The 131809-nt window shown below is 42.8% G+C and overlaps 7 protein-coding genes across 7 annotated transcripts in view; 1 reads left to right on the plus strand and 6 right to left on the minus strand.

The window, feature by feature from the left end:
• Positions 1-1582, plus strand: part of gamt (guanidinoacetate N-methyltransferase) — a 7132-nt gene extending 5550 nt beyond the window's left edge. Inside the window, exons 5-6 of the mRNA XM_071917245.2 lie at positions 272-382; positions 1313-1582. Of these exons, the coding sequence (XP_071773346.1) occupies positions 272-382; positions 1313-1453 (252 nt within the window). The 3' untranslated portion in view covers positions 1454-1582. The remainder of the gene's footprint in view (positions 1-271; positions 383-1312) is intronic.
• Positions 1583-3701: 2119 nt separating this feature from the next.
• Positions 3702-12236, minus strand: ndufs7 (NADH:ubiquinone oxidoreductase core subunit S7). The gene is made up of 8 exons (XM_071917229.2): positions 12208-12236; positions 11111-11147; positions 10136-10207; positions 9926-10046; positions 7891-8070; positions 6258-6304; positions 5665-5753; positions 3702-5074 (listed from the first exon to the last, which is right to left on the minus strand). The coding sequence occupies exons 1-8, from the start codon at positions 12221-12223 to the stop codon at positions 4977-4979; spliced, it is 660 nt and encodes a 219-aa protein (XP_071773330.1). The 5' UTR covers positions 12224-12236; the 3' UTR covers positions 3702-4976.
• Positions 12237-15552: 3316 nt separating this feature from the next.
• On the minus strand, positions 15553-24333 carry LOC139925750 (uncharacterized). The gene is made up of 5 exons (XM_071917249.2): positions 24214-24333; positions 22183-22467; positions 17630-18181; positions 16762-16975; positions 15553-16235 (listed from the first exon to the last, which is right to left on the minus strand). Exons 2-5 carry the CDS (start codon positions 22454-22456, stop codon positions 15980-15982), a joined length of 1296 nt encoding a protein of 431 aa, XP_071773350.2. The 5' UTR covers positions 22457-22467; positions 24214-24333; the 3' UTR covers positions 15553-15979.
• A 1549-nt stretch (positions 24334-25882) lies between these two features.
• Positions 25883-38146, minus strand: ctdspl3 (CTD (carboxy-terminal domain, RNA polymerase II, polypeptide A) small phosphatase like 3). The gene is made up of 11 exons (XM_071917248.2): positions 37872-38146; positions 35873-35996; positions 35280-35420; positions 32793-32910; positions 32249-32354; positions 31330-31416; positions 30441-30503; positions 29913-29992; positions 29534-29660; positions 27940-28035; positions 25883-26847 (listed from the first exon to the last, which is right to left on the minus strand). The coding sequence occupies exons 1-11, from the start codon at positions 37998-38000 to the stop codon at positions 26782-26784; spliced, it is 1137 nt and encodes a 378-aa protein (XP_071773349.1). The 5' UTR covers positions 38001-38146; the 3' UTR covers positions 25883-26781.
• Positions 38147-42849: 4703 nt separating this feature from the next.
• Positions 42850-92336, minus strand: arid3a (AT-rich interactive domain 3A). Its single transcript, XM_071917242.2, has 9 exons — positions 92100-92336; positions 71794-72573; positions 70421-70703; positions 51895-51967; positions 49658-49841; positions 48935-49179; positions 48138-48428; positions 46069-46158; positions 42850-45477 (listed from the first exon to the last, which is right to left on the minus strand). Exons 2-9 carry the CDS (start codon positions 72141-72143, stop codon positions 45332-45334), a joined length of 1662 nt encoding a protein of 553 aa, XP_071773343.1. The 5' UTR covers positions 72144-72573; positions 92100-92336; the 3' UTR covers positions 42850-45331.
• An 8065-nt stretch (positions 92337-100401) lies between these two features.
• Positions 100402-106594, minus strand: r3hdm4 (R3H domain containing 4). Its single transcript, XM_071917246.2, has 8 exons — positions 106430-106594; positions 104819-104976; positions 103534-103655; positions 102734-102848; positions 102539-102624; positions 101711-101796; positions 101448-101503; positions 100402-100697 (listed from the first exon to the last, which is right to left on the minus strand). The coding sequence occupies exons 1-8, from the start codon at positions 106474-106476 to the stop codon at positions 100594-100596; spliced, it is 774 nt and encodes a 257-aa protein (XP_071773347.2). The 5' UTR covers positions 106477-106594; the 3' UTR covers positions 100402-100593.
• Positions 106595-110757: 4163 nt separating this feature from the next.
• The window catches only part of abca7 (ATP-binding cassette, sub-family A (ABC1), member 7), a 33039-nt gene continuing 11987 nt past the window's right edge, over positions 110758-131809 (minus strand). Inside the window, 25 exon segments of the mRNA XM_078285631.1 lie at positions 110758-113599; positions 114661-114910; positions 115047-115139; positions 115478-115581; positions 116137-116271; positions 116519-116660; positions 117102-117208; positions 117727-117789; positions 117911-118037; positions 118791-118920; positions 119720-119843; positions 120173-120317; positions 121301-121416; positions 122497-122674; positions 123754-123920; positions 124166-124240; positions 124335-124440; positions 124886-124918; positions 125457-125551; positions 126024-126213; positions 127084-127185; positions 127437-127561; positions 128313-128458; positions 129182-129205; positions 129309-129438. Coding sequence (XP_078141757.1) covers positions 113060-113599; positions 114661-114910; positions 115047-115139; positions 115478-115581; positions 116137-116271; positions 116519-116660; positions 117102-117208; positions 117727-117789; positions 117911-118037; positions 118791-118920; positions 119720-119843; positions 120173-120317; positions 121301-121416; positions 122497-122674; positions 123754-123920; positions 124166-124240; positions 124335-124440; positions 124886-124918; positions 125457-125551; positions 126024-126213; positions 127084-127185; positions 127437-127561; positions 128313-128458; positions 129182-129205; positions 129309-129438 — 3447 coding nt within the window. The 3' untranslated portion in view covers positions 110758-113059.

The following is a 131809-nucleotide window of genomic DNA, read 5'->3' on the forward strand; positions in this document are numbered from 1 at the left end:
TTGAATGCTGTTTCAGAGGCTTTTCCACCCTGATGAGAAGAGGAAACACGGGATACTTGCAATTTTTTGGCATGAAAATGGAAAAATTGAAAGATATTGGATATTGACGAAAAGTGTTGGCTATCAGCAACTTTGTCTAAAAACATCAGAACCCAGATCAGTCAAACTGTAGTTTCTACACCGATACACACTGACACACATGGTACAGTGACAACACCTGAAGGAGGTTTGACTGATGTGTGTGTGTGTGTGTGTGTGTGTGTGTGTGCAGGGTCACGCTCACAGGCTGCTGAAGTCCGGCGGTGTCCTGACCTACTGCAACCTGACCTCCTGGGGCGAGCTGCTGAAGAACAAGTACGACAACATCGACAACATGTTCCAGGTTTGTAAATTCATTCTTAATTTACAAAAAAACATTACTGAACTATTAAAGTTAAAGGCAGTAATGTCTCCCAGAGTTTCTCTTACCATTGAATAGGTGAGGTGGGTCTCTCTGCCTTAAAGAGCTGCTGACACTAAAAGAGTTTCATCAGTCTGGTTTCAGTGGAGAGTTTTAGTGTCCCATGATGCTCTGAATGCTGTTTCAGAGGATTTTCACCCTGATGAGAAGGAAACTCTGAGAGGAAACACTGAACTGAATACTTGGTATTTCTTGGCATGAAAAGCGCCAAATTCAAGATATAATCTGGCTCAAAAAATCTGATATTGGTGACAAATAATGGCCTTCACAATCCCATAACGGTTGAATCCTACTTTTAAGTATCTAGCGATCAAAAGACAACAGTTTTTTTCTAAATTGGATAAACAGACTGCTGCAAACTGCTGGTAGCACTCAGGTGAAGGTCAGTTGTAACGCAGGTGCAAGAGTCAAATTATTGTAAACAAAAAAGTCTAGCTAAGAAAAAACTAATTTATTGCATAAAACTACTTTATTGCATAAAACTAATTTATTGCATAAATGCCCATTAAATTCTTTTTTTTTTGTCCTAGCCTTTTGTTTGCAGTGTGCAGAATTATTTTTCTATTTTACAAATTGGATTCCTTTTTTTTTTGGAGTGATTGATTTATTGAATTGTAGACTCCAGGTTTTCATTGATTCCAGACAGTGGATTATTTCTGCAGGTAGTACAGTAGTACTTTACTACTCAGGTCAGAGTGAACGCCACCTGAGTAACCAGCTATCATAAAGCCAAGGTTAATGATAAGCAGGGGGGAGGAGGGGGGGGCAGCGCCTGCAGGCCTGATAACACCACACACACACACACCCTACACACACCTCACACTGACCCGTCCCTCTGTTAATGATCTTCAGGAGACCCAGATGCCCCACCTGCTGCAGGCCGGCTTCAAGCAGGAGAAGATCAGCTGCTCCACCATGGACATCGCTCCGCCCGCCGAGTGCAAGTACTACTCCTTCAACAAGATGATCACTCCCACCATCGTCAAGGAGTGAAGTCTGGAGACGAAGCTGCTGCCGACACGTTTACCTCGTCTTTTCTTTTTTTTACTCTCAAGTGCCTTCACCCTCCTGACCGCTCAATATCGATAATATATCAATAAATCCACATCTGTCCCAACTCAATTTAAAGTTGCTTGTATTTATTTTACACTGATTCTGACATGAACCTCTTCCAGGATTCCTACAGTTTCAATTTCAAATTTGCGACCTTAATTTGGTTTGATTTGAAGATTTTGGTGTTCAGTATCATATTTGTCTCAACTAAATATCATTCTATAGATGAAGAATATTCTTCACAGTGACAAATATCACAATATGTGACATTACAGGAGTCTAAAATCACAGAAAATTAGTGTATATCAGATCAGTACAACTGCATTTTTCTAAACTTGTTTTGTGCAATTTCCAAACTTATCAAGATCTGGAAATGATGGAAATCGTTCTCCATACATTTCCAGACCTGAGTAGGATCTGTGTTAATAGCCAGCGGTGGAAAAAGTACTGACAGCAACACCAAAATGACAAAATACTCTAAGTAAAAGTTCTGCATTCAAAAGTTTACTTAAGTAAAAGTATAGAAGTATGAGCAGTAAAATGTAGTGAAGAATGAGTAAAAGTCCTCATTCTGTCAGAGAGTTAAATTATTGAAGCGTTAACCTGTCAGAAGTATTTTAATGTTGTCGGTCTAACTGCTCCATATACTGTTGGGGAGTTTAAACTCTAACAATGCAACATATTTTATGAGCTTTTCGTATGTTTTGCATGTAAAACCTTATTCTGCAAAGTAACTAGTAACTCCAGCCGGCAGATAAATGTAGTGGAGGAAAAGTAGAAAGTCTCACAAAGTGCCAGTACCTCAAAACTTAAGTACAGTACTTCAGTAAATGTACTTGAGAGGCTTCCTAAAAATATATTCAGGTGCTGAGCAGAATCTGTAGATCGAGTTATAGCTCAGACAAAATCTTTAAAATGCATTACATTTATCATGCGGTAAAGTGGGAACTGCAGAGAAATGTCTTGCAAAGTCATATTTCATGGGTTTCACATACATCTCCTTTAATAATTGATGAATCTTCAGTTTTTAAAATCGTACTCTAAAGCCTTCGGTTAACAGCCAAAGGTTAGACTGTCAAATATTCCACTGAGAGGGAAACAAAGTACAGCATGTGTTTTAATATACGCTGGGAGATAAGAGAGCGGGTTATCGTGACACGTGGGGATAAGTTACCATCTGGCGAGGACGCATTAATCATTAGATGGACGGATGACGCAACAGCAGGCGGAGAACAGGACGACTTTTACACTGCAGTCAGTCAGAGAGCAACTTAAAGGAGAAATCCCCCTCTGACCCTCTCTCACACTGTTAAACATCATCAGTCTGTGATGTCCAACACACTCCAGGAGTTATTTAATGATGAAGTGTCCTCGTCTACTTCTACTGCAGTTACTGATTTCCCTACGTTTCCCAGAATGCCTTTCACGAATGGAAAAGCAGCATTCCTTTTTTTCCATTTCTCCTTCAACAATCCCCTTACTCAAAACCCTCAACCTGTCTCTCTGCTGCAGTGCATTCTGGTCTCTCTCCTGCTCCTGTGGGTGGAGAAACTGGTCTCTCTCCTCTTCTACGATGGATTTCTCCCTGTATGATTGTTGAACGTCTCTCGGTGCAAAATGGCGGCTCTAGAAAGAAGCCCTCGCTCTTTGATTCTGAGGGACTGACACCAAAAACCTGACGTTTACCGCTGATGTTTTACATCCTGAAACATTTTCTGATCTCAAATATCTGGCCAGTTATCCATGAAGAAGAAGAAAAATACACCAAACTACTAAAGGGACCCAGACATGAAAGATACATCACCAATTTATAACAGTGGGATTTTTCTTTTACAATAACAGAGCAGGTTAGGGGTTCAGTGTCTTGCTCCAGGACACTTTGCCCGGACACACGTCTGTTATGGGGATCGAACCTGTGATCTTCCAGTTATGGGACAGTTGCTTCATCAACAAAGGCATCCTGCCGCCCCTTTAATGTGTTTTAATTGTGTAAAAAAAACATGTAAAGCCCTTTGAGACGTGCTTGTGATAAAGGGCTATATAAATAAACAAGTCTAGACTAAAAAAACTTTCTGTAGCCATAATACAATAAATGAAGAGTACGTAGTTTATAGCAGTAGTGGAGTATACAGTATATTGATGCAGATTTCATACGCAACAATAAAACACAAATTCCTCTTTAACCCGGTAAAGTTGATGACATGATAATATTTCACTTTAATCTGTTTGGATTTGCACATCCATCACAGCGTCACAGCTCTCTGCTAACCAGCACATTACATCTTTTACATCTGAGGCATTTAATGAAACTAAATGAGCAGGTGGGGGTTCGGTGTCCTGCTCATCGACACTTCAGCAGGACACACTGCTGCTGTGGGGATCAAACCTGAACACCATAACACCAAAACACATTTTAGATGCAGAAAAACAACCGTCTGTAGTCTTATAACACATAAGCATAAAATCTCTTACAGCAGAGTAGACAGAACACTGCTGCAGGTTTCACGGACAACACAAAACACACATTTCTGAGGCTGTTACCAAAACTTCACCTTTAACCTGCTACTTTGGTACTTTGACAACATGATAGCATTCCTCTTTGATCTTTCTGGATTTGCATAGTCCTGCAGTATACAGCACAGCAGCACTTACTGAAGCAGCAGACCATAAAGAAGCACTTTGCATCTGCTGATAACACGGCTGTCCGTCTACAAACAGAACAGGAATATAACAGTATGAGGCTGATTCTACTCAATGCATTTGCCTGTTCCCTCCGCTCATATCTGACATGCATGAAGGTGTGTGTGTGTGTGTGTGTGTGTGTGTGTGGCGTCAGTCACAGAAGCTGCAGGTTCAGATATCATTTGTGTGGTTCATAATTCACAGGCGCCACCTAGTGGCTCAGATCTGACACAACTGGAATCCAATAGTGGCTGAAATGATTTTCCTAAAAATGATTTTTCACTTGAGTCAGAGGTTACCAAACAATAATTAAAAATAATAAATGAAAATATCTATGGCACTGAATTAAGAATCTACACAATTTTTTGTATCTATGATCAAAAAATGTAGGAGTTTGATTGAATTGATAAAGATTAAAGATAAAGATTACTTTTTATGAAGCAAAATTTTGACACAAGCACAAAATTTGTGGGTAAGAAACTTTTATAAAATCAGACACATTGTGTATCCTGTTACAGAAGAACCAACCTGGAGACATTAATCCTGAACTAAACCAAACAGAAAAAATGAATCAGCTGTACTGACCGAACATCATCGTGTTGAGTTGAAAATAAGCAGCAGTGCGCTTTGTGTAAATGAGCATAGTGACTTTATTAAAGTTAGTTCTTGCTGCTCTACATGGAGGAGGAGTCGTGCTCCAGGAAATCCAACCCAGAGATACATTTACAGACCACACACACACACACACACACACGCGCGCGCACACACACACACTGCACTTTCACTTCCTGTACCAGATCCTCATCTTCTTCTCACGTTTGATTTTCTTCTGCAGCTGGAGCGTCCCGTACAGCAGGGCCTCCGCTGTGGGGGGGCAACCTGGAGAACAAAGAAAAAATATATAGAACTCTTTAACATTTCTATCATGTTATTCGGTGGTAGAGCTGGGCGATATGTCCTGAGATTCACATCACTATATACTGTCACACTTACCTTGCTAACAATAAATGAAGTGATAATTTCTTGTTTTTCTAACCCCGGTGCAGAAATGCTACATTCACCATTAGCGTCATAAATACAAAACGTATGCTTTTATTTTGAAGGTACACCCACTTCACTTCCTGTCTTATGCTGTCCTCCTCTGTCTGGCTTGACGCAGATGATTCTACACTCTGCTGCTTTGAAGCTCGACTCACTTTAATTGAAGCAACGCAAATGAAACCGTTTATGCAAAGTTGGCTACTTGACAAATGTATTTACTGAACAAACTGACATGGAGAACATTTGGTCGCTGAGAGAGAGCCAGTGTCAGTTTTGGTAATTCGCCCAGTCCAGTCCTATTCGGTGGAGGTTTTGATCCAAAGTGCCTGACTCACCCAGCAACTGCTTACTTGTAACCAGTCACACACCAATACCCTCCATCCTGGATGTAAGCCTTCAGACAGTGAGGAGAGTAAAGCGGAGCTCACCTGGAACGTAGATGTCGACCGGTACGATGCGGTCGCAGCCCCGGACCACAGCGTAGGAGTAGTGGTAGTATCCTCCGCCGTTGGCACAGCTACAGGAACACAATTATCAAGATACTGGTTGGTTCTCATACAGCTAAGATGCATGTACAGCTGGACTGAGAGTGTACAATAGATAGTACACAGGTATAAAGGGGGTATAAGTCAGAGTTTTACTGGCCCGTCGCACAAAATCATCATAATATATCTGTGGGGGTTGAGAGGATTGTTGATCAATACCAATAACTCAGCCATTACTTCACTAGCTGTTGAGATTTCTGGCTTTAAAACCAATTTTCCGGCCCCATACTCTGTTTTGGAACAAAAACTCTCCACCCACTGGAGTTCAATGGGGCGTAAACCATTTCCTGTGGGCGTGGCCAGTTTTGACATCTTTCTCCTGCTGAAGGTTACATGTCCCACAATGACAAGTGAAGAGGCAGGTAGCAAGTCTGCTAGTTTAACAAGTTTACCAGCTCACTTCATCGATTCTGCCATTAGAGAAAAAGTTGAGGAACGGGAGGAGGGGAGCGATCCCACAGGAAGAGTTCACTCACCTGCCCATGGAGATGACGTATCTGGGCTCGGGCATCTGGTCGTACACCTGGTGGAAACAGGGAGAGGTTCAGTCCCGTTATGCAACGTCTGATTAAGAACTAATCTGCTCTCAGCTGGAGGAAGGCTTCGTGCCGCTCTGCCAATCCACACACAGGTTTGTCATAATCCAGACAGCTTTGATACGACTGTGCTGTTCTCCACTCTCATCTCAAGTCTGAGTGCAGCAAGCTTATAACTGACAAACTCTACAGCCGAAAGATGAACTGTGTCCCACAATTCACTAGTTACCATTTCACCAACCTGATGACTATAAATGAAACTCTAATCAGTGGCTGGTTACCTAGTGAGCCGGCTGGCACTATTCACTAACTCACTGTGTGTTTGGTGATCCTACCGACTTCACTAGAGTTTCAACTGACATGGAACTAGTAGTTACAAGTAGTTACTGAGTGAATTTTAATTTTGGGGTAAACTAGTCCTTTAATTTTTTAACCTTTATTTAACCAGGGAAAGTTACAGAAGAGAATTAGGACCACATGTGAAAAATTCATTATTTGAATTCTGAGATTAATCTCAGAATTCTTCTTTCAAATCAGACACAGAATAAAGAATAAAGTGAGAATTACTTTATCCTAAGAATTCTGAGATTTATCTCAGAACTCAAATAATTTTTCCACATGTGGTCCTAATCCTCTTCCACATAAAGTTGATTTTTAAGAAAGTTGCAAGTGGATTTTCATCCCCACCGTGCTGCTGCCCAGTGCACCCACAGTTCCAACATCAAATACCCAAAGATAAACATCTTCACACACAGATCTTCAGGACCAAGTTGACTAATCTCAATTTCACCAATTTATTTTGGCCATGCCAACAAACATGCCAACGTTTTGGCCTGGTGGCCTTCATCACAGCAGGCCACTCGGCATGGCCAAAATAAATTGGTGAAATTGAGATTAGTCAACTTCATCCTGAAGATTTGTGTGTGTGCTACCTGTTTACGTATTTGATGTTGGAACTATATGACTTTGGTTTAGCACCACAAATAAGATCCAGTCATCGATCCAGTTACTACAGTTTCCTCCTGTCGGCCACCGGGCGGCTGCACCGGGCGGCTGCACCGGGCGGCTGCAACGCGCGGCTGCACAGGGCGGCTGCACAGGGCGGCTGCACAGAGCGGCTGCACAGAGCGGCTGCACAGAGCGGCTGCACAGAGCGGCTGCAACGCGCGGCTGCACAGGGCGGCTGCACAGAGCGGCTGCACAGAGCGGCTGCACAGAGCGGCTGCACAGAGCGGCTGCACCGCGCGGCTGCACCGGGCGGCTGCACCGAGCGGCTGCACCGAGCGGCTGCACCGGGCGGCTGCACCGGGCGGCTGCACAGAGCGGCTGCACCGCGCGGCTGCACCGGGCGGCTGCACCGGGCGGCTGCACCGAGCGGCTGGGGGTTCGGTGCCTTGCTCAAAGGCAAACTGACAGTAGGTGCTGAGGAATGAGAGCGCATTACTCATTCACTTTCCACACCCACATCTTCCCAGTTAGTTTTGGAGGATTCAAACCAGCAACCTCCCAGTCACAATCCTGTTTCTCTGCCCTCTAGACTCCTGCGCTGCTGTTACATAATTCCTCCTCTTACCTTCCGCAGAGCCGGAGCCATCTTATTGGTCAGCGTTCCTGCCACGATCATGACGTCGGCCTGTCGGGGGCTGGCTCTGAACACCACGCCGAAACGGTCCATGTCGTAACGAGGCGCCGCCATGTGCATCATCTCCACCGCACAACACGCCAGGCCGAAGGTCATGGGCCACAGAGAGCTCTGGGGGGGGGGGGGGGGGGGGGTTCAGCGTTACTAACAACAAATAACAGTAAAGTCCAACTTCCCAAACATGGAACAAGTCGCTGCATAAAATTTTTATATATTCACTGCAGCTTCAAGACCATGGAGTGTCATGGAGAGCATGATTTGCTTCTGGGTATTGACGGATGCCGGGAAGCATCAGTGGGAGGAGCTTATTTGAATATTAATGAGATATGGAGGAAGTGGTTGTGGAGGAATATTCCCCGCCTCCATCGCCCGTCTGAGAAAAGAGTTTTAGGTGAAGCAGCCAGAAACTCTCCTTTGTCCATGTTGCAGCTGAACTGCATGCTGGGAAAAAATAGTGAGGGGGTGGGGGGCAAAAATTTTATTGGATGAAATTTTTATCGCCGCCCCCCGAGTGCAGGATGAGTCATCAACAGAAATGTGCCGTTTACCGGAAAGTTAATTTTGATGTAAAATTTCTACAAATCAACACTTTTTAGGGCTGTATTGGTGAGCAGGTGAACACTAAGACCAGCAACATCAGTAAAAAGGTAAAAAATAAAGTGGAACTGGAAAAGGATTGGGAAACACTTTTCCAAAGGGAAACACAGTCATGTCGTATTTGAGACCAACAGACGGTCTCACAGCGGGAGCCGGTGGGCAAAGAGTTCGACGAGCTCGGCCAGAGAGTCTGTTCACACTGCGGAGTCCACAGCCAATATGGCACTTCCATATGATCCGGCCAAAATTAGTTTCCCTAATTATTCTCCACACCAACAAACATCAGAATATGTGAGATGACAGGAGTCTAAAACCACAGAAAATATGTAGCTGTGTGTAAATCAGAACAGTACAACAATAGATTTCTATACTTTTCCAAACGTTTTTGTGCAATTTACAAATTTATCAAGGAAATTACGGAAACCTTTTCTATACATTTCCAGACCGCTATAGCAAGCAGCAGGAACTTTTCATTACAGGGAAAACGGGTTTGAGACGTCTTCCCACATGTTACTGAGCAGAGTCCCTGTCTACTGATCAAGTTATACTTCAGACAAAATGTTTCATTTTATTGCTTATATCATGAAGTGGTGAATCCTAAGCATTGGCATTCCAACACACACACATTCTTTATATGCATGTAACTGATGAAAACTGCACCATTCATATCACCGTCACAGGGAAAAATCTAATATGATTTGTGTATGAGGTCAGGGTCGGACACAGAGCCGCTCCTCTGGAGCCGGTAGGATTCAGTGTTTTTCTGCCAAGCTCATACAGTATGTCCCTTAACCAGTATATATATATTAGCTTTAATCCAGAATATCACAAACAAACTAATTTGTTCTTAGTCTATTTTCTTCACATGAAAGCTTCATATGTGTTTTTGAATTTGACCAAGAAAGAAAGAAAGAAAGAAAGAAAGAAAAACAAAGGTGCAATTACACCTACAGTTAATTTTCTCTGGTCTGAACCAGAGTGGAAAAGTTCACTTTGTTGCAGTTTTGTATTTGGTTCGTTTAGGTTCACACTGACCAATTACAAGCCAACCAGGACTTCTAACTAAAAGTCACATGACTCACAAGTAGCTTGTTTATTGGATGATTCTGGTAACCTGTCATCCTGCAGGTTAATATACCTTCTCTAGTGTTCATACCAGTTAAGAACACATGAAGAAATATCTGAATATGAGCATCAATCCAGACTTCATTTTGTTCTGCTCAGCTTTCCAGGAAGGAAAGGAGGAACCTGCATCCGTCTCCTTCTACCCATAATCCCTTGTGTTTTGGGGGTGGTTTCCTGTAGTTGGTTGGATTAACGAACCGCATCACAGTGGCTGTGAACGCAGCCTGCTCTCTGCTGTACTCACCCTGCGGGCCCAGTTGACCAGGTCATCCAGCTTGGTGATCACATACTCCCCCTTGCTGCTGGCTGCAGCTGCAGGTTTGGCAGCAGCCACAGCTGTGCTCTTCTCTCTGACTGGAACCACACTGGACAGAGGGACGGAAGGAAGAGAGTTTAAAGGTTCCTGTCATCGATTCTGATAATTCCTACATGGCGGTCTGGTTGGTAAACTCACCTGGAGGTGCCATTCTCCCCTTTAGCACTGCTGTGCAAACTCTTCTGTTGAATGGCGAAAATTGAAATGGGCCTGTGTGGAGGAGAGCAGGTCACAGTGAGGAACACATATATGCATATGACGGTATGTAAAGCCCTTTGACTGTGATAAAGGGCTACATAAATAAACAAGACTAGACTAGACAACAGGAGTCACAAATAAGATGGAGGTGACAAAGCAGACCCAATGTAAGCTAAGTAAAGTATGATGCTCTAGCAGAATTTGACAATGTAGAGAATCCCTTGGAATTGCATATCATTCAAAAAAATCATCTCAAGTTAAATAAGCATATTACTAACAAAAACTCACTATTTTCTGTCAATGATTCACACTTATGCTCTGTTGCCATGGAATCACATAATGCATTCTCAAATTCCAACCAGAATATGACTCAATGCTGCAACACTGACATTCAACACAGACAAAAGGCTTATTTCAGGAGCACAATAAACTATTCACTGGCCAAGTTTTGGTGTTCCTTATGGCCAATGACTTCCTAAGCCTTATGATACTATACAGGATTGATCTGCCTGTCCCTCTGCGCAGTGAGGCTGAGCCTCCTCCAGCAGACTGAAATTAATGAAAACTTTCCTGCACTTACTTATGAGCAAGGAGCGTCACTTTCATCTTACATGACTGTGTGTGAATTGGTAAATATATATGCAAAATTTTGGCTGCATGCTAATGTTTTTTCTGAGATGTCACTAAGAATCAGCGCTGCATTTTCTGTAGCCTAATACTTGTGAATTTAAACATCCAGTTGTCTCAGTCTACTTATAGGTTACTGCTATGTTAGGCCTATCAGATGGTTGGGTAGACTGAGGTTTTAATGCTGTATGGGCAGTGATGCTGTATTTGCAGCTGTAGGCCAGCCAGCAGGACAGAGTTGGATTAAATTCAGTCTCAAAATAAGGAACAGGATTAGATGGTTCTTACCTGGTTGAAAAGCAGCCAAACTTGGCCAGGCGAGGTGCTGTAAGAGAAAAGAATTAAACAAGCTGAAGACAATTTATAACCATAGAGGTGACATATACATTTTTTTTCAACCTGCGTGATTGCCCCAATATCACAATTACTGTTAATTCACATCACTGATTTCGAGTGATGTTGATGTTTATACAGAAACACTCCACACTTAATTTGCTACAATCAGCACCAGCAACCTGGCTACTAAGCAAAGCCTGCTCTCACGCAGATTACGTCCCGTCAAACTCCATTCTAACATCTGGCAATTTTATGTGGTCTTGGCTTTTGGCAAAAGTTCCTAAAATGTACAACAACTCTTAAGACCGTTTACGAATCAATATGCTCTCGTGGTAAATTCGGCATATAGATGATCCACCGAGCAGCGCTATATTTCAATAAAATCTACACTTTTAGAATTAGCTCACACTGCTCGCTACCGCCCATCATGGTGTATTTTGGTGGAAGAAGCTTGTGGCGAACCATTTCTAAAGGGTTGAAATATTACTGCACAAAGTGCTGCGTGGTGTATGGGGTGCATGCCGAATTGAAGAGCGTCTCCCAGTGATCAGTTAAAGGCCTTAAGACGTGTTCTACACGGTGTTGCGTTCGCTAATAAGCGAGGTAACATTAAACTGACAGACATTTTAATGGAGTTTGGTGTGACGTTCTTGCCATACGAGAACGACACGTATCGGGGCTAACGAAAACACATTTACCAACAAGTTAGATGGGGTTTTGCAAAAGTAATGGACGCTCTGTGTGGTTTGAAGTTGACTTATGTCCTAAAAGGTGTTAGCTTACCCCTTCTGTCAGCTGACAGCTACTAGTAGCATTACAGCTGCAGTCCGGCTAACGTTAGCTAACCTGGTTAGCTGCTATGCTAACACAGACAGAGCAAGGTCAGTGTGCGCAGACACTAAATGTTCCGAATCAGATCACCGAGACAGTCAAAACACTGATGAATGCACCGTTATGTGTTGTATTTTAAAATATTATGAGTAAAATAATTCACATGACGCTGTATTGTTGTTGTAAAAGCATGGCATTTTTGTCAAAACATTACTTACCAACCAACGCCGCCATCTTTACGATTATGGTTACGTGAAAACTAGTTCCGGTGCCTGTCTGAGCTCGGCCTTTAGGGGGCGCTGCTGTCTACACGGTTTATTATCGAGGGTATTAGGTTATTACGCAGGGTTTATTTCAGGGTTCGACCTATGTGCGGTGAAGGCCGATACCAATACTGATAGGCGATAGTTTGTGCCCTTTTCATGCTTTTCATATATTCAGTGTTTCTTCCAGGATTTTCATTCTCATCAGGGTGGAAAAGCCTCTGAAACAGCATTTAGATCATCATGGGACACTAAAACTCCACTGAAATTCAGAATAATGAAATTCTTTTAGGCTTAGCAGCTTTGATGTACTCCACCTATTCAATTAGGGAAACCCTGGGATACATTGCTGCCTTTAAAAAATATTATTCAACAATTCAATAAAAATAAAAAAAACGTGCAAAGAAAATCAAATGTCATGTGAGGTTTTCCAGACTGTTTTTCTGTAGCTAGTGTTTAGTCTAGTATTTAGTCACATCATTCCTATTCATTCATGGGTTTTTTATTTATTTATTTTTTGCATTTCTGCTTTACTGGGCAGTTAGGGAGACAGATTTGAAACTGCAGGTGGCTGGTCTGTGATCTGATGTTGAAGCTCCAGACAGTGAATGTTTGATAAGAGGCTGGGACTTTGTCTCAGACAGGAAAATTAGAATGGAGTCGCAATAAAGTAGAAACAACCTGCCTGGCTCTACTGGTTGTGCTGCATTCATCACACGTGTTGTCATACCAAACATGTAGATCCAATGTGTATCAGTATAAAATATACTGGAGCTGTCTGAGCTTGTTTCACTGATCTTTACTCTCTGCCAATTTACATTTCTACTGTAGGCCATTAGAAAAAAAATCCTCATATCATGACTACAAGAGATTCGATCCAAAACATATACACTGTACATACATATCCACAGAAAAGTTAAGAGTCATCTGAAGACATTTGTTCATAAAATAGTTAATTTTCTGAGGACAGAATCGTTTTCAAATATCGCCTCATGCATTTCAGGTAGCATATTTTTTCCAAAATGAAACCCTTCATTTACTGTTATTCTCCACAGGACTTGTTGAAGCTGCTGAGGTGTTGTATGGGACAGATAAGATCATGATGGCACAGAAGTGCACCGTGAGGAACCTTGATGGAGATGAGGAATCTGTACTGGTTCTTCAGAAGGGACCCCAAGAAGGTTCCCTGCAGAACTCCTTCATAAAGGTTCATGAACTTTGACGGTTCTTCCATGATCCTCTAACACAGCAGTGTCGAACCATGAGCCACGAAGAGCCGAGAGTCTGCAAGTTTTTGTTCTGATCAAACACTACAGCAGCTGATTTCACTGATGAGCACAACTTCAAGCAGAGACCCTGTTCTAACTAACGTGTGGGGGTTCTTCAAGGAACTCTAGGGATATTTTGTCTTGGCAGGAACCCTAAGGCGCTGGTTGACTCCGTTAGGATCTTGGAAGAACCCTCGGTGAACCCCTAGTTTTTTGAAGCAGAGGTGTGACCAAGTCAACTTTGCTCGAGTCCCAAGTCAGTCTCAAGTCTTGAGTCTTACACAAACACAAGATCTTTTGTCAAGACTTTAGAAACCTTTTCAAGTCATCAAAGTACAAGTCAAAGACAAGTCCCAAGTCACCAGAACCCAAGTCAAGTCTCAAGTCTTCTCTTCATGCATCAAGTCAAATCTCAAGCAATTAAAACTGACTTGAGTCCAAGTCATGTGACTCGATCCCCACCTCTGTTTTGAAGGTACTTAAAGAACTATTGCTGCAGAATCAGTCATGCTTAACAAATTTCTCATGTCAACCAGAGGTGAAAAGGATTCATTCAGCTGATGGCAGAAAATACTGCTGTCAGTGTGGAAACTATTAAAATACAACCAGAGCAGTCCTTTTTTTCCAGAGTGTGTCTATCCACTCTAAGTGTGTAAGAGCGTCTGCGTATCCAGTGGAATATAAACAGCCTGGACTGCCTCTTTATTGCAGAAGCCTGGAGATTAGAGAAAGAGAGCTGTAACTGGAAGGTCGCTGGTTTAAATCCCCGCACCAGCTGGGAAAAATCCTCATGGGGAAAGTGAATGAGTCATGCTGCTTTCACGTGTTGTTGGATGGAAAAAAAGCAAGATTCCTATTTAGAAATTTCACACAAAAGTCTGAGAAACTTTTAGTACCCGAGTTTCAAAGTTATGACACAATTATAACCTTTGACCTTCTCAACATGGCGGAAAAATTAAGTTTTATGTCAGTCAACAGTGAGAAAACATTTGTATACACATATCTCTCTGAGCCTTACCAAGAACAGGCTGTTTCTGTCGCCGTGTCTTTAAGGCTCATTAATATTAACGACCCTCTGTTTTGATTGGCTGACCGTTTCAAGAGTGAAACGTGAGACGCCGCGGCCCGGCGGCTACAGGTAGGGAAAACTCTCCGGTAATAAACAATGACGACCGCTTTGAAAAAAACACTTTGTTAGTCTATTATTTCTTACAGAAATGATAATGAGCGAACCTTTGTGACGCCACAAAGTTACGGAAGTCCAAACGGCTCGTTTAGAGGCTCGCTTTTCTAATATGGATTGTGTGGATTTAGTTGGCGACCGTGCGTTTTGATACTTTCACCATGTTTAGATAGACCATCCAACTCCTTTATCATCACAGAGGCAAGGAGAGTCCTGCTTTACACCAGATGGGACCTTTAATTAACTTGTTAAGCTGCAGTACTTCCATGTTTATTTAGCATTTGTCTTCTGGGTTTGATTTTCCGACGAAATAGCACGTGAAAGCTGTTTAGCAGCTGACTTGGAAGTCCCAGATGTCGGACTTTCCCACCAGCACTTGAATGCAGCATGACATTCTCCCCTCCCTCAAAAACCACTGCTGGAGCCCTTGAGCAAGGCACTGAACCCCCAGCAGCTGCAGTAACGCTGCAGCAGAAGACTGAACTGTGTGAATGTGGAGCAGAGCGGAGCTGAAAAACAGCAGGTGTGTTCAGTCGACTTTAAAAACCCCCGTCATCTCAGGATCTGCAGCGAGCCGCTGAACCCCCGGGAGAACAGGAACACCGGCCTGTAGCTGAGGGCGGCCATGTTGGTTTCCTGAAAGCCAGTGAGCGACCTCAGCAGCAGGGTGGAGACGCGGCGGAGCGACCAGAGAGCCGAGTCCACACCATGTTATCACATAATGACAGTCCCACACTGGAAAGACGAGCTGAAGTTTCTCCAGGAATAGTCGCTCCGCCAAACACAAAGAGGCAGAGAAGCTGAGGAACTGGAAACTGAAGATGAAAAGACGTTTTTACAAATGGCTTTTATTCTTCCTTCATCATTTACAAACTTTTTGGACAGTTAAAATAAATCTTTCTTAGAACTGAAGTTGCTTTGCTAGTGGTTTTCTGAGATCAAACCAAATTTCATCCATATATATATAGCAGAGCTTTTAAGTACTGAGAGTTCAAAACATTAAATATAGGCACTGGAATAGCTTAAAAGGACGAATGTTTAAGACTAGAACGTTGTTCAAAGGCTTCCTCCGCCAGTCGTGCGCGGGGGAAAAGGCTCTTGCATTTCAGATAATAAGCATGAATCCACATTAAAAAAACGTCCTGTATACGAGGAGCAAAAATACAAGTGAAGCCGTCACAGGCTGGAGGTTAGGCTGCGCTGACTGCAGACCACAGGAATGAACTATTTCTGGAAAGATCCGCTCCTCTGGAAGAAGAAAGGCCGGCTCCGCTCCTCACTGAGCGTCCAGGACGTCTGTGGGCACGGCGTCCGATTGGCCGCTCGGGCTCCGTGACGCCTCCAACGACCAGGAAGAGGGCGTGGCCTGGTTATAGAGCGCGTCCTGCGTGCCGAACAGCGGCTGTTTGAGACCCAGGTGGTACAGGAGGAACAGGTTGAGAGCCACGGCGGCGAGCAGCGGGAAGACGGTCAGACCCGAGCCAAAGCCTCGCCACGAGCTGCACACGCTCAGACTGAGCCAGTACACCAGTCTGAGAGGAAAACAACAAAACAAGACAGGAAGACAGATTAGCTGAGTCAGCATCATCACTTGGTGATGGTTTTAATAGGATAAAAACTTGGTATCATGAGTTTGATTTCTATAATCAGTTTCAACTTCAATAAATTCAATCATTCCATATAAATTCAGAAAACAGAATTTAAATTCAGTCGTCCGCTGGAACAAATCTCATCACTTTCAATCTAAGTCATTTACACAAACACAAGATCTCAAGTCGAGACTTTAGAAACCTTTTCAAGTCATCAAAGTACAAGTCAGAGTCAAGTCCCAAGTCACCAGAACCCAAGTCAAGTCAAGTCTCAAGTCTTCTCTTCATGCATCAAGTTGAGTCTCAAGCAATTAAAACTGTGACTCCAGTCTGACTCTCTGTTGTGAATCACTTTGGGGTTTTTTTTTTTGGTTTTGAAAAGTGCTCCATAAATAAAGTTTATTACTATGATTATATTATTATGAAGTTGAAGCTTCAGTGATAAAACCCTGCCAGTTGTTCGCCTCACCTTCCCAGGACGAACACGGCCACCAGCACAGGAACCACCTTCAGCTGCTCCTGGGGCAGCAAAGCAGCCAGGACCAGCAGGTTGAGGACGTAGAGGAGGAACAGCTCCAGCGACGCCGTGACAAACAGCTGCTGCAGCGCCCGGCTTCTGGGAAACGGCTGCACCGGATCCAAGGAGCCGGCGCAGAACTGGCACACCGCACCCACAAGCATCGCTGGGAGGGAGAGAGAGGGAGGGAGAGGGAGGGAGAGGGAGGGAGAGAGAGGGAGGGAGAGGGAGCAATAAGTCTAGTTAGAGCCTGAATCTGGGCCATCTTTCCACAAACAACCTGAACTCTGAGCTGCACTTGATCTTGTCTGACAGCATACTTCTTTATTTTTTATATATATCTTCATTTGCATACAGCAACTGCCAATGAAATGGCCTACATGCAAACACTCCTGGCTGGTACAAAGCATCAACTTGACAAATAGGAGGGAAGCAGAGAGGGAAAATAGACTGAGCAGACTTTGTTTTGGATGTTTTCGCCACCTGCCTTCTCCTTCTGCTCGTCCAGGTTGGGATGTGATTAAAATATTCAGAAACAATTAGGGCATGGCCTGGGAGAGGAGAGGCAGCCAGACTCTTATTGTAGTTTCCATTTAAAGCTATGCACAGGAGAAGGAAATTATGCTTCTCCCCAGAGGCCCGGGACGACTTCTGCTGCCTAGAGGTCGAAGGAGTATGAAATTAAAGGGGACACCAGACGCTGGAGCATTCCGAGACGAGGCGGCCAGACCGACTAAACCTTCTCTTAATCTTTATCTTTTATTGGAATCGGTTTCGGACGGCAGTGTGCAGGTGTAGCGTGTGTTTGACTCAAACCTACCCAGCAGGATAGGGACGGCCGCCACCACGCAGCAGCAGAGAGTGAAGACGATGCGGCTGAGCGTGTCGGGGCAGTCTGGGGGTTTAATGGGGACGTAGAAATAGAGTGCATAGAGAATCCCCACTGCGCACAGCAGGGAGGCCAGGACCGAGCAGAAGGCGGGAACTCGTCCGCTCTGGCAGCATTTACAGCAGCTGCAGCAGCGGCAGCAGCAACGTCCGCTCCGGTCTGCGGCCTCGGCCTCGCAAGTCTCTCCCCGCCCCTCCGGCCGCCACACCGTCAGCTCCACGCTCTCCGGCGGCGGGCCGATCAGCGGCCGGCCCTCGTCGACGGCCGAGTCCGGATGGGTGGACTCGGGGCTGCGTCTCGGCGAGTCCGTGCCGTTGGGAATGTCTCCCTGAGAGGCCGGGCTTGGACCGGTGACGCAGTTTTCCGTGGCGTCTTCCAGAGCGGGAGCCGTGGCGACCGGACTGGAAACAGTCTGATCCAGAACTCCCTCTTCCGCCTCGTCTGCTCGCCGCTCCTCTGGCTGCTGGGGGCAGGAGGCAGAGCCTGTGCAAACCAGAGCAGATTTGAATACCGCATCCAAAAACCAGACATTCAAAGCATCAGCTGCAGCCTTCCTCCCACTCTCTCTCTGTCATTTTCTGAAATCCACATTGCAAGATAGTTAAAAAGCAGAAGCCTCGGCCGCTTAAGAACTTTTGGAAGAGACGACCTCAGGCTCCTGCTGCTGACGAAGTAATATTTCATCAATATTGAGTCTTTTATTCACTTCCCAGCATGCATTAGACAGATGGTTAGATGCAGGAGGAGGCCAAGTTCAACATGAACCCAAACAAGCACAAAACGTTCACAGTGTGATATTATGGCACAATAACAATTCATATTAAAAGAGTTTTGGAAACTGTTTTGAAGTGAAATCAAAGATATTTAGGTCCTGATTTCACCGATGCAGCAGGTTCAGACTCAGCTTCTACAGGAGGTTTCCACGTTGCTGCAGGACGCTCTATATTCAGCGTCAAAATGTTTGCTTGGTTGAATCAGGACTTGGCAGAATGACTTGGCTTGGGGAAGAGCTGCAATCATTCACCCACTTCCCATTACAGAGCGAGTCTCCCTCCTCCCGGCCGAGTCTCTCTCAAAAAAACATTTATCTGACGTCTGGGACTTTTCTTGATCTCATGTTTGTTTTGACTCGGACTCGTCTCTGTCTCGTGTCTGTTTGGACTCTGACTTATTTCGATCTTGTGTCTGTTTTGACTCAGACTCGTCTCTATTTTGACTTGTCTTGGTCTCATGTCTGTTTTGACTCAGATTTGTCTCAGTCTCGTGTCTGTTTTGACTCGGACTCGTCTCGGTCTCATGTCTGTTTTGACTGACTTATTTCGATCTCGTGTCTGTTTTGACTCAGACTTGTCTCAGTCTCGTGTCTGTTTTGACTTGGACTTGTTTCGGTCTCGTGTCTGGGAAGAGCTGCAATCATTCACCCACTTCCCATTACAGAGCGAGTCTCCCTCCTCCAGGCCGAGTCTCTCTCAAAAAAAGATTTATCTGACGTCTGGGACTTTTCTCGATCTCATGTTTGTTTTGACTCGGACTCGTCTCAGTCTCGTGTCTGTTTTGACTCAGACTCGTCTCAGTCTCCTGTCTGTTTTGACTCGGACTCGTCTCTGTCTCGTGTCTGTTTGGACTCTGACTTATTTCGATCTTGTGTCTGTTTTGACTCAGACTCATCTCTATTTTGACTTGTCTTGGTCTCATGTCTGTTTTGACTCGGACTTGTTTCAGTCTCGTGTCTGTTTTGACTCAGATTTGTCTCAGTCTCGTGCCTGTTTTGACTCGGACTCGTCTCGGTCTCATGTCTGTTTTGACTCTGACTTATTTCGATCTCGTGTCTGTTTTGACTCAGACTTGTCTCAGTCTCGTGTCTGTTTTGACTCGGACTTGTCTCTGTCTCATGCCTTTTTTGACTCAGATTTGTCTCGATCTCGTGTCTGTTTTGACTCAGACTTGTCTCAGTCTCGTGTCTGTTTTGACTCGGACTCGTCTCGATCTTGTGTCTGTTTTGACTCGGACTCGTCTCGGTCTCGTGTCTGCTTTGACTCGGACTCGTCTCTGTCTCGTGTCTGTTTTGACTCGGACTCGTCTCGGCCTCATGTCTGTTTTGACAGATTTGTCTCGGTCTCGTGTCTGTTTTGACTTGGACTTGTTTCGGTCTCATGTCTGTTTTGACTCGGACTCGTCTCGGCCTCGTGTCTGTTTTGACTCGGACTCGTCTCTGTCTCGTGTCTGTTTTGACTCGGACTTGTTTCGGTCTTGTGTCTGTGTTGACTCAGATTTGTATCGGTCTTGTGTCTGTGTTGACTCGGACTTGTTTCGGTCTTGTGTCTGTTTTGACTCGGATTTGTATCGGTGTCGTGTCTGTGTTGACTCGGATTTGTTTCGGTCTTGTGTCTGTTTTGACTCGGACTCATCTCGGTCTCGTGTCTGTTTTGACTCGGATTTGTCTTGGTCTCCTGTCTGTTTTGTCTCGGATTTGTCTCGGTCTCGTGTCTGTTTTGACTCGGACTCGTCTCGTGTCTGTTTTGACTCGGACTCGTCTCGGTCTCGTGTCTGTTTTGACTTGGACTTGTTTCGTTCTTCTGTCTGTTTTGACTCGGATTTGTCTCGGTCTCGTGTCTGTTTTGACTCGGACTCGTCTCGTGTCTGTTTTGACTCGGACTCGTCTCGGTCTCGTGTCTGTTTTGACTTGGACTTGTTTCGTTCTTCTGTCTGTTTTGACTCGGATTTGTCTCGATCTCGTGTCTGTTTTGACTCGGACTCGTCTCGGTCTCGTGTCTGTTTTGACTCGGACTTGTTTCGGTCTTGTGTCTGTTTTGACTCGGACTCGTCTCAGTCTCGTGTCTGTTTTGCCTCAGACTTGTTTCGGTCTTGTGTCTGTTTTGACTCAGACTTTTCTCTGCCTTGTGTCTATTTTGACTTGGACTCGTCTCAGTCTCGTCTACGTTTGGACTCGGACTCATCTCTGTCTCGTGTCTGTTTTGACTTTGGTCTCAGCTGCTATCTGATGTCTTCTTCAAGACCAAACTTTTTCCCACCTGAGATCCATTGTTCTCCACCTGTTCTACTTTTCTTTATTTTCTCCCCAGCACTACAAACTATTTAAAGGATTTCAACCTGTGTAAATAACGGCCCTCAAACTGGTTTGCAGTGATCAGTTGAAGCTCCAGCAGACTGATCTACATCTCTGTTCACCTTAAGAAACTCCTTAAGCTTTATTTTTACATTTGGAAAGACATTTACGCTGTTTACACACAGAAAAATAATGGTTCTTAACTGGTTCTTCAAAAGGCTGTGGTTACATCGTCTACTAAAGAACCACTTTATTAAGTGGATGGTCCTTCATGTTCCTCACATGGTTCTTTGGGATATTAAAAGTCTCTTAGTTCTTATTTGAGTTATTGGATGGTGTGTGATTCATGGTGGGCATAAATGTGGAAAATAACCACAACCACATGCCACACCCCTCCACGGTCCGGGGGGTTGGTTAGCTGCCTACTAGCCTATATGTTGTGCAATTGCAAATGAGCCTGAACAAAGGCAATTAAACAAAAACACAATGGAGATATCTGAGCAAAGGAGAGCAGAACCTTGGCCTGAAAGGTTTTTTGTGGAACCAGAAATGGTTCTTGTATGGCATCACTCCAAAGAACCATTTTAGGTTTTCTTGGAAGTTTTTCCTTGTATGCTTTGAGAGTCTAAGGCTGGTGGTGTCAGGTAGATTAGACCTTATGTAGGATGTCTTGATAAAAATCTGTTTTTGTGTGTCTTCTGCTTTGTTCTGCTTCCTCGAGTTTGTGTTATATCATTCTGATTTTTGATCAGTTAGATCTAGTTAGGCTCATTCAAGTCCTTTGAGACATGCTGTGATAAAGAGCTGTAGAAATAAACAAACTTTCTGTGTGTATTTTGTTCTTGAACAAGACTCAGTTATCTCTGGGGCCAGTTGCATAAAGCTAGTTTAAGACCAGTCTAAGCCTTAGACTGGTCTTATTCTCAGGGTGGACCAGTCTAATTAAGACTGTCTCTTACTTGAATATTACAACTGACTTATTTTGAGGTAGGAAAAGTTAGCCGCCTTCCCCCCTGGCTAATCTTGAATTAAGAACTTTGTTGTTATGGCAACGAGTCGGCCTAACTGTCAGAGAGGGAAGTTTAAATACTGAAGCTGTTTCATAAAAGATGGCAAATATTTGTTTTTGGAAAGAGCCTTAAGAAGGGAGCGAGTGTTTAGTGACAGAAACAAGCCATTAGAGATCTACAACAATCAAGAAGTAGTAGGAACAGGTAAATATAAGTGTCTATAGCAAGTTTGACAAGGTCACATTTAAGTCTAAGACTAGGTCTATCTTTATGCAACTGGTCTCAGTCCCGTCTTGGTCTCGACTGTCATTGGACCTTTTGGTCTGGACTCAAACTCGACTGAGGCCTCTCCTCCAAACCTACTGTGCCACCGTGTCAGAAAGTAGAAATCAGAGGTAATAACTCACTCCTGGGCAGGTCGGCTCTCTGCGGCGGCTCCAGGGAGCGCTGGGAGCCGCTGACAGAGTGGGAGGAGGAACGCAGCTCCTCCACCGACGACTCGGGACTGTCCGACACCGGGGCCAGGGAGATCTGGGTGTCCAGGTCCAGGAAGGGCGAGAAGGAGAGGCGGGCCGGGTCGATGTCCTGCAGCTGGTTGATGATGTCGCTGATGGACTCCTTCACGCTGTCGATCTCCTTCACGTTCTGCCGGTTGGCAGCCTGAAGCCCCGAGCTGCTCATCGTCCCACAGCCTGCTGAGACCGAGAGGGTCAGCTCCAAAAAACACACCCAACCAGGGGAAACACACCTCCACTACAGTTTACCACCTTTTTTATCTGCAGGAAAAGGGGGTTACCATCTATTGATTTGCAGAAATAGAACTTACCCACCTTTATATTGGGCAGGAAAAGGGTTTACCCGCTTTATTATTTGCAGAAATAGGGGTTACCCACCTTTTAATTAGCAGTACAAGAAGTTACCCACCTTTTTAGGCTGACTCTTATGATCCTTATGTCATAAATGTATAGTAGACATCATAGTAACTAGTATTAAACTGATACTGTTGTAATAGGACAGGGACTTTTAAGGGAAGAAGCATAAATGAATGTAGATTTTGGTTTATATTGGTGTTGTTTTCATTATAATGATAACTGACTGGAGGTCAGTTTACCAGACACATCACTGCACCTCTGCCTGTGAAGTTATCATCACTGAAGTTTTTAGTTTTCTTGAGACCTTTACTCACAAAACAGACATCAGATGTATTTTAGAAATCACTGAACAATCATCGTGATCTGAGACTTGTTTGCCCCATAAAGACATTCTGCAGCCTATAATGTTTTGAAGTGAAGTCCTGTACTTTGAGTGTCAAAGCACAGACATTTACTCTGCTTAACCTTATAATTTACTGGATACACTCCCTAACACAGACATACAGCCTACTAATCCTGTAATACATTTTAAGAAGGTTACCATACAAACATCACAGCAGCACTTTAAAAATATCATTCAGCTAAAATCACAAAATATCTTATAGTTATATAGGAGATTAAAAAATAGCATAATACACAATAAGGTCACTATGAACTCACTATTGATTACCACAGTCACTCTGTAAGTCAATATAGGAGTATTATAGGAATATTATAGTGATATCAGACATACCATCAAGTCGGATACGGTCATTATTAAATACCTACACATTATAAATCCATACAGGAGTCTTACGGTGTTTTCGGTCACTGTTTGGTCTAAAACAGCACTAAACGGCACCAGCCACGACAGAATAATCTGACTTTGTTGATTTGCTTTGATGTGAATCGCGTGGTGAATTTCGGCGGCTCTTATTAACATCTGGGGATTGAATTTGGAGGATTTTTTTTTTGTGGCTCTTCTGGCGCGGATCCAGCCGTGGCGCAGAGTCGGCACGCAAATCTGCGCCGAGGACGTTTCCTCCAAACAAAACACGACTTTACCATGTATAGAGCTCAATTAGGACTCGGGCTTTTCGGCCGGAGAGGAGTAAATCTCGGCGGATATCAGACTTGGCGTGGATGTGGAAACGCGCAACGGGGGCAATGTGCTTCTCCTCACTGCAGAAAAATACCTTGACTGGCTTTTCTCCCGCTGCTGATCCGCTCTCTCTATCACAGAGAAACAACAAATTCTGCTTCAGAAAACAAAATGATACCTTCTGCTCTTATTTGGTTTAGATAATAGCAGCAGGAAATGCCTCGTTTGGTAATAAATCAATCAAATGAGGCCAAATTGCGCCTCTACCTGCGTAAACTGCGCGTACAGAGCGACGCAACGCTTTGGAAAGTCATCCTGAGTCTATTAGAGCTGAAATCTTATAGTTTGTGGCCATTCAGCAGCAATTAGAGCAGTTCACCATCAGACTGCAGAGAAAAGTGAGCAGTGTGAGTGAATTTAGCTCCAGTGAAATGCCTCTCTAAGGGTTTTATTCAATTAGAAACATTCCTCGCAGAGAAACTTACTTTAGTCGGAGGTTGCAGGAGATTTGGTGACTTTACTGTTCTTGCAGTAAAAAAAAAAACCTTCCGTCCTTCTTTGCCGTTTTTCCCTCCCCCTCCTTCTGCTTTTTGTCTTCCAGGATCCTGAACTTCTGAATCAAATTTCAAGACGGACAAAATACTAGGCTTTTCCTCCGCCCACACGGGCTTTTTTTTTTTTTTTTTTTTTTTTTCCTGGGTACCATGTCAAACACCATATGGAGCAAATAAAGCCAGGGAGACCGAGGAGGAGGAGGAGGAGGAGGGGGGTGGGGGGGGGGTCATCAGCAGACGTTCAATTTGCCTTGAAATTCAATATTAACAATCATACCCCCCCCCCCCCAGTTTATCTAAAAAGGCAGTGAAAGATGTTTACCCTATGAAAAATCTCTATAATAATCCTATAATACTCCTATAGTGATTTAGAGTGCGTCTGTGACAATCAGTGTACAGTGACCTTACTGTACTTTATTGTATATTGTTGTTATCTCCTATGGTATCACTATAATATTTCTATAATATTCCTGCAGTGACTTATTGTGTGTTTATAGTGACCTGAATGTACTTTACAGCCAATCTCCTATAATTTCACTATAGTGACTTATGGTACTCAATAATGATTTTATAGTGACGTCATTGTACTTCAGCATTTGTTTTTCTTTCTTTCCTGTACATTTCCTATAGTTACCCATAGTGTATCCATGGTATCTTTTTTAATCTATGGTATCACTAGAATATGCCTTTAATATTCCTGCAGTAACTTGTAGTGTGTTTGTGGTTCTCATTAATGAGCTGATTATTGTACTTTATTTTTTAATCTCCTGTGGTTTCACTATTTTCCTATAAAATTCCTCTTGGAATTATTATACAGGCTGTAGTTTATAGTTTTGCTGTGATAATTCTATAGTATCTTTCTAAAATGTATTAAAGAATTACTATTTTCGTATAAGCGTGCATTGCAATTAAACATTAAGAATCATACAAGTGTAAGCAAGTATACTTTCAACACTTTCAGATGAAGCAGTGTGTTCAGTCTGTCTGTCAGACAGAGGGACCGTTGGGCTTCAGTATTAAAAATGAAACTGGGTCTCCAGAAAAATATGATAATTAGATGGAACATTTTGAAAGCTGTTCTGATGAAAGGTTTCACTCTGCTGTTGTTTCTCTACAGTGGGAAGTTCTGCATCTTATTATGAAGGACTTTAAAGGTTTAAAGTTATTTAAAGTGATAATCTGTTACATTTTTATATAAATGTCTGTTTTGTTACTCTCCATCACTGCCTGCTCTAACTCAACAGTGATCCAACCCATATCCAGGTCATAAATCTTCTCTGTCTGGTCTAGACAGCCGGTGTCTGGTCGCTCTTTCCTGGGAAAAATCCTCTGCTGCACAGGAAGTGATGTGTTTTACGTTTCCGGTTTGTTTGGCATAAACAGAAGAAGAAGAACTGGGTAGTTAGCATGAGCAGTGATAGCCACCATGACTGAACAGACAGAGAAAAGAGAAACTCAAACTGCAGCAACAGAAAATCCAAGCTCCGCCCACACTGTTTGATTGACAGGTGATTGACAGAAACACCACAGCAATGAGGCTGAGCAACAAAGATGGAGACTAAATAAAATAAAACAAAAACACCCAACTTGAAACTTATGGATTAGCACTTTAATGAGAGACAGTGTGGGTTCCTGGACCCCCGGGGGGCCGCTGAGGAGGGTCTGACGGTCCAGTGAAACAACAACTAGAATAACTTTACTTTCATTTTCAGAAAGCGCAGTGAGAGAAAGAGAGGAAAGACTGTTCTGATCACAGGTTTCATTCTCACTGCTCTTTCCTCCTGTGCAGCGATGTGGAGCGGACTGGATGGAAAACATAAACCCACACTGAGACATGAAGCAGTATTCACTGCAGAATGAAGACTAATATCAATATTATTACATAGTATTGAAATACATTATATATATGTATATCTGCCAAAAGCAAATAGTCAGTATGCCTGAAAAAGAATGATTCATTTACAGGATAATTTTATTATTTGCAAAAAAAGAAAGAAAAGGAAATGAAAGCATATCTAAAATATATACAGGTAACAGCTGCTGATTTGCCATTTTTATCAATAAATTAATGTTATGAGTATAAACAACATATTTCAAGTTTTGTCTTATAATTACACATACACCGTTATTGCTCTGTAGAAAGTGGCGTGGGGGGGTAGAGGGGGGGTGAAGGGGGTGTTGGTGAGGAATCACCAGCTGCGTGTCTGAAACGCCACACCACTCAGCCTTAAAAGTCATTAGGGGAGACAGAAGGTGTTCTGGGTGTTTTGGGACACAAAGCAACCGGCTTCAAGACAGTAAAAGTCAAACTGGATCTGGATTCTGCTTTCAGCCAAAAGCACAAAGGATTCAGTCTGGATCTGAGAGTCCGAGGGAGAGGAGAGGAGTGAGGAGAGGAGTGAAGAGAGGAGTGAAGAGAGGAGAGGAGAGGAGAGGAGTGAAGAGAGGAGTGAAGAGAGGAGAGGAGAGGAGTGAAGAGAGGAGAGGAGAGGAGCGGTGTCAGTCTTCTGACAGCAGCCGGTGGAAATGATCCTTCCTCCTCTTCAGCAGCTCCCGGAAATCCTCCTGAACACACACACACACACACACACACACACACAAATTAATTATTACAGATTAATTATAAAATCTAAGGGCGGAAATGACTAGGGCTAGAAATCAATACCACAATAATCATAAGGATTTGTATTCCATAGATTTATAGCATGATGTGGCGTATGAAGGTAAAATAAAGTTAAATAATCAGAGTTTCAAACAGTTTCAGCAGCTGACCAGATGTTTAGAGTAGAACAGGACTCCAGACCAAAACTCAATATTATCATTTACTGTCTTTCAGTGGAATCATATGGTGATATGAAGATATTTTAATATCGTGACACACAATTCTGCTGCTGATAACAAGCACATTCTGTTTAAAAGCTCTGAAATATTCAAATAATGTTCCTTAAAATGTTTCATACCTCAATTTGTCAGTTTTGTTTGACTTCACACTTTAAATCACCACTCAGTTCAATGCAATGAACATCAATTTGATTATTTAACGTGATTTTTACCTACATAAGCCATATTGTGAAAAAATATTGCCCAGCCCTATATATATATATATATAAAAAAAATACTCATATATCATAAACATATTAAATTTTCATTTTAGGCAGTTAGCTGACACTTTCATCAGAGAGACTGAACGCAGCAGTAGAATAAGTTTCCTTTCCTACATCACCAAGGTCACAAGGTTAAAGATCAAATATTCCTGTGACATGGAGAGGAGACGCTCTCATCTCTATGGAAGACAATTCCCGCCACTGAATAAAATATCGCCACTGTGACTTTATTTCTCCGAATTCTGTCTCCCCCCCCCCCCCTCGCAATTCTGACTTTTTTTTATATCTTGGGTAAAAAAACTCAGAAGTCTGCAATATAAAATCAGAACTGGGAGAAAAACATCTGAACTCTGAGAAATAAAGTCACAACTGGCAATTAAAAAAACTCAAAATTCAGTCTTTTTTATTTTATTCATGGCGGGAATGGGCCTCCATACGTCTCTCCATACAGAAACTCAATTCTACCAGTTAAAAAAAACAAAACCTTCCAACGGTCCACAAATGAAACAAGCAGGTAATAACCGTGATGTAATCTGATAACAGTCTGACTCACAGCAGCAGACAGCTTCTCCAGGTAGGGGACGAGCCTCTGCAGCTCTCTGTCCTCCGGCGCTCCAGACCAGCTCTTGATGGGAATCGTGTTCATCAGCTACAAAAAAAAAAATTAAAAAAAAAAATCACCTTCAATTAATACAAATTCTGTCTTCTACAAATTCTGTCTTCCCTGTTGTCACTGTACAGAGGTGAGACAAGAGGGAGTTACAATAAACTGAATAACTGTAGTCTTTATGTTTGAAATTCATCTTAACATGAAATATCTAAAACATTTTGGGCAGTAGAAGTGTAACTGAGACGATAACTGAAATTTAAATACTGTTTCAATACCGTTGTGAAAGATTGAATTAAATACTGAATGTTACAGAGGATCAATACTGCAGGATGAAACTCCACATCACCTCCAGAGGGTGTGAATGTGCAGACTGGAGAGGTAGAAGGAGAAGGAGAAGGAGAAGGAGGAGGGGGAGAAAGGAGAAAGAAAGAGGAGGAAGAGGAAAGAAAATAAAGAAAAAGGAGAGGAAGGAACAAGGAAAAGGAGGAGATGAAGGAGAAGGAGGAGAAAGGAGAAGAAAGGAGAAAGAAAAAGGAGAGGAAGGAGGAAGAAGGAAAAGCAGGAGATGAAGGAGAAGGACAAGAAGAAGAAAGGAGGAGAAAGGAGAAGAAATGAGAAAGAAAAGAAAGGAGGAAGGAGAAGAGGAAGGAGGAGAAAGAAAAAGGAGAGGAAGGAGGAAGAAGGAAAGAGGAGAAGAGGAAGGAGGATAAAGAAAGAGGAGAAGAGGAAGGAGGAGAAAGAAAAAGGAGAGGAAGGAGGAAGAAGGAAAGAGAAGAAAGAAGAAAGAAAGGAGAAGAGGAAGGAGCAGAAAGAAAAAGGAGAGGAAGGAGAAAAAAGGAAAAGGAGGAGATGAAGGAGAAGGAGAAAGAAGGAGAAGAAAGAAGAAAGAAAAGAAAGCAGAGGAGGAAGGAAGACGGTGGAAAAGGAGGAGATGAAGGAGGAGGAGAAGAAAGGAGGAGAAAGGAGAGAAAATGAGAAAGAAAGAAAAGAAAGGAGGAAGGAGAAGAGGAAGGAGGAGAAAGAAAAAGGAGAGGAAGGAGGAAGAAGGAAAGAGGAGAAGAAAGGAGGAGAAGAGGAAGGAGAAAGAAAAAGGAGAGGAAGGAGAAAGAAGGAAAAGGAGGAGATAAAGGAGAAGGAGAAAAAAGAAAAGAAAGCAGGAGGAAGGAAGACGGAGAAAGAAGAAGGAGAAGAAGGAGGAGAAGGAGAAGAAGGGGGAGAAGGAGATGGGGGAGAAGAAGAAGGGGGAGAAAGGAGGAGAAAGAAGAAGGAGAAGAAGGAGGAGAAGAAGGGGGAGAAGAAGGGGGAGAAAGGAGGAGAAAGAAGAAGGAGAAGAAGGAGGAGAAGGAGAAGAAGGGGGAGAAGAAGATGGGGGAGAAAGGAGGAGAAAGAAGAAGAAGAAGAAGAAGAAGAAGAAGAAGAAGAAGAAGAAGAAGAAGAGCAGCAGGAGGCTCCTGACAGGACTGCAGCATTTCTTTATGGATTCTCGTATTTTTTTGTTTTATTTTCTGTAATGCTGAAGTCCTGCAGCAGTGCTCACATGGTATGGGTAGGTGTGGGGGGCGTTGTCCAGGACCACCGTCTTGGCCGGGTCTCTCCCCAGGACGCCCAGGTCCTTCACATAGTGTCCCAGGACGCAGGAGCAGTCGTCCTGGTACAGACGGTGCCTTGAAAAAGACACAAACAACAAGTCAGACAACATGCCGAACGCTCGAAGCTAACTCTACCGCTGAACTCATTGTAATTCAGTCTGGATGAATCCCAGACGCTGACGAGGCAGACTGCAGAAAAACAGCAAGAATCACGTCGACTGACGGGAAAATACGGGCGCAGAAGAGTTAGCCTGTAGCTAATAAACCCGATACAAGTCTCTGCGGTTCTGGAAAACGTTTATGAAACACAGGTGGAAGCAGACGCACCGAAACAGCTTCCTGCACGGGTCCAGGATGTCCAGTATCTTCTCGGCGTATTGCTTCTTGGCAGATGTGTAAACAAACATCTGGAACAGAAACACAAACAGCAGCTGGAACCGATTCCACCCGGAGCACAACGCTAACACAGTTTACCAGAGTTTATCTGCACATATAAAGATGATAAGCCACACAGAGAGAGAGATACATTTACTGTTTGTGTAGAGAGAAGAAAATAAGAAATGTGTGAGAGTGGTGTGTGTGTGTGTGTGTGTGTGTATATATAAAGAGAGAGAAGTAGGGAGAGAATGTGTGTGTTCTTTAAACTCAGAGCAGAGGTTAATCAGACGGGCCTATAATATTATTCAGTCATAACTTCGTAGATTTAAATATTACCTGATGAATATCGTCACTGAAAACATACAGACAGAAAGCACTTGCTTGTCCAAAGAAAACTCTACTGTACACACACACATGAACCAGGCAGCTTCATTATAAATAAATTAAACTCAGTGTTTTCTGAGGCGTGAAACTTACCTCGTAGACCTTTGCCATGGACTGCAGGAACTCCTTCACATGCGGCCGCAGGATCATGTATACCTGATGAGGAGATGAGGGAGGGAATAAATGAATAAATAAATACACAGTATATTCTACATTCTCTCCACAGTTCCTATTTCTTCACCTAGCACTTCTGTCATGCGTGAATATTTTACTAAATCTCTGTTTTGACTATCGGTTGCTTGTACTGTTGGTGATCTAGAAAGTGAAGCTTGCTCTACTGCTGCATTTATTCTGTGTTGGACAGACTGGATCTTCTGCATAAGAGGATCAGATAAATGCCTAAAATGAATGAATGTATGTTCATTAATAAGATGCATCATTAAAAATCTTTTGTTTTCATGTAAGGAGCTGCATGGAGCATTTTAAACATCAATACATCACTGTCAAATTAATTGCTACCTTGGTATAACGACTGTAAACAAAAGAGAGCATGCTGGAGACGATCGAGCTCACAGCAGCAGTGTTGTTAGTTCTAGTGTTTCTCCACATTAAGACTACATTTCCCATCAGCCCCGTTGCTTCCTGCCCCCTCCCTCCCCCTCCCTGAAGAGGATCAACATGTTGGAAGTGATTTCTCCATCTTCCTTTCCCTCCTTCCACCATCTGCTGCCAGAAACTCTTTCAGCTTTAGCTCCGTTTGCTCTGGAAGAACAGAACCTCTTCCTGTTTTGTGCCGTAAAGCGATCCAGCAGATTTCCCTCCAGATCCACCAGGCGGAGTCTCATTTGTTTACAGTAAAGTCTTCAAATGAATGTGGTAATGACTTAATGATGTTAAAATGCTACACACAGCACTTTTAAAATGAAAGTCATGTATAACTGATTTGCTTTCTGTGTATCTAAAATTCAAAAACTGTGCTCACCTTGTACTGATGGTCCTGGAAGGAGGTGTGGAAGGTGTACTCCGCCTCCTCGATCACGTTCAGAGAGCTGAACATCAGGGTTTCATCCTGCAGGCACAGACACAGAGACGGAGTCAGCTTACTGTAGTATAGTATAAAACCAAGACGGCTTTCTGCTCTGTGATGATGGGTGACGTCGCCAAGTACAAGGTGAGTCGATCTCTGCTTTAACTCCCCATGTTTAAGAGTTTAGAGCATCCAATTGTCATTTCCACCCACAGTAGTATTATTAAGTTCTACATGAGTTAATACACCCAACGTTTGGACGGTCTAATTGATTCCCAATTATATCTTGTAACAGTCACAGCTATTTAACGGTGATTGATAAATGTGCGCAGCAGGATGAGCATTTTCATTTTTTTTTCCCCACAAATCAAATCGTGACATGAATTTTAGAGTCAAAATGAATAGTTGAAATTAACGCTTTTTATACAGTCACACCCTTGTCTTGCAGTGTAGGTTATATGTTCTCATGGGTCCGTCTGGATTAGGAAACGGGTTATAAATTTCACACAAAATACACCAATAGGCCTGATGAGATTTAAAAGAAATGGGAAACAAAATCACAACCCTATGTTAGTATGTCTGAGCCTAGTTCTTGTGAAGGAATACAAGCATATAACTCACTTACCAAACTGACCGCACTGCCCACACTACTGATCATAATCATTAGCCATAATTGTTTTAAAAAGGAGATCATTAACCAGAGTATTTTAGACTGGACTATTTTGTATTTGACACAAGTTAATAACTTTAGCAATTGCTGTACATTATCCATTCTAAAAAAAAAATGTCAAGTTCAGTGTCCATTTTGACTAATCAAGTATTCGACTTCTCGTGCCCGGGCCTGCTGAGCAGGGAGCAGCAGGACTGGACTCACCAGGTCCAGCACCAGCGTGGCCTCCGGGGTGCTCCTGGTTTTGGGGGGAATGTCTCTGACACTGGGTTTGGACTGCTGGGACGGGATGTTCTTGATGAAGGTAAAGCTGGGAAACAAAATTCCTGTTAGAATAAACAATCATTAACACCAGGAGAGAGAGAGGGAGATGGTGGGGGAAAAAAAAAGGTAAAGAACAAAGGGATCCAGTGACAGGTTTGGTACAGATTAGACTCCAGAATCAAAAGCGGATGCAGCAGTGCAGGAATATGCACACAGACACCCTATTAATTAATTAACTGGTGTATTTGATAATCATTAAAATATAAACAAGAGGACATACCAGTAAGAAGATAAGAATGATCCCAGTAAGAATTATTGCACTATTATTTCAAATACTAGGCTTAGGCTATTTTTGATTTGACATCACATCCTGTTCACAAATAGCCAAATGAGTTCTTATCCAGATTATAAGAAACCAGATGAAGATATCTGAGTTGATGCCAGCAGCAGCAGCAGAGACACTGAGGCATGCTGGGAGACTTACGGGCTGAAGACGTCTTCGTTGTCGTCGTCTCCGGCCAGCAGGTCCATGGAGCCGAAGCCAAACACACACTGCTCCGGACTCATCAACACGTCCTTCCCGGCACCTGAACGCTTCACGTCTGGACAGAGGAACGAGACCGCACATCAGCACCCAACACTGACCGTGTTTTCACTGTGAGCAACACGATCAGCAAGATGTTCTTTCATTTCCTACAGAGCTGAGCGGCCGGGGAAACTCAGCCGATGTGCGGACGCTCAACAAGCTCGTCGGCGGAGAAAAGTTGATCACAGCTGAACTTTTTGTCTGCCGTCAACAGCCAATCAGACCCCCACGCTTCCTTGTTTTCTTACTAATGTGATTTAGTTTCACTAGTCCATACCCGGGGATGCGCGCGCCACAACTACGTGCAGACTTGCCAAAAATGCGCATAAACAGCGTAAATTTGGGAAAATGGAAAAATCAGCTCCGTCACTCCCTGCCTATGCCAATGCTCAATGCCCATGTGCAGTTTCAGATTGATTGGCCAACCCATTGAGGAGTAAAATGGATGCAGACAGACAGACAGAAGGACAGTTTTCCTCATTTTATAGTAGGATGAGCAATAGCTGTGCCTCGCAAGTGCAAAATGGAGAAGAAGTCCATTCCAGCAGTTCAAAGCTTCCCAGTTCCCTACAACATCTATTTGAAAGACTACAGGAGTAAACGCTTAAAAAACAAACTTTCCCCTCATCTTTCCTGCAAGACTTCCAACTGATGCTGCACCGACTCATTCTGGATCGAGGCTCTGAACTCTTAACAGGACACAGCGAGTCCTTTTGCCTTTTGCCAATAACGACAACGACAAATGTCATCTCACCACATCAAAGCCCGCTGAGCCGTTTACACTGAACAGCTCACACTGCTTTTTCCATTAGGTGCACGCAGGGTGGGAAAATACCACCAGCCACCAGAGATGAAGATGCTGACATATTCATGCTGTGGCTGGAAAGTTAGTCGACTCCACCAGACACTTTGGCTTTGAGAATAGAAAACGACCTCCAACAGGATGGCTGGATGTCTGCCAAAGTGGCTGGTGAAGTAGTCAAAGTAAGTAAGTAAAGTTTAATTATACGGCACTGATCAAGAGTGAGCATCAGTCAGAGCGCCAACAATAAAACAATCATAAAAGCAATAAAAGATAATAAGTAATATAAAAACGTTAAGACACACAAAACAAAACACGAAGACAAATCAATAAGCTGGATCTGCACAGGAGTCTTGCTGAGACATTTTGAACTACTTGTAGTTTCCCCGAAGCCGATTTGTTTAGGCAAGCGAAAAGAGAATTACAGTAATTTAGCTTGGATGAAACAAAAGCATGTATAATCATTTCAAATTCACAATGAGACACAATTGACCTTCATTTTAGAAATGTTTTTGAGCTGGAAAAAGCAGGAAGGAGTCAGCGTCTTGATGTTTTGATCAAGGTTCATGTGCTGGTCAAAAAAAAACCCCAAAAAGAAGCAGCTGGTGGCTTTATAAACTCTGTCCCTGCTGCCGATGGATGAAAAGGTTTCTTTCCTTCCTTTGTGCACTGATACCATTTTTTTGCTGAACTATCAATATTTAAACTTGAGTATTTACCAAGTACTGATCTGAGTGATTGGGTTGTTAATCAATACCAACGATTCAACAGCTGCTGAGATTTCTGGCTTTCAAAACTCACTTTCCAGTCTGTACTCCGTTTTGGAACAATTCTGCCACAAAAATAAAACTGAAAAATAAACAGACCTTTATCAGAATACAGTTATACGCAACCTGAGACATTTCTCCAGAAAAGCTCAATGAAACTCTATTTAAGACTTTAAGGCCGACTTTAAGGCCGTGAATTTTATACAATTTAAGATTTTCTAAGAACCTGCATGATGCCAGGTCCTAGGGCTGGGCGATATGGACCAAAAATCATATCTCGGTATTTTTAGGCTGAATGGCGATACACGATATATATCTCGGTATTATTTATGAAGTGGGCTAAATGTTCAGTTGTAAGTCAAAGCCACATGTGAGATGTCACGGGCTGGGCGATATGGACAAAATCAAATATCACAATATTTTTGACCAAATACCTCGATATCGATATTGCGACGATATTGTAGGGATGACTATTGGTGCTTTCACAAAATATTTACACAATGAGATTTTTGATAAATAATCATCAGTAATGTGGATGTAATGACTAAGTGGGTAAAGGCAAATAATAGAACAGCTAGAACAGTCTGGTAAGTTCAGAAAATTACATCACTTTACTGTAATGCAGCCTTTAAAACCAGGAAAAGACAACACTTATGCCATATCGCGATATTACGATATCCAAAATCTAAGACGATATCTAGTCTCATATCACGATATCGATATAATACCGATATATTGCCCAGCCCTACCAGGTCCTGTGTGAATGGATCATGAGCAGAACTAAACAGGAAACACAGGATCCGTCGCTGTACTCACTCTCTTTGCTGGGCGTGAGGAAGCGTACGATGGGAGAGTAGATGTTTCTGGCTGTGGAGTTACGGGGAGACGCCGCGTTGATCTCCGACAACACCCGCTGCTGACGCATGGAGGGCCGGGTCGGGGTCTTGAAGGCTAAATCTAGACAGAAAACACACACACAAGAACAGTAATGTGATTACTTTTTTCAGTAACAGTAATGTAAAAGATTATCTGATACGCAACAGCAATGTGAAACTCAGGGAAAAACAAGGAACCAACGAAATGCAAAGTAATGGAACGAGGAATGGAACTAAATACTGCTGCTGTTGAGGAATTAGTAAAGTAATGTGAATACTTTTTAAATGAGTAAAGAGTATTGTAAATATCTCTTTTTGGTTGTTTTTTTTTTATATATTTATATCGACTTACAGTACTTGTTGTGCTTTTACTTCTACTTCCTATTTTTCTCCATGTTTATTGTATGCACCTACATACCAAGGCAAATTCCTTGTAGTGTGAACTTTACTTGGCAATAAACCTGATTCTGATTACATTTTCTGAGTAACTTGCTCAACACTGCCTACAGTAAGGCTCTTTGCCTTGAGATATACCTGTGTCTCCGTCGTCGACAGCGATGGCTCTCTTCCTGGCCCGGCCTCGGGCCAGAGGGCGCCTCGCCATCTGGGGAACATCGTCCTCTGAGTGAGGGGAGGCGACGGCCAACGTCTCTTCATCCTGCACAGGAAAAAAATGCTGCCGTCTCTGCTATATTCAGCTTTAAAGAGTCTGCGGCGGTTTGAAAGTCAAACTGTGATGGTTTCATAAAGCGGACTCTGGTCATGACCTCTGAAAGCCCGCCTGCAGTGGCCACTTGACCCATCTGTGCCAGCAGTTTGGCTCGAGAAAGGAGCTGGTATCCGTATCCCTGCGGTGGTTTAATTCAGACCATGTTTGAGCTCGGTTTCAACTCTGATGTCAAAATTATGAAAAGACACAATGGGATTGTCCTAGATGTGTGGTTCAGACTAAGACACTGAATGCCCAGAACCACAAATATTGTCTTGAAGAGGTCTTTTATCCAACATGGCTTTACCACATGGATCTCTACCATTTCACTACCAGGAATTGCAGAATTTGTCATTGTTTTGTCAATAACCAATGAACTGGAAGGTGCAGTGGGAGCTCTGTTGTGCTGTCGCTGGATCTTGTGGTGTTGGATTGTATAGGCCATTTATTGTATCTTGCCTGTTTTCAAATGTACCACAGTGACGCCAAAGGCAAATTTCCACATGTGAGAAATAAAGTTTCTATTCTGTTCTGTACAATAAGCAAAACTGTTATGGTAAACAAGCAAGGATAAACAGGCTGCATGCATGTGGCCTGGTGACCTACTTACTGGGACCCTTCCTCACATCTAACTGGGATGTTTAATCCTGTGTCAGACATCACGTCACGTTGCAGGGGCGGAGCAGACCCGACACACTAAACCATATGCAGGGACGTAGGAGGGTAAACCCACCTAAAGTCCATCTACCCGCCTCCATAATCCAACAAATCCCTTATATACACATCACAGTAACTAAGATTAAACTCATGCAAGTTATATTAAGATGCGGTCTTTAAGAGCGTGTGTGTCGGGGGCGGGGGGTTAATGCTTTTCTGAAATATAACTGATTTTTGTTTATACTGCTTCCATTCTCTCTTATGGAGAGCCAAATGTACAATTTTAATGTGCTTATCGCCACACGTACATAGCTACCCAACAGAACGTAAATAGACACCTTTTATAAACTTTCGAGTCTTCTGGTAAATTCGGCATATAGATGATATAAGAAGCAGCATTTTATTTTAATTAAATCTCAATTTATAGAACTGGTTCATGCCGTTTGCTACCGCCCTTCATTGTGTATTTTGGTGGAACAAGATTGTGGGAATGAGAGGCGAATCAATTATGAAATTTTATTGGAATGAATCCTGCTTGGTGTGGGATGTATGCCGAATTGAAGAGTGGCTCTTAAAGACTAGTGAAACGCCTTCAGTTATGTTTTTCCAGATAAGGAAAGAAACATTAATATGCCACATTTCAAAGAAGTTTGGTGAAGTTCTCTCCATACAAGAGAAAGGGGCACATCCCTTGGGCAATCCCGAATCTGGTAACACCCATTCATTCAATTTCTGAATGTAGCTACGTTAGCCATGATATAAAACAAATAAGAAACCGTTGGCACAATTTTGTAGCATCACTTTTTAAGAACAGCCTGATTACTTCAGCCATTTCCACCATAACATCGTCATAACTGTTTGGATACTCGTCCCGTTGTATACCTTAAATCTGGAGTTTACTTCACTCCGCAGAAAGTAAGGATCAAACAGGAAAAAGCCAGAGTGCGTCCAGCGGATGCTTCAACAACGCCTGTGTATTGTTTTGTTGTGGAAGCGTTAGCTTAGCCAGCTAGCTAGCATCAGAATAATGACCGATTTTAACAAAACAAACACAAAACGATTTAAACTAACCTTATTGGTGCCGACAGCTATGCAGACGTTTACTAGCACTAGTTAGCGTAGTTAAGGCCACACAGTTAGTGACTTAGATTAAGACCATAACATTACCTTGGTTTGAAGCGGAGTTTCAGCCTGCGAAAGCCGCGTTGCTCTCGGCGTCGCTGTGCTTGACCGTCGGCCGTTGTTCTTCCGCGTTAACGAACACTCTCCAGTGGTTTTTCGAGACCTAAGTCTCATTTTTCCTTCTGTATATAAAACTTATGAACATAAAATATCTCCGACCAAAAACCTTCAATATAATGAAGGTACACGGTTGGATTTAGTAGCTCCACCAGCTTTTCTTCCTCTAGGTAGCTCCAATGGCTCCGGTAGCTCCGCCCGGCTCGTCCCTGCCTCTTCTCGAATCATTTTCACCATAGGGTTTAAATCTGCCGGGGAGCGATAGGCTCGCCGCTACGTTTGTTATTATTGGGCGGTGCTTCAGAAGGCTCCAGTGTCAACGTGAGACCCAAGTCACGTTGCAGTGTTGAAGATACAGTGCGATTGTGTATGTGACATGAGTCTAATATAATACTACCACGGGCTTCATCCAGCCCAGCAGAAGGAAACCTGCCCTAGTTTCTGAACGTCCTATTGTGAATAAATTCTGGAAAGATTTTCTCTTACATATATTCTGTTTCGACTATAGAATAAGACTGAGATAACATTTCAGAAAAAATACTAGTGTTTGGAAAGCAAGATAGCTTCTCTCCTGAACATGTTTTAAACTGCCTTATGTTGGGTAAATTCTGTATACACAAACAGAAATGTAAGGATGAATCTCCAATACTCACATAATACTTGCATAAATGCATTGATTTCTGGTCCTATTGATTCAATTTCAACAACCAGTTTACTTCATTAACAGCCAAAGTAGGCTGGCTACCTGATCTACATCTGTAAAAAAATAAAATTAAAATAAAAATCACACTCAAAGCTCAGATGACATTTAAGAAAGATGATATTTTATTTATTTCAGATTCAAAATAAAAGTATTCACACAAACACATTGAGTAAATAGGCAAGAATAGCTCTTCACCCCTCAAAAAAAAAGAAAAAAAAGGTTTAATGTAGTAGAAACAGATCTCACAGGTGGTTAATGTGTGGTCTGGGTGCTAAAAACTGGTCACTGAAGAGGCACAACACGGCCCACCTCCACTGCACTGTTTCCATGGTTACTGGGAAACATCCCATTCATTAAAATAAAAACATCATAGAAAAAAAAAAAAAGGAGGAATAAGCACACATTTATAGAACAGACTGAAAGACTTTGTGCCTGTATATCCAGAGTAGTAGTACTACTAGTAACAGTAATAGTACTAGTAGTACTACTACTAGTAATAGTACTAGTAGTAGTAATAGTAGTAATGTGGAGCCGGAGGTTCACTGTTGTCGGTGCTGTAATGACCAACTGAACTGCAGAAGTGCTACATGAGAAATAACCTGTAACACACCGAGAGAGAGAGAGAGAGAGAGAGAGAGAGAGAGAGAGAGAGAGAGAGAGAGAGAGAGAGAGAGAGAGAGAGGGACAGGGGGAGAGAGAGAGTGAGTGAGTGAGTATTAGAGGGAGTGAGAGGGACAGACTTAGCGAGAGAGAAAGGGATAAAGAGAGAGAGTGTTAGAGTTAGAGAGTGAGAAAGTATTACAGAGTTTGATAGAGTATTAGTGAGAGAGACAGAGAGAGAGAGAGTTGGATAGGAGAGAGACTTAGAGAGAGAAAGAGAGAGACAGAGAGCTAGGGAGAGAGACGAGGGAGAGAGAGAGAGAGAGAGAGAGAGAGAGAGAGAGAGACCATTAAGAGCCACAGCCTTTCTATGACTCTGGCTGGAGATAAGGTGAGGAAAGAGATGTAATATTGTAAGGTAATGTATTGTATTGTAGAGCCACTCAGTGTCCAAAATGAACTTCCTGGCTCACCTGCCTGGTAAACTTTAAAAAAAATAATTAAAAAAATTCCCTGCCAAGAAGAATCTTCAGCGGCCAAAACAATGAAAGTAAAGTGAAGAAGGTTTGTGAGCTGAACTGTAACTGGAGCCCTGCTGGGAAAATGCGTCAAACTGGAGGTAGAGGTAGATTTTCCTGAGAAGTCCGAGACGAAGAGACAGAGCCTCGTTTCAGTTCCGACTTTTCCAACTTTCATGAAGACATGTGAAGCATGCTCCGCCCATCACGAGCTTCCCAAAACCATCACATCATCATTATTATTATCATCATCATTAGTAGTATTATCGCTATATTAATAAATCTGCTCAAAATGTAATCTCTGTGTGCTGGGCTCACTACAGCATATCCACAAAAAAAAAGCAAAGAAAAAAACCACCAAAAAAAAACAAAACAGAAATATAATAATATAAACATGATATAATCCACAGCCCTGAAAAGCCATTTCAGAAATATTCTATTTAATTAATAAATCTTCATACAGGTTAATTCATACAACAATTGTCACAGCAGAAGGCATCTTGTTACTTTCTCATCATTGTGTTCACATGTCACTGTAGGCCTGTCGATAAAGTTACACAGTCCAGAGAAATACACCGATCCATGCTTAGATCTACCAGAAACTTCCTAAACAACTGGCCTTGGGATTCACACCAGGTTCTAGGGTTTGACCGATATACTGGTTCGCCGATACACCGGGCCGACATCGGGCTTTTATTAAATATCAGATATCGACCGGTCATGTTTTCCACCTCTGATGTGACGGAGGTTTGTCCTGAACACAGACACAGAACACTGGGTTTCAGCGGAGAGTTTTAGTGTCCCATGATGGTCTAAATGCAGTTTCAGAGGCTTTTCCACCCTGACAAGAAGGAAACTCTGGGGAAAAGGGTGAATAAGTGGATTTTTTTTTGTCATGAAAATGGTCAAATTTGAAAAATATCGGCGTCCCTGTAACCCTACTAGGTGCCCATTTAGACGAAACAGAACAAAGCTCTGTGTGATTGTGCGTTGTAACAAAACTTTCCACCAGGGGGAGGCATGAACACACCTGAGTCACTCCTCAGCTCCTCTCTGGTTTCCCTCAGCAGGAGGCAAACCTGCCAAATACTCATCTAAAGTGATTATCATTTACCGCTGTGAATCACATCGTGGCCGATTTCCGATTGTCTGCGGTCGTCACAATCTCCTTCACACCCGGAACGAACTCTTTAGGAACCAGCGTAACCTTTATCATCATCATGAGGCTTTTCGCCTGCCTTGTCATGGTGTGGCTGCGAATGAATCTGCCAAAGCTTTAGGCCTCGAGGTAGAGAGAGAGAGAGGAGAGGGGATGGGATTCATTGTGGTCGAAAGGGATCTGCGAGTATTCGGAGGAATACGGTGTTGTCGTAACTTTCCCCTGATTGTCGCTACTACGCAGTTAAAGACATGGAGGATGCTGCTGCGTACATCCTGAAGCATGTGAGAGAGAGAGAGAGAGAGAGAGAGAGAGCGCTGCAGTACCTCCGCTGTTCGGATGCAAATACCTCAGAGAGCGAGGTCGATGGATATGCGATAAACATGGATCCGCTGAAATGGGCAGGTGCTTGAATGTTGCCTCAGGGGCCGAAAGGTCACAGGGTCAATCTAAAAGAGCAGCGCTGACCCTTTAGATCGGGATTGATTGAATTTTCCTTCCTATAACACTCCCCCCCCCCTCCTCTTCCCCTCCTTCCCAACCAATCCTTTCAGCCACAGCATGTCTCTATTTGATTGTCAGCCATTTCCCCTAACTGGATCTGCCGGTGACATCTGTTACTCACGGAGAGAGAGAGAGACGGAAGGCTGAGCATCTTTCTCCGTGTCTCTCTCTCTCTTTCTGTGTGCCATTAAGCTGACTAATGAATTCGAGCAAAAACATCATTGTGTATCGTTGTTTGTATCGTCGAGGTCAATAGAAGCTGAGAGATGCACCGACATTTTAAGATGAATGCCGTCCTGTGTGGCTCAGGATGTAAAGGGTTAAAAGGTCAAATCCCACTGAGGCCACCCATAAAATTGTGTGCAGTGACGTCACTGAACGATGCTCTGGATGAAGGTATCTACCAAATGGAAGATGTTGTGAAAAAAGCCAGTTCAGCCAGAAGGCACTGCCTGCTCCACATCTGTCTGATCTACATGTTCACTGTACAACTGCATTCATTTGCTCTGCAGCAAATCTGCACCGGAAACCTGATCAATATTCAAATGGGTTTGAGAGTCTTGAAATCAGACTCGGTCATATGAGTCAAAATTGCATAAATGCCATTCACATTATTAAAAAGGCAAAGTGTCCGAGGTTTGACTAGTCTGCCGGCTAACCAAACGCATAACTAAAAACATTATGTAAACAACACATTTGACCACATTTGTCCCTCCTATCTCCGCAGACTGACTGATATCTCCAGTGATAAACAATGACCGACTCTAGAGAATGGACAGAATGGTGAACAGCCAATAACAAAGGAACAAGGTCCTTAGTCTATTTTACACCAGTATAAAGCTGCCGGCAAAAGGCTGCACTGTAGCGTACATTTTAGTTTTAGCTCTACAAACATTTCTTGGAGGCAGAAATAATCTGATTGGTTGAGTTAAACCTCAGTGGGCGGAGACAAGAAGTAAGAGAGGGGGAAGGTAATATTATGAAGCCTAGCGCTCTGCTACTAGAAAAAACAATCTATCCATACTAAGTTATCTAGGTTAGCTAGTTAGCTAGCTGACCTTCCAAGTTCAAATTAGCCATACTAGCTAATAGCTATCTAGGCAAGCTAGTTAGCTAGCTGATGACCTTCAACATCATGAATGCTGGAGCACCATTTTTATTTTTAATTAAAGTTTGCTCTGAGTTCTCTCTGTGCAAGTTTGCCAGTTAGCTTACTTGTGCTTTGAACAAGACTAAGAGTCTAGAGGCGGGGCTAAAGACTGTGGTTCTTTGGCTCCGCCCATTGGGGTTTAAATCAATCAATCAGATTATTTATGCTCCAGAGAAATGTTTGTAGAACTAAACTCCAATCTGTTGTTCTAGCAAGTAATAAAGTGAGCCAGGGCAGGAAACTACCTTTTGCCTACAGGCCAGACTGGCTTGTTAATCCAAAAGTTAACCAGCCACTTTCACTATTTTACCAGCCAACTACACTTTAAGCATAGAATAGATCTCCAAATGATGGCTGGTTAGCTTCAGCTGCCAAACTGGCTGCTAAAGTAGAAAGCGTAAATTTACAGCATTAGTCCGGTGGCCGGTGGTGATTTCCACCCTGGAGCGAGAACAGAATGAACGCCACAACACCCATCTGGTGATATCTGGCCGGAACAGTAAAAACAGATCAGACGGAGGTACTGTTCGCTCTCGTCACCTCACGCTATGTTAAGGCCTCAGAACAGAACCTACTGACAAAGCCTGATTTACTTCCTAACTTGTGTAGGAATAGGGCAGCTTTGTGTAGGGGAGGGGAGCGAGTAACAATCTTTAACAGCCAACAGTCAGAGAGGTAACACAGGTTAGAGTTCAAAAAGCTGACCGATTGATCTAGTTCAAAATGCAGAAACCCAGCTACTCACTGGGTGACACGGTATCTGCACAGCGGCAGATTCAATTTAAAAATCTCACACTCACTGCAGTGAGTGTGCGTACAAACACTAAGACACAAGCAAGCACTCAGCTGCAGGTATGGATCACCTCTGAACCCACAATATCAAAAGCCCCGATCAAGCAACATTTAAAAAACAGCCAGAGGATCACAAGACATTCTGTGTAATATCCTTGATAGACGAGGCGGTCTGAAGAAGACTCTGTCCTCGTCGCAGCGCAGGATAAGAAGCACTTGGATCAGAAGAAGCACTAAGTCATGCAAAACACAAAGCTGGAACGGAAAAACAAAAGCTCCCTGGCAACGGAAAAATAAAAGCCTCTTTGTAAGATATAATACAAAAGACATCGGATATGAGCCGAAGAAACTGTCAAGATACATTTTTTCTGAAGCACAGATAGCTTCCCCCGACACTTGATTGTCTATCTGAGAGTCTCTACGATAAGGATTTAGTGGACACATGACTCCCATTCGTTTCTGATAGGAGATCACCGTTTCCTGCTTCCTTCCTGATCCCTGAAAGGGTTTATCTACAAATACAGGCATGCAAGAGAGTCCGACCTGAAGACGATCGCTCCACTAGAATCAGGCCAGGTCAGAAAACGGTGGAAAATAGATAAGATTCACCTTTCACCAGAGAAAGCTATTTTTTGGGGGGAGAAAAGGCATTGCTCTGTAGAGTGGTAGAGAAGACTAAAGGATATTATTGTGCAGATTGATAATTCCACAGCGAGCTGATGGACACCTGAGAAACAATCTACAAAGTGTATTGTGTGAAACCCGAGCCCCGGACCGCGTCAGGAAGGCTTGACGGACGCCGCCGGGGCTCGGTAGTCCTGCCAGTCGAGGTGCAGCGAGGAGAAACATCTCAGCGAAGGCTTCGATTTGTTTTTCCAGCTGCACCGTTGACCTTATTCACACGACGGGAAACTCCACCCGGAAGATTAGCATATATATAAAACCAACGTTACTTCACATAAGTGAGGACTTCAGATAGACCGAACAATCCTAAAATCAGCTAGAAATCTCAACTACAACTACGACTGTTTGAATTTAGCTGGGGAGTTAGCTAGCTTACTAGCTAGTAAGCTACTAGCTAGCTACCTAGGATAGACTCTGATAGCTAGCTATAATGAGCCAAATATATTAAAATGTGAACTTATATCCCTCCGCATTCTTGATATCTATTTGTTTCTAATATGTTTTTCAGTGGGGAATCTGTGAAGTGCTAAATGTTCAGTGGCTCTTCCAGGTAAAGTTTCCCACCCCAAGTGTTCAAAATGGCCGTCGTGTGAATGAGGTCCATTACAAGGTTTTACACAAAATGAGGTCACAACGGTCCTTTGTTATATATGCCCTGAAGAAACAACATATACCTTTAAAGCTTTTCTGATTAAAAATAGATGATATTCATAATTTTCTTCTTTTTTTTTTTATAGAATCCTAAATATATAGATTTATTTCTGCAGTGAGAGGATTGTTAATGATTAAAATAATGATAACAACGACAATAATGAGAATAACAATAATGATAATAATAACAATGATACTGTAAAATAATAAAAAAAAATCTTTCCCCTAGAGGATAAACATCTCTGTCAGTCAGTAGCTGTGTGTGTAAACAGTGCATTACCCTTCCTGTTATTACCTTCTCTTTTGTTCTCCGATCATCTGTACATTTATGTAGAAATAAATTATTCACAGGTTGTGCATACATCTTTTCTTATCATATACTGGCTCTGCGTTGGATATATTTTTTCCTAAATCATTTTGGCTATGAAGAACAAAAGAGGTGAGTTGGTGAGAGGAAACCTGAGATAGTGTATTTCAAGTGGTCTGAGTTTCAGTTTGTGTCTTCCTGTACGGTTTCTATTTTTTTCTTCTTTTTTTTTTGGCATAGACTGTAGAAAATGAGGTTGGTATTTGGCTTTAGTTAGCGTGGTAATAAAAAATAAAATAAAATACAGGGGAAGGGGTTTGTTAAGACGACGGGTTGCTGGAGGCGGATGAGGTAGGTGTGTGTTGCTGCTGGGAGACGATGCGGCCGCCGGGGGCCTTGGAGCCGCCGGACGAGCCGGAGGCGGCGGACGAGGCCGACCCTGCTGCCGCCTGAGCAAAAAGGACGCCTGCACAGGAAAACAACAGACAGCACAGTTAGGACACAAGATAACTCCTTTTTTTCTGTTCATATTTTTTTTTAAAGATAAGATGAAACTTTAAAGAAGAAAATTAAATAAAATAAAGAAAAACGAATAAAAAAGAAAATAGAATTTGAGTGTTAAACCATGTTACGTAGAATACATGAATCAAAATTATGGGAAATAGTATGGATTACGGCATTATTGCGGTGTGCAAATTAACAGCAGTAAAACTTACTGATGCAAAGAAAATAATGTGAATATGCAGTATGAAATGTGAGGAAACATAAAATATCAATATATATGCAGAATTACTTAAGAAAAGGGTAAATGTCAAAACAAAATGTCTCAAAATTACTTGTATTATAGTGTAACTTTTATATTGCCTATATATTGATATTTTTGGACTGAAATGTATTTTTGTGTATTTTCGTTGTCTAATTTTTAAGTTTTTAGGCTCTCTCTTGAAAAAGAGCTCTTGATCTCAGTGAGACTACCTGATTAAATAAAGGATAAAGGAACTGAAACAGGAAGCCATCAGGCCGACTTCCTGTCCCGCGTCATGTGACGGGTACTGACCGGTGTACACCACTCCGTTCAGCTCCACTGACATGCTGATGCTGCTCATGCCGTTGGTGGTGAGGTTCAGGGCCGAGTCCTGTCTGCCGTCTGCAGGGAAACAGAGCTGCGTTACCCAACTCATCCATTCAGCAACACTTTGCTCACCTGTACACCGACTGCACAGGATGCTTCTGGAACACAACCTGGACAGTTGTGTTGTAATTTACTTTTTAGTGAACCCACTTTTCCTCAACCTGCCTCATCTACTTCTACTGCAGTTAGTGATTTACTACATTTCCCAGAATGCCTTTTGACAACCCCCTGACTGACACCAAAACCTCACGTTTCCCATTGATGTTTTAGATCGCTGAAACATTTTCTGATATCAAACTCCGTTGTAGCTGCTGGAAATATCTGGAGGTGACGTCACCTCGTCTACGATTGGCCGGTTATCCACCAAGAAGAAAAATACAACAAACTACTGAATGGAGCCAGAAATGAAAGGAACATCACCAATAGCTGTTTTTAAAAAAGTGTTTTAGGGCGGATTTTTCCTTTAAGAACCTACAAACCAAATGGACAAAAGAAACTGAGGCAACACTAAAAGCAAAATCTACTGCCCAATTTTATAAAATTTCATGAATTACTTATACAGTACTATTGCGTACTTACAATACTTCCACATGAGTTAATACACAGGTTCATACAGCAGAATAACGCTGTTATAAACTCAAGTGTTACTCAGACCTAGAGAAGGAATTGATAAACTATCCTGCAACACAACAATGAAGTTTGCATCTGCCAAAGCAAGAAGTATTTGCATAACCGTCCAATTGAACATTTCCCTGAAATCACCTGCATTCCCAATACTGAGAAACAGGCAGTGCGTTTCATCAGAAAGACAGTAAGACCAAACCTGTAGACTCCTCGAAGATCAGAGTGTCTCTGTGCGGTGAGGGGAATCTCCACACAGACACACGACATGTATACTGCTTCTATATGCTAAATGGGTCAACATATAGAGCTGCTATGGGTTACTTCCTCTCTGTTGCATATTGTGGTTTGTGATAAGGTGAAAAAAAAACCTTTAAGAGTCAAATACTAACTGTGACAAAGAGTGAAAATTGGCGAAATGCACCTCACGTGAATTCTGTGGTAAAACAGTAAAATGTACAAACCACAATGGCACCTTTAAGTCTGAAGACTCCAGAATTCATCTGCATTTCATGCTAATTGTAAATGTGGTACAGAGCGTCATTTTGCTGCCGTACCCCCCGCTTCCCCTTTCTCTCCCTCTTGTCATTGGTTACCGCAGCTGTCGCCGAAAAACCGTGCAACTGCTATGTTGACATTTTGTCTTTTGTTACTTGAATTGTAAGTTTACATTGTCATTCATGAGCTGAGAGAGTTTCTCGACACCTCAGCCCTTGAACTCAGCTAAACCCCGGTGTAGGACTTCAAAGGTACATGGGCGTCGAGGAGAACATTTGAATTCTTTTCTTCACTCCTGACAAATCTGCATTTTAGAGATGTGTGGGCTTTGTCTAACAACAACGATATCCTTCTTGCAGATTTCTTGTGTTAAAAATACACAGCAGAACTCGTTTCACCAAACCACATCTCTGTTTACCCAGGTGGGGTTTCCACCATGTTTTGGTTCCACTTCTCTCTGTTTGGGCCTTAAGTTTGGTTCTAGTTCAGGTTGTAGCACCAAAACTGCTCCTGTTTGGTTACTTTAGCATGATGAAAGTGCTAATTCTAAATATTAACCCTATAGCCTTTTTGTTTGAGCAGAGAAAACAGGATAAATTGAAGAACATGTCAGTCTTTTGATCATCTACTCTGATCATAAAATTAAGACAAATGACAAAATTATTTTTTTTTTGTCTCCATCTTTGTTGCTCAGCCTCACTGTAGTGTTTCTGCACTACACTTCCCAGAGATCACCTGTCAGTCAAACAGTGTGGGCGGAGCTTGGATTTTCTGTCGCTGCAGTTTGAGTTTCGGAGGGAAGGGAAAGAGCTACCAGACAGCAGTCATTTTTGTAACGTTCTCCCTGTGGCGACTGACTACAACAGAGACCGTACCTTGGTTGTTGATGCGGATGTTCATGGGTATCTGTGCGGTCATGGCCAGCAGGTTGTGCTGCAGCGCTCTCTGCAGCAGTCGGTGATGCTCCTCGGCCGGCAGCGCCATCTTCTTCTCCGGTGGCTCGCCGGCCTCCAGTTTGTCCCTCAGCTGTTCCAGAGCCGCCACCTGAGCCGCCATGGCCGCCTGGGCCGCCGCCGCCTGCACCGCCGCCACCGAGTGACCCGCCAAGGGCCCGGCCGGCAAGCGACCCAGCCCGACTCCCGACAGAGACTGGCCTACCTCCTCTTCTGGTCCCACAGCACAGAGGGGGAGACGGCACAGGTTAAAGAGGAACTTTACTCAAATACATCCAAATACAAACAAAGTCTGACAGTAAGGGAGCTTAGCTGAAGGATTCTGCTGTAAAAGGATGGAAATTAGTGTTTACTTAAAATTAGTTATATTCCAAGTAGGGTTAAACTGACATATTGGGCTGATATTGGCCTTTTATTAAATATCAGATATCGGCCAGTCATTGTCTCCACCTCTGATATGATGGAGGTTCCTGTTTTTATCAAATCACCACTGTTTTAATCAAATTGACGTTAGATTTATCAAGTCACTTATCAGTTTATCACTCCTGCATCTTCATCACATCTATTTTTATGATTTAACTTTTGTTCCTTCCACCCCTCATACAAACCAGTCTGAATATGTGGATTCTTCCAAGTCGTTGCTTTCAACCATCAGCTCGTTCTGACGGTTCTTCCCACCTGACCTGAACGCAGCGTAATGCTGGACTCTCAAATCTTACCTTTCTTGATCTTCTGGATGGGGGTGAGCGAGGCTCCGTTGGTGCCCGGCATGCCTATGCCGGCCATGGGCAGCTTGGGCGAGGAGAGCATGGTGGGCGTCCCGTTGGGGGAGTAGGTGAAGAGCGAGCTGCCGAAGCTCTGTCGCCGGCCCTCCCGCCGGTTGCTGTCGATGGCCGCCTGGAGCTCGTTGGGGTTGCTGAGACCCCGCTTATCACATTCGTACGGGTAAAGGTACTTCATGTATCTGAGAGGAACACAGTGGGTCTACAATCAGCTAAAACATAAAGGATTATGGGTAGAAGGACACGGATGAGTTTCCTCATGTTTGGAAAGCCTAGCAGAACAAAATAAAGTCTGGACTGATGCTCACATTCAGCTATTTCTTCATGTGTTCTTAACTGGTATGAACACCACAGAAGAAGAGACAGACAAGTCCATCATGCTGAGCTAAAGTTACAGGAACTGGAATCAGATTTGTTTTGACTCCCTCTCTCATACCAAAACTCTGTCCAATAAATGAGCTACTTGTGAGTCATGTGACTTTTGTTTACAAGCCCTGGTTCGCTTGTAATTGGTCAGTTTGAACCTAAACGAACCAAATACAAAAATACAACAAAGACAGTTTTTCCACTGTGGTTCAAACCAACAAAAATAAACTGTAGGTGTGTGTGTGTGAGTGAGTGTGTGTGAGTGTGTGAGAGTGTGTGTGTGTGTGTACTGACTGTGTGCGGAGGGTGAAGGCTGCGCTGGTGATTGAGGTAGGCAGGTTGAGTCCCTTGGTGATCTCCCTCCACAGCTTCTTGTTGATGACCTCCACCAGGCCGCCCTTCTCCGTCACCAGCTGGTACAGCATGTACAGATCCAGGACCTGCTTCGCCATGATGGGGATACGATTCACCGGGGTTCCTGGGACAACACACAAACACACACACACACACACACACACACACACGCACACACACAGAGGGGAAAGGTCAACAGAACAGAAATGTGGCCACGACAGGAATGCCTTTTTTTGACGTCAGCAGAAGGATTCAGCAGCAAAATAAGCGAACATAAAATAAGATTAAACTTTATTGATCCCAGTGGGGAAATTAGGTCGCTGCAGCAGCAACAGTAATAGGATTCAGCAGGGAAGAAATTAAATTAGTGCGCAAATTGAACATAAATTAGGTCATAAAAAACAGTAGAAACAATACTAGTGAAAATAATAGATCAACAGTAAAAAAAACAGTAAAAGCAATAAAACAGATTGTAAACAATTGTGGGGTTATGTAAATTTATGCTGCTGACGATTACCAGGCATGAGAAAGAGAATGGAGCATTAAATTGTATGGGTTTAGTCTTGATTGCTTACTTAAATATGGATATGGAAATATGTGCTGTATATATAAATTTAAGTAGATTTTTACATATATACCGTATAGATATAGGTATGTATAAACATATTGCTATATAATTAAATATGTATACATGTAAATAAATGAGGAATTGTTTGTTTTCACAATAATTTCACTGGAAATTATTCCAATCAACGTAAATTACAAATGACTTAGATACAGTCAAAAATCAATTATACCTGCAGAAAAATAATTACTTGATGCTTTTTTCTCCATTAAAAAACACAATTTTTATCAGTTTGATATGACTTACTACAGTATGATGTGCATGATGTGTCATTTATTTATTTCATTATAGTAAAGATTTGTCTCTAAAAAGCCTAAAAGCCTAAAAAGGTGGTAAAATTTATTGTACAAACACGGGGGTGGAGGCAGTGGACAAAGTGGCCGGTGGATCCTAAAATTCAACAACCACTTTCATGATTTCACTAGAAAAGTCGATTTTTAGAAGAGAAAGGCAGAGGCTGTTTGAATGCCAAAGTGTCTGGCACACCAGTGGCAGACACTGTAAGTAACAAAGTAAGTAAGAGACGAAATGCCTTTGGACAAAATCTAATCAGTACCCGCATATGATTATTGATCTGTGACAAACGTCTTTTATATTTGAGAGAAATCAGAGACTTTACTAATCTGCATAACAAATGAAACTCATTCAAACAGTCAGTGTGATCCTGAAGATAAAGCTCAGGCCCAAAATTCAACATAAAACACAGTAATCCTCCCCTCTGGTTTGAATACAGAGGGAGCGCTGCCTCAGTTCTCCATCTGGCCTGCAGATGGCGCTGTCAGCTCCTCAGAGTCGAGCGCTCAGACCCGCCCATCAGCCGCTCTGACACTGTCAACAACCACTACTGGTTTTTCTGCTGTGAGCACATGTCAGTTGTCTTCTGCTCTGATAATATCAGGAAGGATGACAAACTGACAGACAGACGGGCCTGCATGGTGCTGAGTGAGACCAGTCATCCAAAAAATGAACTGTTTTTTCATAATTTCGCAATTCAGTAAATGACGCTGAGAAGAAATGGAGGATTTTGTGGCGGAGTTTTTATGTCGCGTGAGTCACTGGTGTTGAGATCCTGGATGGTGGCTGAGCTGGTGTGTGTGTGTGTGTGTGTGTGTGTGTTGTGATGGGATGGGATGGGATGGGAAGGTAAACCAATCCATTCCCAGGCATTGATACGACATGTCCCTTCTAGTTATAGCCTGGGAACGGCACAGAGCCGCACGGCCATAAAGCAATCATCTCCGAAATGAATAAAGACCCCACCCATCGAGCTGAAAGATGAGAGCGCTGTGTCGTATGTCAGAGAGAGAGGGGTGGGAGGGGGGGGAGTGGGGGAGAGAGAGAGAGAGAGAGAGACCAATAAGAGCCAAAGCCTTTCTATGACTCTGGCTGGAGATAAGGTGAGGAAAGAGATATAATATTGCAAGGTAATGTATTGTATAGATGGATTGTAATTATATGGAGAGTGAGCAAATGTAGTGTACTGGTGTGGTGTTAGGGGAATGTGAGTTACACACACACACACACACACACACACACACACACAACTGCGTACCTCTTTTTTGCATGAAGCTGAAGAGATCATCCAGAAACTCTTTTCTCTTTGGGTCGCCATCCAGTTCATACAGCTGCAGAGAGAGAGGGAGGAGGAGGAGAGAGAGAGATGAGGCAGGTTATCAATGATGGGGGGAGGAGGAGGGGGGGGTTGGATCATTATTAATTACATTGAATCATTATTGCCCCAAAATGGCGGCGAGGGGGGGAGAGAAGAGAGAGAGAGAGAGCAAGCAAGGAACATAGAAAGTGAGACAAAAGCTATATTCAGACTGGGAGCTCAAATCTGATTTTTTCACAAATCTGATATGATTCTGATATTGTTTCTGATATTCCAGCCTTTTCAGATCAGATTTAAACTGCATTTGTAGGTAGTTTGAAGAGCGATTCAAACTGCATTTGTGAAAATACAATTCAGTTTGATTACTCAGGTCGGATTCCAACCGTTTTTCCCCCGTTGCTCCCCACACAACACGGATTTGACGTTGCACATTGAGACAAGAAGAGCAGAGAACTACAAACATGGAGGACGGCCAGCAGAAGAAGAGGAGAAGAGGTTTCATGTTGTTGACGTTGTCTCATGTGACGAATGCGTTCTGCAAGGCAACTACAAGCGCCATCTTAAACACAATCTGAATAAACAACAGCCACACCTCCAGGCTACTAGCTTGTTGCAGCACCCGGAGCTGACGCCTGTGTCGTTACCATGACAACCAGTGTCACGGTGACAGCAGAACGACAACACAAGTCTAATCACACAAATCTGATCCGGTCACTTGCAAACAACGATGTGGGCAGTCAAGCCTCGAAGATCAAATATGAAAAACAAATCAGATTTTCCTGCTGCGTGAACACTGCAAGAGAGAGAGAGAGACAGACGGATAGAGAGGGAGGGAGAGAGAGAGAGAGAGAGAGAGAGACCTCTAGCAGTGCTGTGGACCGGCCTGGCTGATGGGAACCTGATGTGGGCCCAGCTGCCGGCGGGGCCCCGGGCTCCGGAAGAGTTCAGTGAAAGTTAGCAGTAAAAGTGGGGCACACACTCGGGGGAAACACAGCGAGGCCATTGAGCCGCCGGCTGCTTGGGCCGGTTTGATAGAGGAATATCTCATGTGGGGGCGGGGAAGGCCCTCGACTCCTGTGTCACACTAATAGCCAAAAAAGCTTACATTTACACTTTATCTAGGGTTTTACCGGTTTTTGTTTTTTAAACTTGTTAACCACTGTGGCATATGAAATGATTTCTCCTCTAATAGCAAATTAAAGTGTTTCCCAAAGTAAGGAAGGAGACTGTGTATCTGAACTATTTGCTTCTAAAAAGTTATCACTTGCAGAGGTTTATTAGTGAAACAGTGACTACGCTTACATGAACAGCAATAATCCGATATGAACAATAGTCTGAATAAAAAATGTAAACAGCATTTTCTGATTCCCTCAACCTGAATAATGTTGTAGTCGGAGTAAGCAGATTATTCTGATTTCAGTCTCATTACTGAAGCATTTTAGACTGTAAACACCTGAATCCAACCAGGACTCTCTATCAGAGGATCGGAGCGGCGATCCGACCGCTTGACGCTCGCTCTGCCTTCCAGAGGCTGAACTTGTTTCCAGAGGAAAAAGAGACTGACAGCAGAAAAAAAAACTGTCAGCATGCTCAGGATTTAGAGCGAAATGCATATCACAAAGTTTTCAGTAAAGTCTTAAACTGTCCGTGTCTCCAGTGATTCTCCTCTGTCCGGTTAATGGGACTTTGCTCTGCAGCATGTAAACAGGAATATGAATGGAATAGTTCCATAAGCAACACATGGAAACAGATTAATCGGAATATTGTCCTATTTTGAATAAGGCCAATAGTCGGACTATTGCAGTCACTAATCGATCCAAGAGTATGAACAGTGTACATGGGAAAAGAAAGAATATGCTCTGGTCTGCGGGGAAAGGAACCGATTGATAAACATGAATACTCAGGGATTTACCGGACGCTCTCATCAGTGAGTGAGCAGGTTTGTGTTTTTTGGGACGCATGTCGGCTGTCAGAGCGGGGATCGACCCTGCGACCGTCCCGCTGCTGAACGCTCTCTCTAGAGGAAACCAAACAGCTGTGAAGTGAATGGAAACCGCTCGCTGCAGTCCAACCCTGCAGGCTCTGGTCCGGCTGAACTCTAACCGCTAACAGACCGTCCCTCTCTGCATCCAGCGCTCATTAGTGACGCCGAGCTGCCATAAGATCTTATTATCTGGTGGAGGGGGGGTGGGGGGTGAAGAGGACTGAGGCGGGGGGGGGGGGGGGGGTCGCTAATGTAAGGGCCTGCTGGAGGCAAGGGGGAGTCTTAATTACAGGATGCATGCATTTCGTGGAGTGGAGCGCCATAAATCTTGTAAATTACCCTCCACCCTCTCTCTCCCTCTCTCTTTCTCCCACTCTCTCTCTCTCTCTCTCCATCTCTCCTAATCACACACAAATATTTCCCTCTCGCTTCTCTCTCTCCATCTCCCTCCCACTTTCTCTCCCTCCCTCTCTGTCTCTCTATCTCTCGCTTCTCTCTCTCTCTCTCCTAATCACACACACAAATATTTCCCTCTCGCTTCTCTCTCTCCATCTCCCTCCCACTTTCTCTCCCTCCCTCTCTGTCTCTCTATCTCTCGCTTCTCTCTCTCTCTCTCCTAATCACACACACAAATATTTCCCTATCAGCATGTTGGGAGTGTTGTCACATGGGAAACATGAGGTGCTGGGTTCAAGTCCCGGTCCCTCTCATGCAGCAACATAACTACATACTGCAGCACATACAGTAACACAGCAGACTACACAGAGTCACTGCATGTCTGCTGAACGACTGCAGCGCTTTTACTCTGACACTTTCCAGTCTTGTCAGCCTTCGTAAGTCACAAGAAATAGTCAGACTTTTGAGGCTTGTTTTATACTAGAATAATGCCATTTACGGTTGATTTTAAATTACAGCTGATTTTGGAAGTGGCCGTTCCAACGAGTAAAACACGTTAACGCTTTTGAGTTGAAGCAACAAAAACGCATTCTTCTGCTTCTTCCGATGTGACTTGAACGCAGCAGAAGGCCGGCAGCCAGCAGAGTAAACAAGGATTCAAAGACGTGTGTAACTGCAGTGTGACTGTTACTGTGTTCAAAGGATGCGTCGTAATCGTTTTTTTTTGGGTTTGACTGTTTGAGTTTCTCTTGGCCCTTGCAAACTGACAGGTACGTAAAGCTCGGCAGTGAATTAACTGATGAAATGTTGATCAGAATCGATCAGCATGGTGGAAGAAACTAGGAAAATAAGGCCCAGGTTGAACATTTTTTTTTTATTTAATACAGGATGAATGCATGTCAGGAGAGTGCACTCTTCTTTTATACACTGAGCATTCACTTCATAACCTGACGACCTGTGGAGGAAGGAAGCTGCAAATAAAATGCGGAAGTCGGCATTTTGTGTCATACATTAGCATCTGTGCTATTTGATGTGTCGTCCAAAATCCCTATGGAAGATATGAATGGGAAGATATGAATGGGAAGATATGAATGGGCGTTGAACAGAGAGCCATGATACTATGTTTTATTCCAGCGGTTAAAATACATCCACCAGCATCAGCTTTGTGAATTATGATCTTTTACTTACTTTTAATGTAGATTTTTGCCAATAAAATGTTAATCATTGGGGAAGGCGGAGTGAGATCATCAGAGTAGGAAGCTCCTGACCCACTGGAAACCAGCCAATCAGGTTCCTGTACCTCTCCATATATCCTCTCTCTCTCTCTCTCTGTCTCTCACTCTAAGTCTGTTTGCTCTCTCTCTCGTTCTCTTTGTCTCTCTCTCTCTCTCTGTCTCTCTCTCTAAGTCTGTTTGCTCTCTCTCTCGTTCTCTTTGTCTCTCTCTCTCTCTCGTATTCATTACTGGATACAGCTGCATCCTTTTCCCATGAACCGCTGCAATGAGACCCTTATATATGCTGTAACCCCCCTAACCCCCCCCCCCACACACACACACACACACACATACACACACACACACACAGCTGTTTATCAGGAGGTGGGTGTGGTTGTGGTGGCCTGTATAGGTTTTCATGTCAGGTCAGATCTATAGTGTGCAGGCTGAGGCGGGGGCTCCGCCTGGATTTAAGCTCTGCTATTCAGAGGAATGACAAGAAACTGGGCCAACTGGTAGCGCTGGGAGAGCCGGCTCACGCCCCGCCAAACAAAAAACCATCAAAACCGTAGTATAGCGGTGATGACTGTAATTTACAAATCATAAGAGGCTGCAGGCTGTTGTTTTTCAGAGGGAAAACACAACGTATCATGGGCATTTTTCGCCGCTGAAAAAGAAATAATGCAGAAAAAAAAGCTGTAGTCGCATGTATCACAATTCATATCACAATATATGCTATAAGGTGACTTTATCAGATTTTTTTTACAATGCATTTGTTTTCTGTATTAAACACTGCCAGTATGGTTGACAGAACAACCTGTAGGAGTGATCGGATCAGGCTGGTTAGTGCTGACAGCAGACTAACTCAGCAGCCACACATGAATATTTAGCATGGTTTGGCCGGTGGCCGGTAGTTTCCCACCCTGGCTGTGTGTATGTAGGTCAGCCTGCAGATAAATCATAAACAGGCCGTAGAGAGAAAAAACAAAGTGGTTTTATACTGCAGATAATCAGTAACCAAAGAGCAGCCTGTTGTTCCAGTTTTACAGCAATCAAATCGGTTGTGGTAGCTAATACTGCAGGGGTTGTGTGTGTGTGTGTGTGTGTGTGTGTGTGTGAGGGGTTTCAGACAAATTGTAGTTAGCAAGCCAGTGACACACAAGTGTCACATAGCACATAATTGGGGCTTTGCAACTGAATCTTAAAACCCACACAGAGAGGAGATGGTGTGTGTGTGTGTGTGTGTGTGTGTGTGTGGGGGTGGGGGGGGTGGGGGGGTTATCATGCGAGACACTCCCTTAGCCACCCGTTCACACCTGACAATCACACATAGACACTTTTGTACTAGACAGAAGCAGACACACACCTTGGTAATGCATCATCTCTCTGTCTCGCACGTGACGCTAAATACAAGTGGGAATGTAAACCAGATATGAACTGAGAAAAAAACACACACGCACACACACACACACACACACACACACACACACACACACACACACACACACTCTCATAACTGCCATGGCGAAATGATAACACTTTTATAGACTGGAGCCTTGGGTGTTTAAGAGACACTGAATGATAAACTTGAGGTAATGATTGTTATCCTCCAAAATGGACATCAAGTGTTTTGTAATGGAAGTCTTCATCTGTTTCCTGCCTCTGTACACAGACAAGGCTGATGGACCAGTTTTACAAAACAGGATTAAACTTAGTAGACTCACTTCTTTTCACAAAGAAGGTCTGTATTCAGTATTTTGTATAAACTTGCTTGTGCATGTCTTCCTGCTTGACTTACACTGAAAAATGCCTCTGTCTCATCTATTTAAAGGTTCTACATGTAGCATATAAAACGCCAATATATCACTGTCAAATTAACCTTGGTATAATTACAGTAAACAAATGAGAGCCTGGTGGAGACGAACAGACCAGCAGTATTGTTAGTTCTAGTGTTTCTCCACATCAAGACTACATTTCCCATAAGCCCCGTTGCTTCCAGAGGAGAAGTTTGTTGCATCTAGAACACCATGGCTCTGACCTTTGACCTCTTTACTGTTGGTTGCTTGTTAATATTGGCGATCTTGAAATTAAAGCTACTGTCCTACCGTTGCTCACAATGAAACGCACGGTCGATAAAAAGGCATCAGCAAAACGCCTAAAATGCTTGCACACACACACACACATACACACACACACACACAGGAAAGTGGGGGAGGGGGAGGCATGGCTGGCAGGGTGATACGGGTGATACGGCTCATGAACACATGATCAGCCATATTGAAACAGTGCATTGTTCCTGGCCAAAGCCTCCGTCAATGTTTGCTTTTTCATGAACTTCTCTAGTAAGCAAGACTAACAGCTTCCACACCAACAACAACCTCGCTTCAGTCACTGCAGAGGGGGAAACTGGGTCAGGACTCCTGCATCTAACACACACCGAATGCTTCAACATTACTTAAAGATTTTTTTTCCAATCTTTCATATTTGCACACCATTTGCATTCATAATTGTTTTTGCGTGTTGCGCCGTCGCAGCATGTGCATACTAAGTTTTCCAGGATTCAAGAAAACTTTATTGTCCGTTATCGCAACAACATGGAAAGTTTTCTTTGGCTTGTGTCGGGCTCGTCAAACACAAAACAGAGACAGCAATCAGTTAAAAAGTTAAAAACAAATGTAAACATAACAAATGACAACAACAAACAAATGTAGAATAAAATAAACATGACATCACTAATGATTCACGTTTAATTTTGTTAAATTAAAAGTTTGTGCTTTCACTACAGGGCCGTGACAGAGAATATTTTGCTATCCCATTGTAATGAGACAGATTATAAAGCTGAACATCTGAAAACTATTTACATTTATATTTTAGCTGTTTATCTGACGATTTTATCCACAGTGAACTAAATTTGTAGATGGCCAACATTACAAATAACCAAACGTAAAGAGAGCAAGGGTCAAAGGTCAGCAGCCTGACAAGAGAGGGATCAATACTCTTGTGCCCCTAAAACGACCACGTGTGATAGTGAAGAGATAAGAAATGGAGCTGTGGAGAAAAATTAGACAAAACTTTTTAAAATAAATGAGTCAAGGAGGAATATATGGATAAAAGAGTTTAAAGTGAACACTGAATAGAAATCTCCACTAGAAAAGAAATGAGGCCATGACTGTTAAACTGTGAAACAACAGTCACATGTGAAAACCCACATGTGAATTCAAAGCACATGTGCTTTTTGGACACATGTTGGTTTTCATATGTGATCATTTTTTTCAAGTTGTACTCAGACACCACATGTGACAGTTTTTACTTCAGATGTGAAAGCTTAATTTCACATGCAGAGACAATTCTGAGGTAAAAGTGTTATTTTCACATGGGAGATGGGAAATTGCACATCGCTCAACAGCTCTTACAAAAAAAAAGCTGCATATGAAAAGCAGCATGTGTCCAAAAAGCACATACACAATTATTTTGAATTTCTGAAGGATATCAGAGAACGTAAGTCCTAGGTTAACTAAATGACAAAACTTTTACAGACTGGATCCTTTTTTTCCCAAAATGAATATAAAGTGTTGTGCAAAATAAATCTAAATATACAGTATATACATACAGTATATTATTCTAAAGCATCAACCAGATCAAAACGTACGTAACCAGCAGTGTGTGTTGAATAATTGCCACATGAAACACTGGCTTCTGTTCAAAGTCAACAGTTTGGCCCGGAGCATCTCGACTGTTGTGGTTATATTCTTGGCAGTTTCACCCATTTGCATTTCAATATTCTAATTTCAAAAAGCTTTCATTTCCGTTTATGTGCCGAAAGAACAAGCAGACTGGTTTAAGATGAACTGATTGAGGCCTTGAAACTGGGAGATTATCATGACTCTCCTACCGTGTCTGCTCTGCCCGACTGGAAAACCAGAGACAGAGATTCTTAAACCTGATTCTTAAAATGGTAATCCGCAAAATTTAGTCTCCATCTTTGTTGCTCAGCCTCATTTCTGTGATTTCTGCACTGCCCTTCCCAGAGATCACCTGTCAATCAAACAGTGTGGGCGGAGCTTGGATTTTCTCTCCATTCAGAGTTTCTGTAGGTGACTGAAGCAGAAGGAGACGAGGCAGACCAAAGTAAACTACAACACTTCATCACTAAATAACTCCTGTAATGCATCAAACATCACAGACTGATGAGATCTGAGGGGGGATTTTTCCTTTAAGCCACCCAATAAATATGTTGATAAAAAATAAAGACAGAGATTATAAGTGTCACTTTTATCCTCTGCTTGTCAAATCATGTCACTTTACTGCAGCGGTCTGATGTCGAATCGCTGTGCGCTTATCGACGAATCATATTTCCAGCTAGAGAATAAACTCATTCAGTCGATCAATAGGGTTGACAGCAGCGTGACCGAAACCACGGCAACATCTCCATACACCGACATCTGTGATGAATCCATCTTTGTCTTCTTTCCTCTATTTCACCGCACCCCCCCACCACCCCACCCACCGCCCCACCGCCCCTCGTCTCCCCAGCCCCCCCCCCCACCCACCCACCGCCCCTCGTCTCCCCCCCCCACCCATCCCCCTGATACACACAATTAACAGCAACAATGGAGCTGTCCGATCGCAGATGCATTGAGCGGTGTTGTATTGACGAGCGGGATCAAACACATCATAATCCAGACTGACTGGCTGACCTCGCACATTCACCTCTATTGACTGAGAGCGAGGCTGAGGAGGGAAACAACAACCGCTCCGACCGACTGGATCTGATGCAGCTTTATCTGCGACAGTCACATTCACCCACAAACGACAAGAAAGCGATAAGCGACTCGGGAAGGCACTGACAACGAGACATTTTACATCCCATTCCCCCGTGGTAATCCTTTCTTCAGGGTTCCCAACCTGGCCCGGATGAGGAATTTTCCATGATTTTCCATGACTCAGACGGAGCGTTTCCATGACCTATAAAGTTGGTTTGTTAATGTTGTTTTTTTCAGTCTGGTTTCCACTCCAGTTGGGCTGAAAACCACCACCTATAATACAATGAATGTGTGAACCAAGTTGTGAAATATATTCTGCAACGTTCCTGTAAAGCTACCCATCTGTAATATTCCCTTACTTTTCCAGAGAATGGATCAAACTCCCCGACTTTCCCCGTCTTGTGGGATTGTGTTTTCTTCTCTCTCACTGCCATTGTATGGAGGAACAGTCTGAAAATCACACTTCTAGCACATAAACAAACGCCAACAAATCAGATTCTAGTCAAAAACTAGTCATTTTGCTGAACTGTGTTTAAGTAAACTGCTTTCTTGTAGAGAGAATGGAGAGAGAAAAAAAAACACAATTCTCCAATCTCCTCTACCGGAGCAACAGATAACAGAGAATCACTGATTTTGGGGGTTTTATCATGGAGGAAGATACACAACCCAAGCTACTACCAAACTTCAATGTCACTTTAAAGCAGGAGAAGTGAGGGAGGCGTCATGTGTACGAGGCTTTGCCAAATGGTTTTTGTGCACGGCTCATGCTGGATATAACTGGATATAACTGGATATCCTGCTGACATGAGAATAGGGTGAAAACCACTTGATGGAGACACGACATGAGACCAGAATGAGCGCCATCCCCCCGCCGCATGTTCTCCATTCCTCCCCGCTACTGTGTCAGCTGCCGCGGCTCGCAGATTTGGATAAGAATCAGAAATAGCAGCCAGCTCGGCCGGGGCCCGGGAGAGTCCGCCGCACGGAGCTGTGAGCGATCTGCTCCAACCGCACCGCTAATGAGGAGTATCACGATGATGGATGCCCAAACAGGGCAGGGCCAAACTGTGAACAGCCTGCTTTCACAGGCGGAAGGAGGGGAAGTGGGTGTAGCGGTGATTTAGGATCATAAACCGACACGTGCTTTAGGAGCAATCAAATAGCTGATACCGCACGCAGTCAATCTTTCCCCCGACGTAATTGCCCTCATGAACATCCGAACATGAGACGCTTAACCTTGGAGGGCGAATAACAGAAAAAAAAAAACAAGCCTGATCTAGATAGGCATCTAATGAGCGTTCGTGTGAAGGCTGGAGGTATTTATTCAGCGCCAGTGGAGATGCCGTGATAATGTTCGTCTCTAATGGCAGAAAGATGGACATGGAGATAGAGGGACGGCGGAGGGTTCAGCAGAAGGTCAGCAGTCAGCGGCGGAAAGCATTTCTCCTCGGCTATAAAGTCACAAACAACAACATTCAATCATTCAACCTCTAAAAAACACAGAGGATCTAGTCTGGAAAAGCGTTAAGAAGAACCATAATTTGTTTTAATTTTCCGCAACCAATCATTTTGTAACAGTAGGTGTCACACTTTCTCATTTTGTTCTAAAACTAATATTAAACTATTGATTAACTATTAATATAAAACTAATATTTATAGAAATGGCATGGAGAGTTTTTTTTTAACATGGTAGCAGTTCGCTGTGCAGACACATGGTTGGGTGCTCAGACCGTCAATCAGAGTGATTGATGGGCAGGGCGATGAGTTTAATGGTTGACGACGGTGGCCTTTAAACATCATCTGCCCCCCCGCCCTCCCCCCTCTGTCCATGTGGCTCTTTAGAGATTGAGACGTTGTGGTCGCGTGGTCGGGCCCGCCCCAGTCAATAGGAGGACAGGCTGCAGTTTAACCCCAACCAACCCCTGGGTTTGTCCTCTGCTTGTTAGCTGTCCTGTCTTCCTACCCCCCCCCCCCCCCCCCCCCCCGACCCAAAGACCCACAAAGAGAGAGAGCAGAGGCCATACTGGTGACACTGAGGCTCCGTTCACACTGCAGCCGATTAGGATTTTTCCCCTCACATGTGACTCAGATCTGATGTCTTCTAATCAGTGTGAATAGCAAAAAAGCTGCATGAGTCACAGTTTTTTTTTTAGTTTTTTTTATCCAGACCACATGGATATGTGCTACAAAATCGAATCCTAACTCATGCGATCTACATGCAACTTGTATCTGAACGCTCAAATGGAAATCTGTCACCATTAAACTATAGAAAAATTTCCGCACTTACGTATTTATGACAGTTTTTAATTTGCACAGCAGCAACAGCAACGTATGCATTTAACTGAGGAAAACGGCCATAAATACATACTATGCAGTGCGGACATTTTTCTATAGTTTATGTTTTTTGAGTCGAGTTTTGAGCCTCTTCTCTCTATTTCATAATTTGTCACCATTAACATGAAAATCAGTAAATCATTCATCTGAGACTACTGCCATAATTTTGTCAGCCTGTCAGAGCAGAGTTAGCATGGAGGACGACGACACACAGCAATGGAAAGAAAGACAAACAGCTGAGTCGACGCCTCAATTCAGTCAAAACTGTCAGACTCATACTGTGACCGAAACGTGTTGAAACCAAAATGGATGTGACGTCTTTTGTTACGGTTACTCTGCACATCTCTGTCGGTTCATACTGGTATCTGATATGGGTTACATCCTAGAATAGATATGAACAGTCATCCAAAAAAAAATAAAAGGAAACAGATGAGAGCAGCAGCGCAGAACTGAGCCTGAAGATCCTGCAGTGTGAACGGAGCCTGACAGCGCTGCTCAATCTAACTCTGACGTTCCCTCGCCACGCCCAAACAGTCGAGGAAGGTCGGCTATTATCATACACACAGGGCAGGGCAGACTGAGCGTTGTGACAAGGGTCAAATGTGCCTTGAAGCACTAATAGGGGACCAATGACGTTGTTTTTCATGATACAGTGTCAGAGATTGTGATAAGTGTGCCCTACTGTGAATAAAGCCTGAGCCATCGACTGAATAGCCTATTAGTGCCATTCAGCAGATACAGAGCCATTCTCCACTGCTCTCTAACGCCGTTTTATTCCACAGCGTGGACAAAGAGCGATTCAGACCTTGAAAATGTGCAGCAATGTATCTTCATCTATGTTTGACCTATTTCTTCATCGATTCTGTGAAGAATGAAAGCTTTTAACACTGGCTACCTTTAAAGGCGCATCTCAAGGCAACGGCACACAAGCACGGCCTTTGTTCAGACGAACGCTTTCCGCTGGGTCGCCGTTTCAAAAGATGTCACTTGCTGCTTTGTTTGTTGACATCTACGGCCATTCAGCGACTCTATTCCTGAGCTTTTATTGTGACACAAGGCTACAGTACAGGATTCCTCAAGTAGGAGCAAGAGATGAAGCAGCACCAGCGTATCCTTTAAGAAAGGAAAATAATCACAGCTACTGTTCATTTCCTCATTCTGTATCAGGGTTTAGATCAGGACTAAGTCAGGAGGAAACCTGAGGTGTCCAAGGAAGAGGAGTTACCATGAAGATATCTTGGAATATGTCAAAATAAAAGAAAAGAAGAAAGAAAACCCACACCAGGCAGAGAAAGAGACAGGAGGAAAGTGCTAGCCTCAGCCTTTATGCAATCTTTGTTTACATTCCTGCTCCCACCCCCCTCCTCTACTCCATATTGAGCGCCTGCCAATTTCCAGAATCCCCTTGGCTGTAGAGTTTCTGACATCAGCTCCATGCTGCATGCTAGGCGCTGGACACCATCCAAACGCTCCGCAGCCAAAACCAGCATTTACTGCCTGTTCTGCTTGGCTCCGGTTCAAAGCCCAGCTCCGCTCGGTCACACCTACCCTCTCCCCCCCATGCTGTTCCTCCTCCGCTTGACAGGAAGACTTTAATAGTCTTCCCATGCTGCCTCGGCCTTTGTTTTGGGCCTTGTGGCCATGACACGACTACGGCCCATTAACCCCTTCTTTTCTTTTTGTGAAACAGAGATGGCAGCACACAGAGGGTTCCCCGGGCACATCACAACAAATTAAGCGAAGAAGTCCCAATGAATTTAACCCCTGCAGACTCCAGTCACGCAAACTGATTCCAGAGGACAATCTACTAAACTGACTTCACTCAAGTTACCACAGTTTGTTGCTCTCAAGCTAATGCACTCTGAGGTAATGAACGTCAACAAATGGATCGTGCCTGTGTGAGTTAAATCCATGCAAATGGGTCAGGAAAAAACAGTCTTTAGGTTATTGCTTTACTAATGACCAATATGTGCAAAGATAGTTTTCATTTCTCCCAAGATCTTTCAACATTTGTTATTTGTTAACATTAGAAAGGTCAGTGGATTTTTTGGGGGTGTAAAAGAAGGCCAACACATGTCAGTTGAAAGAGGTAAATATAATTCTACCCACTATTTCCTTGCATGATTTTGTCAATCTATCACACTAGTTTGTGCAGAAAGTGGGTGTGGGAAAAGTCACAGAAAGACATTTAGAAAACTGTGATACTTCAGTTCTAAAATTCAAAACAGTTGACAGCAGCCTGACCTTTTCTACTGTAAAACCTCAAACTAAACAAATGAAAATCTGCAGCTGTGAAAAATGCTCAGGTTCAGATGCAATGCAAAAACCACAACAGGGTCAGTCCTATTCATGCCAGGCTGAGAATGAGGCCGATCAAAAGGCTTCGACAGCTACAGGGGAATATAAAGCCAGCGAGCGCTTAGCAGACAGCCGTATCAGCAGAATCCGCCTGACGGGCAATCCCAATAAGTGTCGCTCCTGATTGGCCCCTTATTCAGCCTGCACTTCCTGTGGTCACTAACCGCCCCTCCCCCCACCCCCTGCTCCCAATGTGTGTGTGTGTGTGCGTGTGTGTGTCTGAGCAAATCAATGTTTAATGCCAGCTCCCCTCCATTCGCCCTGATCATGGTGAGTGCCATGAATTTTTAAAGACATCCCTCCTTTAGCGTCCATCTGGGCTCCATCTGTCCTGCGCTGCTGTTTCACACAGACAGAGACACAGGAGAGGAGACTTCAAAGCTCTGCATGGCTTCTGCAGGGTTTTGGCCCGAGGAGGATATTGTTGTAATTTAGAGGAGGGGGGGGGAGGGGGGAGGGGGGGCAGTGGGACAGTCATGTGGGATGTATAGATCTGAAGAGATTCCACATTAATGGAAGCAGATTGTAGTTTTACTTCTACAAACATTTCACAGAGGCAGAGCTGCTCTGAAGGGAGAAATTATCTCATTGGTTGAGTTAAACCTCAGTGGGCGGAGCCAAAGAACCTTTTTTTTTTTTTTGTTAGCTAACTGCCGTATTTGAATGGCAAAGAAGACACTCTGATCAAACGGTAATTAAAAATAGAACACAGATCATGTCCACGGCATTCATGGTGTTGAAGGTCAGCAGCTAGCTAACTAGCTTACCTAGATAGCTGTAGGCTAGTATGGGGAGTTTGAAACTGGAAGGTCAGCTAGGCTGCATGGGAACTAAGAAACTGCTGTTTTCTTCGGCCCAACATATCAGCTGCTGGTTTCCAACATTAATCAGCGATGTTGATTTCTTAGAAACCAAATACGATTTTTAGAATGCAAAGGAACCTCAGGAATGATGGTTCACTACCTGCCAAAGCGCCTGGGCAGACTGAGTAGACTACCCTGCATGCATTTCATGACAAGATTTTCACAATATGATCATCGCACAGTAAACATTCATATTAAAACAGCTTTGGAAACTGTTCTGAACTGATATCAGATAGATATTCAGATCCTGATTTCACCAAACGACACAGGCAGCAGCTATAGACTTCGTCTCCACTCACATTTCGGCGCTGTATTCACACAGGTTTTCAACGCTGCAGGCTGCTGTATCAACATCTATTCAGCGTTAAAATGTTTGCTGGGTGATTTACTGACACAGCCAAAATGTACCAGCATTTGTCTGGTGGCTGATGGGAACAGATGCATGAAGGCCTGCTGGCTGCAGGATGGACAGACATTCACTTCAGAGGGAGCAAACACTTCCTGGAAAAAAAGATGAGGGTTGCAATGCAAGGAGTGCTGTGATATGGATATATCAAGGGGAGGAGGGGGGGGGCAGGTGTGCGTATATGTGGGGGGTAGAGGTGGGGAGGAGGGCCGTGTGAGTATCACTGAAATAACACAGTTGAAATGGCACTCCACCAGCCAAGCAAATCAGTTTCAATGGCAAAATAATCTGACGATGCAGGCATAATTTGATACGTGCCTGAATCCTTTTTTTAATTTCAGCCACGCTCTGCCACAGCCAGATATGCTATATCGGACGCCACTGGCAGAGTGCCTCGAATATTTTGATTAATTCGCTAATAACCACATCGTAATCAGACATCCTAACAGACGGCGCCTCCCGGCTTGATTTAGTCTGACCTTTCAACTGAGAGGGGGGGAGGAAGACGGCCGGTGCTTCAGTAGGAATGCAGGTCGGACTCAGGCTGATATCTTCTAGCTGCAGCCCGGGGCTAAACTCACCTGAATGTAGTTTGAGTGTGTGTGAGTGTGTGTGTGTGAAAGAGAGAGAAAAGGACGGTTTTCAGTTTGGAAGAGCTCCAACTGCCGTGGCCTGATAGAGAGGCGCAGGGTTTCTGCTGAGGATCTGGGGTCCAGAATGGCCACATTATCACCCGGCCTCAGGCGCATTCCAACGGCCTCCACCCACCTGCCCAAAATAAACTGTACAGCCTTAACCCCTTCCTCCCCGCCAAACACCCCGCCGGCTTCAAGCTGCACACAATCCAGCTCCACGTTCTGCTTTACATTCACGCTTTAGGCCTTTAGCTGACACACGTTTTGCGTGGGACTAGTATGAAACGGAGGCCTCCTGTGATGAACGAATCACCTCCCAACCTCCGTTTTTCATAAAATGCATTCGCACAGGATGATGAATTTTGCTGAAATCCCCGATGCCCCGGATACGATTGTATAAGTTCAAGAATTACTTTAGCAAAGCAAAACCTTTAAGTTTGTGCTGAAAATGCATTAAAAACTATTCCACTTCTGCCTTTTATTTTAATGACAGGAGGAAGATAGAAATTGTGCGTCTAGAAGAAGAAGAAATTGCGCAGCAAAAACAAATTATGGCTGAAATTACTGGGAGTTTAATTCACATGGGATTAGTACTGTCAGGGCAATTCTGTCTTCGCCAAAATATGATTTTTACAAATTACAGACATGGCAGATTCACACAGAATTAAAATCACTGACAATCGAAGCAAATATTACAAATCACTGGACGTCTCCAGATAATATTAGTCCTGTGTGAATGGGGTTCAAGACTAAAATCATAGCTCACTAACATTATAAGCAACCAGTAGTAAGGAGAGTAAAGGGTGAGGTTCACAACTCCCTGAAAACAGATGTGACAATTATCCCCGAGTCCCTGTATCATGTTCAACTGTAAACACTTTGACTTGCAGCATGCGGCGCAGCAGCGGAGCCTTCCTCTCCGGGCTGGAGGGCGATGTGTAGGCGGCGCATAGCTTTCCATCAACGTTGGATTGAGTAACACTATCTTAACAGACAAGGCACTGGCTCTCTTGATTATCTAACGCCCAGCTAAATTCATGAGAACAGGCTGACACACCGCTGATAAATGTCATGATAAAACATACTGGGACACATTAACAAATTCCTCCATACAAATTCCTCCGTTCTCAAGACCTCACACTGCTGCCTCGGCCCCACAGCGCTGAGACACACACACTACCAACTGTTGAGAGTATTAATTAAAGTCAATCACACAAAGCTTTACTGAGGGTGTGTGTGTGTGTGTGTGTGTGTGTGTGGGGGGGGTATCATTTAGAGAAGCAGAGTATAGGTTTTATGGAGCCTATCTTCCACACACACTGTAATTTCAACAGATAAGCCCTCTATTAAATTGCACACATGTAGGCTGGGGGGCAAAGCGATGGGCTACACTGGAAACCTACACTCCAACATACTGCAGCTATTTATTCAAATCTCCAAAATGTCTCCTAGCCATTCTTCTCACCAACGTTTCCTTTTCTGATATAATGTTAGTACGCTCTGCTCTACAAGCTGCTGCTCACACCGCGAGGCAGGCTACAGGCTATGAGTGTTTTTGTGCAATTCCGACAGCGCTTTCCATTACGTGATATAAGCTGCTGTTGCATAAAATGGTGGCTTAATGGATGCCACGCTTTAATCACAACAAAACCAGTCTGAGTTGTTACACTGCAGCAGGCCCTGAGGCAGTCAAAGGGTTTTATTCCAAAGTTAATTCAGCTTCAGGAAAAAAAAAATGCTGCACAATGTTCATGCTTTAAACACAGATGATTATAATCTTTGAAATGTTGCTATTTTGAAAGTAAAGGTAGCTAAAAACAAAGGCGGATATCTGATTTTTTTAGAATAAAACATTGCCCACCTGGATCAAAAGTTTAATCTCATCTCATATTCTGGAGAGAATGGCTGGGTGACATTGGGTCTCATTTGTCCATGTATAACATGTATGAGATGTACAACATATTTGCCAAACCAACAAAAACTACAAAGAATTTAATGTCAAACTGTTTAGCATCAAAAGTGACCTCTGGGTGGATTTTACATCTTTCTTCAGTCTCTCACAGAATTAGTATCAACAGCAGCGCTCCATCTAAACTCGGCTGCCGACAGACTTAAATCTCCTTACGTAAACAGGCCATTTTCCTCCAGCAGGGCCTCCCTCATGATATCAGCCCACTAGCATGTTTACAGTAAACACCAGCGTGGGGAAGCTGTTAAAATGCACCGACTCCCGACAGCCTCCGCTCCTCCTCCTCCACCCGCTGCCCGACTCACAACAGCAAACTAACCTTTTTATTTTCGGGCCACAGCGGTCAGCAAATGTCAAATCTCACCGGCCACTAAATTATTCCACCAGCCAAACTGATTTTTAGAAGAGAACTTCCAATGTTGGCTGACAATATGGACAAACTTAACAGCCACAGCTTAAGATTTACCAACATTTGGCTGGTGGCTGGTGTTAATTTCCCATGCTGGTGGAATCACAGCATGAGAAAGAGATGTGAGGGGTTTGGGGGCCAAATATCGCCCGCTGGCCACCAGTTGGCCACCCACGTTCTAGATTTTATACACTGTCTCAGTGTGCTACAGTGATTAGACTGACTTTTGGATATTTTAGGCATCTTGTTGAGGCGGTTATCCAGGGTGACAGACAAAGAGTGCAATAAGCTTCAATTCCTGCATCACCAACATTACAATGAGCCAACAGTAAAAAGAGCAAGAGCCAAAGCCGCCGTGTGGCCGACTGAGCTAACAAAGGTCTGAATTTCCTTTTTTATATATATATATATATATATATATATATATACATATATATATATATATATATACACATAGTTTATATTATGTATTTTTTTATCAATTTTATACACTTCACAAGAACACAAGAAAAGGGTGAGTGGATCTTCAATTAGCATTAGTTACTCAAAGTGACCATGTAACATGATAGGGGCATATACGACAAAAATAACAAGAACTAATAGTAGTTTAGTACTGTTTAACCCTATTACCATTACATTGCAGGCAGAAAATGTGACTACATTACTATAGTCCAACATTTTTTTTTAGCTGGTGAGCAAAACAGTCAATTCCATTGAGCTGGAGGCAGCTCACGGCCTCGGCATTTATGGGTAAAGTAAGAATCCACAATGTCTGTTTTGTTACTGGTTTGAATTTCCAATAACTCCTCATTTATTCATTTACATCTAAACTTTCCCCATTGAGCCGCTGCTGTTATTGATGATGACTTACAATAACTGTAACAGTAGAATGAGCTTCAATTGCTAGCTTGCCCGCATCACAAGAAACCAATAGTAAGAAGTGCATGGGTCAAAAGCAATACTGCCATGAGAACAGATGTAACAAATCCACCTGTAACCCTACAACGATCAGGTATGATAATGAAGAGCTTGGAGAGGAAATAAGAGAAAGAAAGAAGGTAGAACAGGTTTTCTGACATGACAGAAGCAGATCAGGTAGAGGAGGGAGGCGGGGTTTCTGCTGAAGAGCTCCTACCTGTCTGAACTGCTCCTCGTAGGTCCAGTCTCCGTGGTCCTGGCCGCCCAGGTGGCTGTGCGTGGCGTGGGGGGGGAGGATGGCCACGCGGGGCTCCTGGTCCACGCAGGGCCGGGCCTTCAGCAGCTGGGAGTGGGGGTGCAGCTGGCGGTGCGGCAGCAGCAGGATGCCCTTGCCGGGGGCCACGGCGTCGCGGCCCGTCGGCAGGCCCTCCTCCGCCAGGTCGTCCTCAAAGTCCTCCTCCATCTCGCCCTCGAAGTCCTCCTCGTCCCACTTCTGTTTGCTGGAGGGAGAGAGGAGACGAGACATTGGATTTATTCTCATAAAACTGACATTGTTCTTGAGGATATGTGCTGAGGAGGCCACCAAAAACACATAAGCATGGGTCCAGTGAAAAGAAAAATGGTCAGAATACAAACTAAAGCAATAAAAGAAATGTGGAAAGTTGCCTAGTGCAGCTTTAACCCCTTGCACCCTGATTTTCCCTTTAAATTTCCCCTTAAGTAGCTTCAAAGTTAGAAAAAAACATTTTTTACTGTATGCCAATATCACATCCATATTCTGTATCTGCTCGTTCCAACGCTTCGTTGAAGCTATAGCTGCTTAGATTGAGTGCAATATTCAAACCCAAGACGCCATTTTTTATGGCTGCACCATTACATCAAATAGAAAAAATCTAGATGTCTTGTGCATCATTTTATACACATTTCCCTGCAATTCAGCCTGACATGTTTGGTATCTTTGGAAACCTTGGGATCTTTACTGGAATTTAAAATAGAGTTCTGTGAATTTGAACAAAGCTTGGCTGCACAACATGCATGTTTGTAGTGATGGACCCACTGGTGAGACCGGTGAGGCTGAAAATGAATAGCATGCGTGACAGTTACATTGGATCCTGTGCAGTGGGACATGACTGGTTCAGAGTTTATGAGTGAAGTCTTTATGAATCAGGTTATACACAATCTGTGTCAGATTAATTTTGAATATGGACACAATTAAATTAAGTGATGTTTATGGGACTCAAAGCCACCAAATATCTCCCTCACATGTGATTACATGCTCCTTTCATGTCTGCTTTGAAGTGATCTGGTTTATTTTGGACTTCATAAGGATGCGAAAATACGTGGTGAAATTGGTTTATGCGGTGGCAGACTATTATTGCATGTATATTTGAGAAATTAAAGAGGAGGGGGCGAGAACTAAGGGCTTGTGGGGGCCAGATGTGGCAGCTGCCCATCACTGTTCTCGCTTTTATATAATATTCTAAAGCTGTAACCATTCAACTATGCCTGGGAATGAAAAATAGCTCTTTCACTTCATCAGCCTGCACAGCTAGACACACTTCTGAATTTTTGCTGAATCTCAGTACTTACATCTGCTCCTCCTCCTCGGAGCCCATCATGTCTTTGTACTGCTCCTCCCCTTCCTCATCCTCATCATCCTCGTCTTCCTCCTCCTCGCCGCCGCTGCTGCGCTCCGACATGGGGCTGTCCGACGCCCTCTGCAGCCCGGCCGCCACGGCGCGCATGGCCGCCAGCGCCGCCATCTGGGCCTGCTCCGCCTCGGGGGCGGGGCTCCCCATCAGCTCGTCTCCTCCTCCTCCTCCTCGGACCTGAGTGTGTTGGGCGGCGGCCTGCTGCTGTAGCTGCTGCTGCTCCAGCTCCATCAGCAGCTTGGCCCTCTGCTGCCTGTGCAGGTTCTCCATGACGGCCTGCAGCTTCATCTCCGGGGAAAGCGACACGGCGTGCGGCTGCCTTGCTTCCCCTCCCTCCCCCCGTGAAGGAGCACCAGTCGGGGGCCGGTCGGGGGACGCCTGGTCGGTCCTGATGCTTCTGCCCAGAGGGAGCGATCGTCCACAGCCCCCCTGCTGAAACAGCTAGCAGCTGGCTGGGGGCGGGGCGGGTGGGATGGGTGTGGGGGGGTTATATGGAAGTGTGGGTCCTTGAGGAGAGATGGGAGGAGGAGGAGGGGGGCCGGTCAGAGCGCTGAGACATGCACTCAGAGGTCGACCGCAGCTCCGGGGGAAGAGTCTGGGCGTTTTTTCCTGCAGCGAGGGGAAACCAGAGCCGGCAGCAGAGCGGAGCGGCGTCTCACCAAGGCACCGGCAGTGGAAATGAAGGTGGGAGAACGCAGTGACGGACACCTACAGGGACCTGTGGGAGAGACAGAAACACAGTGTCAGACTGACACTTCCCTGCTGTCAGACTGTCTGAAGCGTTACCTTTTGTAGTTTCAGGTGAAGAGCAAAAGCCCTTTGTTGCGGCTGCGAGGCTGTGGAACAGCTTTCCTCAGAGCATCAGCTCAGCTGAATCTGTCGTTTTCAATGCTCGTCTTAACATCTATTTTTATCCAGTGGCATTTCACTGGGTCTGACATGTTCTTTAAACTCTTTGCTTTCATTTAATTTTTCCTTTATGTCTTAATTTTGTTACATTGCCTCCTTTCCCCTGTTTTGTAACCCCCTGATTTTGTAAAAATACAACAAACTAGTTTTGGACTGTAAAGAGCTATATAAATAAAGTTTCTTGACTGTCAAAAGTAAAAACTGAAGCATATTATTTACAGAACTTGACTAATAATTTTCAGACTTGTGACTATGAAACACCTGACTGAGGTTTTGGGTGAAAATGTTTGTGAGCAGCAGAAATGCAGACAAAACTACAGCAATGACTACAGAGCTGCTGTGTCAACTCAAATCACGAGGGAAGAAACCGTGACGGGGGGAAAAAACTGACAATTTCACAGGCAAAAATGCAAATTTAAGTCGAGAATTTATGTCAAGCAAAAATACACAGTTCCTGGGTTGATGTCCGTTGTGTAATATGTACATTTATTTAGCATTACTCACAAAAAAAAAAAACAGAAACGGCATGCTCACACAGGATCAGGATGTTTCAACCTCACGGTGAAAGAGGAAATGAAATCACAGGAAGAACCCGTCACTTTCCTCACCTGGTTGGCTCGGTGCCAAGATGGATTTCAGCCAATGTGACCCTCGCACACTGTCTCATACGTGCAATTAAATCATTTGACTAGTAAAAAACACCCAATGCTTTGGTGTTGTAATGTTTTCTTAGGTATGACTGGTATGTGTTTTCCCCTTCATTAAAATGTTTTATTACAAGTACGAGACACTGTGGGAGTTTCTCTGCACCTTCTGGAGGTTGAAACTCTTCTCCTACATACCTGATACCAGCAGTGCTCAGGTACACAAAGGAACCTCTGTTTTAAAGTACAAACCCATGACATTTTCATATAAATAAATGTCCATTTTGATACTCTCTATCAATGATTACTATGCCACAACAGTGATCCAACCTATATCCAGTTGATGAAAGCTTTTCCACTGTCAGTTTGTTTGGAATTTAACAGAAGAAGAAGAACTGGGTAGTTAGCATGAGCAGCGATAGCCACCATGGCTGAACAGACAGAGAAAAGAGAAACTCAAACTGCATCAACAGAAAATCCCAGCTCCGCCCACACTGTTTGATTGACAGGTGATCTCTGGGAAGTGCAGTGCAGAAACACCACAGCAATGAGCGCATGAGGAACAAAGATGGAGACAAAATTCAAACAAACACCACAGCAGTGAACGCTTAGCACCACAGATGGAGACAAAATAAAATATAAAAATGTAAAAAGAGGATGTTGTGGATTACCACTTTAAGTGCTGGGGGGGGGGGGTTAGAGGGTCTGGGGTTTGGAGACAAATATAGGTCATGTCAGAGATAAGAGCTGCATGTGGAGCTCTGCAGAGTCAACAGCACATGGGGAAATGAGTTTCCAGTGCAGGTGCTGGGCAGAGCGGTCCAGTCTGACTACACTCACACTCATTCAGCAACACTGAGTAAGACCTGAACACACTCGGGTCCGCTGTCACCACTTAGGCTTATAAACTCTGGTTTCTATGTTAAATTTACATATTTTGCATTTAGCTGTTACAGTTCATTTCCTACATCGTCAACATTACAGGCAACTAGGGTTCAACCGATATGGGTTTTTGAAAGGCTGATATTCTGGTTTGAGGCTGCTGAAAGCCAACATTTTGGGCCAATATTCATTATCTTTAGATTTGTGCGTATTTCCCATTTCCACGTCAAAAAAGTATTCAGTGTTTCCCCCAGAGTTTTCTTCTCGTCAGGGTGGAAAATCCTCTGAAACAGCATTCAGACCATCATGGGACACTAAAACTCTCCACTGAAACCAGACTGATGAAATTCTGTTAGTGTCAGCAGCTCTTTAAGGCAGAGAGACCCACCACACCTATTCAATGGTAGAGAAACTCTGAGGAAGATATTACTGCGTTTAAATGAAGAATTGATCTACAAAAAACATTCTGAAGTGAATAACTGCATAAAATGTGCAACAAAAGAAGTTGAATTTCATTGCAGAGGCTGTTTTTCTGTAGCTGTGTTCGGGGGGGGGACCTCCATCATATCGGAGGTGATATGAACTGATATATCAGTCAAACCCTACAAGCAACCAATAAAAACTAGTCTGAAGCTTCAAGCCACAGCACGCAAAGGCAAAAATGACACAATATTCCTGTCACCCTGCAGTGGTCGTGTACTGTATGTTCGAGAAGTGTTGCGTAAGGAAATAAGAGCTGAGACGCTCGGTGAGGCTGTGAGCGGAGAAACTTGTGCAGGAAGTAACAACTGACGGAGCAGATGCAGCCAGACGGCCGCGCGACGCTCAGGAATGATTCACTGCATTCTTCAAGAACAGTAGAGACACAACTGGGTGCCTGCAGTTGTCAGATCCAGAATAGCGGCCAATAAAACCAGGATTAAAACATCTTATCTGACAGGATCTGCTTTTATTGGCACTGAGAACGGGTTAACGTGCCTCTGCTCTGTTTACTGCAACTATAAAACAAGACAGAGGGCTGAACAGAAGTGGAAAGTCTCCAGTACTTTCTGAAGGTGCCTCTGCAGCACCCAGTCAATGTGCACTCAGTGACATGAGCAGATTCAAGTCAAATAACTCTATCATACCCAGTACACAGAACCTTATGTACCTAGATTAGGAATAAATAAGCATACACATATGCATAAGTGGAAGTAACTAATTGCATTTACTCATGTTACTGTAATTGAGTAGCTTTGTTGTGTACTTTTTTGAGTATTTAGTATTTAAAGCCAGTAATTTTACTTTTACTCAAGTACATTTTAAGTATTGTACTTCACTACATTTTAAATCCCATCCATCACAGAGCAGATTGTGTCTCTCCATCAGCAACAGAAACTGGATCAACGTAAACTGACAAACTGTGGATCCATTCACAGTGAGAAGAGGAATCTGACTTTACTTTGTTTCTGCACTTTATTTTGTTGTTTCTGTTGTTTCCAGTTAAAAGAATCTAGTTTGAACTCTGTCCTCTCTCCTGTTAGAATCACATGGAAAAGATCACAGCTAACAACGTTCTCTGTTCTAAAGAGGAACTCAGGAACTTTTACTCTGAGGACATTTTAAATGAGACACTTTTACTTTTACTGAAGTAGATTTTTACACCAGTACTTTTACTTCTACTTCAGTAAAAGATCAGCAAAGTAACAGTACTTGTACTTGAGAAGGACATCTAGTACTCTTTCCATAGCAGCAGCCAGCAGCCTCTCTTCTCTCAGTGTGTATCATATATGTAATTTCAAAACAGAAGTGACTGCAACAAAGCTGTTCTTTCAGCTCTTCCTGAGGGGGAAGGAGAAGTGATCGCTTTGTTGTTACGCTCCTGTTCATCGCAAGCATCATGGTTTCCTACACGCTTGATGGTGCAAATTACATTGCACCACTACACATGTTCTGCCCCGTTTCCTCTGTGGCCGAGTCAAGGCCGAGGCTTTTCAACCTTTTCAATAAATAGCGTGATGGTTATGTGATGCTACAAAAGGCTTGGAAACGAGGCGCTGCACATACTGTCCCTGTAAAGAAGACTGAGACAAAGACAAATGAAGCGACTTCAAATGTAAAATGTTTTCTCAGTTCTGTGTGTATCCTGCCTGAGAGGAAGGACCCAACTGCCTGGTCAACGCCTGCAGTCGCTTCAATAAAGCAGATTGAGTTCAAATGGAAATCAATCATGTGCCATCAGAGGTGTGACCAAGTCAACTTTGCTTGAGTCTCAATTTGAAATGTAGAACAGCAAGTCAAGTTAGAACAAATCGAGAGTCCAGTATCAATTTAATATCTTAAAGAAAACTAAATATCTATCAATCAATGCAATATGGTTTTAACAGGATAAAAACTTGGTAAGAGCATCATGAGTTTGATTTCTATAATCAGTTTCAACTTCAATAAATTCAATCATTCCATACAAATTCAGAAAACAGAATTTAAATTCAGTCGCCTGCTGGAACAAATCTCATCACTTTCAATCTAAGTCATTTACACAAACACAAGATCTCAAGTCAAGACTTTAGAAACCTTTTCAAGTCATCAAAGTACAAGTCAGAGTCAAGTCCCAAGTCACCAGAACCCAAGTCAAGTCAAGTCTCAAGTCTCCTCTTCATGCATCAAGTCAAGTCTCAAGCAACTAAAATTGTGACTTGAGTCTGTGTGCCTTCATGACCCAAGAGTCTGCAGGTTTTCAGTCCAGCCAAACACCACAGCCGCTGATTACACTGATTATAAACAACTTAAACCAGAGAAGAGGAACAGATCAGTGAAATCAGCTGAAGTGTTTGGTTGGAGTGAAAACCTGCAGCCGGTTCTGCAGCAGGACCGGACCGGACAGCAGCAGCTGACGCCTGCTTCGTGCTTCCTGTGCGGCTCGACAGGCGTGAGCTCCGTATGAATTCAGGCGTGACGCATCTGTCTACCTCGCCATTTATGCTTTTCACGCTTCTCATGACAACTGCATGCCTGGAAACTGCAGTTCTTTACATGAAATTCAACTCAACACACAACAATCCCCCAGTGATTCTGGTTCCTCTTCACTTGCTGGGAAAAGCTTTCTTACGTGTTTTCTGTACTTTTTTTCTGTCTTTATTCAATTTTGGTACTTTCTAGATCACTGTCTTTCTGTGTTTTATTGTATGCAAAGCACTTTCTCAACATTGTTTTTAGAAAAATGCTATACAAATAAAGTTAATATTAATATGAACTGCTCTCCATTCAGCCAATCCTGGATGGAGGTGCGTTTACGTCACTACAGTACCGTCTGCGGCGTTTCAAATTTCAGGTAGTGTGCGACTTTAAATGCCGCCAACACTCCCAGTTTTTTTGGCCACAATTTACGTCATTTTGAATTTTAAAAATTTTGAATGAGCCTGACTGATTTACACGTGAGATGCCAGGTGAATTAACTACCTGGTGGATAGAGACCCAGCAGCACTGCCTCAGAGGGAGCACTGCTGATGGAGCTACACCGAACCTTTCGGGTGCGACTCTCCGGGGCGTGCCTTGGGTATCTCATCCTCCCACATTATGAATAACAAGACCTTGGCTAGAGTGATAAAGCATTTAATAACTAAACCAAGAGTCTGCAGATGGTGTGAAACCACATGAACCCCTCGCGGTCCAGCAGTGAATCCCCCTCAAAACCTCTCCTGTGTCTCTATTACACTGTAGCCAGGAACATACTGCTGTGGCCGGTGTGTTTCTGTACTCTGTCTGCCCCTTTGGCAAGTAACTAACCATCATCTGGAAATCCTCCTCTCTTCTAAATCTCTGGTGTGGCTGATGAATTCTGGGATTCAACAAAAAGTTAAAGATCCAGTGCAATGATTTTAACTCAGTCAAGAAAAGTTTGATGCAGATTTCTAGCACAATGATCATCATTTTGTTCAATTTTTGATGTTAGCTGGTCCACAGCCTGTAGGACTGAGTGAGAGCTGAACCTTCCACTGCAGACAATATTTCTATCTTTGGAACAAATATCCAGAGTTGGAATTTCACCGCCCAGCAACAATAGAGGAATGGAGATTTGGGCTAGTTTGGCAAGTAGCTGACTGCCTGATAGACTATGGGACAACTGATTACCTATGCGTACTGTCAACCAATCAGAGCAGTCATTACAACCTGGGTGTAGGTGACATCAATTACACCAAGAAGTAGTTTGGAATTCTAAATCTGTCTGATTCTGTTGACAACCAGACAATGCTTTCCACAATGGAAAGCACTTTTATTTCCTTTCTATCACTTGAACTTAACATTTTAAGGCTTAAATTTACATTTTAAGACACACTTTGTGAACACGGGTTCAAGCATCCATCCTGAAGTGCTGAAGTGTCTTTGAGTAAGGCACTAAATCTATAGCAGCATTCAGGGCTGCTGTTCTGTAGCTGACCTCTGACCTCCCTCTGGAGGGGGGCAACAGAAAGGCAACAGAAAAGAGGTATTACAGAAATGATCATACATGATTATAAAAAAGCTGAATACAACATAAAGAAATCCTTCAACATGCTCTGTTGACTATAAACATGTCTTAGTGGACTAAGACCCTTACGACTGATTAGACCACTAATTGGCTAAATGCAGGATAGGGAGGATAGGGCACCCGTAGGGGGGGGTGGGGTCGCCAAAAGGCCATCAGGATGGACACTTTGACAGTTGGCTGAAACGATGAGAGCTAACGGGTTAATCCTCCTTTTTTTTTTTTCACCCACGGCCACAGAGAGTGAGGTGAGGCTGAGAGGTGGAAGATTGCAGAGTCTGAGCAAACAGGACAGAGTGATAAGAGCAAGAGCTAAGGGTCTAATTCCAACCAGATAAAGAGACCCACACCACCTCCCATACACATTATATACATACACACCCACACCCACACACACACACACACACACACACACACACACACAGGACTGGCTGGCGTCAAAGCCCTCTGATGCTGAGAGACAACATTAGTATCACAATAGCTTCATTTGCAAAGTAAAGTAAATGTACAGGAATTTGTTTTTTGTAGCCTTGGTGCAGCAACATATTGACAACTGGACATACAAACATACAGGACATACTGGCTCAGCTGCAGGGACAGCATGTTACGCACAGTGTAATACAAAGAAGTAGGGCTGCAACTAACGATTATTTTCGTTATCGATTAATCGATTCATTTTTTGATGAATTAATTAATCATTTAGACTATAAAAAAATAATTTCAAAAATAATGACAAATGCCATCACAAATCACCAGAGCCCAAAGTGATTCTTCAAATGGCTTACTTAAAAAAAAAACCAAAGTGTTCATTTTATAACGATATGAAATGGAGAAAAGCATTACTTTACATCACATTATGTCATTTAGCAGACGCTTTTGTCCAAAGCGACTTACAATAAGTACATTTTGTCAACAGTAGTGAAACCAACTGTATATCACAGTCTTCATCAGCTAAGACTTCAATAGGAATAACTAGCATTTGTAGAATCAGAGTTTTTTTTTTTTTTCTAAATTAAGAATAGGAGGGGAATAATATCTCACATGGTTAATTCAAGTGAGTTAGGGTTAGGGTTAATTCTTAGCAATAACCAGCAAATGTTTGATATTTTTACTTGATAAAAGACTAAAACGATTCTGCCCTCACTAGAGTGTTGAGGTGCTGACTAGCTTGGCAGATAGCTAAACAGGTTTCTTCAATAAGCATCCAAGAGGCGGGAGGTAAGTTTTAGGATGTTTACTGAAACTGAAATACAAATAAATAACAATTACAAGTTACAATGTGTCTCAATGTGTCTAATTTCTTTTCATTTACATATATTTAGGCAAAAACAAGTTGGTTACAAATACACACAACACAAATATAAATAAGTATGTGGTTAGCTGGAGTAACCGTTATTCAATGAACTAGATACTATTAGCTTGTATCTAACTAACGATTAGCGCAAATGCTAATTTAACATTAGAAACGCCATAGCAAGCTAACGCGATTAGCATTGTCAAGTCAAGAAAAAACTAGCGATTTTTCAGGTAAGTATTAAAGCTGAGAATCACATAAAGCTAAGTGTCTCAACGAAATGTTAATAATTACTTACAGACATATGTTGTTTAGGGATTAAGAGAAAACTGAACAGAAAAGAAAAAACAGCAGTTGGCATTGTTACCACGGAAACCAAACTACGGCAAGTCTAGAGACAGCACGGACAGGCGATTCCATCACTTCTCTTAAAGGGGCAGCACAAAAACAATTAATCGATTATCAAATTTATAATCAGTTAATCTTCTCTCGATCGACTAATCGATCCACAAATATTGAAGTGGTAAAGTGTTTTATTTAGTCTCTATATGTGCTGCTCAGCGCTCACTGCTGTTTCTGCACTGTACTTCCCAGACATCTTGCATTTCAGTATTTAGATTTGGAAATACAAGCCTTCATTTCCTTTTATGTACTGAAAGAACACTGTCTTGTGCCTGATGAAGCAGACTGTTTGAACTGGGTGAGGCTTTCTGAGACTGGAAACTGGGAGATCAAAATGACTCTCCTACTGTTTTCTCTGTCTGTCTGTTCTGCCTGACTGGAAAACTAGAAAGAGAGATTCTTAAACCTGATTCTTAAAGTGGCAATTCTTGTTTTTTTATGGATTAGTCTCCATCTTTGTTGCTCAGCCTCATTGCTGTGGTGTTTCTGCACTGCCCTTCCCAGAGGTCACCTGTCAATCAAACAGTGTGGGCGGGGTTTGGATTTTCTGTCGATGCAGTTTGAGTTTCTGTAGGTGGCGCTCTTTTCCATGGTGGCTATCGCTGCTCATGCTAACTACCCAGTTCTTCTTCTGTTGATTCCAAACAAACCGGAAACGCATCAGACAAAATAAAAAAAAACTTTAAAAAAACATAATCTTGTGGACCACTTTAAAATAACCTGTTATGAAAATACTTTCTTTCCAATCTGTGACAAGGCTTTCATAGTTGTTGGCAGCCTGAATATACATCTGCAGAGTGATATATAACATCTACTGTCAACAGTTTGTCTTACATTATCACTTTGCACTGTATGTGAGGCATGTTGTCCTGCACCATGTGTGTCAGTACGGTATGTATGTTAGTTGCCGATGTCTCTGCACCGCTGCCAAGACACAAACTCCTGGACATTCACTGCACTTGGTGAATAAAGTCAGTCTGACATAAAGACTTCTGCTGTTAGTCCCATTTTAGGAGTGAGAGACAGCAGGACGGGACTGAAAATCTTCTTCCAGTCGCCTCCATTTGTTTACAGTGAAGTTCTACTTATAACTGCATCAAGTTTGACCTGTCTGCACCACGAGACTCACTGGTGATATACTGATATCTGATATTAAGATTTATTTTTAAGTATATGCACTTTACGTGCCCAGGCCAAATGGAATTATGGGACACGCCCATACATCACACTGCAGTATTGATGAGTTGTACACATCTTTTCTGAGCGAAATACTTATACTATGTGTCAATATGTGTTTAAGTAAATTTCTATTTACGCATTTGTACGCATGTAGTCATTTTTCAAAGTTTCCTAACTTTAACACTGAAAAAGTCAAGCTGCCATTACCTGACGGTTTTGGGTTGAAGTCCCTCCACTTTCTGTACAAACCAGCGTCATTACATTTTCAAAATCACACAACGAAATAGTGTTGTATTTATATTTCAATTGATGGCTTGTTTGCCTTCTCTTAGACTCCTGTAATCCATTAGCCTTTCTAATGTTCACAATCAAACAAAGTCAAATATAACAATATGAGAATTACTCAATTTCAAAGAGTCATACATTTTTATTGTTTCCTTTTTCTTAGTCCTTGTTCATCATATTCATTATTATGCTGCAGGTGACACCCCAGTTTCCCTTCAGCGATTAATATAGAGTCTGTTTGTCTAAATATAAAGACACAGATGGATATTTCTCACTTTTGATTTTCAATTTTCAACTTTCCTGTGGAGGTGAACAGCCAAAGGAAACGTTGCTCTCAAACTATCTGGTGTCCTGCAGCAGTAAAGTTACAGTTTGAGGCTAAAGTCACTAAGCTGTCGAGCCTTTTCGTCTCATCTTCACAAAGGGTGCTAATAAATCTCAGGGGAACTATAAAGAGCAGTTTGCATTTGGTTCGGCATAAATCAAAGTGGAACCATGGAGGAAGCAGCCTAACAGTAGCCATACATGATCCCTCCTAATAAAAAAACCCCAGAAGTCGGTCAGTGGTGCTGGTCTTGATTATGCGGCCCTCTCTCACATTCCTGGCAGTATTACCTCGCAGGCCAATAACACAGGCCCCATTGAGCCCCATTACACCAACAACAAGATCATTGAGGAAGTGTCGCACAGGCTGGTCACGCACTTTCCACCGAGCCGGAGCAACACAGCCGCCAAATCTGATTAGTCTCAGCCATGCCATAAATTAAGCGGGCAAATAGCAAAAATAATCCAGTGATCCACTTTTCACTTCAGCAATGAAATTTGTGGCTATCTATCAAGCAACAGGATTCGGCCATGTAAGGGTTTTTAGAGCAATTTGGAGAAGCAGTTTGGAGAATATTAAAAAAACAAAGCGCAGTTTTCTGAATGCAAGTCTAAACTGGGTGAAGAATGAGGCTCAACTGAAGCGCTATCAAAAGCCTTGGAGCTGCAGGAGGGGAAACAGTCTGAGTCCAAACCGCTGGACTGGACTTCTGCTGCGAGGCCGACCGGTCTTTACTACAGTCTGCTCAGTAGTAGGGTTGTCACGATACTAGAACTTCTAACTTCGATGCAATACCCAGGAAAATATCGATATGCGATACCATTTTTGATACCACGGGGGGAAAAAATGAATTTTCAGTCTTTTTTAAAAAAAAATATTGTTTCCATGTTAAAATAAATTTTAACATGAAAACAATATTTTAAAGTTGTCTGAGATCAAACACCACAATTTTTGATTGACAGGTGTCGATCGCCGTCATGATTTGCTCTTTTTTATTGAGGGGAGTGAGCTCATACTGCACAAGCATGTGAAACATCATATTGCCTCCTGGCATCTGCAGCATAGACTGTAAGTTAAGCAAAAAACACAAACACAGAGACCCAAACTAGTCCCTTAATATCCGACAACGCAGGGGGAAATCCCGGTGCAAACGAGACAGATGGACGGACAGACAGACGCACGCTTCTCCATAACGTAGGCCCGATAAAACTCATTCAAAACTTTGCACTTACACAGCAGATTACCCTGCTCTAGTCATCAGCCTATCAGAACACTTTTAGCTTGTTGAAGCAACAGATACCCACCAATGATAGGGAAAAATCAGCAGGGCTAGAGTTAGAGGATTATTGTTGACAGAATGATTTTAATCTGACATTTCAACGTCCGGTCGAGCCTTCTGACCGGGCCCGGACAATGCATCTGAAAACCGGACAGTCCGGTCGAAAACCGGGCATCTGGCAAACCTACTTGATAACATTAGCTAGCTCTGTAGCTAACGTTTGGTTTGCTAGCTAAACTAAAACGGATGATGTGCAGGGTACGTTAACGTTTATGATAAATGTTTAATTCTTCAGTGATGTTGAAACGGGAGCTTTCGCTAACCTCTTGAAATTCTTTATATAGACTGGCGTGTCGGTCCTTAAGGTGCTTCGCCAAGTTTGACGTGTTACCCTTCGTCGGCACCGCTCTGTAGCATCGTTTGCTGACTGAGGCAACAACCCAGCTGACTGCTACTAGTGAGAGGAGGGGCTGTGGGCAGCGGTGCAGGGTGTGTGTGTGTGTGTGTGTGTGGCTAGTGGATGCGGAGAAATAATATGTTTGATTTTTCATTAAGAGAAAGCACTGCAGGTATCGATACTGTTGCAAATGAGTATTGTATCCGTTTCAAATTTTTTAGTATCGATACTTATCGAAGTATCGATACTTTTGACAACCCTACTCAGTATGTTCAGGACATTTACATCACATTTTAGAAATGAGCAGGGCCGAGAATCTTTGCTAAGGAGCTGGAGAACCAGTTGAATCCACAGTGAAAAAGATCTTCCACACACACACACACACACACACACACACACACTATGATGAAAGGTTTGCAGACTGAAAGCTTGGCCTGAACAGCTTTATCTGGCACTTTGTGTATCTGACATGAGGACAATTACTTACATTTCATGCATTTAGCTGACCAATGTATCCAGAGCGACTTACAGTGAATCCAACAGTAGAATAAGCTTAAATTCCTGTATCATCGACATTACAAACAACCAATAATAATAATAAGCAGTACAGTGAAGCTGATAAGTGAGCCGATCAGAGATTCAGACTGCTGGCCCTCGACTGGCTCAGAGTCGATCAGACCAACTCCATTCAGCTGAATTTGAAAGATTGCAGCAACATGATGATTGATTGACTGAGTCTGAATTTCCTCCCACATCCTAACCAGTGACTCCATTCATTTACAACTGGATTTTCCTTATTAAGCCAACACTCTTATCTAAGGTGACCTACAATGACTGCAGCAGTAGAATAAGCTTCAACTCCTAGATAGTAGCCTTACAAGCAGCCAATAGTAAGGAATAGTGTTACTGATATATGAGATATATCCTTTCATTAAATATCAGATATCATCGTCTCTGATACAACCGAGGCTCCTCCTGACCACAGCTACATAAAAACAGTCTAGAAAATCGGCAACCAAATTATATTTTCTTTGCATTTTTATTAATTTAATTCTTCAGTTATGTTTTTTCTAAATGATTTCTTCATTTCAAGGCCTAATGGATCCCGGTTTCACCTGCCACAAAGAGCTGCTAACCCTAAAGGAATTTCATCAGTCTGGGTTTCAAGAAAGTTTTAGTGTCCCATGATGGTCTAAATGCTGTTTTTTCCACCCTGACAAGAAGAACATACTGGGGGAAACACTGAATACTTGCCATTTTTGGCAGTTTGGTAAAGTCAGATTTAATGATATTGAATATCTGCAGAGAATATCGGCACAGAATATCAGCTATTGGTGACTTAAATCCAAAAATATCTGTATCTGCCTTCAAAAACCCACGTGGGTCAAACCCTAGTAAGGGGTGCAATGGTCGCCTTGGACAAAAGTATTCCTGCGTCTGAAATAACCATGTATGATGGAGAAGTGCTAGATACAGAGACTTTTTTCATACAATTACATCTCATCTAACGAGGAGAGGATTCATCCCGTATTGATATTCAGGCCGGACGGTGTGTGTTCAGGTGGATTGTTTCCCAGCCTCCTCACAGCCGGATATTGGCCTGCCGGTGTTACCTGCTGCCTCGCAGGGAGACTGCTGGATCCGTGAAAGCAAACATTAATTACATGTGATGACAGCTCTGTGGAGTGACACAGGCTATTCTTAGGGAGGCGCCCTGTCTTATATCACTACTGAATTATCATAAAAGCACTCTGCACGCACTAACATACAGTCAGTTATTGTTATTACAGACCTATTCAACTCTGTTCTGGCTGTACAGGTATTTATACCTGTTCATGCCATTCCAACTTGTGTAAACCTTTTTTCTTTTGGTCCTTACAGTCCGATGTCTGTGCAACATAGCCTAGATCTGTATATATTTCTGTTTATCCTTTCACTTTCTTCCATAGCTTCCTATTGGTGCAATCAGTCAGGTTTTAACCATGTGTATAGAAAGAGACCTATTCCCAAATTTCTTGCTTTTATCTTTTTATAAACTACTTACATACTGCTTTACTGCCTCTAAAAGAGACCTATTTCCTAAATTTCTATTCTCAAATTTTCTTATATTCTACTTTTGTATAATTTTGTGTTGTTTTTATGTTTGATGCGACCTACGGGAGTGAACCACCCAGTCAAATTCCTTGTATGTGCAAACTAACTTGGCCAATAAAACCGATTGTGATTCAGATTAGCGAGGCGGCCTGCATGTTAACACACACTGGGTTCAATGAACTGCTATTGTCAGGCTGTAGACAGACGGTACAATAAAAAGTTCCTATGGATGGGGACGGGGTGGGGAAAGAGGGGGGGGGCATCTTCATTCAACGGCATGAACGCCCCAAACTGGATTAACTTGTTGGTTTATATGATGACGGGGGAGGTCATGTCATTGCATTGTAATCTTTCACAATCAAGCCTTTTGTCTGGAGAGAAGCGGAGCGGCCGACTGGAAATATCTTAGATAACAGCTCTAACCTACATGAGACATCCAGGAAAAAAAATAATTAATTTCTACGCAAAACATGTATGACATCTCCATGTGCCGGCACTTTGCATATAAAAAGGTTGGCAGCTACGTGTGTTCCTGCAGGCTGTGTATCTTTCTGTGTAGATCCGCCAAGTTCTCCTTGCCAAGTGCCTCCGATTTCATTAGCCTGTGATTACTTGGGCAGGCAGCCAGCGCTCGACGCCACAAATATGAAACACAAATAAGCCGGGTTTGACGGACACGCCGGCGTGTTGCTGGTATCCAGGCAGACACGTACCAGGATAGACCAGGATCTCTGGCACTGAGCTCAGGCCAATGTCAGCCGTCCCTGACAACATGCAGGCCACAGCCATGTTACTGGGCCTGGGACCGGCACGGCACGTCCCGGCCTCGGATCCTCGCCCGGGCTTCTTTCTGCCTGCGTCACCCTCAGCCTGCTGGGATTCCCCCGTGGCTCCGGCCCAAGGAGTGAAGTAACTTGTGATTTTTTTTCTCCCCTGCCTGTTTTTTTGGCAGGAGAATCACAGTAAAAGCCCCACGTGCCAGACAGGCTCTTAAGAAATGTGGATTTTGGCAAAAGAACAGCTGAAAGCGGGCCAACCCATGCTGCTTCCCCCTCTTTAATGGCAGGGAGGCTTGCGGGGAGCAGACAGACACGCAGTCACTGTAATGCAATTTATGCTGACGATGTAAGGTGGGTTGTTACTGCATTGCTCAGCAAAAAAAAAAAAGGGGAAAAAGAAAAAAAAAGATGGGAAACGTTGAAGTGACATGCAGCAGGCTGGGTGCCAAAACCCTGGAGAGGAATTTGAACGTAGAGAAGACATGAAAAAAAAAACAGCCCTTAACAACCTGCAGAGGATTATTCTTTGAAAATAAGAAAACAAACATGCGTCAAACCTGTTTGTCTTGCCTGTGTGTGTCCACCTGTCATTCATTCACAGCCGGTAACCAGTTTAGTGGGCAACTGTCTGTGACTGCTGCTCGTTGAGCCGTGCTGCTGCCGGGCAAACTGAGCAGGCTGATTTAAATGTTACACTCGCTGCTTCCAAATGTTCTTCAAATACCCTCGGGCCCAGATCAGGCGTGTGTGATGACAGGAAGCTGTGTGGATTTCACCGTGTGTGTGGACTGGCCGCTTGTAAACGGTTTTAATAACAAGACGGCCCGTCTCGTTTCGGCGGCGCGAGGGGAAGCTCCGTTCAGAGAACAAACCAAAACACGCTGCTGAAGTGTGAATCCACAAACTTCGACAATCAGCAAACTGAACAACAGGCTCAGTGTGTGAGCGTGTGCGTCTCTTTGACATTACAACATCAACAAGTCGCATGCCGGCTATTCTGGCCACAGCAGCATGCTGTGGCCAGAATAGCCGAAGAGCCAGAAGAGCAACAAGACCAAACTTAAAAAAAAAAAAAAAAACATACACAGAGTGCACAGAGAAGTCAAGACAGGATGTACCTGGTCCTCCGTCTGTCTGAACCTGCTCAGTTTGATATCGCTCAAACCAAACGCTTCATTAAACTGGCGGGCGGACGGAGCGGTTTCCGCGCCAAGAGGAAGAAGACAAAAAAAACAGAAAACTCAGACGTCAAAATGACACGACAAATTCCACTACACACCAAAGCTATGAAAAGACAGTCGGTGGCTGCAGGCCAAGCAGCAGGATCTGCGTTTCAACCGGGGATAGACTGATATCTGAGGCTGATACTGGGCTTTTATTAAATATCAGATATCAGCCAGTCATGTCGTCCAGCTCTGATATGATGGAGGTTCGTCCTGACCACAGATACAGAAAAACAGACTGGAAAACCTGACATGACACTTGATTTATTCATTTAATTCTTCAGTTATGTTTTCTGTCAATGAATTCATTTAAATTCAGTAATGTCTCCCAGAGTTTCTCTACCATTGAACAGGTGTGGTGGGTCTCTCTGCCTTAAAGAGCTGCTGACACTAAAAGAATTTCATCAGTCTGGGTTTCAGTGGAGAGTTTTAGTGTCCCACGATGGTCTGAACGCTGTTTCAGAAGCTTTTCCACCCTGATGAGAAGAAAACTACTGAAATGACTTCAGTCTGAAAATATCCAGATCAGTATCGGCCTTCATAAACCCCATACTGGTCGAACCCTAGTTTCAACATCTGTTAATGGTAAATGACAGAAAGTGTTTCTCCGGAGACAAAACACAGACGTCGATTCTTCAAATCCAAAGCAACAGCAGCGATCCCCAACATGTAAACTGGGTTTTATAACAAGGCGTGTTATTCATTAGACCGGCCTTCATTATGCAAAGGCATGGGGAGGCCTTTTAAGACCTGAACTTGATCGCCTACCATACGTTTCTAATCCACAATGGGCCAATCACAACCTAAATCCACCCCCACCCCCCTACACCCCCCACCCCCACCCCCCCACCCCACCCCCCTCGCTGCAGCAGCATTTCTCTCCATCTGAAACACAGTGCTGGTCAGAGGATACCATATGCCACACTGGGCCAAACAGATTAGCGTAGCAATTTCTAGTCAAGCTACTAAGGTGATTGGAGTGTGTGTGTGTGTGTGTGTGTGTGTGTGTGTGTGTGTGGGGGGGGGTTACGATAAGGGGCTGGAAATCTCTCTTAAGTATTTCAATGCTTGATAATCACATTGGGCAGCCGCAGGTGGCAAGATGAACATTCAACCATCTCAACTTCATCGTCATTTTCTTTTCTTTCACCTTGTCAAGTTAAACAACCAAACTTAAGTGAAATTATGTGCACTTTTACCTGTAATACACCCTAAGAAACTAACTTTCCTGTGTGTCAGTAAACCCCACAACAGATTTACAAGCCAGCTAGATGTGAAAACAGAGCAGAACCAGGAAATGATGGCTGGTAACTAATCAGCGACAGCCAAAACTCACCAGCATTTGGCCGGTGGCTGGTGTTAATTCCCCACCCGGTGTGAAACAACAGTGTGAAAATCCGCTTTTCAAATTCTTTTCCCATAAAAAAAATCTGAGAGTAAATCTTTCAAACGACAGAACGGAGCAGACTCTCTCAAGCGTTCTGCTTCATGTTCTCGTCCTTCAGGTTTTCCACTTCTCGTCTTCAGGTTTCAACATCTTACCAGCCGCTGTGCTGAGAAAGGAACATTTCCTCATCGATTTGTGATGTTACACTGAACTGAGGCTCCGCCCCCGCATGATGTTAACATGACAAAGATGTTTCATAACTGTGTTTCTGTCACCTGGACAATATAGAATGATCCATAAGTTATATATATAACTAGGGAGTGACTGATATGGGTATTTGAAGGCCCTGAGTATTTTCCCATGAGTATTTTCTTCTCATCCGGGTGGAAAAGCCTCTGAAGCAGCATTCAGAGCATCATGGGACACTAAAACTCTCCACTGAAACCAGACTGATGAAATCCTTTTAGTGTCACCACACCTATTCAATGGTAGAGAAACTCTGGGATACAATACTGCCTTTAAATGAAGAATTCATTTACAGAAAACATAACTGAAGAATTAAATGAATAAATCAAAAGTCATGTCAGGTTTTCCAGTCTGTTTTTTCTGTATCTGTGAGCCAGGAGGAACCTCCATCATATCAGAGGTGGACAACATGACTGATATCTGATATTCAATGAAAAACCAATATCATCCCAATGCATCAGCCTAACCCTGGCTGTATATAACATATATATGCACTTCAGTTACTAACCACAAATTCCTACACATTCACTGTACTTTGCAAATAAAGGGATTCTGACTCCGGCGTAGGAGGATTTGCTGCTGGGTACGAAATGCAAAAGCTTTAAAACCAAACTGGCTTCCTGTGCCTCAGACCCCCCCCCCCCCCCCCTCTCTCTCACCCCACCCATCCTCACCCACCCCCACCCCCACCCTCCCGCCCGCCAGCCCAGGGTGACAAACTAACACCGACCAGCAGACAAATGCCGGGCCGGTTTTGGTTGCGGCTGTCAGGTTTGTCAGCTTCTACCAGGTAAACAACCAGACTCTCTTCTGTTCGGAAAACGCAATCTGTCTCGTAAAAGAAACATAGAAGAAGAAGAAGAAGAAGAAGTTGCGTTCACTGCCCAGGTTGAGTCTGGTGAAATCATGCCGGGGCCAGAGACACACAGTGGACTCACATAGGTTTCTCATAGGTTTCACTTCAGGCCAGTCTCGGTCTCCTGAACAACTTTTCTGACATCTTGGTTGCGTGTCTATCTATCTTGACTGACTTGTCTTGGACCTTCAACCTTTTCCTGCCTACCTACAGATTTTCAAAATGTTTCGTTTATTTTCTCCCTCACCACTACAAGCAAGTTAAAGGGATTTTAACTTGTGTAGCATGTAATGCTCCTCAAACTTGTATGCATTGATCAGTTGGGTGTTGAAGGGTTTAGTCCAGAGCTCCAGCAGATAGATCTACGTCTCTGTTCACCCTTAAGAAACTGATTAAGTATTATTTTTTACATTTGGAAAGACATGTACGCTGTTTATTGCCTGTTTTGGTCTTGACTAACTCAGTTTGCTCTGGTCTCAACCCTCTTTAGACCTGGTTTTGACTACAGCCCTGCCAAACCTTCCCTGTGACACAGTATTACGTAGCATTACCACAGAATTATTAGTGTGCATAGCAGAAAGGCATAAAAAAGCCAAAGATGACATCTGGCAGTTGCAAATTTCATTTCCCTTTCATTCCTAAAGCCATCTTCAGTTCTCAGATGTTTCTTCACTTTGTCCTTCACTTTGACAAAAAAAAAGGCCTGTTTCTAGACACTGTCAACAAATATGTGCTAACTTTATATCTTAAGTATAGAGCAGTATATATATATAGGATGTAGCCTAATGCAGAATCATGTATGTTTAATGGCGTTGTAACGGCTCTAACACAGAAATGGTGGACTCAAATTGTAAAAGACGAGTTGCCACCATGAGGGAAATCACCAGGCATACATTATGTCATTTAAAATTAATCTCACCGCAATTAATCTGCATTTTTACCCACAAATATCCACTGTAAGATTTCGACTGTAGCAGCTGACACACCAACTGAAATTATCCAATACTGGTCACTAAAGCAACACCATAAACAGCCAAAGACACCGAATATCAGTGTAGTAAATATCTGTAATTACCTATTTCAATTGATAGTTATGGTGTCAGTGTGATGGTGTTTGGGTGAAACTAGCAAACCGAGCTGGGTTAGAATACGTAACCGTCACCACAGTTTAGCTAACCCTCTTGTATCTGAACGCAAACATGAAAATTGCTAGCTTCTGCTCGTTTATTTTCTAATCTGTCTGTTTGAAATCAGGCCAAACCGCAGAGAAACCCTTGCCAAAAATAAAACAGCAACTCTAAATGAGATTATATAACAAATACATTACATTAAACGGTGTTAAAGTAGATTAAACGGACGCATGGCAGTGACTAAGTCTATCAGCTACCTATAAACTATTGATAAGGCGATTTGATAACGTCGTATGTATCGATAAATATGTCCGACAAGTGAAGAGTAAGACAGAAACAGATGGCAACGATGGAAACGGAGAGGATTTGTAAAGTTAAACGTACTATAAGACATAGGAAACACGAAAAAAAGAGAAAAAATAAACTTACCAAATCGTCTTCCGTTTTGTTTTTACACTCTTGGGAACCGGAAGAAACATTCCTGGTTTCTCCGTTTGGTTTGAATCCAGTCCAAAACAAAAAAAAACATAAAGAAGAAGAAGAGGTTTGTGTTGCGTTTATCAGCCAGGAATAATAAAGTGGTTTCATGTGATTTTATAAATATCCACGCATTCGGCTTTTGCATGTAATTGGGTTTCGGAGTCACGTCTTGGTTCAGAGAGCGGAGCTTACATTGTACGAGGCGTGGAGTCTCTCCAGCCTGAACAGTCAAATCATTGGTTGACAAACAGCAATCAGATGCAAATTCCTAACCTCTGAATCAGCAGGGACAGCCCCCCATACACACACCCCGACACAGGGGCTGTCGGACAATGTCGTTATGTGAAGCACTGAGGAGGGGGGAGGGGGGGGGGGGTAAATATAAAGGTGGACATGTGTGAGAAAGACAGTCAAAACCTCATTTATAACTCAAAACACACCTGGCATGTCCTCTCCCTGCAGTTTCTTCACACTTGACCCCTAAAACTGACCGCTGTGTGTTCGTTTTGTTCCCCTGGTGACACTTTGCGGACGGTCCCTTGATGGAGAGCCCCTGTATTGTACAGCAGCAGGGAGGCTGGATGGGAGAATTAATGCTGTGTGTTTGCTGTAAAACTACATAAAACATGCTGTGTGGATGGTTTGGGTGAAGAAGCTAACTTTCTGAAAATATAAAGGTGTGTAAAGTGAGTTTAGCTGCTGGGGTAAATCCCACCTAAACTACACTTTGACACCTTTTTTTAGGTTGAAAATGTATCTTGACAATGTAAATTTATAGTATCATATAAGTAGCAGTAAACTGAGCGTTGTGTAGGCATTTTGTTCCAGTGTTGAGACTTTGGAGACTTGTATTGTACAGCAGGGAGGCTGTTTGGTGTAAAACTGCATAAAATAAGCTGTATGGATGGTTTGGGTGGGAAAAATGAACTATTATGAAGCTCTACATCTTACATTCTGAAAATGAAAAGTGAATAAGTTCATAAAATGCTTCACGGAAGCTAACTTTCTGAAACTAAAAATGTAAAGGTGTGTAAAGTGAGTTTAGGCGGATTCAATCCCACCTAAACTACAGTTTGCCACGTTTGTAAAGTAGCAGTAGACTGAGCATTATGTAGACATTTTGTTCCAGTGTTGAGATTTTGAAAACTTGTATTAGGGATGGGACGATATGTCGAAATTCAATATATCGCAATACAAAAATGTGACATTACGTATTGTGGGGCAGAAAAATGAATCATGATATTAGCTCCATGTTATTCTGCTGTATTAATCACAAATGAGACGCTTGACCATCACAGTTTCACAAGCTCTCCATCCCAATTATATTATTTGAACTTTGTAATGACATTTTTACATTGTTGTTTCCATTCTAGCGAGCCAATGCCATCGCTAGAAAGATTTATGTCTCAGAAATAAACATAATTCTGCACAGTCAGACTTTGTTGTCATTGAACTTTTATTTATTAGGCTACATCATATCGTGGTCGTATTGAATCGTGAACCTCACATCACGTATCGAATGTATCGTGAGATAAGCAGATCATCTCATCCCTGCCTGGTATTGTACAGCATGGAGGCTGTTTGGTGTAAAACTGAATAAAACATACCATATAGACGATTTAGGTGGTAGAAGCTAACTGTTATGGAGCTTTACATCGTATATTCTGAAAATAAAAAGTGGATAAAGTCATAAAATAAGCTGAGTGAATGCGTTGGGTGAAAAAACGAACCTATATGGAGGTTTAACGCTACAGTTTCTGAAAATAAGATTGTGGGTAAAGTGGGTTTAGGTGGGATTTAGTGGAGGGAAAACCCACTGAAACTCACTACCCACAGTTTTCTGTTTTCAGAACAGTTTAACAGCTTTTCTTCCTGTGTTGAAGGTTTTGGCAACGGCCCTTTGTCAGTCCTTGTTTCAAAACCTCAGATTATATATTTCAGATGTAAACTGGACCATTCATGTATAACTGTTTTGTAAAATTGCTGTACTTTATGAATCCAGGGCAGGAAATAAACCTTTCTGTCAGAGTGATTGACGGCTTCCAAAAGTCACCAGCCACTTCATGTATTTCCACATATGATTTTAATATTAGAAAAGCATCAGTGAGTGACGATTGGCTGGCAGCTGGTGGAGTCTCTCAGCTGTTTACTAAAATAAAGATCTCCAGATATTTAAAAAAGAAAAAAGATCCTCCCTCCTTGTCATCAGGTGTTGCCTAAAGCAGTGACTCTCAAACTTTCTCATATCAAGGACCCGAATTTAGTCCACATTAGGGCCATGGACCCCCATTTTGTCTCTCGGACCCAAATCTGACCTAAATTTTTGTATTGCTAGATATGATTTTGTCCAGAATCCCATGACTGTATTGCAGGTAGAGAGATAACAGAGAAACTATGATCAGAACAGTCATTCTTCTACATTCTCTAATTGTGTTTACTTCTTGGAAATGAAATAACGGTGAAATTTAACAATTCATCAATTTGCTGGGGACCCTCTGGAGCCCCCTCAAGGACCCCTGGTGGTCCCCGGACCCCACGTTGAGAACCACTGGCCTAAAGTATTTCTAGTATAAGACTTCATACTCTTATATAACTTCTATGGTCCAATGGAAAACTGTTACTAGAGTGTATTTCTTCCAGTATATTTCTACTTTTATTTCAGTACTGATTAGGGCTCGAGCCATATGGGGTTTTTCAAGACCAATACTAATATTTTTGGATTGAGGCTGCTGATAGCCGATATTTTGTGCCAATATTTTGTGCTGTATATTTAAATTTGACCCTCTTCACTCAAAAAATGACCAAAAATTCCAAGTATTAAGTGTTTCCCCCTTAAATTGTTCTTCCTGTCAGGGTGGAAAAGCCTCTGAAACAGCGTTTACACCATATGACACTAAAACTCTCCATTAGAAGCAGCTAATGGAACAGTTTTAGGTGGACGAGCAGCTCCTGGAGGCAGGGAGAGGCTGCTTTCAGGTTCAGGTTTTACAGACAGACAGCCTGAAGCTGCTGAGTCAGATCAGAAGCTCGGCTCCGTCCCACCGACTGGCCCACATCCCTTTTTACTGAGAGACAGATATCGGCACAGTGATATATATATCGGTCTAAACCTGGTGCTGATTCACTTTTCCCACCAGAGCATAAAGACAACATCTACACACCTGGATCCAGTCATGAAGAAGCAGGAAGTGAAACGCATCGTTCGCTCCTAAACTTTTCATCTCATGTCAGATAAAGGAACAGCGGGTTTTCCTGCACTTGTCAGCACCCTGAAAAAAACATTTTTCAGTAGTAGAGGAGTTTATCAACTTTTCAGTGTATCATGATGAACTCATGTTGGGAAATCACTGAATGATCAAGTTGACTGTGATTTTGAGAAGCAGGAGAAGAAAAAGATGTTACAGGAGAAGAAGAAGAAGAAGAAGAAGAAGATGTTACAGGAGAAGAAGAAGAAGAAGAAGAAGAAGAAGAAGAAGAAGAAGAAGATGTTACAGGAGAAGAAGAAGAAGAAGATGTTACAGGAGAAGAAGAAGAAGAAGAAGAAGAAGAAGAAGAAGAAGAAGAAGAAGAAGATGTTACAGGAGAAGAAGAAGAAGAAGAAGATGTTACAGGAGAAGAAGAAGTTACTTTGAATATTTTATTTGTAGTTAAACTTTAAAAGCTGCTCTCTAAGCCCAGACATCATAAGAGTGTTTCTGTAAATGTTTATCATAGCTGGTTTTGGACAAGTCAAATAAAAAATTGTTACACAAAAGTCTATTAAACAAACTAATTCTGTCCTTTTTAAATGTTCTTGATAAGTGTATGTGTTGACATCTTCATAAATGACAGGTTTTGTGAATCTGATATCAAAATGGTTCATATATAAAATGATCATGTTTGCATATTCTCCACCTGTATAAAGTCTGATCCTTAAGCTCACTAACAGACTGTATCTTTCTGTGTGAGAGCGCCACCTAGTGGAGAAAAATACAAACCAGAATATTCCTGTTCCATTGAAAGTACTGCTGTTTTTCCAAAATATGATTCTACATGAAAACACTGTTATGCAATACTGAGATGATATTTTTATTTGAGCAGATTAGAAGTGCCAGGTCAAACTGCTGGCTCTGATCTGAAGCTAATGACTGACAAGCGGCAATTTTTCCAACACACACTTCCAGTTTTGTAAATTTGCTTCTGGATGATGCAACTGAATAATATGAAGAACCTCTATTTCAAAATGCTTCAAGTCAAAAATCATTACCTAAAGTTCATCATTCAGTATCTTTAAAATACAGAGGATCCAGTCTGTATTAGTGTTAACATTTTGCCAACTAAGAACATAAGTTGCCTATTATACTTCCATAAATACCATCATTTTGTTTTAATTTTGTGCTGTCAGTCATTTTGTAGGAGTATCTGACGCTGTTTCTACTTTCAGGGATCTAAGTTTAGACCAGAACTCTTTAATCTGGGTTTGGTCTGAGCAGTAAACACATGTTTCAGCCTGTAATGATGTAGGTGAGTCTGACCGCAGCCTGGCTCGGTGAAGCGTTGTGTGTCTGGTGAGGTGAAGTCATGAAAAGGGGAAGAGCTGCAGTGAAATGTCTGCTCAAAGGAACATTTCAGTGTTTTCTTCAAAGCATCCGGTTGCGTCTTATTTTCAGGAACCGCTGCATGAACGGGTTTCCCAACTGAGTTCTGTCAGCAGGTTTGACTCTAATTACAAAGTCTGTCATGAATAATAAGCTGCTTGTTATCAGCGGTCTGACGAGTTTCCTGTTTACATAATGACATGTTTTCTAGACTTTAATTTCTTGAGTGGATTTGAAGGTTTGATGTGACTTTCCGCTCGGCCCGCATCACTTTATATCTCAGGATGTTTCTTCAAGTCAACAAATATAATATGCAAAAGAGCAGCTGGTTCACAGTTTCAGAAAATGAGCAGTCATGAATATAGTGAATACAGGGCCAAACAACAAGAGTTTCCAGACTTTTTGTGAAATTCCTAAACTTATCTAAATCTGGAAATTACTTCTTCCACACATTTCCACACTTAAGACGATTGTAGAGTAAAGTATTTCTAGTATAAGACTTCATACTCTAATATAACTTCTAAGTTCCAATGGAAAACTGTTACTAGAGTGTATTTCTTCCAGTATATTTCTACTTTTATTTCAGTACTGATTAGGGTTCGAGCCATATGAGGTTTTTGAAGACCAATACCAATATTTTTGAGTTGAGGCTGCTGATAGCCGATATTTTGTGCCAATATTTTATGATGTATATTTAAATTTGACCCTCTTCACTCAAAAAAATGACCAAAAATTCCAAGTATTCAGCGTTTCCCCCTTAAATTGTTCTTCCTGTCAGGGTGGAAAAGCCTCTGAAACAGCGTTTGCACCATGTGACACTAAAACTCTCCATTAGAAGCAGCTAATGGAACAGTTTTAGGTGGAGAGGCTGCTTTCAGGTTCAGGTTTTACAGACCGGCAGCCTGAAGCTGCTGAGTCAGACCAGAAGCTCGGCTCCGTCTCACCGACTGGCCCACATCCTTTTTTACTGAGACACCTAACCTGGAACCTGGTGCTTGTTCACTTTTCCCGACAGTGCATAAAGAATCAGAACTTCACAGCAGTGGGGTTTCCAGCAGCCTAAAAAGCTTTTGATTGTAGATTATGGTTTGACTTTGGTTTTGGAAGGCTGACACAAATACAGATATTTTGCACCAATACTGTCTCTGGAGAAACACTTTGTTATTTCCCATTTAAAGATGTTGAAACTGGGTTCGACTGATATGGGTTTTATGAAGGCAGATACTGATTCAGACGGAAGTCGCCGACAGCGAATGATTTGTGCCGATATTCAGTGTGTTTTAATTTGATGATGCCAAAAAATAACAAGTACTCAGTGTTTCCCCCCAGAGCTTTCTTCTCATCAGGGTGGAAAAGCCTCTGAAAACGGCATTCAATCCATCATGGGACACTAAAACTCTCCACTGAAACCAGACTGATGAAATCCTTTTAGTGTCAGCAGCTCTTTAAGGCAGAGTGACCCACCACACCTGTTCAATGGTAGAGAAACTCTGGGAGACATTACTGAATTTAAATGAAGTCTGTTTCTCTGTAGCTGTGGTCATTTATGTCCTGCATGAAGTGAAGTCAGTCAGTTTTATGAAAAGTCTCTGGACTGGTCGTTGAATTATGAAATAAAAAAAACATCAGTGAAGAGTTACACTTACATTTATTCAATTCATCTTTTCAGACACAGCTTTCAGCACTCTGAAGTACAGATTACACAATGAAATGCCTTGCAATGAGGAAAAATACCTCAAATCCTTTAATAGTTGCAGTGATAATTATAAATAAGTACTGGTGCACACACATCATTAAATACACAGGGACACAGCTAGCGTATAAAGCTTTCAGACTATTGCAGTTGGAGTTTTCCCATTAAAACGTTGGCACACATTTGATTTGAGCTTCATATTTACAGCACCACTAAACCCTAACAGGCAGTTAGAAAGGTGTAAAAAGTTGGCAGCACCCCGAGGCGCCGGGCTTGAAGTTCCTCTTCAAGAAAGCATAAATTGACACAGAAAATGACACCATGTGAAATCACAACATGACATTCAGAGTGGGAAGTCGAAAGCCTGAGAAATTGGATTTCCACACAACAAGCGCACAAACTTTGGTTGTTGACAAAATGCACCGGCAGCTCAAGTTTCAGTTTCATCGTACCGTCGTCGACAGTACAAAAACAAATCATGGAGGAACGATTTTAAATAACCTGGATATGCGTTTCCAAAAGCTAGTCAGTACAAATGTAGAAATATATGTACAGAAAAACGTAGAAACTCGTTGTATGCATTCATAAGGCATAAGTGCTTGTCCGGGGGTTGTTCATGTTGAAATTGAGATGAAAAGTGTCTGTGAGTCGAAGCACAGCAGCTTCTGCCATCAAAATGTCTACAATGTGGTTCACCTTTCTATCAATTCATCACATCTACCGTACATACAGTATAGGAACTGGGCAGGAGAAGCTGATTTGGTGGGAAAAAGAAGTTTTCAGAGTTGTATGGTGAGTGTAAACTGAGTGAACTTTGTGTTGGCTGCAACAAATCCATCATTCCATTGAAACAGTACAGGCTAACCAGCAGCTTTGAAAAGCTACAGTACATATTATCTTTGACTTGTCTGTTATCAGTATTGACCATCAGTGAAGTAACATTTAGTGCACCTGTGATGAGATGCAGAGATTATGAATACGTAAAAAAAAAAAGCTTTAGATCATGCAGAAATCCTACGTGAAGAGTTTGAGTTCTCTTCTGTACATGATAATGAGCAAAAGATGACGCTATTTTCAGAGTAGAAGCTAGTTTCACACCCGGGACAAAAGACTAAACATTTATTCTCTTTACCTAAACCGACGAGCGACGGCTCTGTGCTTTCAGAGACATTTGTACTATTCATGCTGCGTATATCTCACTACTTCGTCTCTTTACACGAAATCCTACAGGCGTTCCCTTCAGGTAGCGATGCCTTCAGGTTCCTTCAGACCGGTTCCTCTGGTTCTCACACCTTCTTATTCATCATCAGCACTACAGAGGAGACTCCGCTCAGTTTGGCCGAGGCAGAGCGGACATTACAGACTTTACAGAGCTGAAACACTTCCCCCCCGAGTCAAATTCCCGTTCATTTTTTCCACGGCGAATTTGATTATTATAATGATTTAACTGTGTAAGACTTACATGACGACTACACACGTTCCTGATGTCAACTTTGTTATTAAGAAATCCTGAGTTCATCGGGAAATACTGCACTACCCGTGAGCTTTAGCGAGTTCCCACCAATCGGAGACGTCGCTGTTACCATGGAAACCAGCGTGATGCGTGGTTGGTAGCCAGAACAGATTGACGTTAGCGTTAGTCGGCTAGTAAACTGTATCAGGGATCGGATCCGCTCCACCGTGGCTTTAACTGTCGGACATGATGAAACTCGTCACAAATCAGTAATCACTATTATTATATTATTGACTATCACTGTTAAAAATTAGAGAACGGGAATTGATGATGTCACTCGCATAAGCAGTTCATCCCTCTTAAAAAACGTCATGTACACAGTTTTGTACCGCTAACTTTTTTGGATTTTCCTATATATACTGTATATTTTTTTTCTGAATACATTGTTATGAGCTCATGAACAGCTGGTTGGTTCGGTTCAAAGGTTAAAACTCTTTATCTCGGTATTTTTTGAAAAGCCAGTGGAGAAAATGAACGGGAAATTTACTTCCAGAAGCACGGCCGGAGAAAAGGAAGCGGGGAGGTTTCAGCTCTGTTGGCGGACATTACAGACGTTATAGAGGTTACGTTACAGACCGGACACACCTATCTACACCTGGCAGAGCCTCAGAGGAGGGGGGGGGGGGTGGAGGGGTGGAGGCGGGGTCGCTCTCTCTCCTCTCAGCTCATCTGCTCCAGGTAGGCGGACAGCAGCGGACTGGGAGGCAGGAACTCCTCCTGTTTGTTCACCACTTCAGTCTGCCGGGCGCCGTTACAGTCGCTGCCTGAGGGACACACACACACACACACACACACACACACACACACACACACACACACTTAACTCCTCTCATTTATGATAATAACAATAAACTTTATTTGTATAGCACCTTTCAAAACGAAATACCAAACATAAAAGGAAAAATGTCTGAAAAGCCCTAGGTCTAAAAAAGCGGTTGTAAGAAGAGATTTAAAAGAAGATAGTGATCTGGCCCGATTTCCTCAGGCAGGTTATTCCACATGTGAATACATTTATGCAAACTGAAAAAGTGTCTTCTTTTTTGTTTTTTTCTCTCACTCAAGAACTTTATTCCCAAATGTGTGTTGTGTACAGGGGTTCGACCTATGTGAGTTTTTGAAGGCTGATACCAATACTGATATTTGTAGACTGAAGTCACTGATAGCAGATATTCAATATCTTCAAATGTGACCATTTTCATGCCAAAAAACTCAGTCTTCCGTGAGTATTTTCTTCTTGTCCGCTTGGAAAAGCCTCTGAAACAGCATTCAGAGCATCATGGGACACTAAAACTCTCCACTGAAACCCAGACTGATGAAATTCTTTGTGTCAGCAGCTCTTTAGGCAGGATGACGAATCAATTTACAAAAAAATAAAAGAAAATGAAAGGTGACATCTGTTTTTCAGTAGCTGTGGTCAGGAGGAACCTCCATCATACACATGGACAATATGAACCTGATATATAGACCAACTGATATATCTGGTATATAGTATGTACAGATGGATTTGTACTCACTGGCAGAGACGAGGTCCATGTACTGGCAGACAGCGTGGAGCAGCAGCCGCTCAAAACTGAGACACAAACAGAGACAAGACTCATTATCCTCTGTCCAGTCACACAAATCTTCTTCCTGATCCAAAATGATCAAGTAGCCTATTACTTTTGCTGCTGCCATGACCCACTTTTTTGCAGACCATAAATGTGGATTATTTTAGACTTTTTCAGACTTTTTAAAGGACGCTCTGTAAAATGTATGTACATGTACTGAAAGCTTGTACCTGCTGCCGAGGTTGGTGGTGTAAACTGAGTGAGGCTGAGCGTTGAAGAAGCTCAGCAGGTTTTCCTCAAGCACTTCCAGAGTTCCCTGTGGACCAACACACAACATTAATGAGACACAGCAGCAGTGGGTGGCAGGGGGACAGCGTCCTGGAACCAGAAGGACACAGGTTCGATCCCCACAGCGGCCAGGTGTAAACTAACATGGATGATTTTGGTGTCTATGCTCTCATCATCACTTAATTAATGGCCAAGTTGACCAAGGGGTCAATCTCCTAAAAACTTGGTGTCTTCCTTATGACCAACAACTACACAATAGAAATAAGTGTGAAAATTTTGACAATTTGACACTTGCATGACTGGGCTGATTTCACACACACACCAAGAAACCGCATCATTATTAAGACCTCACAAATTTAATTTAAGGGTTAAACTGCTATATTGTAATTGTATCCAAGATGTCTGTGTAGATTCATTTCAGTCCTCCAGGTAGTAACATGTCCAAACAAATAGAAACAAAATCCACTGGACATAAAATGAAGAGTTGAAGACGATTCAGCAGCAATAAGCAGAACTGATGAAACCTCTCAGCTGAGTGACGAAATGTCTTCAACTCTTCATGAAGTCCAGTGGAGTTTGTTTCTATTTTCCGTTACCAAAGACAATTTAATGCCTTGTGTTTAGATATAATTGAAGATATTTCCAGATTTTTCCAGACTTGCAGACGCCCTGTAAACGCCTTGAATGTTAATGTGATATGACGGTGAGATTAACTGATAATATCAGTGACATGGACGTTCAGCCTCGGAGCAGCGAGAGCAGATACTCACTATGGGGATTTGTTTCCGTTTCAGAGTCGCCCGCAGCCTCCGATCGATCCTCTGGAAGTAGTCTTGAGCAGTGAAGGCAGGATTTACTGTGGAAAGACGAACGACAGTCAACCGACAGTCGACCGACAGTCAACCGACTCAGCCCCGCCTTCAACACCAGGGAAGACGTTAGACATGTTGAGGCTGGACTCTCACCATTCCTCTGGTCTTTGAGGATGCGGAGGGAGTTCTTCTTCTTGGCTTCTTCCTCCAGCAGCGACAGCAGCTTCTCCTGCTCCTCTCCGGAGCGATTCATGAAGTCGTTCCACGGCTGCAGGAGGATGAGGAAGAGGAAGATCGCTCAGTTTCAAAACTCACACAGGTTTTATTGGTGCGGTTACAGATTTGACATCATGCCTGCATCAAAGGTGCAACACAAACTCTCAGATTTCTGTCTTCAGGAGAGTTTTACAGCATTACAGGAACTCATGTACCACAAAACTTATAATAAAGACTTTTTCTACAAAATGCAGTTTTCACAACACCAGAACACAGTTGTCTGGAACACGTTTCCCTTTGAGAAAAAAAAAGTTTGATCTTTTTTCTATTAACTGAGCAGCCCTGCACCTTAGTCGAGTGCAAGTCAATTACAGGACCAGGTTTAGTCGGGTTTGAGTCAAGACTGGGTCCAAAGGGGGTCGAGACCAAGACCAAAACAGGCAATAAACACCGTACATGTCTTTCCAAATGTAAAAATAATACTTAATCAGTTTCTTAAGGCTGAACAGAGATGTAGATCTATCTGCTGGAGCTCTGGACTAAAGCCTTCAACATCCAACTGATCAATGCATACAAGTGTGAGGAGCATCACAGACTATACACAGGTTGAAATCCCTTAAATAGTCTGTAGTGTTAGAGAGAAAATAAACGCAGGTGGACCAGGTGGACTCCAGACTGAGACTGAACTCCAGTACTAGATAACATCCAGGACAGCTGCGTGTCAGAGTGAGGCGTACCTCCACGTAGTTTCCGTTGGTGCAGGCCTCGGTGAAGATGGAGGGGATGGCCGGGTTGCTGCACACCTCCAGCTCATCTTTGGCGCACTCATCTCTCTCCAGGAGATTAGCAAGGAAGCGCGCTGAGTTTTAGTAAAGGAGGGAAGAGAGAGGGACAGGGTGTTAAAACAGGCTTGCAAAAATGAACCAGTGGATTTATTAATTCAAGGTCCTTTATTTCGTTATTAAAGCAATGTGAAGCCAAGAGGTTCTAAGAAGTAACAAGAATAACAAGAAGTCTGCAGTGAAGCTGAGCTGGGACGTTTCATTTCAGGGCATCAGACTGATAAAAATGGATCTATGGATTTGTGAATTCAAAATTCTCAGATGAGCTGAGCTGCACAATGATAACACATGGAAGCAAACTGATAAAATATGGTGATAAAATGCAATGATATAAAACACAGAACGAAAGAAAAGAGAAATAAAAGAGATTAAAAAAAAAGGAGGCAACCAAAAAAAGGCTCAGTTCAGACCGCAGGCCTTCATGTTCAAAAACTGCTGCTCATATGAGATTTTTTTGGATGACTCTTCATATCTATTCTAGGATGTGACCCAGATCTGATACTAATATGACCTGACAGAGAAGTGGAAAAGGCATGCAGAGTAGCAGTAACAACAGTTGTGACATTCATTTTTGAACCTGCACTTCTCTCGCTTGTTTCAACACATTTCAGTTATGGTATGAGCCTTCTAGTTTTGACTCAACTGAGGCGTCGAGTCAGCTATTTGTCTTTCTTTCCACTGTTGTGTCTCTTTGGCCTCCATGCTAACACCGACTCAGCCAAGCTGCTGTGGTGCTAAAATGATGACAGTTGTCTCAGGTGACTGACGAAAGATTCACTTATTGTAATGGCAACTCTGACAAATTCTGATATGGGCGTTCAAATACAAGTTTCATGCCTCAGGATCTGATTTTGTGGCACATATCCATGTGATCCAGATTCGAATTGGAAAAACTGCGACTCCATGCTGCTTTTTTCTGTTCACATCGATTAGAAAACATCAGATCTGAGTCACATGGGAGGGGAAATAATCAGAATTAGGACACTTTCTGCTGCAGTGTGAGCGGAGCCTGAATGAACACACACACAGCATCGGGGGGAAATGGTGAAACAAGAGTACGACCCAAGACTTCCAAAACATCTCACCTCAAAACGAAGAAAAGAAACCAAACAAATGTCAGGTTCTATGTGAAGCAGAGCTGTGTGTCTGCAGAACGTCTGACAGGTGGATTGAGACTCACTGTTCTCCTGCCGGCGGAGGCTCTTCTTGCCTTTGGCTCGGGGCGTGAGGTCGGAGTTGCGGATGGCTTGGTTGATGAAGAACTGCTTCTTCTTGGTGGGAGACACTCGCTTGGCGGGGGAGCTGGGGAGGGAGCTGCATTTACGCTCCTCTATCAGGCTGGGAAAACACAGAGCCACAGCTCACTTTAGCCTTGTTCAACACATGAATGAGTGAAGGAGAAATCCCCCTCAGATCCTCTTACACTGTTAAATATCATCTATCTGTGATGTTCAATACAATCCAGGAGTTATTTAGTGATGAAGTGTCGTGATTTACTTTTTTGGTAAACCCACTTCCCCTCAACTTGCCTTGTCTACTTCTACTTCAATTACTGATTTCCTACATTTCCCAGAATGCCTTTGTGTACGGCCGTGTAAGGGCGTATGATTGTATAAATAGCTTGAAAGTGTGATCATTCAGCTGTGGATTATACGTTCTGGCGGACAATGTGATACAGAGCACAGAGCAAGACAGCAAGAGTTCTTCCAGTTAAGCAAAAGTGAAAGCCACGCCCCAACTCAAACTCAAGCTATCTTGATGCTGCATTGCATTCTGGTCTATTTCCTGCTCCTATTAGTCTCTCTCCTCTTCTATGATGGATTTCTCCCTGTATGATTGTCGAACGTCGGTGCAAAATGCCCTCACTCTTTGATTCTTAGGGACTGACACCCAAACCTGACATTTACCACTGATGTTTCAGTGTTACAGTGTTTTAGGGTGTATGCACTGTATTCCTGTATGCTGTGTCTCTATGTAGGTTATCTCTGCAGTATTTCAAAAGGCACATGAGAGTGTAGTGAGGCTGCAGATGTGTCATCCCAGGAGGTTTATCTCCTCTGCAGAACTGGGTCAGTGGGTTTCAGATGGTTTCCTGCCTGACTGGCCAGCTCCCTCTGCTGAGGACATTTTTAGCCCTTTGCCCTGCAGGTTGGCAGCGTTACAGCAGGCTGGGCACAGCAGCATGCACCATGTAATCTGACTCTTGTTTAAGTTTGAACAAAATGACTTGACATAAACCTCAGCAAACCTGTACTGTGGTGACCATGGAGCATAGTATAGGTTTAACCTGCATTTTATAGTCTCACAAATATTGTATTTTCTCAATTCTGCAACTTCCCCCTAACCCTAGACAACAGAGCAATCAATTTAACGTTATAACCTGAATAAATAGGTCAACTGGAAATGCCAAACTAGACACCGTTTCTACACAGGCAAGACTAACCAGGCAATTCCCTGGTAGTAACACACATAGTAAAACACAGTTAATTCCCTGGCAGTAATACGTCAGCGCTACTAGACCAATACTACACACCCAGGCTGATTAGCAGGCTGGCTAGCTAACAGCTAAAAGGCTATGAAGGACAGAGGGCTAAACGCTGCGGCCAGCTTTAACCTTACCTTAACAAGTAACCAAATTAGCAACCAGATTCCAATTAATTAGCAAGCTAACTAGCTACCATTTAAGGTCAACTAATTCCAACCAAAACCTCGAGCCGTAAAACTAACGTTAGCTATTTTAATGGGTTGCTGGCTTACGCTAGCTGGCTACAGATTTGTTATTTTCACTCACATATTAAAATCCTGTTCTTCATTGTTGTCATTTGTCAGAACAACCATCTTACGAAGCGAAACAAACGGAAAGAGCCCACTTTTAGATCTTTACAAAACGTGTAAAAAAAATAAATACACTTGCAACGACAAACAAAAGTTAAAGCAAGATGTTTTGCAGATTCGATCTGAGCTAGCTAGCTCCCTGCTAGCTTGGCAGTGGGCTGAACCAAACAAACAAAAATAGCTACTGTCTCCTACATGGCACCAGAACGAGGCTCACAACCATAGACAGAGAGGGGAAGAAGCGAGAGCTATCACTCTGTCCCTATTTCCATGTGTCACAGTCGGACCAGAGTCCGCTCTCACTGAATTTGCTGCATTCACATGATATTGGATAAAGGCTTCTTGAAAAACCAAATATGGATTTGCTGCAGTGCTTGCCGCCTGTGTTGATACGATGTAAATGCAGTATGACTGGAGTGTGGTTTGTTTTTTACTTTTGAGTGATTCATCTTCTCAAGATACCATCTTTGGTACCCTTCATCAAAGAAATGCCTCTCATATCTGCAGAATAAAGCCTCTGCCTCCTCCATCATGTTCATAACCAGCAGCCCACACTGGCTTCACTGACTCAAGCATAATCACTGCTTTGATATAATGTGAAACAACAATGCAGTTTACCACTCATTACGTTTGGCCGCAGTTTGTGTTTGTGTGTGTTGCCATAACAGCCAGTTTAATAACAGGACACACACTGTTTTTATTGTTCTGAGTCAGTCTCACTGCTGCTGGGAGGATGGGAACTTTACAGTCCGATACGTCTGAAAGGAAGTTTTTGACAAAATAGAAAACTTTGTGGAACATAATTTGGATTTGTTTTATTCTCAAAATCAGCCTGCATTTTGATTTCAAGGTCCTTTTTGAGAGATGTTTGGGAAGTTTCAAAGGACAGTCTTGTTTACATACAGCTGCTGGAATGGGGAAGAAGAAGAAGACAACAGGGGAAATGCGTCTGGAAGAGCCTGAAGCAGAAACTCATCCGATGATCCTGGGTGAAGTGATGAAGTCTTTTCCCAGGAGGAACACGGTGAAGTCAAAGCAGAGTTGTAAAGTTTCCACCTCAGACAGTAGATCCAGTAAAGCTGTGGTCTCTACATGTGAGAGATCAGGGAATACAATGAGGCTCTGTGTTAATCTAATGCCTGTCCTGGCCTCAGCCAAGGAGGAAGAGGAGGAGGAGGAGGAGGATGAAGAGGACAGCGGTTGTCCAGATGAAGAGAAACCAGAAATCAGCAGCACAAGTGATTCAGCTCTCAGTAAATCTGAAGAAACTCAACTGAGACACAAACCAAGAGATTCTCACACCGGCTTGGTTTTGGATCGAGCCTCAGAAACCCGAACACTGAAGCCTGTGTGTGTTCTGCCTCCTATATGTCGACCTGAACCAATCGCTGGGTGTCTGGAGCGTCTGAAGACACACACTCCTCTGCCTCCCATCCGTTTATCTGACCACAATGCAACAGTCGCTCCAAATATCACAACAGAAGTCAGTGAAAGCGACGTGTCGGTCTGCAGCAGGCCGTGGATAGACAATCCACTGAGCTCTAACTGTGTAAGCAAAACTACAAAAGGACTTCACTAAAACATATTCTACTTCTTTGTCAATTTTCTCATCATTAAAGACATCTGGTACTAAAGATGTCAAGGTGGAAAGGGAGAGCTAGTATTTCTGTTTCAGGCATTAAAGAGGAACTAAACCCCAAACCCAAACCTGTGTAAAGCCTGACATCTAAAGGGGAAAAGCATGATACTGAAATGGCCGTCTGCTATTGGCTGACCCTTGGTGCCAGGTGATGTCACCTTCTATAGAGTACAACAGGTGGTGACATCACCTGGCACCAACATCAGCCAATAGCAATAGCCAATAGTCAGGTTTTACACAGATTTGGGGTTTGGGGTTTAGTTGCTCTTTTAGTAATTTAGGACTTTTATCACCCAGGCAACCAGTAGGAATTGCAACAACACAGACAAATCGCCCCACTTCCCTTTCCAGAAATATCAGATTTCCTATTTTGTTGTAGTTACTGCAAATAATGCAAAGTCCAGAATGACTCGTCTAAAATAAAACTTACCCAAGCAGAAATAGGAGTAAATACTTAAAAAAAAGAAATGACTCAGGTGTAAGTTAAAGTACAAACTTTAAAAAGCATTTAGAAAAGGAAGTGTTACTCTAAAAAAAAATGTATAGTGCTTTTCATGACCTTCAAAGACACTAACTAACTTACATAAACCAGAGGTATATAATTTATATATGTGTATAATTTATAAGAATTTACACTACTTCAAACTGAAAATGCAAAATGAAAGAATAAAGAAACATCTAGAAGTAACTGGGAGATTAAAAACAATTTTAAACAAGTGAATTTCTAATTTCTCTACTACTCAGGTAGAGCAACTAGTTACTTTTTACTCCCGAAAATAAAAAGTACTGTCATCCACCACAGCTGCTGTGTGTTTTTAGGAAATAATCTGACTCTGTTCAGTCAGCTGATGACTCCTCTCTGCCTTCTTGTCTCTGACGCAGAAGTCTCCAGAGTTTCGTCTTCCGGACATCTCCCTGTCCAGTCTGGACGCTCTGCTGCAGGCGGTGACAGAGAGGCTGGGCAGGAGGAGGAGGAGGAGGAGAAGGGGGGGTGATGAAGGAGCGTGGAGACTCCTCCCTCCTCCTCCTCCTCATCATCTTCATCCTCTTCCTCATCCTCTCCTGACGGCTGAAACGATGCAGAGTCTGACAGACAGGAGAGCCGGACCGCAGGCTGACAGGTAGTGAGACTGTAGACTGGATGTATGGCTGTTTTGTCTAGAATTTTTCAGAAGATTTATTTCAATGTACAAACGGTGAATATGGAAAGTACATCATCATTGTATATATTAGGATTAGATTGATTTATCAATTTGCCAATATCGGCCTTTGATTAAATACAGACTGGAAAACCTGACAGGACATTTTAGTGTCTTTGCACATTTTTATTTATTCATTTATTTGTTCAGTTATGTTTTTTTTTTTATAATTAATTCTTCATTCAAAGGCCTAGTGTATCCCAGAGTTTCCCTACCATTGACTAGGTGGAGAGTTTTAGTGTCCCATGATGCTCTAAATGTTTCAGAGGCTTTTCCACCCTGACAAGAAGAAAACTCTGGAGGAAACACTGAATACTTGGAATTGTAGGATGAAATGGTCAAATTTAAAGATACTGAATATCGCCACAAAATATTTTTGAGTTGAGTCTGAAAATATTAATATTGGTACTGACCTTCAAAAACCCATATGTGTTGAACCACAGTGTTTACTGCAGTAGGTACAAAATTGAGCATGAATGTTTTCACTTTCACTTTCACTTTTTGCTAAATTTTTCCTGATCCACAGCACAGAATGATCATAATATATCTGTGGGGGTTGATAAGGTAGTTGATCAATACCAATGACTCAGTGATTACTTGGCCAGCTGCTGAGATTTCTGGCTTTCAAAACTCACTTTCCAGCCTTTACTCTGTTTTAGAACCAGTGGTGGAAGAAGTACTCAGATCTTTTACTTAAGTAAAAGTAGAAATACCACAGTATAGAAATACTCCTAGTAAAAGTCCTGCATTCAAAATGTTACTTAAGTAAAAGTACAAAAGTATTAGCATCAAAATGTACTTAAAGCAACAAAAGTAAAAGTACTCATTATGCAGAATGGCCCATTTCAGAATAATACAGTATATATTATATTATTGAATTATAATTATTGATGCATTCATGTGTAAGCATCACTTTAATGTTGGAGCTGGAAAAGGTGGGGCTGATTTCCACTACTTTATATACTGCTGGGTAGCTTACAGTAATCTATAATAATACATCACAATTTATTAGTTGATTATATTTTGTATTAATAATCTGAATCTGCAAAGTAACTAGTGACTTAAGTTATCAAATAAAGGTAGTGGAGTAAAAAGTACAATATTTCCCTCTGAAATGTAGTGGAGTAAAAGTATAAAGTAGCATAAAATGGTAAAGTACAAGTACCTCAAAATTGTACTTAAGTACAGTATTCGAGTAAATGTACTTAGTTACTTTCCACCGCTGTTTAGAACAAAAACTCCCAGCCACTGCAGTGTCAAAACTCTATATTGACATAAGATAGCACTTTATTGATCCCCTTGGGGAATATAGTGATAAATATAGTGATATATTAGTTCTTCGCTGGATGTTTCAGTTGGATCTCTCCTCTAATTAAATAGCTTACTCCTCTATGTTGGGAAAATGTGACTTTATTGAGAGAAGTTCCATCAATGTTGTTGTAATTCCTACTGCTCACCAACAGAGGAAAATAAAGCTCATAGATGACTTCATGCCTCTTTAATGTCACTGAGCAACACACTGAATCCCCTCCTTCACTTGCACTAACAGCGTCAGCTAAAGGCCTTCAATGCAAAGAAAACACTCCAGTAAATGATGATTTCTGTGTTATGTGTGAGCAGGGCAGCAGCATCAGAGATGTCAGTGGGTGGATGGAGAGTGAACAGACAGACCGGCCTCCCTCCTCTCCGCCCGGCTCCCAGACCTCCACCCACCCTCACCATGTCCAAGAGGAGCCTGCTGACCGCCAACACACTGCCACGAGCCACCAAAAACACACTGTACTGACAGTATACTGAGCTTTGTCGAAAACGATATATCAACAATATATTTTTATTGACTTTCAGAGCGAAACATTCACAACAGATATATACCCGTTTTCTTCTATACTTTCTATACATGTTTTCAGTATGTGCATCTCTTAGTACGTGCACAGATAAATAAACGTACCCATGTTCAAGTATAATACCTCATAAGACCAGTCAGCAGTACAGTTTCATTCCAAAATGAGACATCCACCATTTGAACCGACTTACCAATGTTTTATTTAAAAAAAACTATAGTATTATTAATCATTTCAGCTTTTACATTTTTATTTTTCAGCTTTTTAAATATTGAATTACTAATTTCAGGTTTCAAAATTATCTGTATTATGTATACACAGCATTTTGGAATGAAACCCTTCTGATATTTTTGACTCATGCCTATAATTACTATCGTAACAATCTTTTCTGAATACGTAACAGTGCGTCACAGTGCAGCAACAACCTGCTTTGGAAATACAGTCAGCTACGTCATTTTTTGGTTAAAAAACACAGAGATCATGAGACTAATTCAAAAACAGATAAAAAATGAATATAAAAACAACCGTTGACCGAAGGCAGTGTTGTGGAGTCCAGACCAAACTCAGGGTTACGAACAATTCTCCATTTCAGAATTCCATACAGTATTTCTTGAAGACTTATTTTGAACTGGATTTTTAGATTTTTGTTGTTTTGTTTGTTGTGTTCAATATCAAGTATGTTGATAGTTCCTGGGCAATATGACTAGTCCACATTACACTCAACAATTATAAAACTGTGAAATGACAGTCTGCAACTACAAACAATGCAGAGTCATGCCTGTGTATACCAGGAATAAACAGTTTTTCCCATAATTTTATAGTCCTATATGCATGTTTTCCAAATGTTTCAATACCTTGAACTTATCAAATTAAATTTCCAGACTTCCCAGACCTTTGAACCCTGTATACTGGATTCCATGCCTCTAAATGTCATACATGGAGAAATGAAAACAGACAACATGGCTTCATTATCAAATGACCAATATGATTGTAATTAGCAGCAGAAGTGACGAGTTTTGATCCAAAATGAGACTCCCACCATTTGAAAAGTGACGACATTTGAAAAAGACCGAATGATTGATCGCACAAAATAAAATAAATTACTATTGTACATTTTAACGGATAATAGGCAACTTAAGTCCTTGATTGACAAAATGATAATAGAGTTCATCGTTAAATATTTAAGAGATATTCAATAATGAACTTCATGTATTTGGATATACCGTTTTGGAATAGAACTCTTCAAATTCTTCCTCATACATGAAATCCATGTGACGAGCTACTGTTTGCTTAATATAATAATTTTGTTGACCCAAACAGCTCCAGCAGTAATGATCACAGGTCAGGGTGTATGCAGCATTTCCTTCTTTAAAGTGCTTTATGCAAAATGGAGAAGTTGAGATTGTGAGAGGTCTGATGATTGAGCCCTGAGGGACGCCACCTTTTGTTTTTACATTGCGCCTTGAGTAGAATATTCTGGGAGAATAAATATACTGTACGTCCACATGACATGGCTACTGATGAGACAAACGGAGAAAAAGATGACAAAACACAGGATTTCTGAGCATGTAAAGGTATTAAGCTACAGATCTACTGGAGGGTGAACAAGGCACCGAACCCATACTGAAGAAGTGCAAGCTGTTGTTTTCTTTCTTCAGAGGAGGCAAAGGGAGATACCACTACCTCTCCACTCAATTTCACTTTGATTTTTGATTTTTTTTTCTTCCATTGTCCACTTCATACCGGCAGACTGCCAGTGAGATCAAGATTGTCCTGCTCTTCTGCTTGAGGCGGCTGCCAGCATCCGGCAACGTTCACCTGAACATGACTGATAAGAAGCTTCTGTAGTTGGTCCATTTATCTTCCATCTTCTGCTCACGTTGCAGAAGATGCAACGTGAGTCCACTTCACACGCTGCTGTCCTCTGTGTTTCTGCTGACTATAAAGAGCGCGGCAGGATGCTTGCTGGAGCTTTCCCCGCTGTGTTTGGACTTCCTGGATTCCCCCTTAACACCGCCGTTACTGCTGTCAGACCCGCCGCCGCTCGTCCCGTGCGTCTGAGGCTTCTCCGCCGGCTGAGGCCTGCTGGTCATCGCCATGCCGCTGCCCGCGTCCCCCTTGGCCCCGCCGTCTCTGGATTTGCCCTCACTGGATTTGGCCTCATTCGATTTAGCCTTTTTCGATTTGCTCTCTTTCGGTTTGCCGTCAGATGATTTGCCAGACTGCGGAGACTTGCTTGGCTGAGGCGGATTGATTGACGGCTGCGGTAGCGTGGCGCGCGGGGCGGTTTGGAGGGGCGGGGCGGTTTGGAGGGGCGGGGCGGTTCGGGGGGGCGGGGCGGTTCGGGGGGGCGGGGCGGCCCGGACGGTCTGAACTGTCCCGTTGCTGACGATCACGTCTGTGAGCTGGTCGTCGTCCGTCTGCTCCTTGGCAAAGTTTACAAACACCTACAAGGATAAACTGGGTTCAGTGTCACATGTATAAATCATATTAGCTTTATCAGTGTACTACTACATTACAATAATACAACCATGGCAATTCTTTTTTTTGTGATACTAAAGTGGGTTTTTAGGAGATGTAAGACAACCTCTGGCGGCCATATTGGAGGTCCTCTGCTCTGTGAACAGCTAATGTTTCTAAATGTACAACTTCGTCTCAACAGAATTGAATTGACGGTTAATTTCTGTTTCTGTTTTTGACTGAACTGATCACTTCATCACAGATCCACTGGGGTTCACTGATTTTGTGTTTAGATCATGTCAGCTGGTTAGCTAGCTATCTGGTCATCTAACCATCATTGTTGTGTTGGTAACACAGCTGAATAGCACACTAGCTGACATATCTAGTAGAAGCGTTAGTAGTAGCTGGCAGTTGCATGTTAACATTAATGTTGGTTGCTTTGCTAAATTAGCCTGCTGGCTAGTTAGCTAGCTAAAAAAGCCAAAAACCAACAGTTTGTTCAAGTTAACTGAGCTGACTCTTCTTAATCTACAACTCAACTGCTTTCAAGTAGAGACTAGAACTTGAGACAAGACAGTTTACTGTGTCACAGTAACTTCAATTTAGAAACAAATCCACCTTATCTGACTATTCCTTTTTACTGAGAACGTTACTGAATGGATCTACAGCCACACCACAACAAGCTTTTTGAGGTAGCTCTCTTTTTCTAGCCTGGTTCTTCTATATTTAGATTATTTGTGCACAGGTAATTCTCGCTGAGCCTCCACGATGGCACAGCGTGGTTAGGGTGGTTAGATTTGTGACACAACTGCAAATTCATGTTTACGCCTGACCTCCTCCACAAGTTGGTCAGATGCAGTCTGCAGTCAAAACAGCATCCCTGGAGCGAGTGATCCAGTGTCTTGCTCAGGGACACTTGGGATCAAGGGGGATCAAGCCTGGGACTTTCCAGTTACAGGACGGCCTCTCTGACCACTCAACCGCAGAAATAGGTATAAGATAACATGACACCAAAATATCTTAATTCCAGCTGCCTATTTGCCCTGACCTGGTCCAGGGTGGTCTGTGAGACGGAGAAGTCGATGATGCCCAGCTCCTCGTAGTTGTTGGCCAGCACATCGAAGACGCGAGCCAGGCAGCAGGCGTACGAGGGCAGCTGGTACTGCAGCACGTTCTGGTGCCGCTCCTTCAGCTCCACGCCGGGGAAGGAGCTCTTGATGTAGGCGTCGACGGGACACGAGTCCTGCCGGGGCTTAGTGTCCGTCAGACGAAGGATGATGGTGTAGCCGTCACCGAACCTGAAAGACGAAGGATGGAAAGGAACAGTATAAACTTAACAAAGTGTAATTATTTCTATGCATTTCCACTGACTTTCTAAACAGCTGTTCCAAACAGCCTGACTTTGCTGGTATAAGCTAGCGATGAGAGTATTACCTGTTCTTGAGGTGCTGCACCGATCCAAGGCACTGGAACCTGCCGTTGACCATGATGGCCATTCTGGTGCAGAGAGCCTCGCACTCCTCCATACTGACCGTACAGATACAGGATAAAAACATTAACAGTTACTAGTTAGTATCTGGTCAGCTAACCATCACTGTCTTGTTGTTCACACATTTCATTAGCACACTAGCTAGCTAACAGTGAGCTAGCTAACAGTTCAAGTTAAGTAGAGACTAGGGCTAAAGACAAGACAGTTTACTGTGTCACAGTAACCTACATTTGGAAACAAATCCACCTTATCACACTATTCACTTTTACTTGATTTGTGATCTACTGGTCCAGTACCAGTACCAGTATCAGTATCAGTATTGGTTCATCCCTGACAGACTTCAGATAGCTGTGGATCATTCATTCATCTCCTCTACCTGTGGGAGGTGAGGACTACAGCCCGCCCCTCCTTGGTGACGCTGACGATGCAGTTCCACAGAAACCTTTTGGCCTTTGGGTCCATGCCAGTGGTGGGCTCATCCTGACAAGAAATAAAGGAATTAAGGTTTACTGATAAACATGAATGATCATTATGAAAGGGAATTTCTACTAAATTCAGTGCAGTTCGACTCAAAGTTAATATCACCCACTAACCAACCATTCAGCCAAAAGAAAGACACCAAAAACTGAGCACTGTTTGATTGTACATGCCAAAAACATGCAACCTCTTTTAGTATGTATAATAAATAAAGAATATGCAAGTTCCATGGAAATGTAGTTTTTGCTTGAGCAGTTGTGTATATAAATTTAATTTCATTTAACCAATCAGCATTTTCCATGCAAACTAGTGTATCACTAAGGAGAGAGTGAGAGGAGGGGAAAAACAAAGACCTCCCACTCTGCTTCTATTTCTGGTTGCCACAAATGGGCGAGTTGAGAGCTGGAATATCAAGTAGTTTCAGTTGGTTTCTCCCCTGTTATCCAACAATCCAGTGTAATTCTAGTTCTCTGGTGATAATTGGAAACGGTATTAAGTGTCCTCTGCAGTTCAGTTCAGTTGCTCTCCAGCTGTTTAGTGAAGGAGTTTGATCCTCACCAGGAATATAGCAGGCGGAGCCCCGATGAGCGAGATGGCGGTGGAGAGCTTCCTCTTGTTGCCTCCGCTGTAGCCTCCAGCCTCCCTCTCAGCGTACTGCGTCAGGCCGAGCTTCTTCACCCCCCACTGAGCCACCTGGGGGAGAACGCAGAAACTACCTCACTATAACTATCTAGTATTGATTACTGTCTAATACGATCAATACCATAAGAACAGCATTTTTTTGTCCACTTGCCACAGTGGCAGGTAAACCACAAAATTCATTTCAAGGATGGTGTAAGTAGCTGAATATACAAAAACCACATGGGAGGTAGAGGTTGTGCATGAAACAGGCCGACTCTACAGTATTGAAGTTTCTCAGTGTAGTGTTCCTGTGCGGTACCTTGGCCACAGACTCCTCCTGCACCCCCCTCAGCCGGGCGTACAGCTCCAGGTGTTCCCGACCCGTCAGCAGGTCGCTGATGGCGTCAAACTGGGGACAGTAACCCATCAGCTGGTGGACCCGCTCCATCTCTGTCAACACACTGAGGCACAGAACACACACCTTCACTACTAATACTACTATTACTATTGCTACTGCTACTAGTACTGCTGCTGCTACTAGTACTGCTGCTGCTACTAGTACTATTATTATTACTACTACTACGGCTACTACTACTGCTGCTGGAAAGGTTTAGAGGCCCTGGTCACTGATATTTAACTGCTGAACATCATTGAATAGCATATGTGAATTATGTTTCACTTGGATTTTGAAATTAATGACACCTGGAAAACATTCATTTAAATTCCTAATACTGTGTAAATATCAATTGAAAATCTCCTTCATAGATAATATGCTGACGCAAAAATAAGGCATTCTTCCATCAGATCACGTGTGCAGGTAGATATCTGTGGACCGAAGCAGTACGAAGAAGTATTTATTTTGGACCTCGGTCACTGCAGCAGTGTGTGGCAGATGTTTGTACCTGTGCTGGTTGAGGAAAGCCTCGCCGTAGGTGATGGGAGTGTCTCCGGTCAGCATGCGAAACGTCGAGGTCTTCCCTGCCCCGTTCACCCCCAGCAGCCCAAAACACTGCAGGACAGAGACACCGTGTTACACATGCAGTATATTTACAGTATATCAATACATACATATACAGTGTATCAATACATACATATACAGTGTATCTATACATACAGCAGCCAGAGTCAACGGCAAGGTAAAATATAACAGAGATCTTTTCAACCTCCACAGTAGTACAGCAGCAGCAGTAGCAGTAGTAGTTACTAAAGTTTAAGTTGCCATTATTATTGTCTGAGTCATTTTTTCAATTTTCCGTTTAAATGATTTTCCAAAAAACATTCAATTCTACATTTGGGTTCTGTTATGAATCAGAATAAAGCAGCTGTGGAAGTCCGATGGGTTTCTCTTGAAATTTCACCTCATTTTTGAGGAAACGTGATTTATTTGACGATGTTTCCGACTGCAGCAGTGATTTGTGGCCTTGTCAAAAGCAATACTGACTCAGAACAAACGTCCGACAGTGTTTCGGTGTTTACTGTAAGTATAAAGTCCTGCAGAGTGTTGGATGTGGTGTGTAAATCTCTCACCTCGCCGCGGGGAATCCCAAGGCAGAGACGATCCACCGCCGGCTTCCTGCCCGCTTTATACACCTGCAACACACACACACACACACACAGCGCTCTGCTACACTGACAGCCAGGGGATCTTTAACACCAATATTATACAAATCCAGCTTTCTCATTATGATTCCAGTTTGTGTGCTGCCTGTACCTTGCTGAGGTCCATCATGGTGAGGATGTCGGCTTGGGCTTTGCCTCCTTTGACCCTCTCCCTCTCCCTCGCCACGTCCTCGTCCTCTGGACCGAGAGGAGGCATCTCAGGCTCCGCCCACCACGGCCTGGATGGAGGGACACAAGACTTAGAGACTGACCTCCTGTATCACTTAGTTTACTACTGTGGAGTAGACTATCTATCCAAGAAACAGCAACATTCACTCATTATTTAGGATGAAACCTCACCTACAGTTGGTTTGCTTTGGTTTGAACCACAGTGGAAAAGTTTATTTTGTTGCATTTTTGTATTTGGTTTGTTTAGGCAAGGCAAGGCAAACTTTATTTATATAGCACATTTCATACACAAGGCAAATCCGATGTAAGAAATGAAAGAAAGAAAGATAAAGTAGGTAAGTAAGGATAGCATTAGGTTCACACTTGCCATTTACAAGCCAACCAGTGCTTGTAAACAGCATCAACATTATAAGCAACCAATGGTAAAGAGGTCAAAGGTCAAAGCCACTGTGCCCAGACAATAGATGTAACACAATATCCCTGTTCCCTAGAATGATCATGTACGATAGAGAAGTGCTGATTAAGTAAAACTAAGTGAGTAAAAGTTTATTTTAAAAGTACATTTCCTACACAGAGAAAACTTAAACATGGTAAAACAATACAAATTGTACAAATACACAAATATATACTTATATACATTCACACAAGAAAGAAAAAAAAAACACACACACATACAAAACCTACTCCTAGGCTTTAGAAAACAGGAAAATTTTGAGTCACTTTTAAAAACGTGTTGGCACATCTAAGAAATCAGAGCCAGGGAGAAAAGGCAGAAGAGGAGAGTCGAGCAGTTTTGACCGTACCTGCAGCGGATGAAGAACTTGTACTGCAGCAGAATGGTGAAGATGAAGAAGACGAAACCCTCGACCGCCATCGCAAACAGGTTCTTCCCCACAAAGTCCCACTGCAGCGGGTCCAGGGCCGGCTTGGTGCCTGGAGCAGGAACAACCACACACAGCTTTAAAATAGATTTATCCCAGTGAAATACACTGTGTATTAACCTATGGCAAAGTACTGTAAGTTCACAAAAAACACTATTCAGGTACTAATGAAAATGCATAATGTACTTAAAATGGTGAAACAACAGAATATTGAGAGTGTTATTGTTGTACTTCCAATACTTTTCCATGGGTTTATGCGAGTATGAGTACCAACTCTATGAATCAGCCTACCATAATAACATATTAAGGCTGGCCAACAACATCGTCTCTGACCCCAACCACGTCCTGAACAGCGAATACAAACTGTTACCATCAAATCGGAGATATAGGGTTCCACGATTTAATAGGGTTAGACTGAAGCACTCTTTTGTACACCAGTCAATCCTAAAATTAAATATAGAGCTTAATCCCAGATCAAATGTACGTTGAAGGGCCTTGAATATTGTCTTTTGTGATTGTAATGATATGTTGAATGTATGTATCTTTGTGTCCTGTCTTAATTTTTGTCTTTTTTGTGATGTTGCAAATGGAGCTGCTGTGATGCAAGAAAAATTTCAGACTGGATCTGACAATAAAGTATTATCATCATCATCAAATATTGTTACCAAGGATCCTTATCATCCTTCGTGAGTTGCTACACATTTTCACAAATCAAATTCTACAACTTCTCCATCATTATTCCATGATACAAGGTTTCCACGATCAGTATTTGTCGGTGTCTGTGGTCAAATGTTTTTTCCGAGCTGATTCCAACGTCCCACATGGTGTTTTGTCCCACGGCAGGTCCGTACCCAGCCTCTGGAAGGCGTCGGCCATGGCCTGGTTCTTGGCCATGTCGATGAGTCCTCGCCCCAGGCAGAAGTGAGGGAAGATGAGGAACACTTTCTTCAGGATCCTGTTCACCTCGTTCAGATGCTGGACAGAGGAAATCACACAGAGATGGTGGACTGGTTAAAGGGGAAATAACGAACTCTTGCCTCATAACACAAAATGACCATAATATATCTGTGGGGGGGGTTGATAGAGTTGTTGATCAATACCAATGACTCAATAATTACTTAATTACTTTACAAGGTGCTGAGATTTCTGGCTTTCAAAACTCACTTTTTAAATTTTCCTGACCAAACTTATACTTTTTCCCAATTTCCCCAATTCCCGAACTTTTCTACTTCAGACCTGGACATGATCAAATTAAATTTCCCTTCCCTACTCTTCCAGACTTCCCAGACCGGAGCGGTTCGCACCTCGTCTACGAACAGCTCCAGGACGAAGGTGGCGATGCTGCCGTTGATGCCGATGAAGAGGTTGATGGAGGTGAGAAACACGTAGGCCGTGCTCGGGACGGTGAACACAAAGGATGCTGGGTACATCAGAGGGGTGATGGACCACCTGAAATGGATGATTAGGTTATCCAATAAGCAAAGACAGACACACTGCTTCTGTCACGGGCCACGATCCGACAGGCAGAGCGGGACAAGAGAGACTTTATCCAGAAGAATATGAGCCAATCTTCATGCCTCAGAACTGTAAATTAACTTAAAATGGAATACATACAGTTAAACTTCTATTACCGGCTTTATTTAATTACATCATAGAAAGCATCCTGTGCTTAATAGGCTCATTTTAAAGATTGTTTCTGAAGACATTTCTGCTCTTATTAGATAATATGCAGCGGGGGGCACAAATATGAGAGAGGGAACGGCATGTGAGAAAGATCAAGAGCCAGATTCGAACTCATGATGTCACGAGCACGCGGGAAATTAACCCCCGCCAGGCGCCAAATACCGGTCAAATCTGTCTTTGGTGGATAAACTAATAAGTTCAAGTTCAAGTTTATATGTCGCGTACGCAGTGAAATGCTTACTTGCAGGTTCTCAGCCAATAATGTAAAAGAAAGTGCAGAAGAGGCAGAAATAATAAAAGGTATGACTGTACTCTTTCTCTCTGATCATGAGCCAATCAAGTCAAAGCAAAACAACAGCTCTGTATCAAACAGGCTCCTGATAGCATCTAAACTCCTGCACTTTTCCACTTTTTTGCATCTTTCAACGTTGTGTACTGGGTGGAAACTGGCTGAAAACAGTGTGTTTATGCACTCTTTAAGGTTCAAACTGTATTCTCCCACTAGCAAGGTTCATGGAAACAGCAGAAGACACCGGGAAAGAAGAAACTCCAGCAACATTTGAAGCTCTGAGAATACATTTCTGCTAATAAATCATCGTTTTCAGACCTGCAAGTATTGCTGGAATCTCTTCTTTCTGTGTTGCAGTTGTACTAGGGGGAGACTGGCTGACAACACCGTGTTTACACACTCTTTAAACAGACTTATGTGAGAATAAACACCCGACCCGCCCGCAAGCTACAGTCTTTACCCGTAGAGCAGCAGCAGCAGGACGAGGGCAGGCAGGTTTGTCTCGGAGACGTACGACTGCTGCTGGAAACAGATGAAGATCAGCACCACCATGGAGGCCGGGACGGTGTAGTTCAGCTGGGAGGGACGGAGACGGCGGAAAGCTCAGGAAAAACACAGGAAATCTTACTTCTATGTGTCCGGAAAAACTGTTCTACCTGAGTGAAATGTGATTTTCTACTGAGAATCCTTCCAGTGCAGATTAATGTCCAGAGAATTAGACTTAGCAGCGCTCAAACGCAGAAAATATTGAATTTAATCCAGTTGACCACAGCGCTGCCCCCTCGCTGCTGTGTATACCATGAAAGCCAATTAGATGAATTATGAATTATGAGAGCCGTGCGACAAGCAATAAAATGTTTAAGGGAGAAATCCAACTCAGCCTGAAATGTGGCAGTAAATTCTCACAGACAGAATTCAAAGTAGATTATCTTTAAAGTAGATTACATAAAATTAGATTACGTTTTTCTGGAAATTGTTTTGCATCATAAGGCAACATCTCAACCACACAGCCAAGTAAACATCAGACATACACTGAAATGATAACTTGTATTATTTAGACTGATAGTAATAGTAATGACCCATAAAATTAACTCACTGACATTTTAAACTTTATTTTGATTATTTTTCTTCACCCACTTGTCACATTGCCAGATTCTGAGCCAGATTGTGCTTCTGGTGAAGAAAAATAACAATAAAATGTCCAAATATTTTTCTGATGGGCAAGGTGATGTGATCTGAACATAGTAGGAAAAGTAAGACATCGGTATTGTCCTGTTAAAGGGACATAAAGTAATCTATTACCTTTACTGACCTCTATTGGTGACCAGTAGGAATTACAACAACATTGATAGAACTTCTCTTGCATTTTAGTTGGTTATTTTTCTTTACTAGAAACACTTGTCACATGGTGAGAATGTGGTAATATGACAAGTTAAGGATGTACTGCGGCTGATAGATGGACACTGTCCTTTCCTTTCCTTTCCTTTCCTTTCCTTTCCTTTCCCTTCCTTTCCTCTCCTTTCCCTTCCTTTCCTTTCCTTTCCTCTCCTTTCCTCTCCTTTCCTTTCCTTTCCTCTCCTTTCCTTTCCTTTCCTTTCCTTTCCTTCCTTTCCTTTCCTTTCCCTTCCTTTCCTCTCCTTCCCCCGGAGCACTGACCATGTCCCAGGTGAAGTTGGCCAGCCAGTAGAGGATTGGTTTGACTCCGCTGACAAACTGAAGGTGTTTGGCCTTGCTGACTCGCTCCTCGATCAGAAACAGGACGAAGCTCGCCGGCACGAAGGACATGGCGAAGATCACACAGATGGAAACCAGAACATCCACCGACGTGGTCATCCTGACGGAGGGGAGAGGAACACACACACACACACACACACACAAAATATACATATTGAGCCAGTTTAATACACAAAACTCAACCTTGGTCCTAGAAAAAACTCTTTTCATTGAAGACCTCCAGTTAATGAATAACCTTCTTCTGTGCTGCCCACAGTGCTTTCTGCAAAATCTGTTTTTGCAGAAACTTTTTTGATTTCCACTGGAATCAAGCATCACTTGATTTTCTTAAACTCTGTAAATAGTCTAGATCTTTTCCTTTTTCTTCCTTCCTGAGTTACTTCCTGAGTTATTTTTAAAGTAATCTTTAAATTGTTATTGTAAGAGTTATTTATTACAAAACTGGCATCAGTCAGTCAGACAGTGGATCTGTGTGCAACATTTATATATGAAATATGAGAAGAGAAAAATAGAGGGGATGAGATAGTAAACAAGTCCAGATTCTGTATTATTCCACATCTGCAGCGTCTGTAGAGCTGCAACAGTACGCAAGAACAACATGACGCAAATTTGGTCGACCGCAACCGACCGCTACTCTCTGTCCACTAGCTCCAAATTTTCAGTCTTAGTGGACAACTGCGCACACAACTTTGCCTTCGCAGAGCTTGGTTACCATAGTAACCACTACTAAACATGGAGGAAACCGAGGAGAGGTTGTGAGAGGAGGTGAAGAGTTATGACATGCATCGATGAAGCAATACACAGATATAAACGTGGTCTTGTATACCGCTTTCTTTTTCTTTTAAAAGTCATATCATGAGCTCTTCTTCCTCACTGTCCAATGCCATGTTTGTTTTGAGGAGAGACGCAGTTTACCTCGGTTACCTCATGGCATAAAAAATCAATAATGCAACTGTTACTTCCATTTACTGATTAGATACTCCTCAATAAAGAACAGACATGATTTGTAGGAAATGATGTTGTATGATAAACGGTGATGAAGTTTGATAGCATACAGATTTAGAGGACTGACGTATCTCACCCTGAATTTACCTGATAACCAATATTTGGGGCAATAGCACCCACACCCACCCATACCAACCCACATCCACCCACAGAAACCCAGACCAGAGAACTCACATGGCCATTTCGGAGAGCTGTTCCTTGGTGAGGTTGAGCGGGTGGTTGTAGGCGGTGATGCCGTGTCTCCTCCTCTCTGCCGGCGGCAGGCTCGCTCTCAGCAGACCGTTGTTCATCACGTTGACGAATGACGCCATGGCGTGCCAGCCTTTGTTATTGTACCACACCTGACCACAGGAAAGAGAGAAATGGGATTTAAAATAGAAAGATCTGTAAATATTGTATTGTAAATATCGTAGGAGCTCCTCTTCCACGATGGATTTCTCCCTGTATGATTGTTGAACGTCGTTGCAAAACGGCGGCTCTAGAAAGAAGCCCTCGCTCGAGTTCTCCTTTAAAGACAGGCTGTAGAAAACAAAGACAAAACAAAAAAGACAGAAAGAAACACAAACACACACACACACATTTTTACCTTGACATTGTTTTGACTGTTCAGTCCTCCTAGGAAATCTGGCAGTCTGTTCAGCAGGTGATCCAGGGAGCTGTTCTGTGAGAAACCGATCAAAACCAGTAAACAGTCAGAACCACAGAACAGATCCTGGACGTTCACACAGACAGCAGAGTCGGTAAAAAAATTCTACCTGTGTGACTTGGTAACGAGTCCTGATTGCAGTGACCGAGTCCTGCACGTTGTGGACCTGGGTTACAGTCTGGGTAGCGCTGCCGCCGAGAGAGAAGCCGCCGTACCTGCAGCACAACAGGTTAAAGGCACAATCTGCTGTTTTTTGTGTATATTACAAGAGAATCAATTAGGGTTCATTTCGAAATAATGGAACAAGTCATGTACCTTAAGTTGTCAAGTCAATCCAAATCAGTGGATTCAGTGTTACAGACGTATAACATTCAGACTAAACTGTGTATACTCAGTGAGGACAATATAGGAGATAATGAGGTAAATGTTGGACTTTTGGAGCGACGGTTCAATCGTTTGGCCACAAAACACTTGGATTATGCTGCAGGAGCTGTTTGGAGAAAATTTATGGGTTTTATGCTTATTTTTGAAGCATATATTCCCAGTCTGGATTATTCCTCCATGATTCCAGGATATTCCAGAAATCCCATGACCAGTGGCAACCTGGCTTTAGGAAATGTACAAACTACTGGAAACAGTCTGTTGAAAATTGAAACTGACCTGAATTCATTCACCCACTTCTTGGTCTTCAGGCTGTAAATGACAGAGAGAGGAGAGAGTGAATCTAGAGGGAATATTTCTAAAGGAAACACAAACAGGTTAATATGGGATGATAAAACTCTTAACAGTGTTTTGACTGGGAGGGAAGACTGTGGTCTGACTTTAATCATCAGTCTGTTTGAGCATCAAAATATCAAGGGATTCATTCCAAAATTACGTGACATTTTAAAAAACAGAGCTATTTCATTTCTCACAAATGTTTGTATTTGGTTGGCAATACATTTGAAATAGTAATAATTTCACAACAGCAGGTGTCACTTTTTTCAAATGGTGGCAATTTTATTTTGGAACCGAACTGTAAAAGCTGAAAGAAATAATATATAAACAGTGATGTTTTTGAGCTGATTCTTTGCATTATCCTTGATAACTTTGAGATGCGTGTAAGATTTTAACATGTTTTAAAAATTGTCCAAAAAACTACACCAAACGTAAACTACTAAACAAAACGAAACAGAACAAAACTAAACCCAATACTAACTGACGACATGTTGTACTGTGTTTTGTGAAGCACCTTTTCTTGAGGATCTGAGGATAAGTCTTCACCAGGTAGTCGGAGATGTTTCGACTGGTCAGGTTCTGGAGGATGTCTCCGGTCATCCGCTTGATCTGAAAACATTGAGGTAAAACATCAGGACTGGATACAGACACACAGAAATATAACAATTCATATGCTGGCACACAAACGTAAGAAAATGTTAGAAAAAAATGCAATCAACACGTGCAGCCATCTGACATTAAACTGTTTTTAATTTGCAATCAATCCCATGAAATTATGGTTATTCACCTAAAATTCCACCAAGCACCTAAAGCCCACAATCAAGCCAAACTCATTTCCACTTTGAACTAGAGTGTGTAAACTGGTTTCCTGCATACAGTCAGTGTGTGTGTGTACAAAGGGTGTGTGTGTGTGTGTGTGTGTGTGTGTGTACAGGCATGATTCATCAGTGGCCTCCCTCCCACCTTACCAGCCATTCCTCTCACTTCGTTTCCTTCCCTGCACTTTGTCACTTAGCTTATGCTCATGTTTTATGAGATCCTGCTGGTTTCCTTGATAACTCTGTCCTGACTCGAGGCTGACCTGCGGGGGGGGCAGTCCTCCGGCCCCCTGGGAGCAGTCGGGGAGCATGCGGCGGATTTCCTCGGTGCTGCACTGACAGTCGGGCGACGGTCTGTCGGCGCTCCAGTTCCCTCTGCTGAACATCTGCCAGGTGGAGTAGGGGATCTGGGGCCGGGCGTACGGGCCGTCCTGCTCGCCTTCACACTGAGCGCTGCGGCGGGGACAACATGGCCGCCGGGTCAGTCGGTAAACATGGTGGAAAGATGGAAAAACATGACGAGAGCGCTTTGGAAGAGTTTTTGTTGCTCTTTAAATATCTGGCTAAGACTAAGACTAAGTGTACTGCAACTAGTGCTAATATTCAAAGCCATGCGGATCTGCTGGTACCAGGCAGGGTGCAAAATGTTTCCAAAACCTTTTTGACACTTAACTGTGCAATTTACATTTTTATGGTAATGTTACATTTAAAGGGGTAGAAGGTAATGCCAAATCCAAAATGCCAACTACTGGCATTTCATTTTCACACCAAAAAGCAAATAACAAAACAGTATTATTACTCCAGTGGTTTGAATTGTGATATATTACCTCTTTACACTTTTATTTAAATCTCTTAATCCCAGCGTACTCGTCTCTATTGTGAAAATGTTACTCAAAGGCCACCATAGCTCAAGGGGCCCATAGAGGTCAAAGGTTATTTAATACCCGTTTAAGTAGAAATCCAGACTATATTTCACTCCGGGGAGATCAAGGGAAAAGGTGCAGAGATTTCAGTTTGACTCTTGGCAGAAAGGATTTTTGGAAGATATAAGCAATAATAAACCTTTTTCTAACACAGAATAGATGCTTTTATCACTGAATAGTCTATTTTATCTTCCATTTCTAGTAGAGTGATAAGCATTATCTATGTCTCAATCTGTTTCTGCACCGTTGCCACTAAGACAAATTCTTGTACATTATGCTTGACGAATGAAGGGATTCTGATTCACTTGTGTGTGTGTGTGTGCGTGCGTGTGTGTGTGTGTGTGTGTGTGTGTGTGTAGGTGAGCTTGTGTTTACAGAGCCTGGAGGGAACTTGTCTTACGTGTCGTTGTCCTCTCTCTCCATGCACTTGGTGCCAAAGCCAGGTTGGTCCAGCAGAGCTTCCAGAAGATTCTCTATGGCCGGGTTCCCAGGAGCATCGTTACTGTAAACACACAAACAAACACACACACACACAATGTAGTGGAATACCCACTAACATGTCTTCATTTCGAGAATATTTTTTCCACCACCAGTTGGTTGTCAAAAAGCCAAGATTTGCACATAAAATCCAGGAAGGCAACATTATGCGATGTATTGTCAAGATTACAACAAGAATAGATGTGTTTCATCATTAAATTGATGAACAGCTGGAGACAGTGAGTTGAGGGCGTGAGCAGCAGGGAGGCGGTCTACCTGAAGAAGGTGTACTGCTCTCCGTACATCCAGGGCTGCAGCTGCAGCGCCGGGTATTTCCCAAACGGAGGCACGATGAGGCTGAAGAGCAGAGCGACCAGCACGAACACCGCAGGCAGGACGATCTGCAGAAACACAAACAGCACTTTACAGCTGGCTCTCTTATCCAGAACAACTCACAGTGAGCAGGCAGGGGTTCAGTGTCTTGCCCCAGGACACGCTGGTAGGACACATGGCTGCTGATGGACGTGTCGGCTTATAATGAAGCTTTGATCTCCATGTGTATAAAAGCATAGCCTCAGATCTATAGAACAATCTCTTGACTGTTCACAAGTCAAAACATGATCAAGCATTTGCAATCAAGGCTCTGAAAACTGAAAACTAATTTTGACAATTAACTGCTAATATTATGATTTTGTAATTTCATTGATTTGTTTGTAGTCCAGTATGGAAATTCTCTTTTTGTTGTTGGTTTTGTCTTTCTGCTTTGTTTGCATTTGCTGTATTTCTTTTTTGCTATTGTTTAATTCTATCTATTTATTCTATTTAACTCATCCAAACAATGTAACCTATAGAAGCCCATTTCCGCCACCATTTTTTTTGTGAGGTTTTTTTCCTCAAGATTATGACTTAATATTTCATATGACACTAAGTCATAATATTGAGAAAAATATCTTGATGATGAAAAAAAAAAAAGATTTTTTGGTGGAAATGGGCTTCCAAAGCAGCAAAAAATACTTTACATACTGTGACCATCTGTGGCCACGCCCACAGATGGTCACAGTATGAACAAGCAGTTAGTTTCTCTAGATAAGAGCTAAATGTCTAAAATGTAAACGTTGTGGTGTCACCCCGGCCGTCGGTGTTCCTCCTCACCTGAGCGAAGAAGCCTCTGCGGCTTCTCCGAGCGTAGAGCCAGCGCTTGATGAACAGCGCCCTGAGCTGCTGCCAGGTCAGCCACCAGCCGCTCAGGGGGATCCCGCCGCGCCCGTCCCCGCTCAGCAGGTCCGTCTCCTGGGGCTCTGCAGGCAGGACAGGCCCGTATGTAGGGTTAGACTGATATATGAGGCTCATATTGGCCTTTTATTAAACATCAGATATGAGTCAGTCATGTCGTCCATCTCTGGAATGATGGAGGTTCCTCCTGACCACAGACCACAGATTTTTTTCGCACAGTTTTATTTATTAATTACATTTTTTCAGAAATATTTTCTATAAATGAATTCTTCAGTTAATTGAATAGGTGTGGTGGGTCACTCTGCCTTAAAGAGCTGCTGACACTAAAATAATTTCATCAGTCTGGTTTCAGTGGAGAGTTTTAGTGTCCCATGATGCTCTGAATGCTGTTTCAGAGGATTTTCCACCCTGATGAGAAGAAAACTCTGGGGGAAACACTGAATACTTCTCATTTTTGGGCAGAAAATTGATAAATTTAAAGATAGTGAATATAAGAACAAAAGATTGGCTACCAAGCTTCAATACAAAAATATCAGTATCCATGTAAGCCTTCAAAAACTCCCAGTTACATGTCAACACTAGCAATTAAAGGTAGATGACTGAGGAGATCATTTCCAAAATTCTGCATATGCAATTTGTGGGGGAAAAACCCATTCAATGTCTTAAGATGTGGAGGATCTTGCAGCGTTATTTGTCAATCAAGGACTTCAGCTGTCTTTTAAAAAGTACCACAAATCAATTATTATCTATGTGATGACGGTTTTCAGTGGGTGCTGAGCTGAAGGTACCTTGCTTACGAAGCCTTTTCCTTCCTGGCAGCAGTGTGGAGAGAAGCAGAGTCAGAGAGGAAACAGCTGACTGACATGGAAACACAGTGTGGTATCTGTATGTGTGTGTGTGTGTGTGTGTGCGTACCAGTCTCTGGTTGTTCACCGGTCTCTCTCGGAGCTCTCTGCCCAGCGGAGGGCTGCCGGCTCTGGGCAGACTCGGCCTGCAGCTCTGGTTCGGCGTCCACGCCCGTCTCCTCCGCCACACGCAGAAAGATCTGGAAACAAACAGGACAAACAGTCACGGTGAAAGATGAGTCTCTCCTTTCCAAACACAAAGGTGAGGAAAAAGGATTCAGCTGAGTGTAAACAAGGTGCTCTTTGGCGGGTTATCTACAAGCATGAAACACACGATGGTCAATTAAATTAAGAGAGATTTTTGGACGTCCACATACTGCCCTTGACTTAGTTTAGACTTTTTTCATCCTCTCCACACAAGAGTGCCTTGATTTCTGGAAATGCTCAGCCTCAAAACTCACTTCTTCCAGGTACAGCGGCTTCCTTTTCTACCTTTTTTGCATCCTCAAAAGTTATATTTAAAAATCAAACATTTAACTTGGATGGGACGCCCCCATTTTGTAATTTAGGCTGACATGACAGGTGTATTTTTGCATAAAAATCTTGCCTAGTGCAGCTTTAAGTTCGAACTGAGACATTTATTCCAACTTGTCCATGTTTAGCCTGCTGCTGTTTGTCTGGCCACGGTCAATAACAACAAAGTTTTCTTTTTTGAGAGACACTGCCTCAGAGCAGCTAAAGCCACCGACAGCAGGTGGCAGTAAAAGACAACAGGAGCGTCTCGGGACACCCAGACTGTTTCCAATACAAGAGCCCTGCTTTCCACAGAGGTCAGAGGTCAGAGGAGCAGAGAGAGGCTCCTTCAGTCCGCACCGATCTGGCTCCGTATGTCGGCTATCAACGCTAATCTGATGCTGAAGTTAAACCCATTACAACCTCGGCTGCTCCACAAATATCCAGACTTCCAGGTAAGAGCTGGCTGAGCTGGATAAGACTGGTGGGACGTTTAACACACGCACACACACACACACACACACACACACACACACACACACTTAAGGCCAGGTAAGGTTAGTAGGAAACTGTTTCAGGGCCATGTAGGTTGTTACGGATAAATTTAGTAGCATGTTGCGTGCCGTGAAATTATGTTTAAGTTAGACGCAAAGAGTCTTAATACCTTCACATGTGAGTCAAATGAAGGCACATAAATACACTGCATGGTGTGTTCGTGTGTGTGCATGTGACTATGAGTTTAGAATTTGTTTTTCACAATCATTTTATATTTCTTTTAAGTCTTTTCAGTCCTGTAACCAAAAGGTCACAACAGAGTCCTATCGAAGTGGAGCAAAACGCTGAACACCTGCCTGGTCACTGATTAGAAGTCACTCTGGATAAAAGAACCAGCTAAATGCGAAAACATAAATGTAAAAGATGATAATTCCTCCATACACACTGCTAAACCAATAGAGAGGATTCATCAACAGTAAGATGAAGTCAAACTCCTTCTATAGCCTCCGACATGATGAGATCTAAACATCATTGAACCTTTAGGAGAAGTAGATTACATAAAACAACACACAGCTCAGGACTTAAAGAGGAGTGAAGCTGTTTTGAAGGTGAAGGTTGGCCCTACTCCTTATTAGCTACTTGATATTCATATATTATTAGGCGGGAAATTAACTTTTCGGTTCTCTTGCCAAGTGCTGGTAAACTAAAATAATTCACCTGCCAAGAATAATTTTTAGTGCTGTTTTTTTTCAGTGCTATTCCCTGTATATAATCAGGTACTGCATCAAATATTAAATTAGCAGACCAGAGCAGATTTAGTGTTAATTTAAAACTCAACATACAATGGATCAAGTTTATAATTCATCATGAAGCTACTCGCCACATGGGAATAAAGTTAAGTTTCAACTAACATTAGACTTGTTATCCATCCAGACAGCGGAGAAACAGAAGTTTAGATGCTGCTGCTGCTTTGTGTCAGCGTAACAGGCAGCCAATCAGGAGCCTGCTTGATACGGAGCCATTGTTCTGCTTTGATTTGATTGGCTCTAGAGCTGCAACGATTAATCGATTAATTGATTAGTTGTCAACTATTAAATTAATCGCCAACTATTCTGATAACCGATTAATCGGTTTAAGTAATTTTTTAAGAAAAATAAGTCAAAATTTTCTGATTCCAGCTTCTTAAATGTGAATATTTTCTGGTTTCTTTACTCCTCTATGACAGTAAACTGAACATCTTTGGGTTGTGGACAAAACAAGACATTTGAGGACGTCATCTTGGGCTTTGGGAAACACTGATCGACATTTTTCACCATTTTCTGACATTTTATAGACCAAACAACTACAAATCGATTAATCGTGAAATAATCAACGGATTAATTGACAATGAAAATAATCGTTAGTTGCAGCCCTAATTGGCTCACGGTCAGAGGGAGTGTACGGTGGCCAGCAGGGACAAAGTTTGACAACAGGCCAAGACCAAAGGCTGTATAAGGCATTCAAATGATACGTTTACCGCCATGTGACTTATGGCAGATGCTGACTTCGAGCCCTGTTATTGGG

The sequence above is a fragment of the Centroberyx gerrardi genome, chromosome 9 (assembly GCF_048128805.1).
Source record: "Centroberyx gerrardi isolate f3 chromosome 9, fCenGer3.hap1.cur.20231027, whole genome shotgun sequence".
Classification (NCBI taxonomy): domain Eukaryota; kingdom Metazoa; phylum Chordata; class Actinopteri; order Beryciformes; family Berycidae; genus Centroberyx; species Centroberyx gerrardi.

Excerpts from the sequence above, each read along its gene's own strand:
- LOC139925750 (XM_071917249.2), bottom strand. The coding sequence starts at position 22,456 with ATGAGCAGCTCGGGGCTTCAGGCTGCCAACCGGCAGAACGTGAAGGAG. Across the intron at positions 18,182-22,182 it reads GAGAGCCGACCTGCCCAGGA|GCTCTGCCTCCTGCCCCCAG; the intron begins GTGAGTTATTAC and ends TGGTTTGCACAG. Across the intron at positions 16,236-16,761 it reads GCCGTGTTCGTCCTGGGAAG|ACTGGTGTACTGGCTCAGTC; the intron begins GTGAGGCGAACA and ends TTTTCCTCTCAG.
- ctdspl3 (XM_071917248.2), bottom strand. The coding sequence starts at position 38,000 with ATGAGACTTAGGTCTCGAAAAACCACTGGAGAGTGTTCGTTAACGCGG. Across the intron at positions 32,355-32,792 it reads AACGAAGACGTCTTCAGCCC|CTTTACCTTCATCAAGAACA; the intron begins GTAAGTCTCCCA and ends TTTGTTTCCCAG. Across the intron at positions 26,848-27,939 it reads TGGAGAAGCTGTCTGCTGCT|GAGGATTTCCGGGAGCTGCT; the intron begins GTGAGTCAGACT and ends GTGTGTGTTCAG.
- r3hdm4 (XM_071917246.2), bottom strand. The coding sequence starts at position 106,476 with ATGGTTGTTCTGACAAATGACAACAATGAAGAACAGGATTTTAATAT. Across the intron at positions 103,656-104,818 it reads CCTCCGCCGGCAGGAGAACA|CGCGCTTCCTTGCTAATCTC; the intron begins GTGAGTCTCAAT and ends ACTAAAACTCAG. Across the intron at positions 101,797-102,538 it reads AACGGAAACAAATCCCCATA|GGAACTCTGGAAGTGCTTGA; the intron begins GTGAGTATCTGC and ends GTTGGTCCACAG.
- ndufs7 (XM_071917229.2), bottom strand. Across the intron at positions 10,208-11,110 it reads TTTGGCTGCTTTTCAACCAG|GCCCATTTCAATTTTCGCCA; the intron begins GTAAGAACCATC and ends TCCTCCACACAG. Across the intron at positions 8,071-9,925 it reads TGGTCAACTGGGCCCGCAGG|AGCTCTCTGTGGCCCATGAC; the intron begins GTGAGTACAGCA and ends CCCCCCCCCCAG.
- arid3a (XM_071917242.2), bottom strand. The coding sequence starts at position 72,143 with ATGAAGCTGCAGGCCGTCATGGAGAACCTGCACAGGCAGCAGAGGGCC. Across the intron at positions 49,180-49,657 it reads GCCTTCACCCTCCGCACACA|ATACATGAAGTACCTTTACC; the intron begins GTCAGTACACAC and ends TGTTCCTCTCAG. Across the intron at positions 48,429-48,934 it reads CATCCAGAAGATCAAGAAAG|AAGAGGAGGTAGGCCAGTCT; the intron begins GTAAGATTTGAG and ends CTGTGGGACCAG.